General features: G+C 45.0%; 1 long non-coding RNA gene across 1 annotated transcript; it reads left to right on the top strand.

Annotated features, from left to right (window-relative positions):
- The first annotated feature begins 70,262 nt into the window (after positions 1 to 70,262).
- Positions 70,263 to 135,416, top strand: LOC135911910 (uncharacterized). The gene is made up of 3 exons (XR_010567493.2): positions 70,263 to 70,514; positions 110,507 to 110,617; positions 135,002 to 135,416. It is a non-coding gene; the product is annotated as an uncharacterized lncRNA (long non-coding RNA).
- The last annotated feature ends 8,763 nt before the right edge of the window (positions 135,417 to 144,179 follow it).

Genomic DNA, 144,179 nt, shown 5'->3' with positions numbered 1-144,179 from the left:
CGGTTTGCCTGCTAACCACGGTTGACACCAAACCGAGCTCGGCAGCATGGCCTGGGAGATGTCGGACGACGTATCTATTGTCGGCGGAGTGCAGCGCGGTGTCTTCGCAGTCGGCCTCCGAGAAGCGTGTCAGCTGGCCCGACTCGACAACGGCGGCGCCGATATGAAAGTGGGAAGAGAACGTCTCGGGTGGTCGCTAGGGCGTCGGGATTGCCCGCCTGCACCCCTTTCAAATAAACAGTAGTGGCTATTTATCCTTGTCTGCCACAACAATTAGTCGAGATGAAGACACCTAACACCTTAAAGGGCACAAATTTATTGGGATAATTACAGGCTTCCATTTATTTTCCCAGTGCTACAAGGGAATGGTACATGTTCTCTAATGATCCTGAGGACAGCGCGTCCGCCTAATACTTTCTCTTTGAGGTATCTAATTAGATTTCCGGTTCCTGAAATGCTTCTTTATAACGATGATTACCACGATGCTATGGTAAACTTATTACATATATATATATATATATATATATATATATATATATATATATATATATATATATATATATATATATATATATATATATATATATATCAAAACGCTTATTTACAAGCAAAAAAATGCAGAAAGCGAGTGGGTGGAGCCCCTAGTCCAGGGCCGCACTGGCTTCACTGGAGCGCCAGTTGCATCTCCCGATCCTCGCTGGCGAGCCAAGTCTCCCACTGCTCCCTTCCGGAAAGTTTGCCGGCTATTTTCGGTGTATTAATTTTGGGTGGCCTATTCTGGCAGTTCCACGTAAAGTGGGCGAGAGTTGGCCAGCCTCCGCACTACGGACAGCGAACGCTGTACAGCGTTGGGTGAAGGGCATGTTTCAAATAAAGGTTTGGAAATGTGTGCGTCTGTATTCGGCGCCAGTCATAAGAGTCCTACGTGGATAGGTCAGGGTATGGTGGACTGTACTTTCTTCGCTCGCGCCGCTGATGCTCAAGGATGTCTCGTGGTAAAACGGGGGTTTTCATCAGAGTGGTCAACCACTCGGTTGACAAAAACACTAGTGGCGCCATCCGCTCCAACTTTATGATTATGCAGGTTCAAGGTATATATTATAATCTATGTGATACGGTAAATGCAATGCTATATATTTGCCCACTATCTTGTTCTGTCTTTCGCATTATTAAACGGCACGCTCCGCCTTCATCTAAGAGGGCTCATTTGTGTTGGCACGATAAAACTGCACGAGCGATTGTGGCCTATAATGGTTAGAGCGTCGGGCTGCCCTGCTGTAGGATGAGATGTCCATCTAGCCCGTAATTCGTCTTTCTATGTTTAAGTATGAGCTATTCGACAGGACAGCAGCAGCACTCAACAGCCACAATCAGAAAAGTGCGGTAATAATCACGCGTAAAACTGATTTATTTCGACGACCTGCAGGCTTAGCGCAAGTCTTTCCGCCGGCGGAATAAACTGTGAAGTGGAGTGCACCTTAGAACTGGCAAAAAAGAACAAAAAATACGTCAAAAACGCTATTAGTAAGTAGGGATACGAAGTGCATGACCCTGTGACCTGTACTGTTTTTTACATAATTTAGTTTTATACTGTGTGTTATAGGGACCAGAGGTAATGTGTTCAGCAACCCAGCCTACGCGCCTCCCTGTTGTCGCTTGCGCGATGTCCCGTCCGACTGTTTGTTGCAATTGTCTGTTGTGTCGTGCGCAGTTGGCAATCTAAGCATTTCCACAGCGGTTTTCATGCTGTGGCGGCAATGGTGATTTGAGCGGTGGTTGGTATCCAATATGCGCAGAAAGACCTGGGCCGCATCTAGAGTTCCAGACAATCAGTGGCCATTATAGCCGGGGAGTGCTAGACAGAAGTATCCAGACAGTCCTCTCGCTGGCACAGCTCCAGCCAATCAGCACCGGTCGAAGTGAACAGTGCACTGGGTGTGCACTTGCAGAGTATTGCTCCTCGCTCCCACACGAAGCGTACACGAATATGCGACAGTTACAGCGCTCATCGTAGCGACGTGTAGCGAAATTCTAGCAGTGACTTGGAAAGCACGCTCCTTTTTTCTTTTTTTGCATACTGTCAAATGCCCAGATGATGCAATAACAGGCGCAGTCGTAGAGCAGCGCTTGAAAAAAGAATGGTGTCAGATTATCTGTCAGTGGATACGAAAGAAAAAGAAAGGGGCCCTGGAAGGTGAATTTCGCTTTATGTTAGTCATCATATTGGCGGAATAACCTTGCTAAATGCATACTGTGGGCAAAACAGTGTGAGATTAGTATGTCATCTGCTTACTCCAATAGAAATTGTTTCAGACCCGCTGCGGTGACTTAGCGGCTACGGTGGTGCGTTGCTAAGCAGGAGGTCGCGGGAGAAAATCCGAGGAGTGGTAGCTGCATTTCAATGAAAGCGAAATGCAAAAGCGCCCGCGTACCATGCATTGGGGGCTCGTTAAAAATCTCTTGGTGGTCAACATTATTCTGCAGCTACCCACTACAGCGTGCCTAAATCAAATCGTGGCTTTGGACGTGGAAGCCTAGAAATCAACAATTAAAAATAGTTTCAGTATATAAAGATTTTTGGAAATGGCGGGTTTAATTCAAAAGGCGAAAAATTCTTGTATCGCAGCGTGCGATTTAGTTTTGAATCACCAAACACGTACACAGCAAAGGTGAAGCTAACTTGAGCGGCTAAGAGCGAGCAACGGCAAGTTGGTGGTGACTAATGCCAGCGACTCGTGGTCTCCTAGGGTAGTGCTGCATTTGGCCGTGATATAACACGCACAAACCCAAATTGAAGAAAAGCTGCGTCAATACGACACAGCGAAAGTTAGCTTACGAAGTCCTCAGGTATTATAGGTTTGTTTTTTATTACCGTTTTGAAGCAGCTTAAAATGGACTGAGATACTGCTGTGTACTGTTTCGTTTTTTTTTCTTTTTTGTTCTTTTTAATCAAGAAACTCGTCGTCAGAAATATAGATCTTGGAAGATACTTAGAATTAGAATATATAGAAATAATTAGAATTAGGAATTAGAAGTGGGTTAGGTTCTGTGCCGAGGAACGCGTTTGTCGCCTGGAAGAAGAAAAGTTCGCCTGTCGAAGCGTTGGCTCAACAACAACAACAACAGCGTTGGCTCCGGTGTTCACCTTGTTCTCGTTTTGCTAATCGCCTTGGATTTCCATCTGCCAGTTTCCCTGTGTTTTCTCCAAAGGTAAAGGAAGCGAGAGAAGTCCCTATAAAGAAATATCCTGAATATTTTGCTTCTCGTGTTTGTGTTCTATTTGGCAAAGGCCGCTTACAAACGAAACTCTTTCTCATTTTCACGACAGGTCTCTTCACGCTCTCATTTTCTGTCATTTTTTTTAACTTGTTGAACTTGGCATTAAGGGTCATACACGTGTTCTAATTTGTGTCTCGTAAAATTACTACCCGCTGCAGTCTGGAGGCGGTAAGAAAAATAAAATATTGTCCATTGTAGCTTCTGAAACTTTAGACCACTGATGCAGTCTTCATTTTGTGATCAGCTCAATTTACGTTAAGGCCACTATTTCCAACAGCGTGAGTATATCAGCTGCATCTCTGACAAAACTGGCGTATCCTGACTAAAACAAAGCGAATTATATAAAGCTTCGGCACGTGCCAGATATTCATGAACATCACATCGACATAATTATTTGTTGCACCATAAGGTTCCGTATAAGTTCATTTATTTACCTGAGGACTAAACAACCTCAAAAGTCTAATGGAGTCGATGTCATATTAGAAATCCTTGCCGAATTCTCCTTGTCTGCCTTCAAATGTGCACACGAGCTATGGAAGGTTGACAAACCAAGACTACCAAAATGCCTAGAAGCACAAGTGCAGAAGCTCCGCCCCAGTAGCTTTCCCTCCTTTGCCAAGAGACTGTCCGCGAGTCCCATTTCAGAGGGGATTCCAATAAACTATGTCGCTAAACGTCGCCATACGGCAGGGGACTGTATGACTGGCTGAGATACGGTAGTGTCTTCAGAAATAGAGATCTTGGGAGATAGGGGTATTTTCATGGCAGGAGCGAATTATTTGTCCAATGCCATTATATATTCGTGATTCTAACCCACGCTGCTAGCTTACGTATCTACTGTTGAAACAGTACCTATTAGGTTACGGGCAAGGACATGCTGCAGAGATAAGAAGCTCTGAGCATATATATACTTTTCGGGAAAAATATATAGTCAGAAGACACGAAGCACAATTAGTACAAAAAGTAACAATTAGCAATAATATTAGTACAATTAGCGCACATAGTAATTAAATAAACAAAGAAGTTCCATATAATGGAATTGGAGGAATCGAACGAATCAGCACAGCCACACCATGACAGGGAATGTTTCAACGCTTAGACTTACGAGTAGCTAAAATTATTGTAATCACGGGGATTTACACTATCCGAAAAAGAGTAGGAGCGGAATTGCACACCCCATTCCGAAACTCTGGTTGTCACTACACAACCTTCTCTATATGAGTGCAACATTCTACCCCCGGCGTTTCCTGTGGTTTGGAGTATACCTGCGCTCTAGATCTTCAAGAAAAATGGTATCATGGGTGAAAAAGCAGTAATTGTTGTTATATGGGGCCACTTCCCCATAATAATCACCAAAATTTTTTTCCAGAATATTATATTTACATTGTCATACACATTGACATCGTCGTACAGTGCCGCAAATCATTATTTTCGGTGCAGTCGACGGCACGGCACAGGATAAGCAATGACCGAGTACCTTTATATTATAGGTGTTTTTCGTCAAGGTAGAGTTAAAATTGAACGCTTGAAACGATTGGTTAAGGAATATATTTTTATAATTTGAGTATCGACAAGCGAAGGCAAACAACATTACCTTCGTTCTATCAAGCTACGTGGCATTCGCATATTTTAAATCACTGGCAAAAGTTAGCTGGGACACCCTGTACCCTAAGCTGAGGAAAGCGTTTATCGCCTTGAAGAAGACAAGTCCACATGTCGAAGCGTTGGCTCTCGCTTTCACCTTGTTCTCATTTTGCTCATAGCCTTGAATTTCCATCTCCCGATTTCCCCGTGTTTTCTCCGAAGGAAATGGAAGCGAGACAAGTCCCTGGAAAGAAATATCCTGAGTGTTCTGCTTCTACTTTTTGTGCTGTATTTGGCAAAGGCCGCTTACAAACAAAACTTTTTTTTTCTTTTATCATGACAGCTCTCTTCGCGCTCTCACTTTTCTGTCGGTATTTTTCACCTTGTCGAACATGGCATTATTGGTCATACTCGTGTTCTAATTTGTGTCTCGTTAAATTATTGTCCACTGCAGACTGGAGCCGTGAAGAAAAATAAAATTATGTGAATTGAAGCGTCTCAAAAAATAGTCCATTAATAAAGAGCTCACTTTACGTTCAGGCCGCTATTTCCAACAGCGTGGGTATATCAAGTGCATCGCTGACAAACTGGCATATGCTAACTGAAAGAAAGCGAAATGCATAAAGCCATGACACGCGCCATTTAATCGTGAACATCACTGCGACATGAGTATTTGTAGCACAATAATGTTCCTTATAAGCTGATTTGTTACCTGAAGTCAAAACAAGTGGAAATTCTAATATCCTCGATTCGCCATTAGAAATGGTTGTTGAAATATATTTCATTGCCTTTAAATATGCACAGCAGCTATGGAAGGTTGACAATCCAAGACTACTAAAACACGTAGGAGTACATGTGGAGAAGCTCCACCTCCGTAGCCTTCCCTTATTTGCCAAGAGAAGTTGTTCGCGAGTGTAAGGGAGGATTCGTCGCCACTCCGTTTAATAGGGGATCGCAATAAATTATGTATCTAAACACCTCCATTCGACAGGGGAGAACTAGCGCTGCGAATGGAGCCGAACTGCTAACTGTGCAATTGTGGGACTGTCATTTGAGCGACAGCAAGACGACAAGGTTTCCGTGTATTTTTCAAACTACAGTGCTGTAAACTGCTGATAAACATCGGTTTTTAGAATCCCTTTGATGAAACTTCACCTGTAGAAGGGAACTTATTTTGAAGCTTCGACAGTATGATGTCGTGGTCACGTTTACCAACAAATATCGATGCCCTATTTTTAACCATTCCACGCGTTCGCATTCTTAACCTCAATTCAGATTTGACATGCTTCAGGATAGGCCCTGGCGCTTTTTGCCATTCAAAAGCATCATGCACTTGTTGCAACGGCGTCCCTAACGACATCGCTAATCGCGGTTAGCTCGGTTACACAGTAGGCGAAACGACGGTTAGGCGGCTAACCGCACTGAGTGTGACAGCGGTTGCCGTTAACCAGGATCAAGTCAGTTATCAGAATCAGTTTTTATTTGCCTAAAGGAAAGGAAAAATGGACCCCAGACAAAAAGCTGCTCATGCATGAGCAGCTTGACGAGGCCTGACGCCCTACAGGCAGTGGAAACAGCGGCAAAACAGTAGTGCATGTCGTACTAGAAGAAAGAAGAAAGTAACTTGAGAAACAAAAAAACTTAAAAAAAGAAAGAAAGAAAGAAACTGTTCGCACCAAGCTGTGAAGAATGAGAAAGAAAAATATTTACATATACATACACCAATAACAAATCAATATTGTACACTGACATGTTAAATTCACACGTACATACGCAAAAACCCGTAGAAGTGGCGCGCATATGCACCTATATATATACATATATGTACCCCTACATATACATCTACATATGCACGCGTACATGGCATATATACACACACCATTCAAGTGCACACATGTATAACTTCAAGTTAAATATTTTATGAAGAATTAACTATTATAAAAACGGGGAGCGAGAAAAAAAAGTGAGATTGGACAAAGTCTGCAGAATCATTCCACACTAGTCCTCACAAAAGAACGCACAATGCCGAATGTAAACTGCATGATATAAATATGTTGCCGAATAAGCTATACTGTTTATTATTATTATTATTATTATTATTATTTGTTTTGAACACATATACACAGGTAACAGGAAAGGGAAAGCGAGGAGCAGGCTGGCAACTGCCACCGGAAGGGGCACAAAGCCTGCCTACTCTTCTGAAGGGAGGCGACAGCAACACAGAAATGGAAGATAGGAAGGAGGGGAGGAAAAAGGAAAAAGGAAAGGAGAGAAACAGGACAAATCTAAAGACCAAAGTAGAACACTGCAACATGACAAATCTAAAGACTAAAGTAGAACTCTGCAGCCGGAATTAAAGTGACGCCGCGTCGAACAGCCTCCACAATTATCAACCACGTCCATGGCTAGTTCGCTATGCGGTTGATTGTGTTCTCCACGATGTGACGCCAAGTAAAGCTGCACGTAATCACCGTTTCACGTAATCACCTGCACGTAATCACCGGTTCACAATATACACTACAGGGTGTTTGAACCCGCCATCTCCCATCTTCGAAGGAAGAAGCGTGAGGGTACAGTACTGAACACACACAGTAGCGTCGGACACTGAAGGTCACGCTACAACAGAATGTCGAGTGTTCATGCTACAAACGTGAACCTAAGTTAGTTAGATCTATAAAGGTTAGTAGGGCGCGATGGGCCTGATCACGTTTAGATGCACAGCCACTGGGGTATAAACATTCCTCGAGCGTCGAACACCGCAGGCCAAGGAGATGATAGTTTCTCACTAGCGACATGCGCTGCGCACTGAAAGCGGGGCACTCAAGTATAAGGTGCTGAAGTGTCTCGTAACAGCCACAAGACGTACACAATGGACTTTCCGCACGCCCTTGTCTGTATAAACGTTCGTGTACGTTCACGCAACCAACCCTCAGCTTGAGCAGTTGTGCTATAGCGCGACGAGGCAAGCCTCGACCACGAACACGGGGCGGGAACGTTCCATTTGCGACGCGCTGATCTGGATGCTGCTTGAGTAGGTGGCGACGAATCAGCAGACGAGCGTCATCAAGCTTGCACATAATTTCTGGACAGTCACAGTTGTTATGAACGCAACTTGAAGCGAGCCGATCAGCCTCTTCATTTCCGGCGATTCCTACGTGTGAAGGTATCCATTGAGCAACGAGACATACCCCACGTGATGTAATTTTTCTCGCAGAGTCATTAATGCTGCGCACAAGTGGACAATCAAGCTCACTGCGTTGTAACCTGCTAAGGGCAGGTTTAAAACTGTTTAAAAACTGTTTAAAGACTGCTTAAAAAGTATTCAATTAAAGCACGTTTATTTATTGCGGGGCCATCAATTAAGGTTGTAATATTGTTCAGGGACTAGGGTATTATATACTTTAACATTTGTTGACCGTAATTCATTCGAGTTTTGGGAAGACACCACTTTTCTAATTGTCGAGTGTTGGCTGCCGGTATACGTTCCTTGAGCGCTGATATTCTGATAAGGAAGTTAGTACGAAACATGGTTTTAGCGATGAATAAAGAAACAATAATGTGCGGTAGCATGACACTGATGGGCAGAATTTTTAACCCAATAAAAACGGTTTGGATTGTGCGCAGTACCCTTCGTCTGCAATGACACGAATCGCTTTCTTTTGCAGGCTCACAATTCTATTCATGTTAGTCGGTGATGCCGTGCCCCAAACAACATAACAATATGCAATGTGTAATTGAAATAATGAAACATATATCTGTTTTTTAATAATATAATATTTGGGGTTTTACGTGCCAAAACCACTTTCTGATTATGAGGCACGCCGTAGTGGAGGACTCCGGAAATTTAGACCACCTGGGGTTCTTTAACGTGCACCTAAATCTAAGCACACGGGTGTTTTCGCATTTCGCCCCCATCGAAATGCGGCCGCCGTGGCCGGGATTCGATCCCGCGACCTCGTGCTCAGCAGCCCAACACCATAGCCACTGAGCAACCACGGCGGGTATCTGTTTTTTTTTTTTTAATGTGCACTGGAAGAATGCCATGACACCGGGAAAGTGCTCCAACAGCTTTAGATAAACTTATGGATACATAATTAGTGTGCTCAGTCCATCGAAGGTGCTCATCAAATACAACACCCAGTGTTTTATGGTGGCTAACGACCTCAATAATATTATTGCCTAGGTTAATGGTTAAGTTAGTCGCTATGTGACGATTTATAGCGCGGAAAATAACAGCTTTTGACTTAGTTGTATTTATTTTGAGATTGTTTAATTCAGACCAATTTGAAAGGCTGCTTAGGGTATTGTTTGCTTTTGAAATTATTTCTGTATCCGAAAGACCAGAGATAAATAGGGAAGCGACGTCGGCATAAATGACAAAATCAGCTTCTGTCGAAGTTGTTATCACATCGTTTATGTAGACATTGAAAAGGTCCTAATATACTGCCCGGAGGGACGCCACATTTCAGATAGCGTTTGGATGAACAAAAACCGTCTATGTTCACTATTTGTTCGCGGTCTTTAAGATATGAACTGAAAATTTGAAGTGTCATTCCCCTAACGCCGTACTTGTTTAACTTATATAAGAGAATATTATGGTCTAGACAATCGAAGACCTTACTGAAATCCACAAAGATTCCTAGTGTTAAGAGTTTGTTTTCAATATTCTGTAAAATAATTTCTTTTTGGACTAATAAAGCTGATTCTGTAGAAAAACCTTCGCGGAAGCCGAATTGATAGTGTGATATTAACTGATTAGCATCAAAGAAGTTCTGCAAACGTTTGAGCAGAATTTTTTCTAGCACTTTCGAAAAAAGAGGAAGAATAGAGATGGGGCGATAATTACTCATGAAGTTTTTCGAGCCTGACTTGAAAATGACTGTAACCTTAGCCAGTTTCATTCTTGCAGGGAAAACACACGATTCTAGTGAAAGGTTAATAATATGACACAAAGGTAGTGCAAGAAAGTCAGCAACAAACTTTACTGGTTTAGTGAGGCCTTCTACATCAGAGCTGGAATTACTTCTTAAGGACATGAGAACGGTAAATATTCGGATGGATCTGTTGGGCTAAGAAATACTGAGCTGGTTGTTTCATTTGAAATAACAGAACACGCATCTGCGTTATATTTTGCTGTTGCTTGCTCGGTGAAGAAGTTGTTAAAGCAATCGGCTAATAGTACGCCTGGTTTTGGTGACCCATCGATAATCAATTCGCCAGTGTCATTCGATACATTTCTATGGTTAATTACCTCATTTATTGCACGCCAAATTGCTTTTAATTATTCTTGCTTCCAGCGAAATTTACTGAGTAATAGTCATGCTTGTCTTTGCGCAAGTAATTATTTAATTTATTCCTAAACTGTTTAACCACAACGTAATCATTAGGATTTCTGGTTACCAAGAAACTGTGGTACAGGCGATCTTTTCTTTTTATCATTTTGAAAAGGCTAGGTGAAACCCATGGTTTCCTAAGTTTTTCGTGTGATTGTCTCGTTTTTAATGGGAAACTGAAGTCATAAAGTACTTTCAATTTATCAATGAACGCATTATAAGCCTCATCCACTGAACGATAGTTGAGACATTGTGTCCATGGTGTCTCGCTGATCAGTCGTCTGAATGATTGTAGTTTGTTATCAGTAATTGCCCGAAAGGTTACCGGTCTGCTTCGAACAGGTGCAGGTTGATGTTTTTCTATTGTTATCAGATCACAAGACAGTGTACCCGAAGATTTTACCATGATATATATATTAACAATAAACAAGTCAATAATGCTTGAGGAAGAGACCGTGATTCTCGTTGGAGATGTGATGGTGTTGGTAACCCATTAGATTCAATGGCCGTAAGAAAATCTACTGAATCAGCGTTCACTTCGTTTAGATTAATATTAAGGCCGCCGCCGATCAATAGGGTGTAATTACTTTGTTGACAGTAAATAAAAAGAGCATTCGAAAATTTGAAAAAGGTGTTGCAGTTTCCACCAGGGGGCCTGTAAATTACAGAAAGAATGTAAGTGTTGTGTTGTAGCACGAGAGCTTCATAGTTATTGGTTATAACGGTGAATTGTGGAATGATGCTCACTTTGAAGAAGACCTAACATAAATAGCTACTCCTCGTCCGTTGGAAGGCCTATTTAGGAAAAAGGTGGCGTACGATATTAATTTCAGTAGGTCTGCTTCATGCTCACACCACATTTCGGTGAATAACAAACAATCAAACGTCAATGCAAGGTTACCTAAAAAACTTTCAATCTGATCGTGCTTATTTTTCATTGAACGAATATTAATATGCACCGCGGAAAAAGAATTGTTGGCGCTTGCACTGTTGCTAATGTCGCATGGCATGACCCAATCGTAATAATTTACAGCAGCCATGATGAAAAGAATAAACGCAGCACTGGGAGTGGAAGAGAAGTAATAATTTGTAGACAAAGGGCAAGGGAACACGCAAGTGCTTCACATGTAAAACTGACATGGATTAACGTGATGGCTTCATAACTGGGGGTGTATATGGCTACACAAAATGCAAGTACACACTCTCGGTCGCGCAAAAAAGAACAGACCACAGTAGCCGCAGTTAGCTTCACGTCACATAATGATAACAATGGTACAAAACAGCCAGCAAGGTACATTATCTTAAGCATGCGCCGACATTCTGGCAAGATCCTCGCTTCGCAGAATCTTAATGCAAGGTGCATTATCAGAGTGCCTGGCAAAGATCTTCCCATTGCGCACCCACACATACTTCCAGTTTAGTTCGCGCTTACGAGCAGTTGCTTGGCCTAGCTGGCGTTTCAAAGATGCACACAAATGCTCATTGATGAAGACCGGAGCTTGCGAATCAAAACCAAGAGCACTGCTTGTAAGTCTAATAGGGCGGGCCTTTTCAAGAAACAGGTCTCGTTTCTTGCGACTGCCGAACTGCACGACAATATTGTTTGTAGTGGGATTCTTAGCTGTAGGAACTCGATGAACGACTTCGATATCGGCAGGATTTACGGGTTCTTGAATGACTTTGCCAATTTTAGTGATTACTTCCGTAAGATCTCCCTTACGGAAAGGCACTCCTTTAATCTCAAGGTTTGCAAGACGGGAGTATTGCTCAAGCTGAACAAGCCTGTTTTCCTGCTCTTTGACCTGTTCAGACAGATCACTGCAGCGTGTTTCAAGCCTGGTGTTAGTCTCTTTGAAGAGCCGATTTTCGGCAATCACCTCCTCATGCGCCTCATTGATACTTGCCAGGCTAGCTTTAATCACCCGCATTTCTTTCCGGAAATCACGATCAAAGCCGTCCCGGAACTCCTTCAGTTCCGCCCACAGTTCCCGCTTAAATTCTTCAAAAAGAGCAATCAGTTCCTTAGACATGGTCAAAGCAGTTCAGTGAAAAGCAAAGATAGCACACTGTGGCAGCAGCAGCAGTAGCAGGAGCAGCCGCAGCAGGGGCAACAATAAAAAGAAATAGCAAGAATGAAAAAAAAAACACACCTGCGTGTGCGAAGAATACGTCCTGTTAGCGCACTGCAATCAGGCCGCTACCGCTGCTGCCAAGTGATTGGTGGTCAGTCGGTTCCGCGATTTATATCCGAAGCAGCTGATGAGGGTCCAATGGGAGTGCAGGGCTGACGTTACTTCACGTCACCGGCATGATCCCTTTCAGATAGTCTTTGCGATGAAGAGAGCCACGGTGAATTGCGCAGACAGCGGACTATCGGCCCGACGAAGGCAACAGGTGTGCAGGGAAATCTACGTCTGCGAAGAATACGTCCTGTTAGCGCGCTGCAATCCGGCCGCTGCCGCTGCTGCCAAGTAGGAAAGTAGAGTAGGAAAACTGGCAGTTAGTGTGCTATCCGCGCTTGACGCCAAACCGAGCTCGGTAGCCTCACCAGGGAGGTGTGGGACGACAAATCTATCGCCGGTGGAGTGCAGCATGTGCCCTTCGCAGTCGGCCTCTGAGAAGCATGTCAGCTGGCCTGGCATGCTTCTCGACATGTCACAACGGCGGCGCTGATACGAAAATGGGTCACCAATGTGTCCGCAGGTCGCTGGAACGTCGGGAATGCCCACCTGGACGCCTTACAAATAAACAGTAGTGACTCTTTATCTTCGTCTACCACAAGAAGTACTCGAGCTCAAGAGACCTGACGCCTTATAGAACACAATCATTATTGGGATAATTGTAGGCAATCATTTTTTTCCTAGTGCAGTAAGGGAATGGAACATGTTGTCCAATGATCTTGCGGACAGCCCACCTGCCGAATATTCCCTCTGCCAGGTAGCTGATCAGATTAACTGTTCCTGAAATGCGTAATTGTAAAGTATCGCTAATGCTTATTTCTTCCTCGATGTTACGGTAACCTTACGGTCTTAACAAGGGTTATTCACCTTTATTTACGGAATGAGAGTTCGCTTCTTGCTCTTTATTTTACTATTTTGCCATGATTGGGTACATAGTGCTTCATTATTTTCATCTACAATTGTTTAGCGCCTGTTTTCCTTGACTGTGTATCCGTTAAATACAATGTAAAGTATTTAGAAGATTTGTCTTGATATTCTAGTGATTTACTTCATATGCGTGTCACTCGCATATCTTGTAATCTATGTGGTGCGGTGAATCGAATGGTATATATTTGCCATTTTATTGTTCTGTTTTTGGCATAGAAGAAACGACACACGTCGCGACCATCTTAAAGAGCTATAGTTTGTGTTGGCACGATAAAACTGCATGAGCGATTGCGCGCTATAATGGTTAGAGCGTCCGGATGCTGTGCTGTGGGACGAGCTGTTGATGTAGCCAATCATTTGCCTATCTTGAGGTATGAGCCTTTCCATATATCAAAAGCAGCACCCAGAAACCACAATCAGAAAAGTCCGGTAATGTTCGCGAACAAAAGCTTGCTTTAATGTGAGGACATGCAGGCTGAACGCAAGTCTTCTCGCTGACGCAGTACCGTGAACTGTGAAGCGAGTGCGCCTGAAAACTGATGTCAATTGCACTCCTTCTTATTTTTTTTATGTTGTGTGTTATAGGGACCAGAAGTCATGCGTTCAGCAATATAGCCTACGCACCCCCCTGTTGTAGAGCGCGGACGATGTCGCGTATGACTGTTTGTTGCGTTTGTTGTGTCGTGCGCAGTTGTCGGAAATCTAAGCATTTCCGCGGTGCTTTTCGTGCTGTGGCGGCAATGGTGATTCCCGTGGTGGTTGGTATGCAAGATGCGATAAAGACCCGCACCGAATCTAGCATCCCAGACCTTAAGTGGTTATTAAAACCAGGGAGTGCTAGAGAGAAGCATCCAGCCAGTCTTCTCGCTGGTACAGCTCCAGCTAATCAGAAGCGGTCGAAATGAACAGCGTAGGTATATTCTGTTCACTTGCAGAATATTCCTATCCGCTCCCATATGAAGCGTACACGAATATGCGATAGGTATAGCGCACACCGTAGCGGTGATTCAAAACGCAGGCTATTTCTTTTTTTTTGCATACTGTCAAATAACTAGATGGCGCACTAACAGGCGTAGTCAGAGAGTAGCGCTTGAAAAAAGAATGCTGTCCCGTAATCTGCCAGTAGATATGAAGGAAAAGAAAAGAAGCATTGAAGGGTGCATTTCGCTTTATGCGAGTCACCATACTGGCACAATAATATTGCTAAATGTGGTCAACTGTGTAAGTTTAGCATGTGCATTGCTTTGCTCCTAAAAAAATAGTTTCAGACCAGCCGCCGTGGCTTAGCGGCTACATCGTGCAGCGCTGCTAAGCACAAGGTCGCAGGATTAAATCCCAGTCGCGTTGGCTGCATTTCGATACAATGGACTGGGGGACGGGCAGTGGGGGAACGTTAAAAATCCCTTGGTGGTCAAAATTATTCCGGAGCTCCCCTCTACAGAATGCCTCAAAATCAAATCGTGGCTTTGGGACGTAGAAGCCGAGAAATCAAGCGTCAGAAAATAGTTTCAGTATAATTAAACATTCTTGGAAATGGTGGGTTTGATTCAAAAGGCCAGCCATTCTTCTATCGCAGTGCGCGATGTAGTTGTGAATCACCGAACACGTGCACAACAAAAGCATAGCTAACTTGAGCGGCTAAGAGCGGGCAACTGTACGTTAGTGGCCACTAATGCCGGCGACTCATGGTCGCTTAAGCTAGTATCGTATTTGGCCGTGCTGGCTCAAATAGCAGGCTCAAGCCCAAGTTGAAGAAAAGCTACGTCAACACGACAGAGTGAAACTTTGCTCATGAAAGGCTCAGTTATTATGGATTTCTTTTTCATTGTCGTTTTTATGCAGCTTATAAATTACCAGAGTTTTTTTTCTTGTACTTTATTTCTGTTTTTTTTTTGAATAGACTAGGACGGGATTCTGAAAAAGCGGACCAACTGCATGACTGGCTGAGATGCGGTCCTTGTCTTCAGAAATATACATCTTCGGAGACACTTGCTTTTTCATCGCAGTGCGAATTATATTTGCAATGTCGTCATATATTCGCGAAACAAAACCACGCTGCTGGCATACGTATCTGCCGTTAAAACAGTAGCTATTATGTTACGTACAAAAACATGCTGCAGAGTTCAGAAGCCCAGAAGATATATGTACTTTTCGGCAAAAATATATACTCACAAGATACGAAGCACAATTAGTAAGCAGGTAAAGAAAGACGTTTCATCTACTGGAATGTGAGGAATTGAATGGTTCAGCGCCGCCACTCCAGGAGTGGGAATGTTTTTTCAACGCTTACGCTTCCGTGTAGTTAACATGTTTAAAATTACACAGATTTATATTCTCCGGAAAGGAGTAAAAATGCAATGCAGCGCCCCGATCCTCAACTCTGGTTCGCACTATGCAATCTGTTCTATATTAGCGCAATGTTCAATCCTCAGCGTTTCAGGTTGTTGGAAGCATACCAGCGCTCGAAATCTTTAAAAAGAAGTACCGTGGACAAAACTGCACTCATTGATGTTCTATGAGGCAACTGCCCTATTATAATCACCATGATTTTTTTTTGGCTGAATAATATACTCACATTGTCATGCCTAAAAGATAAGACGCATCCACGCAACCAGTCACACTTTAAACGAAATGCGGCGAACAAGAAGTGCGGGGTCTTCTCGATACCTCATTTGACATCTGCTTGCGTACACTAATAAAAAGAGTCTGCTCCTTTCGTCAAACTTCCAGGAGACAAATCAAAATTACTTGCTCGTGGCGGTTCATGATTACGGATCTTGCATGCCGAAGCACCAGAATGCGCGCAGTTGTATTTACTCATGGTATCTTGGAAGTAATCACCGTATTGATCGAGCCCTCAATTCGAGAGAATTTGTTATCCCTGTCTGAATGATGCAACTTTGCTAGAATTATGCGTAGAAGAGAGTGAGAAAAATTATCCAGTGGTGTCTGCTCAGTAAATGCACGTATTAAGCCTAACACGGTTTCTATAAAAATCATCGGCAAGGATGTTTCCAAAAAAGGAGCATCGCAAATCATAATTCTCAGGGAAGACGACTATACGGCTTAGGATAAGCAATGGCTGAACACGTTTAGCTCATAGGTATCTTTCTTTAAGGGAGAGTAGATTTCAAAGCTTCAAACGATGAGTGAGGGGGTACATTTTTTTTATTGTCCATGAATTAGATCCCCTGATGATGTAAGCAATCCGTTTAAGACACGCTAAAAAAAATGTAAATAATCATCTTTCGCTTTTTATCAACTAGCGTGGAACTGACCTCTCAAGGTATACAAGATACTCAAGCTAGCTAATCGCCGGCACTAAATGGCCGGTTTACTCTCAGGTCCCTGTGGCTCGAGCGACCAATCATGCGGCAATCTTGTTTGCATTTGCGGGCTTCATTCACGCTCGGAAAAATACTTTCTTTGTAGCATGTACTGAGCAACAGAAAGCTGAATCGGCCGTTTTTCACGTCGCTCCATATTTTCTTGTTCTTACTTTTCATCTATTCTTATTAGAGAAGTTCATGAACGAAGACTACTTTATCAAGCGGAATGAACAAATAATTTGAGTATCGCTAAGCGAAGGCAAGACAACACTACCTTTGTTATATCTAGCTACGTGGCACTCGCACATTTTAAAAATCTGGCTAAAATTAGTTGGGACACCCTGTATACTCTGCCGAGCAAAGCTTTTTTGGCCTTGAAAAAGTCCACTTTTCGAAGCGTTGGATGCGGATTTCACCTTGTTCTCGTTTTTCTCATCGTCTTGAATTTTCAGCTCCCGTTTTCCCGTGTTTTCTCCTAACGTAATCGAAGCGAGACAAGATATATCCGGAGTGTTTTGCTTCTAGTCATTGTGTTCCATTTGGAAAAGGCAGCTTACAAGCGCCACTTGCATCCTCATTTTCACGACAGCTCTCTTCGCGCTCTCATTTTTTATCGGTACTAGTTGCTTCGTCAAACTTGGCATTGCAGCTTATACACGTGTTCTTATATGCGTCTCATAAAATTATTGTCCACAGATGAGTGGAGCGGACAGGAAAAATAAAATACTGTGCGTTGAACTTTCCCAAACAACAGTCCACTGATAGAGACTTAATTTTATGATGAGGTCATTTTAGGTTCAGGCCACTATTCCCAATGGCGTGAGTATATCAACTGCATCTCCGACAAAACAAGCGTTTCGTGATTCAAATGAAGCGAAAGATGTAATGTTTTGGCAAGCACAATATAATCACGAATATCACTACACCATGTATATTTGTTGTACCATATTGTTCCTTACAAGCTCATTTATTTACCTTAGGTCGAAACAACTTAAAGGTCTAATATCGTCGATTCGCAATTAAAAATGCTTGCTGAATTATCTGTGTCCAGCTTCAATTATGCAAAGGAGCTATAGAAGGCTGACAAACCAAGACTACCAAAACGGGTAGAAGTACAAGTGCAGAAGCTCCGCCCCCGTAGCCTTCCCTTCTCTGCCAAGAGAATTTGACACAGTGCAGCAAATAAATAATGTCGCTAAACATCGCCCTATGGCACAGACGTCGCATCGTGAATGGAGCCGAATTGTTAACTACGCCATTGTAGGACTCTCATTTCAGCAATAGAAATGGCGCTAGGTTCTCCTTTATTTTTTCAAACTGCATTGCAATGAACTGCCTATAAATATCGGTGCTTAGAAGCCCAGTGATTATCTTTCACATAAAGCAGTGAACCTATTTTTAAACTTTGATAATATGTCATGACGGTCGCGTTTACCCACAAATATCAGCGCTCTATATTTAACCGTCCTACGCGTTTGCATTGTTGGCCCCCATTCAGCTTTGACGTGCTTCGGAATAGGTCCTAGCAGTTTTGCCCTTCTAAATCATAATGCCCTTGTTACAAGGGTGTCCCTAGTGACATCGCTAACCGCGATTAGCTCGGTTATACAGCAGGCTAAACGACGCTAAGGCGGCTAACGGCGCTCAGTGTGACAGCGGTTGCCGTTAACCGTGATCAGAGCAGTTATACAGCAGGAAAACCGGCGCTTAGCATGCTCACCACGGTTGACACCAAACCGAGCTCGGCAGCGTAGCCTGGGAGATGTGGGACGACGGATCTATCGTCGGCGGAGTGCAGCGGGGGGTCTTCGCAGTCGGCCTCCGAGAAGCGTGTCAGCTGGCCCGACTCGACAACGGGGCGCCGATAGGAAAGTGGTAAGACAATGTCTCCGCAGGTCGCTAGAACGCCGGGATTGCCCGCCTGCACGCCTCACAAATAAACAGTAGTGGCTATTCATCCTTGTCTGCCACAAAAAGTGCTCGAGCTGAAGATACCTAACACCTTAAAGGACACAAATTTTATTAGCATAATTACAGACATTCATATATTTTCCCAGTGCAGTAGGGGAATGGTACATGTTCTCCAATGATTCTGAGGACAGCTCGTCCACCTAATGCTTCCTCTTTGAGGTATCTGATTAGATTTCCTGTTCCTGAAATGGTTCAGTGTAACGTTACGTTAACAATTTATTACCTCGATGCTACGGTAACCTTATCCTTATAACAAGCGTTGTTCCCCTTTATTTACTGTACGAGAGTTCGCTTCTTATTCTTTATTTTACTGTGTTCGCGTCATTGGTTGCATAATGCTTCATTATTTTCACCTATTACTGTTTAGCGCCAGTCTATTCTTTCACTGATTATCCGTGAAACACCGTGTAATGTATTTTCAGATTTCTGTTGATATTGTGGTAACTTAATGATTATGCAGGACCAAGGTATTATAACCTATGTGATGTGGTAAATCGAATGTTATATATTTGCCCACTTTCTTGTTCTGTCTTTGGCAATAATTAAACGGCACGTTCCACCTTCATCTAAAAGGGCTGGTTTGTGTCGGCACGATAAAACTGCACGAGCGATTGCGGCCTATAATGGTTAGAGCATCAGGCTGCCCTGCAGTGGGACGAGATGTCTATCTATCCCGTAATTCGTCTTTCTTTGTTTAAGTATGAGCTATTTGACAGGACAGCAGCAGCACCCATCAGCCACAATCAGAAAAGTCCGGCAATATTCGCGCGAAGAACTTTGCTTTAATGCGACGGCCTGCAGGCTGAATGCGTCTTTCCATCGACGGAAGAAACTGTGAAGTGAGTGCACCTTAAAACTTGCAAAAAAGAAAAAAATTATATACGTAAAAAGCACTATTAGTAAGTAGGGATACTAAGTGCATAACGCCGTGACTTGTACTGTTTCTTACATAATTTAGTTTTATACTGCGTGTTACAGGGACCAGAGGTAATGTGCTCAGCAATCCAGCCTACGCGCCTCCCTGATGTCGCTTGCGCGATGTCGCGTCCGACTGTTTGTTGCAATTGTCTGCTGTGTCGTGCGCAGTCATTGGAAATCTCAGCATTTCCACAGTGGTTTCCGTGCTTTGCCGACAGTGGCGATTCGCGCGGCGGTCCGTATCCAAGGCGCGAGGATAGACGCGCGCCGCATCTAACGTCCCAGACATTAGGTGGCCATTAGAGCCAGGGAGTGCTAGACAGAAGCATCCAGACAGTCCTGTCGCTGGCACAGCTGCAGCTAATGAGCAGCGTTCGAAATGAACAGTGCACTGGGTCTCCACTTACAGAATGTACCTCCCCGCTCCCGTATGAAGCGTACACGACTATGGGATAGGTGTAGTGCGCATTGTAGCGGTGATTTGGAGCGCACGGTTCTTTCCTATTTTTTTTTTTTTTTTGCATTCTGTTAAATTGCCAGACGGTGCAATAACAGGCGCAGTCAGAGAGCAGCGCTTGAGAAATGAATGATGTCCGGTAACGTTCCAGTCCATATGAAAGAAAAAGAAGAAGCCCTGAAAGGTGCATTGCGCTTTATGTGAGTCAATGTATTGGTAGGATAATCTTGCTAAATACATGGTGTGGACAAGTGCGTAAGATTAGTATGTGCTTTGCTTTGCTACAGACTAGGAAAGCGTAAGATTAGTATGTGCTTTGCTTTGCTACAGACTAGGAACGCGTAAGATTAGTATGTGCTTTTCTTTGCTACAGACTAGGAACGCCTTTGCGGGCTGAGTGACAATGCCCAAAGAAATAGTTCGTGTGTACGTTCCTTTGTGTGTTTAGGTTTTTGTTCCTTTCTTTATCCTTCTTTCTTTCTCACCTATTGCGTCCCCTTGCCCCTCCCCTAGTACAGGGTAGCGAACCGGAGATAATCTCTGGTTATCTCCAGAGATTATTCTCCCTTCTCTCTCTCTTCCACTCTTTTTTTTTGCTTTGCTAATAATAAATATAATTTCACACCCGCCGCGCTGACGTTGCAGATTTGGGGGGACGCTGCTAAGCACGAGGTAGCGGGAATAAATTCCGGACGCGGCGGCCACACTCAGATGGAAGCGAAAGCAAATACGTCCGTGTCCCTTGCATTGGGGGAACGCTAAATATCCCGTGGTGGTCGAAATTATTCTGGAGCTACCCCCTATAGCGTGTTTCGTAATCAAATCGTGGCTTTTGGAAGTACAGCCATAGAATTCAAGCACTAAAAATAGTTTCAAGAGAAAGATTTTAGGAAATGGCGGGTTTCATTGAGAAGGCAAACCTCTTGCATGGTGGCGTGCGATGTAGTTTAGAACCACCTAACACGTGTACAGCAAAAGTAAAGCTAACTTGAGCGGCAAAGAGCGGGCAACTGTAGGTCACTGGCGACTAATGCCGGCTACTCGTGGTATCCTAGGCTGTAGTTTCGTACCTGGCCGTAAAATAACATGATCAAACCCAAACTGAAGAAAATCTACGCCAATACGACAGAGTGAAACTTCGCTTATGGAAGCCTCAGTTATTATTATTTGTTTTCCATTGTCGTTTTGAAGCAGCCTATGTATTGACTGAGATTTTGCTTTGTCGTCCTTTTTTTTATGAAGACAATAGGACGAGGTTTTGAAAGAGGGGACCAACTGCATGGCTGGCTGAGATGCGATCCTCTATTCAGAAATATAGATCTTGGGAGATACTTGTACTTTCATCGGAGGAGCTCATTATTTTTTCAATACCGTCATACTTATTCGTGATTCTAATCCATGCTGCTAACATACGTATCTAGAGTTAAAACAGTAGCTATTATGTTACGGGTAGAAGCATGCTCCAGAGATAACAAGCCCCTGAGCATATATCTACTTTGCGGGAAAAATTATGTTCATAAGACACGAAGCACAATTAGTAAGCAAATTAAGGAAGGCGTTCCATAAACTGGAACTGGAGGAACTGAACGGTTCAGCACAGCCAAACCACGACTAGGAACGTTTCAACGCTTAGGCTTCGGAGCAGTTCAAAGGAGAGTAATTATGGGGATTTCACCTCTCCGGTAAGGAGTAGCACCGGAATTGCACCCCCGTTACGCAACTATGGTTGGCACTAGGCAACCTTCTTTATATGAGTGAAATGCTCAATCCTCGGCGTATCCTGCCGTTTGGAGTATACCCGCGCTCCAGATCCTAAAGAAAAAGCTATTATGTGTTAAAATGCAGCCATTGTGGTTCTATGGGGCCACTTTCCTATTATTATCACCATTAATTATTTGCCTGAATAATATTGTTGCGGGAAGAAAGCAGGCCCACGAGTGTAAAATAACTTATATTTACAAATGATGGATATGGCGTTCAGGCAACCGCCAGACTTCGTCTTTCTCTAGTCTAATTCAACGTCTTCCTTCACTTCACCGTAACATCACCCTCCCGGTGGGGGAGCTCCGTCCCGGTGCAAGTTAAACAGCCTCACTTATTGGGGGGACATAGGGCTTGAGCCTGGTGACGTGAACAACATCACTGGTTAAGTTGGGAGGCACGGAAGGCTGACCGAGTGGGGCGATCTCGTAGGTCACGTCGGACAGTTGGCGTAAGATCTGGTACGGACCAGAAAAACGGGACAGTAATTTTTCCGACAAGCCGACACGACGTGAAGGCGTCCAGAGAAGGACAAGGGAACCAGGTGAAAAATGGTGGTCTCGGTGCCGAAGGTCGTAGCGTCGCTTTTGAGAAGCTTGCGAGACTGTGAGGCGATGACGGGCGACATCTCGGGCCTGGGCGGCTAAGTCAATAGCATCGCGAGCGTAAGCAGTGCTGGGTGACTGTACTGCGGAAGGTAGCAACGTGTCAAAAGGCAAGGTGGGGTCGCGGCCGTACAAAAGGAAAAATGGTGAAAATCCGGCAGTGTCGTGACGGGACGAGTTCTATGCGAAAGTGACGTATGGTAAAGCGACGTCCCAGTCGCGGTGATCGTTGGAAACGTACATAGCGAGCATTTCAGTGAGTGTGCGGTTGAGTCGCTCGGTGAGGCCGTTCGTTTGAGGGTGGTACGCGGTAGCAATCCGATGTTCTGTAGAACAGGAGCGGAGCAGATCATCAACGACCTTCGATAGAAAGTAGCGGCCGCGATCCGTCAGCAACTGGCGAGGGCCGCCGTGGTGCAGGATGACGTCTTTTAGTAAGAAGTCGGCGACATCTGTAGCGCAGCTGGTTGGCAGGGCTCGTGCGATGGCATATCTAGTGGCATAATCGGTTGCTACAGCAATCCATTTGTTTCCTTTGAGGGAAATTGGAAACGGACCAAGGAGGTCGAGGCCCACACGGAAGAAGGGCTCTGTAGGTATATCAATGGGTTGAAGCAAACCAGCGGGAGGCATAGCAGGCGTCTTCCGGCGCTGACACAGGTCGCAAGAAGCGACATAACGGCGCACAGAGCGATAAATGCCAGGCCAGAAGAAGCGGCGCCGCAGGTGGTCGTAAGTACGAGTGACGCCCAGATGTCCAGCAGTAGGAGCGTCATGAAGTTGCTGGAGCACGGTGAGTCGAAGGTGCTTGGGGACGACTAGGAGGAGCTCCGGGCCGTCAGGACGAACGCTACGACGGTATAAAGTTCCATCGCGCAAGGTGAACATCCGAAGGGACGGGTCATTGGGCGAGGAGCTTAGGCGTTCCATTAGTGTTCGAAGAACAGGATCCTTGCGCTGCTCGTCGCCAATGTGGAGGAAGCCGGAGAGGGACAGAATACTGATGTCCGAGTCTGCATCGGTATCGTCCGGTTGATCCACGGGATTGCGGGACAGGCAGTCAGCGTCTTTATGCAGGCGTCCTGACTTATATATAATAGAAAATGTATATTCTTGTAGGCGCAATGCCCAACGTGCAAGTCGTCCAGTTGGGTCCTTCAAAGAGGAGAGCCAGCAGAGGGCGTGATGGTCGGTGACAACGCAGAAGCTCCGACCGAAAAGGTACGGGCGAAATTTCGCGACCGCCCATACGAGCGCGAGACATTCTCTCTCAGTAATGGAGTAATTTCGCTCGGGCGTGGAAAGGCGGCGGCTAGCGTAAGCGATGACACGGTCTTGGCCCTGTTGACGCTGAGCGAGGACAGCGCCGATGCCATGACCACTCGCGTCAGTGCGTACTTCAGTGGGCGCAGAAGGGTCAAAGTGGGAGAGAATCGGGGAAGTGGTAAGCCGCTCAATCAGGGTAGAGAAGGCTTTCTCCTGTAGCGGTCCCCAAGAGAAAGAGGCGTCTTTCTTAAGAAGGTCAGTGAGAGGGTGAGCGATGTCCGCAAAATTTTTCACAAATCGCCGAAAATAAGAGCATAAGCCCAGAAAACTACGGACATCGTTCGTTGAACAAGGTACAGGAAAATTTCGCACGGCGTGAACTTTCTGTGGATCAGGTTGGATTCCGGCGGCGTTGACGAGATGACCAAGCATGTTAATTTCACGGCGACCGAAATGGCACTTGGAGGAGTTTAGCTGAAGGCCAGCCCTGCGAAACACGGAGAATATGGTTGTGAGGCGCCGCAGGTGGCTCTCAAAGTTCGGCGAAAACACAATCACATCGTCGAGGTAACACAGGCATGTAGACCACTTCAAGCCGCGCAAGAGAGAGTCCATCATGCGCTCGAATGTAGCTGGCGCATTGCATAATCCAAAGGGCATGACTTTAAATTGGTACAGACCGTCCGGTGTGACAAAGGCGGTTTTCTCGCGGTCCATCTCATCGACGCTAATCTGCCAATAGCCGGAGCGGAGGTCAATTGATGAAAAGTATTGGGATCCGTGAAGGCAGTCAAGAGCGTCATCAATGCGAGGCAAGGGATAAACATCCTTCTTTGTTATCCGGTTGAGGTGACGGTAGTCAACGCAGAAGCGCCACGAGTTATCTTTTTTCTTTACTAAGACAACCGGTGATGCCCACGGGCTACTGGAGGGTTCAATGATGTCCTTGTCCATCATCCTGTTTACTTCTTTCTGTATGATGGCCCTTTCTGTTGCCGAGACACGATATGGCCGCCTATGAATGGGGCTGGCGTCACCGGTGTTGATGCGATGCGTGACAACAGATGTCTGGCCAAGTGGACGGTCGTCCAAATCAAAGATGTCCCGATAAGATGACAGGAGATGACGAAGAGCTGTTGTTTGCTCGGAAGGAAGGTCGGGGGCGATCATCTTAGAAACATCGTCCGCAGGCGTCGAGTACGGAGGAGTGGGTGACAAAGGTCCGTTCGTACTGAGGAAGGATTCAGAGGTCAAAAAAGAAATCTGAAATTCTTCCAAAGGAGTGATATGCGCTATGGCGATACCGTGTGGCAAAACATGTGACGAGAACCCAAAATTGAGGATGGGCACGCGAGCGCAGTTTTCGCGGATCCGAATTAAGGTGCTCGGTAGGGCAATATTACGCGACAAAACCACGTCAGTAAGCGGCGACAGGACGTACTCGCCATCAGGTACGGGAGGACAGGGCGTCAGCAGGACATTTGTAGCAGCCTGTGGAGACAGCCTTGCAAATTCAGCAGCACATAAGCGGTGTGGAGCACAAGTGGTTGCGTCGGCAGGAAGCGGCAGGTCCAACTGTACAACACCTGCGGAGCAGTCAATTTGGGCAGAGTGTTTCGAAAGGAAGTCGAGGCCGAGAATTAGGTCGTGTGGGCAGTGTTCAAGGACGATAAAAAGAACAACGGTATAATGGCCCCCAATGGTCTCACGTGCTGTGCACATTCCAAGGACAGGTGACGTACTCCCATCGGCGACTCGCACGGTGCACGGTACGGCGGGGGTCAGAACCCTTTTGAGCCGGCGGCGGAGAGCAGCGCTCATAACTGAAAGCTGCGCTCCTGTATCAACGAGAGATCTAACAGGAACGCCATCGACTTCAATGTCCAGCAGGTTTCCACATGTAGGCAGGGTCAATAGAGGATTTGTGGGCCGGGTCGGAGTTGCAGCTTCACCTCCGGGAGCTGCACCGCCTAGTTTCCCGAAGCGAAGCGACCGGTTGCAGAAGGGGACGAAGAGCGGTGAACGAGAGGCGAACGGCACCTACGACCTTGCGGAGACGGGGATCGGCTGGATCTTGGTGGAGCACTGTCGGCGTTGATGTTCCTAGTCGGCGTATAGGGCGAGAAAGTGCGATTGTCGGGTACTTGGCTGTAGTGACTCGGAGACGACCACCGAGGAGGCGACGACCAGTGGTTGCGGCAATGACGGGCGATGTGTCCAATACCGGAACAATTAAAACAGATGGGTTTATCATCCGCTGTGCGCCATTCAGCTGGGTTGCGACGGAGTGGTGGAAAGCTTTGCGTCCGGGAGCGAGCGGTCGGAGAAATTTGGTAGGTGTTGGTATGGCGGAATGAGCAGAGAGATGGAATGCCCAAACTTGCTATTTCCTCCCGAACGACCGCTTGTATAAGGGAGATAGCGGGTACGCTTTCCCGACAGCCTGAACGAACGGGAGCCGGGGCCATGGCCTCAAGCTCACGGCGAACGATGAGCGTTATTTCTTCCGGTCCTGCGGGCTGAACGAACCGCGGCGGGTCTTCGCAAGAAGATGTCGCGGCGGTATTGGGCAACCGGTCGAAAGTTTGAGTGACGCGGCGGCCCTTCGCTTGTTCGAAGCGCCGGCACTCCTTAATAATTGCATCCACAGTGGCACAATCCTTACACATCAAGAGATTGAAGGCATCGTCTGCAATACCTTTCAATATATGGCCAATCTTGTCTGCCTCGGTCATGTTGTCATCAGCCTTGGGACAGAGGGCCAGCACATCCTGTATGTACACGACATAGGATTCTGTGGACGTCTGAGCGCGGCACGCAAGTTCTTTTTTAGCTGCCAGCTGACGACCGACAGGTCTGCCGAACAGGTCTCGCATTTTTTCTTTGCAAACATCCCAGCTCGTTAGGTCAGCTTCATGTGTGTCATACCATTGCTTCGCAGTTCCCTTCAGATAAAATATTACGTTTGCAAGCATCATTGTAGGATCCCACCTGTTGTTGTCGCACACTCGCTCGTACATCGTAAGCCAGTCCTCGACGTCGACGTTGTCCGTGCCACAAAATGTTCCCGGGTCCCGTGGGTGAGTGAGGATGACCGTGGGCACGGGCTGCCGAGGCGTTGTCGCTTGTGTCGGTTGATTTGCCATTGTGGCAGCAGGTAGATGACGTCCGCTGCGAAGTTCCGTGGTGGTACCCCGCACCTTCCACCAAAATGTTGCGGGAAGAAGCAGGCCCAATGTTGCGGGAAGAAGCAGGCCCACGAGTGTAAAATAACTTATATTTACAAATGATGGATATGGCGTTCAGGCAACCGCCAGACTTCGTCTTTCTCTAGTCTAATTCAACGTCTTCCTTCACTTCACCGTAACAATATGTTGACATTGTCAAACTTGCTTAAAATATAAGCCCCATCCACACAACCAGCCACACCTCAACCAAAATTGTAGGTCTGCATGCCCCCTCCACCCCCCCCCCTACACACCTAGAAAGAATCTACGCCTTTTGTCAAACTTCCAGGAGAGAGAACTAATTACCTGCTCCTGGCTGCTTCTCATTACGGATCTTGCATGCCGAAGCATCAGAATGTGCGCACTGCAATTTACTCATGGTATCCCGGAAGTAATCGCCGTGTTGGTGGAGCTCACAATTCCACATGATTTTCTATCACGGTCCGAATGGTGTACTTTGCTGGCATTATGCGTAGAAGAGAGTGAAAAAAATTATCCAGTGGTATCTACCCAGTAAATGCATATGTAAACACTGACACGGCATGCATAAAAATCATAGGCAGTGTGTTTACAAAAAGGAGCACCACAAGTCATTATTTTCGGTAAAGTCAACGGTAGAGTTTAGGATAAGCAATCGCTCAACACCTATAGCTTATAAGTATATTTACTCAAGGTAGAGTTAAAATTCAAAGTTTAAACCATTGGTATACGTGTACGTTTTTATTATTGTCCATCAAGTAGATCCCTTGATTGACTTAAGTAATTCGCTTAAGATGCACTCATCAACAAAAAGTGTAAGTGGTCATCTTTCGCTTTTGATCGACTAGCTTGGAAGTGACCACCAAAGGTACACAAGACAGTGAAGCTAGACATTCGTCGACTTGAAATGATCTCTCTGCTGGCAGATTGCTGTGGCTCGAGCGGGCAGTCCCGCTGCAATTTTGCGTACATTTGCGGGCTTCTTTCAATCTCGGAAAAAAAAGCACTTTTCTTGTAGCGCGCTCTGAGGAACAGAAAACTATCGGCACATTTTCACGTCGCTCTATATTTTCTTATTGACACTTCTCATCTAATTATAATATTTGAGAAGTTGAATAAGTAAGACTATCTGATCATGCGGAATGAACAAATAATTTTAGTATTGCCAAGTGACGGCAAACAACATTACTTTGGCTCTATCTAGTTGCGTGCCATTCACACATACTAAAGCTCTGGCTAAAGTTAATGGAACCTGTATCTGTAAACTCTGGACCCTGTATACTGTAGCGAGAAAAGCGTTTCTAGCCTTGAAAAAGACAAATCCACTTGTCGAAGTGTTGGATACGGATTTCACCTCCTTCTCGCTTTGCTCATCGTCTTGGATTTCCATCTCCCGATTTCCCCCATGTTTTCTTGGTACGCAATCGAAGCGAGACAAGTCCACGGAAAGATACATCCGGGCCGTTGTGTTTCTGGTCTTTGTGTTCCATTTCGCGAAGGCCGCTTACAAACGCAACTGTTCTTCTAATTTTCACGACAGCTCTCTTCGCGCTCTCACTATTATATTGGTATTTGTTGCCTTGTCGAACTTGGCATTATAGATCATACTCGTCCTCCAATTTGTGTCTCGTAAAATTATTGTCCACATCTGAGTGGAGGGGTCAAGAAAAATAAAATACTCTCCGTTGAGGCTTCTCAACCAATAGTCCACAGATAAAGCGTTAATTTTATGATCACCTCATTTAAGGTTCGGACCACTATTTCCAATAGCGTGAGTACATAAACTGCATCTCCCAGAAAACTAGCGTTTCCTGACTGAAGCGGAGCGAAAAATATAAAGCTTTGGCAGGCACCATATAATCGTGAACATTACTACACCACGATTATTTGTTGCACCATATCGTTGCTTATAAGCTCATTTTATACGTGAGGTCGAAATAAGTGCAAAGTCTAATATCTTCGATTCGCCATTATAAATGCTTGCTGAATTATCTTTGTCTGCCTGCAATTATGCACAGTAGTTATGGTAGGTTGACAAACCAAGACCAACAAAACGCGTAGGGGTACATGTGCAGAAGCTCCGCCACCGTAGCCTTCCTTTATTTGCCAAAAGAATTTGTACGCGAATATAGGTGAAAGTTTGTCATGGGGCAGCCAATAGATTACGTCGCTAAACATCGCCATATGGCACAGCAATAACCGTACCGTGAACGGAGCCGTAGTGGTAGCTATGCCATTGTAGGACTCTCATTTCAGCAATAGCAAAGGCACTGGGTTTGCCTGTAATTTTTCAAACTACAGTTCTCTGAACTGCCTATAAACTAAGGTGTTTAGAAGGCCGGTGATGTATGTAGTCACACGTAGCAGTGAGCCTATATTAAAGCTTGGATAATATTCATTACGGTCAGCTTTTACCCACGAATATCAGCGCTCTATTTTTTAACCGTTCTACGCATTTGCATTCTTGGCCTCAATTCAGCTTTGACATGCTTCGGAATAGGTGCTTGCAGTTTTGCCCTTCTAAATCATAATGCCATTGTTACAAGGGCGTCCCTAGCGACATCGCTAACCGCGGTTAACTCGGTTACCCAGCAGGCTAAACGATGGTTAGGCGGCTAACGGCGCTCACTGTGACAGCGGTTGCCGTTAACCCTGATCAGGAACCGCAAGAAAACCGGCGGTTTGCATGCTAACCGCGGTTGACACCAGACCGAGCTCGGCAGCGTGGCCTGGGAGATGTCGGACGACGTATCTATTGTCGGCGGAGTGCAGCGCGGTGTCTTCGCAGTCGTCCTCCGAGAAGCGTGTCATCTGGCCCGACTCGACAGCGGCGGCGCCGATATGAAAGTGGGAAGGCAATGTCTCGGCAGGTCGCTAGGACGTCGGGATTGCCTGCCTGCACGCCTTACATATAAATAGTAGTGGCTATTTATCCTTGTCTGCCACAAGAATCAGCCGAGATAAAGATACCTAACACCTTAAAGAACACAAATTTATTGGGATAATTACAGGCTTCCATTTATTTTCCCAGTGCATTAAGGGAATGGTACATGTTCTCTAATGATCCTGAGGACAGCGCGTCCATCTAATACTTTCTCTTCGGGGTATCTATTTAGATTTCCGGTTCCTGAAATGCTTCATTATAACGCTGCGTTAACGATTATTACCTCGATGCTACGGTAAACGTATTCTTGTAACAATGGTTGTTCACCCTTATTTGCTGAGTGAGAGTTCGCTTTCTCTTCTTTATTTCACTGTGTTCCCGTGTTTTGTTGCAGAATGCTTCAATATTTTCACCTATTACTGTTTAGCGCCAGTCTATTGCTTGAATGTTTATCCGTGAAACACCGTGTAATCTATTTTAAGATTTATATATATACATATATATATATATATATATATATATATATATATATATATATATATATATATATATATATATATATATATATATATATATATATATATAAACGTGTTTTTAAAAGCAAAAAATGCAGAAAGCGAGTTGGTGGAGCCCCTAGTCCAGGGCTCCACTGGCTTGAGCGGTCCGCCGTGCCTGCTCGAGAAGCGCCAGTTGCATCTCCCGATCCTCGCTGGCGAGCCAAGTGTCCCATTGCTCCCTTCCGGAAATTTTGCCGGCTATTTTTTGTGTATTAATTTTGGGTGGCCTGTTCTGGCAATCCCTCGTAATATGGGCGAGAGTTGGCCGGCCTCCGCACCAAGGACAGCGAACGCTGTACAGCGTTGGGTGAATGGCATTTTTCAAATAAAGGTTAGGAAATGCGGCGTCTGTATTCGGCGCCAGTCATAAGAGTCCTGCCTGGATAGGTCAGGGTGTGGTGGACTGTACTTTCTTCGCTCGCGCAACTGGTGCTCAAGGAGGTCTCGTGGTAAAAAGGGGTTTTCGTCAGAGTGGTCAAGCACTCGGTTGACAAAAACACTAGTGGCGCCATCCACTCCAACTTTATGATTATGCAGGTTCAAGGTATATCTTATAATCTATGCGATACGGTAAATGCAATGCTATATATTCGCCCACTATCTTGATCTGTCTTTCGCATTATTAAACGGCACGCTCCACCTTCATCTAAAAGGGCTCATTTGTGTTGGCACGATAAAACTGCACGAGCGATTGCGGCCTATAATGGTTAGAGCGTCGGGCTGCCCTGCTGTGGGACGAGATGTCCATCTATCCCGTAATTCATCTTTCTTTGTTTAAGTATGAGCTATTCGACAGGACAGCAGCATCACTCAACAGCCACAATCAGAAAAGTGCGGTAATAATCACGCGTAAAGTGATTTATTTCGACGACCTGCAGGCTTAGCGCAAGTCTTTCCGCCGGCGGAATAAACTGTGAAGTGGAGTGCACCTTAGAACTGGCAAAAAAGAAAAAAAATACGTCAAAAGCGCTATTAGTAAGTAGGGATACGAAGTGCATGACCCTGTGACCTGTACTGTTTCTTACATAATTTAGTTTTATACTGTGTGTTATAGGGACCAGACGTAATGTGTTCAGCAACCCAGCCTACGCGCCTCCCTGTTGTCGCTTGCGCGATGTCCCGTCCGACTGTTTGTTGCAATTGTCTGTTGTCGTGCGCAGTTGGAAATCTAAGCATTTCCACAGCGGTTTTCGTGCTGTGGCGGCAATGGTGATTTGAGCGGTGGTTGGTATCCAATATGCGCAGAAAGACCTGGGCCGCATCTAGATTTCCAGACAATAAGTGGCCATTAGAGCCAGGGAGTGCTAGACAGAAGTATCCAGACATTCCTCTCGCTGGCACAGCTGCAGCCAATCAGCACCGGTGGAAGTGAACAGTGCACTGGTTGTGCACTTGCAGAGTATTGCTCCTCGCTCCCACATGAAGCGTACACGAATATGCGACAGTAACAGCGCTCATCGTAGCGACGTATAGCGACATTGTAGCAGTGTGTTGGAACGCACGCTGCTTTTTTTCATTTTTTTGGATACTGTCAAATGCCCAGATGATGCAATAACAGGCGCAGCCGTAGAGCAGCGCTTGAAAAAAGAATGGTGCCAGATAATGTGTCAGTAGATATGAGAGAAAAAAAAAGGAGCCCTGAATGGTGAATTTCGCTGTATGTTAGTCACCGTATTGGCGGAATAACCTTGCTAAATGCATAGTGTGGGCAAAACAGAGTGAGATTAGTATGTGATTTGCTTACTCCAATAGAAATAGTTTCAGACCCGCAGAAGTGACTTAGCGGCTACGGTGCTGCGTTGCTAAGCAGGAGGTCGCGGTAGCTGCATTTCGATGAAAGCGAAATGCAAAAGCGCCCGTGTACCATGCATTGGGGGCTCGTTAAACATCCCTTGGTGGTCAAAATTATTCTGGAGCTACCCACTACATCGTGCCTAAATCAAATCGTGGCTTTGGACGTTGAAGCCTTAAATTCAAGCATTTGAATAATTGTTTCAGTATAATCAAACATTTTTGGAAATTGCGCGTTTCATTCAAAAGGCAAAAAATTCTTGTATGGCAGTGTTCGCATTAGTTTTGAATCACCAAACACGTACACAGCAAAGGTAAAGCTAACTTCAGTGGCTAAGAGCGGGCAACGGTAGGTTGGTGGCGACTAATGCAGGTGACTCATGGTATCTTACGCTAGTGTTGTATTTAGCCGTGAAATAACAGGCACAAACCCAAATTGAAGAAAAGCTGCGTCAGTACGACAGAACGAAAGTTGCTTATGAAGGTCTCAGATATTAGGTATTTGTTTTTCTCTATCGTTTTGAAGCAGCTTAAAAATGGACTGAGATACTGCTGTGTCTTGTTTGCTTTCTTGTTTTGTTTTTTATCAAGAGACTAGGACGGGGTTCGGAAACAGAGGACCGGCCAAGTGCATGACTGGCTGAGATTTGGTCCTCGTATTCAGAAATATAGATCGTGGAAGATACTTGTATTTTCAACACAGGAACGAATTATTTTTGCAATGCCGTCATAAGTATTCGTGATTCTAACCAACCCTGGTAACATGCGTGTCTGCAGTAAAAACAGTAGCTAATACGTTACGGGCAATAACATACTACAGAGATAACAAGCCCCTAAGCATTTATGTAAATTGCGTAATCATACTCACAAGACGATGAGCTCAATTAATAACCAATCAAAAAAAGAAGTTTATTATACTTGAATTGAAGGAATTGAATGGATCAGCACATGCCACTCCAGGAGTGGGAATGTTTTTTAAACGCTTACGCTTTTGAGTAGCTAAATGTCGTGTAATGACGGGAATTTCCACCCTGCGGAAAGGAGTAGGAATGGAATGGTGCGAGCCGTGAAGCAACTCTGGTTGGCACTTCACAATCTGTTCAGTATTAGCCCAATGTCAAATCCTCGGTGTTTAAGAAAAGTAGCCTGGGCAAAAGTGCTGTCATTGTAGTTCTATGGGGCCAATGTCCCGTTATAATCAGCATGAATTTTTTGCCTGAATAACATATTGACATTTCTTGCTCGTTGTAGCGCAAGCTGAACAAAGACGACAGAAAGGAACACCTGACACGCACAGTGTTAGCGCTGTGTTATCGGATGTGCTCTTTTTGTTGTCTTTGTTCAGTTTGCGCTACAACAAAATAAGATTTTTCATGCCACCAAGCCCTTATAGCTATCCTCATATTGACATTGTCTTACTTGCTTAAATTGTAAGCCCCATTTAGACAGCCAGTCAGACTTTAACCAAAAGTGCAGAGGAAAAAAGTCCATGATCCTCTCGTTACCTAACTTTACTTCTGCTTGCGTACACTCCTAAAAGAATCTATGCTTTTGGTCAAACTTCTAGGCGACAAAACAAAATTACTTGCATATCGCTGTTCGTGATTACAGATCTTGCATGCCGAAGCACCAGAATTCGCGCATTGGAATTTGCTCATTGTATGCCGCATGTAATCACCGTATTGGTAGAGCTCACAATTTCACAGAATTTGTTATCCCTGGCCAAATGATGTACTCTGCTGGCATTATGCGTAGAAGAGAGTGAGAAAAATTATCCAGTGGTGTCTGCTCTGTTAATGCATATATTAAGCCTAACTCGTCTGGTATAAAAATCATAGCCAGGGTGTTTCCAAGAAGGAGCATCACAAATCATTATATTTAGTGAAGTGGACGGTACTGTGTAGTATAAGCAATGACCGAACACGTTAAGCCTATAGGTATTTTTCCTAAAGGTACAGTTAAAATTCAAAGCTTCAAACGATTGGTGGAGGTGCACATTTTCATAATTTCAGTATCCCCAAGCGAAGGCATCTGGCTACGTGGCATTCGCATATAATTAATCTCTGGCATACGTTAGCTGGGACACCCTATATACTGTGCAGAGAAAAGCGTATGTCGCCTTGAAGAAAAGTTCGCCTGTCGAAGCGTTGGCTTCAGCTTTCACCTTGTTCTCGTTTTGCTAATCACCTTGGATTTTCATCTCCTAATTTCCCTGTGTTTTCTCCGAAGGTAAAGCCAGCGGGACAAGTCCCTGTAAGGAAATATCCTGAGTATATTGCTTCTCGTCTTTGTGTTCTATTTGGCAAAGACCGCTAACAAACGCAACTCTTTTTATCATTTTCATGACAGCTCTCTTCGCGCTCTCAATTTCTGTCGTTTTTCTTCATCTTGTCGAACTTGGCATAATGGGTCATACTCGTGTTCTAATTTGTGTCTCGTAAAATTATTACCCGCTGCAGACTGGAGGCGTCAAGAAAAATAAAATAATGTGTATTGAAGCTTCTGAAACAATAGACCACTGAAGTCTTCATTTTGTGATCAGCTCATTTTACGTTCATGCCGTATTTCCAACAGCGTGAGTATATCAGCTGCATCTCTGACAAAAATGGCGTATCCTGACTGAAATAAAGCGAATTATATAAAGCTTCGGCACGCGCGAGATATTCGTGAACATCACATCGACAGAATTATTTGTTGCAGCATAAGGTTCCGTATAAGTTCATTTATTTACCTGAGGACTAAACAACCGAAAAGTCTTATGGGGTCGATTCGATATTAGAAATGCTTGCTGAATTCTCTTCGTCTGCCTTGAAGTGTGCACACGAGCTATGGAATGTTGACAAACCAAGACTACCAAAATGCGTAGAAGCACAGGTGCAAAAGCTCCGCCCTAGTAGCTTTCCCTCCTTTGCCAAGAGACTGTCCGCGAGTCCCATTTCAAAGGGGATTCCAAAAAACTATGTCGCTAAACGTCGCCATACGGCAGGGGACTGTATGACTGGCTGAGATATGGTCCTCTCTTCAGAAATAGACATCTTGGCAGATAGTTGTATTTTCATCGCAGGAGCGAATTATTTTTCCAATGCCATTATATATTCGTGATTCTAACCCACGCTGCTAATTTACGTATCTACTGTTAAAGCAGTAGCTAATAGGTTACGGGCAAAGACATGCTGCAGAGATAAGAAGCTCTGAGCATATATATACTTTTCGGGAAAAATATATAGTCACAAGACACGAAGCACAATTAGTACAAGTAGTTACAATTAGCATTAACATTAGTACAATTAGCACAAATAGTTAGCAATAAAGAAAGAAGTTCCATATAATGGAATTGGAGGAATTGAACGGATCAGCAAAGCCACACCAGGACAGGGAATGTTTCAACGCTTAGACTTGCGTGTAGCTAAAAGTATTCTAATCACGGGGATTTACACTAGCCGAAAAAGGGTAGGAAAAGAATTGCACCCCCATTACGAAACTTTGGTTGGCACTACACAACCTTCTCTATATGAGTGCTTAAAAAAAATAGTATCATGGGTGAAAAAGCAGTCATTGTTGTTATATGGGGCCACTGCCCCATAATAATCACCATGATTTTTTTGCCAGAATATTATATTGGCATTGTCATACACATTGACATTGTGATACAATGCCACAAGTCATATTTTTCGGTGCACTTGACGGTATGGTATAGGATAAGCAATGGCCGAGCACGGTTTTATTATAGGTATTTTTCGTCAAGGAAGAGTTAAAATTCAACGCTTGAAACGATTGGTTAAGGAATATATTTTTATAATTTGAGTATCGACGAGCGAAGGCAAACAGCATTACCTTCGTTCTATCAAGCTACGTGCCATTCGCATATTTTAAATCGCTGGCAAAACTTAGCCGGGACACCCTGTACACTGTGCCGAGGAAAGCGTTTATCACCTTGAAGAAGTGAAGTCCATTTGTCGAAGCATTGGCTCTGGCTTTCACCTTGTTCTCATTTTGCTCATCACCTTGAATTTCCATGTCCCGGTTTCCCCGTGTTTTCTCCGAAGGAAATGGAAGCGAGACAAGTACCTGTAAAGAAATATCCTGAGTGTTTTCCTTCTATTTCTTGTGTTGTATTTGGCAAAGGCAGTTTACAAACTAAACCTTTTTCTTTTTACACGAATGGTCTCTTCGCGCTCTCACTTTTCTGCCGGTATTTGTTACCTTGTCGCAGTTGGCATTATCAGTCATACTCGTGTTCTGATTTGTATCTCGTTAAATTATTATCAACTGCAGACTGGAGCCGTGAAGAAAAATAAAATTATGTGCATTGAAGCTTCTAATACAATAGTCCACTGATAAAGAGCTCATTTTACGTTCAGGTCGCCATTTCCAACAGCGTGAGTATATCAACTGTATCTCTGACAAAACTGGCATATCCTGACTGAAACAAAACGAAGTGTATAAAACTATGACATGTGCCATATAATCGTGAACATCACTGCGACATGGCTATTTGTTGCACCATAATGTTCCTTCTAAGTTCATTTGTTACCTGAGGTCAAAACAACTGGAAAGTCTAATTAGGTCGATTTTCCATTAGAAATGGTTGATGAATTGTAATTGTTTGCCTTCAAATATGCACAGGAGCTATGGAAGGTTGACAAGCCAAGACTACCAAAACGCGCAGGAGTACATGTGGAGAAGCTCCACCTCCGTAGCCTTCCCTTATTTGCGAAGAGAAGTTGTTCGCGAGTGTAGGGGAGGATTCGTCGCCGCTCCGTTTAATAGGGGACCCCAATAAATTATGTCTCTAAACACATCGCCACACAACACGTAGATCTCCTGACCACGAATGGAGCCGAACTGCTCACTATGGCATTGTAGGACTCTCATTTGAGCAACAGCAAGACGACCAGGTTTCCCTGTAATTTTTCAAACTACAGTGCTCTAAACTGCTGATAAACATCGGTCTTTAGAAGTCCGTTGAGGAAATTTCACATGTAGAAGGGAACTTTTTTTAAAGCTTCAATAGTATGATATCGCGGTCACGTTTACCAACAAATATCACCACCCTATTTTTAACCATTCCACGCGTTCGTATTTTTAACCTCAATTCAGATTTGACATGCTTCGGGATAGGTCCTGGCACTTTTGCCATTCTAAAGCATCATGCACTTGTTGCAACAGCGTCCCTAACGACGTCGCTAATCGCGGTTAGCTCGGTTACACAGCAGGCGAAACGACGGTTAGGCGGCTAGCCGTGCTCAGTGTGACAGCGGTTGCCGTTAACCGTGATCAGGGAAGTTATACTGCAGGAAAACCGGTGGTTAGCATGCTAAGCACGGTTAACGCCAAATCGAGCTCAGCAGCCTCGACGGCGGGATGTGGGACAACGGATCCATCGTTGGCGGAGTTCAGCGCGGACCCTTCGCAGTCGGCATCCCAAAAGCGTGTCAGCTCGCCCGACTCGACAGCGGCGGCGTTGACACGAACGTGGGAGGACATTGTGTCCGTAGATCGCTGGAACGTCGCGAATGCCCTCCGGTACGCCTTATAAATCGATGGTAGTGGCTATTTATCATCGTCTACCACAAGAAGTACTTGAGCTCAATATACCTGACGCCTTAAATGACACAAACTTGAGTCATTCATTTTGTTTTTCCGATTGCAGTAAGGGAATGGAACATGCTCCCCAAACATCTTGAGGACAGCCAGTCCATGTAATATTTACTCTCTGAGTATCTGATTAGATTTCCTGTTCCTGAAGTGCTTCAGTGCTTAAGTAATGTTAACGCTCATTTCCTCTACGTTACGATAACCTTATCCTTGCAACAAGGGTTATTCATCTTTATTTATTGAATGAGAGTTGACTTTTTGTTCTTTATTTTGCTGTGCTCCCGTCATTGGTTACATAGTGCTTCACTGTTTACACCTATAATTGTTTAGCACCTGTCTATCAATTTCTTGACTGTTTATTCACGAAATTGCATGCAACACATTTCGATGATTTCATTTGATATTATGGTAATGTAACGAATATACAGGTGTAAGGCACATCTTATAATCTATGTGATGCAATAAATCGAATGTTATATATTTGCCTACTTTCCTGTTCTGTCTTTGGCATAAAGGCATGAACGACGCACGCCGCGTTCATATCAAAGACCTAGTTAGCGTTGGCTCGATAAAACTTTGCACGAGCGGTTGCGGCCTAGAGTCGAGACCACACGTACGCTTGCGGACGCGCGCCTCGCGAGTAATGGCGGTTTGCATCCACAAAGACGCGCGACAGCGCGCGCTCATAGAGTTTCTCACTATAACACCTAGAGGGTAATCTGGCACCACCGTCCATGGGAGTTTCTTAAGGGGCCATCGTGCCGTCATGGGAATGACGGTATATGTGTCTGCGAGGCTCGTGTTGGCTGGTGTTGTAAGAGGCTTCGTCTAAAACGTGGATATGGCTACGCAAATAACGCGTTCTCGAAGTAAAATCTTCATAAAATGTTTCCATTCACGCATATTACATCTTTACTCACCCACGATGCATGACCAAGCGAAGAAAAGCAAGAACAGACGACAAACTGTTTCAAAGCGAGCGCGAACCTTGTCGTCTGTTTTCCAACTTTAGCGGCCCGCTGATACTTTTTACGTAACATGTAGTCGTACACACAATAACAAGTTCTCATAGTTAAACAAAACATGTTTTCGCGTAATAATAAAGCTAAAACAGCTTTTCACGTGCGGTTCTAGTAGAAAATGAATCATTGTGACAGATGGAACGGTACTTGCCAAGCGCGTCTTCAAGGTGTCCTGTCTCTACGAGAACGATGCCAATCTGAATCCACAATATACCGGCATTCTCATGCATACCACAGCGCAGCAGCGCCAGATTTCCTTCCAGGTAATGTAGTGAGAAACTCTATGCGTGCGCTCACTGGGCTCACTCACAGACGCCTTGGTAGCACCGCTTCGTACTTTGTTATCGACAGTGTTTCAAAATGCTTCAATTTATATAAACGTAATTGTAATATTTTTATAGCGGTTAGAGCAGCGTAAAAAGGAAAGAAGAACCACTTTCTTGCATGACATAAATCTGCTTCGCCGAGAGTTGAACGTTTCGCGCCGTAGCTGCGTAGCTAGGCGCGCCGACGCGAGTCAACCGAAGCACTCGATAACAGAGCGGAGCTGTTCCCCGAGATCACGCGGCGTTTCGACGCGTACGAGCCATGCCGCACCGTCTGCGCATGCGTGAACGCGAGCTTGCTCACATCCGCAAGCGTACGTGTGGTCTGGGCTTAATGGTTAAAGGGTCGGGCTGCTCTGGTGTGGGGCGAGATGACCATCTAGCCCGGAAGTAGTCATCTTTTTTTTTTTTAAGTGTGAGTCTTTCGGTATATCAGCAGCAGCACCCAGAAGGAACAACCAGAGAAGTTAGGTGACATTCGCTAAGACAACTTTGCTTAAATGCGATGACATGCAGGCTGAAGGTAAGTCTTCTCGCTGACGAACTACCGTAAACTGTGAAGTGAGTGCGCCTAAAGCTGGCAGAAAAGGAATACGGCAGCGATACGGAGTGCATAACGTTGCGAATTGAACTGTTTTTGATATACTATAGTTTTATATTGTGTGTCATGGGAGCGGTCATGTGTTCGGCAATCCAGCCTATGCACCCACCTGTAGTCGTTTGCGCGCGCTGTCGCGTCCGATTGTTTGTTGGAATTGTCTTTCCTGTCGTGCGCAGTTCTTGAAACATTTCCAAAGCGGTTTCCGTGCTGTGTTGGTAGTGGTGATTCGAGCGGTGTTCGGCATCCAAGATACGAGTGAAGACCCGCGCCGCACCCAGCGTCCCAGACAATAAGTGGTTAATATAGCCAGGGAGTGCTAGAGAGAAGCATCCAGCCAGTCTTCTCGCTGGTACAGCTCCAGCTAATCAGCAGCGTTCGAAATGAACAGTGCACTTGGTGTACACTTAGAGAATATGCCACCCCACTCCCATATGAAGCGCACACGAATATGCGATAGGCGTAGTGCGCATTGTAGCGCTGATTTGGAACGCACGGCGCTTTTTTATTTAATTCTGTTAAATTGCCAGATGGTGCAATAACAGGTGCAATCAGAGAGCAGCGCTTGAGAAATGAATCGTGCCGGTAATGTTCCAGTACATATGAAAGGAAAGAAAAGAAGCCCTGAAAGGTGCGTTTCGCTTTATGTGAGTCAGCGTATTGGCAGGATAACCGTACTAAATACATGGTGTGGACAAGTGCGTAAGATTAGTATGGGCTTTGCTTTGCTACAACAAATATAATTTCAGAGCCGCCGCGCAGGCTTTGCGGCTATGGTGAGGCGCTGCTAAACACGAGGTTGTGGGAATAAATTCCGGACGCGGCGGCCACATTTCGATATAAGCGAAGCGCAAAAACGCCTGTGTCCTGTGCAATGGCGAACCTTAAAAATTCATTGGTGGCCAAATGATTCGGGAGCTCCCCACTACAACGTGACTCATAATCAAATTTTGGCTTTGGGAAGTAGAGCCCTAGAATTGAAGCACTAAAAAATAGTTTCAACAGAAAGATTTTTTGAAATGGCGGGTTTCATTGAGAAGGCAAGCCTTTCTTGTGCGGCGGCTGCGATGTAGTTGAGAATCCTCTAATACGTGTATAGCAAAAGAAAAGCTAACTTCAGCGGCTAAGAGCGGGCAACTGTAGGTTACTGGCGGCTATTGCCGGTGACTCGTTATCTCCTAGCCTACAGTTTCGTACCTGGCCGTGAAATAACTGGCTTAAACCCAAACTGAAGAAAGGCTACGTCCATACGAGAGAGTGAAACTTCGCTTATGAAAGCCTCAGTAATGATGGATTTCTCTTCCATTGTCACTTTGAAACAGCTCATATATTGACTAAGAGTTTGCTTTGTCGTTCTTCTTTATGTTGTTTTTTATTAAGAGACTAGGACGGGATTGCGAAAGAGGGGACCAACTGCATCACTGGCTGAGATGCGGTCCTCACTTCAGAAATATAGATCTTGGGAGATACTTGTATTTTTATCGGAGGAGAGCATTATTTTTGGAATGCCCTCATATATATTCGTGATTCTAATCCAGGCTGCTAACTTACGTATCTACAGTTAAAACAGTAGCTTGTATGTTACAGGTAAAAGCATGCTCCAGAGATAAAAAGCCACTGAGCATATATGTACATTGCGGGAAAAATTATATTCGTAAGACACGAAGCACAATTAGTAAGCAATTAAAGAAAGACGTTCCATGTACTGGAACTGGATGAATTGAATGGATCAGCACAATTAAACCAGGACTGGGAACGTTTCAACGCTTACACTTCCGAGGAGTTCAAAGGAGTGTAAGTATGGGGATTTCATCTCTCGGGTAAGGAGTAGCAGAGGAATTGCACCCCCATTACGAAACTCTGGTTGGCACCACGCAACCTTCTTCATATGAATGAAATGTTCAATACTCGGCGTCTCCTGCGGCTTGGAGCATACCCGCGCTCCAAATTTAAAAAAAAAGCTATCATTGGTAAAAATGCAGTCTTTGTTGATCCACGGGGCCACTGTCCCATTATAATCACCATGAATTCTTTGCCTGAATTATATATTGACATTGTCATACTTGCCTAAAATATAAGCCCCATTCACACAACAAGCCACACTTTATCCAAAATTGTACATCTGCTTGCCTACACACCTAGAAAGAATTTGCGCCTTTGGTCAAACTTCCAGAAAACAGAACAATTTACCTACTCTTGCTGTTCGTCATAACGGATCTTGCTTGCCGTAGCAGCAGAATGTGCGCAGTGGAATTTACTTTTAGTATCCCGGAGTTAATCGCCGTATTGATAGAGCTCGCAATTCCACATAATTTTTTATCACTGTCCGAATGATGTACTTTGCTGGCATCATGCGTGGAAGAGAGTGAGAAAAATTATCCAGTGGTGTCTGCCCAGTTAATGCATATGTGAATACTAACACGGCATGCATAAAAATCATAGGCAGGGTGTTTACAAAAAGGACAACCACAAATCATTATTTTCGGTGAAGTCGATGATACAGTTTAGGATAAGCAATCACCCAACACGCTTAGCTTAAATTTTTCCTAAAGGTAGAGTTAAAATTCAAAGCTTCAAACCATTGATGTATGTGTACGTTTTTATTACTGTCCATCAAATAGATCACTTGATTGATTTAAGTAATTCGTTTAAGATTCGCTTACTAACAAAAAAGTGTAAATGGTCATCTTGAGCTTTTTATCGACTAGCTTGGAAGTGACCCCTCAAGGTATACAAGGTAGTGAAGCTAGATATTCGTCGACTTGAAATCACCGGTTTGCTGGCAGATTCCTGTGGTTCGAGCGGCCAGTCCTGCGGCAACTTCTGGTGCAATTGCGGGCTTTTCTCACTCTCGGAAAAAACACCTTTATTGTAGCACGTACTGAGCAACAGAAACCTGTACACGCAGTTTTTCACGTCGCTCTATAATTTTCTTATTGACACTTTTCCTCTAATTAGAATATTTGAGAAGTTGAATAAATAACAAGACTAATCACATTAACAAGCGGAATGAAAAAACGTTTTGAGTATCCTCTAGCGAAGTGAAACAACATTACCTTGGTTATATCTATCTACGTGGCATTCGCATATATTAAATCTCTGGCTAATGTTAGCTGGGACACTGTGTTTACTGTGCCGAGCAAAGCGTTTTTCGCCTCGAAAAAGACATGTCCACTTGCCGAAACGTTTGCTCCGGCTGTCACCTTGTTCTCGTTTTGCTCATCTTCTTCAATTTCCATCTCCCGATTTCCCCGTGTTTTCTCCGAAGGCAACGGAAGCGAGACAAGTCCCCAGAAAGAAATATCTTGAGTGTTTTCCTTCTCGTGTCGGTGTTCCATTTGGCCAAGGCCGCATACAAACGAAACTTTTTTTCTCCTTTTTACGATAGCTCTCTTCGCTCCCTCACTTTTTTGTCGGTATTTGTTACCTTGTTGAACTTGGCATTATAGTTGATACACTTGTTTTAATTTGTGTCCCGTAAAATTATTGTCCGTTGCTGAATGGAGGCGTCAAAAACAATGAAATAATGTGCATTGATGCTTCTGAAGCATTAGTTCAGTGATGAAGTCTTCATTTTGTGATGAGCTTCATGGCGTAACCTGACTGAACAAAGCGAAATATATGAAGTTTTGGCACGCGCCACGGAATGCGGAACGTCACTATGACATCACTATTTCTTGCAGCATAATGTTCCTTACTACGTAATCTATTTACCCGAGGTCTAAACAGCAGAAAAGTCCCATATCGTCGATTCACTTTTAGAAATGCTTGCCGAGTCATTTTCTTCTGCCTACAATTATTTACAGAAGCTATGGAAGGCTGACAGACCAAGACTACCAAAAGTCGTAGAAGTACATATCCAGCAGCTCTGCCCGCGTAGCCTTCCCTTTTTTCGCCAACAGAAGTGGTCCGCGAGTATAAGTGAGGATTTTGCTCCGCCCCATATCTAAGCAGTTGCCAATAAAGTGTAGACATTCTACACGTGCCTACAGCGAATGGAGCCGAATCGTTAGCTACGCCATTGTAGGACTCTCATTTTAGCAACAGCGATTACACAAGTTTTTCCTGCAATTTTTAAACTACAGTGCTCTAAACTTCGTATAAACATCCATTTTTAAAAGCCCATTGATGATATTTTACATGTGGCACCGAACCTATCTTAAAGTTTGAATAATCTGTTACACCGTCGCGATTACCAACAAAAATCACAGCTCTATTTTTAGACGCTCCACGCCTTTGTATTCTTTACCTCAATCCAGTTTTGACATACTTCGGAATAGGTACTCGCACTTTTGCCATTCTAAGGCATCACGCACTTGTGGCAAGGACGTCCTTAATGACATCGCTAACTGCGGTTAGCTCGGTTACACAGCAGGCAAAACGACGGTTGGGCGGCAGACCGCGCTCAGTGTGACAACGGTTGCCGTTAACCGTGACCAGGGCAGTTATAAAGTAGGAAAACAGGCGGATAACACGCTAACCCCGGTTGACGCAAAACAGAGATCGGCAGCGTGGCCTGCGAGATGTGGGACGACGGATTTATCGTCGGTGGAGTGCAGCGCGCGCTCTTCGCAGTCGGCCTCCGAGAAGCGCGCCAGCTGGCAAGACTCGACAACGGCGGCGCTGGTACGAAAGTGGGAGGACGATGTGTCCGTAGGTCGCTCGAACGTCGAGAATGCCCCCTGTCACGCCTTGCAAGAGAACAGTAGTGGCTACTTATCCTCGTCAGCCTCAAGAAGTACTCGAGCTGAAGACACCTAACACCTTAAAGAACCCAAATTTCATTGGGATAATTTGATGCATTCATTTTTTTCCCCGTTGGAGTAAGGGAATGGAACATGCTCTCCAGTAATCGTGTGCACAGCCCGTCCGCCTAATATTTCCTCTTTCAGCTATCTGGTTAAGATCAGCTGTTTCTGAAATGCTTCATTTTGTAGTAACGTTAGCGGTTATTTGCTCGATGTTACGATAACCTTATCCCTGTGAGAAGGGTTACTCACCTTTATTGAGTGAATGCGAGTTCGCTTTTTGTTGTTTATTTTACTGTGTTCTCGTGATTGGTTGCATAGTGCTTCATTCTTTTCACCTATGATTGTTGAGCACCTGTGTATTGCTTGGCTGTCAGTGAAACACCGTGTAATGTATTTTTAAGAGTTCTCTTGATATTCCAGTAATTTAATGATTATGCAGGTTCAAGGCATATATTATAATCTATGTGATGCGGTGAATCGAATGCTATATACTTTCCCACTTTATTGTTCTATCTTTGGCATAAAAGAAACGACCCAGGCCCCAATCATCTTAAAGAGCCAGTTTGCCTTGGAACGATACAACTGCTCGAGCCATTGAGGTCTAATGGTTAGAGCATCGGGTTTCTCTGCTGTGAGTCGAGATGTCCATCTAGCCCGTAATTAGACTATCTTTAGGTATGAGCTATTCGATAGGTCAGAAGCAATACCCAGAAGCCACAATCAGAATGCTCTGGTAATGTTCGTGAAGAGAACTCGTTTAATGTGATGACGCGCACGCTTAACGCAAGTCTTCCCGGTGACAGAGTACCGTAAATTGGGAAGCGAGTGTGCCCGAAAACTGACAAAAAAGAAGAAAAAAACGTCAACAAGCGCTATAGGTAAGTAGGGAGTACGAAGTGCAGAACGTGGTGAATCGCACTGCTTTTTATATAATTTAGTTTTATATTGTGTGTTACAGGGACCAGAGGTCATGTGTTCAGCAATTCAGCCTACGAGCCCCAGTGTGGTCATGCGCGCACGATGTCGCGTCCGACCGTTTGTTGCGACTGTCATTTGTGTCGTGCGCAGTTGTCGGAAATCTAAGCATTTCCATGGCGGATTTCGTGATGTTGCGGCAATGGTGGTTCGAGTGGTGGTCGGTATCCAAGATGCGAGGAAAGACCCGCGCCGCATCTAGAGTCCCAGAGATTAAGTGGTTATTATAGCCAGGGAGTGCTGGAGAGAATCATCCAGCCAGTCTTCTCGGTGGTACAGCTCCAGCCAATCAGCAGCGGTCGAAATGAACAGTGTACATGGTGTACACTTAGTGAATATAGCTCCCCACTCTTATAATAAGCGTACTTGGATATGCGACAGTTATAGAGCGCATCGTAGCGACGTATAGCGACATCGTAGCGGTTACTTGGAACGCACGCAGTTTTTTCGTTTTTTTTCATTCCGTCAAATGCCCAGATGATGCAATAAAAGGCGTATCAGAGAGCAGCACTTGAAAAAAGAATAGTGCCGTTTAATATGAAAGTAGATATGAAAGTAAAGAAAAGCCCTGAAAGGTGCGTTTCGCTTTATGTGAGTCACCGTATTGGCCGAAAAACATTGCTAAATGCATGGTGTGGGCAACAGTGTAGAAATTAGCGTGTGCCTCCCCCCCTTTGCTTTGCTACAGTAAATACAGTTTCAGACCCGCCGCGCTGGCTTTGCAACTTAGGTGCTGCCCTGCTAAGCACGAGGTCGCGGCATAAAATCCGAGGTGCGTTGGCTGCATTTCGATGAAAGCGAAATGCAAGAACCCCCGTGTTCCGTTCACTGGGGGAACGTTAAAGATCCCTTGGTAGTCAAAATTATTCTGGAGCTCAGCACTATACAGCGTGTTTCATAATTAAATCGTGGCTTTGTGACGTAGGAGTCAGGAATTTAAGCATTAGAAAAATTGTTTCTCTATACTTAAACATTTTTGGAAATGGACGGTTTCATTCCAGAGGCCAACCTTTCTCGTACCGCAGAGTGCGATGTAGTTGTGAATCACCGAACATGTGCACAGCAAAAGTAAAGCTAACTTCAGCGGCTAAGAGCGGGCAACTGTAGCATAGTCACTCACGCCGGCCGCTCATGGTCTCCTGAACTAATGTCGTATTTGGACCCGCCGCGGTTGCTCAGTGGCTATGATGTTAGGCTGCTGAGCCCAAGATCGCGGGATCTTTCCCGGCCATGGCGGCCGCATTTCGACGGGGGCGATATGCAAAAAAACCCGTGTACTCAAATTTAGATAAACGTTAAAGAACCCAAAGTGGTCCAAATTTCCGGAGTCCTACACTACGGCGTGTCTCATAATCAGAAAGTGGTTTTCGCAAGTAATCCATAATTTAATTTTTGGTGTCGTATTTCGCCGTGAAATAACAGGTTCAAACCCAAATTGAAGAAAAGATACGTCAACACGACACAGTGAAACTTCGATTATGAAAGCCTCAGTTATTATGGATTTCTTTTTCAATGTCGTTTTTAAGCAGCTTATAAATTGACAGATTTTGCTTTGTCTTAACCTTTTTTTGTTTTTCATGAGGAAACTAGGAGGGGTTCCGAATGAGGGGACCAACTGCATGACTGGCTGAGATGCGGTCCTCGTCTTCAGAAATATAGATCTTCCGAGATACTTTTATTTTCATCGTAGGAGCGAATTATTTTTGCAATGATGATGTGTAGTGTTTTATGGCGCAAGGGCCAGGTTTGGCCAAAGAGCGCCATGACAAATGGTAGTGTTAACGATGTATTATGGAAGATGTGACTTGGCTGTAAAGTGGCCTAAAAATAGTCGCTGTAAAGTGCGTAAAATCTACGTGCTATAAATATATGGCGATGAATAATGACGAAGACAGTGAAGTATAAAATCCATCGTAAAAGAATGATGCATTGTTTAAAATATGCGAGACGTTAAATTGCTTACAGCACTACAGCCTCGCCAGGGCCCTTGAACCACAAGGGCCTAGAGGCATGTGCTTATTCAAAATAATTATCGCAGCGACATCCTCAGAAGACAGGAAGCGCTACGAACGTGTGGGGCTAATAACATGCAACACAACATCTTTCAAAAAACCTAAGACGGCGTTGGTGTCAAAGAGTGGTTCTGGACCAAGTAACATAACAGGATGAAGGGGGATGTGGTGCCTGTATGCTAAGAGAAAATGTTTTTTTCTTTCGGGTTCGGCTTCCCGACACTCCAGTAGGACGTGGAGGACGGTCAGCCTCTCCCCGCATCTACCACAGCTTGGAGGCTCGTTTCCCGTGAGGAAAAAGCTATGCGTGCCAAAAGTGTGTCCTATTCTTAGGCGGCAGAATAGCACATCTGTCCGGCGGCATTTTGTTACAAGAGGCCAGAAACCTAATTGTGGCTTTATTACATGCAGTTTATTATTTATTTCTTCGTCCCACATGCGTTGCCAGTGGCTTCGTAGTTTCCTTCTTAAGAAAGGCTTCAGGTCTGTGACAGGGACCGAAGCAGTAGGATTAACTGCATGCAATGAGATTGATGTGGCCATCTGGTCGGCTAGAACGTTTCCCTCGATGCCCCTATGTCCAGGCACCCAGCATATGATCACATGTTGGTTAGATACATATGCTTTGCACAGTGCGGAGTAGAGCTCATTAAATACTGGATTTATGTGATTACAGAAAGACATCAAGGCCTTCACAACACTGAGGGAGTCCGTATATATAACTGATTTCTGGAGTTGTGATTTATTTATATGCTTTACGGCCGACAGCAGTGCGTAGGCCTCAGCCGTAAAGATACTAGTTTCCGGGTGCAGTACGTCGGATTCCGAGAAGGATGGACCGACGGCTGCATAGGATACCGCGTCGCGTGACTTTGAGGCGTCTGTGTAGAACTCCGTCCAGGAGTATTTGTGCTGGAGTTCCCGGAAATGCATCTTGATTTCAATCTCTGGAGCATGCTTTGTGACTTCCACGAAAGATATATCACATTGTATGAGCTGTCACTCCCAAGGAGGTAGCAGCTTGGCTGGATGCATTAGGCGAAGCTCGAGGAGTGGAACGTGCATTTCTTCGCTAAGCTCCCTCACACGCAGCGAGAAAGGCTGTCTTACGGACGGACGATTGCGAAAGAGTGTAGCACATGTCATGTCATTAATGGTATTAAAACAGGGATGTTGGGGGTTTGAGTGGACTTTCAGAAAATATGTATGGCTGATGTATGTTCTCTGCAGATGAAGTGACCACTCATTTGATTCTACATATAAACTTTGTATGGGACTCGTTCTGAAAGCGCCAGTGGCCAGTCGGATTCCTAGATGGTGGACTGGGTCTAGCATCCTTAGTGCGCTCGGGGCGGCAGAGTGGTAAATCACGGCGCCATAATCTAGTCGTGATCGAATGAGGCTTTTATAGAGATTCATTAAGCACTTCCTGTCACTACCCCACGTAGTCTGGGATAGAAGTTTGATTATGTTCATTGTTTTTAGACACTTTTCTTTGAGATGTTTAATGTGGGGGATGAAGGTGAGTCTGTAGTCAAGTATGACACCTAGAAATTTGTGTTCTTTGTTTACAGGTATATGTTGTCCACGCAATTCTATGCAAGGATCTGGGATAAGCCCTCTCTTTCTTGTAAAAAGAACACAAGAGCTTTTGTTAGGATTGATCTTAAACCCATTCTTGTCTGCCCACATTGACACTTTGTTCAGGCCATGCTGTACCTGTCTCTCGCAGACTGCGAGGTTACAAGATTTGAAAGCTATTTGAATGTCGTCCACGTAGAGAGAGTAAAAGATGGCGGGTGGTAGTGAAGCACGAAGCGTGTTCATCTTCACGATAAATAGCGTGCAGCTGAGCACGCCTCCTTGGGGTACACCCGTTTCTTGCGTAAAAGGACGTGAGAGTGCATTGCCGACTTTTACCCGGAAGGTACGATTTGACAGATAACTTTTTATTATATTAAACATATTACCGTGGATGCCCATTTCTGACAGGTCTCTTAAGATTCCGTAACGCCACGTTGTGTCATACGCCTTTTCCATATCGAGAAATATCGATAGGAAGAACTGTTTATGTATAAATGCGTCCCGGATATTTTCTTCAACACGCACGAGATGATCGGTTGTGGAGCGCCCTTCTCGGAAGCCGCACTGATAAGGATCAAGCATTTTGCTCTGTTCAAGGAAATGAATGAGTCACCGATTTATCATTTTTTCGAACACCTTACAAATGCAACTTGTGAGGGCTATCGGGCGGTAACTTGCCACTGAGGAAGGGTCTTTGCCTTGTTTCAAAACAGGGACTACAATGGCTTCTTTCCACGCGGTTGGAAGGTACCCTGCATCCCAGATGGTGTTGAAAAGTGTGAGTAGTGTAAGTTGCGTGTCATTGTGTAAGTTTTTGAGCATTTCATACATAATTCTATCAGATCCTGGTGCGGAACTCTTGCATGCGCTCAAGGCAGCTTTCAACTCGGCAGCACTGAAAGGGCAATTGTACCGTTCATTCTGTCGGCATTTATTGATGAGTGGCTTGCATTCTTCTATTTGTTTATATTTTAGGAAGGATTGCGAATAATGATTTGAGCTTGATACACCCTCAAAGTGCTCCCCAAGTGAGTTGGCCTGGTCTTGCAGTGTATCGCCCTGTGTGTTTACCAGGGGGACTGAGTATGTTTGCCTACCTCTAATCCTATTAACTCTGTTCCAGGCTTTGGCCTCATCCCTAAACGAGTTAATACTCGATAGATACTTTTGCCAGCTTTCTCTTCTGGCCTGTCGGCGGGTTCTCCTACCTTGGGATTTTACTTTTTTAAAGTTGACAAGATTTTCTGCAGTGGGCGAAGCGCGTAGCAACCCCCACGCCTTGTTTTGATTCCTACGTGCGATTCTGCATTCATTGTTCCACCACGGGACATGCCGTTTGCATGCCGAGCCGCTTAATTCACGTATGCATTTAGATGCGGCATCTATTATAAAGGCTGTGAAGTACTCCACAGCAGCATCGATTTCTAAAGAAGACATGTCGTCCCATGATATACTAGTTAAGTTTCGGAACTTCTCCCAGTCTGCTGTGTCAATATTCCACCTAGGAGCGTGTGGTGGATATTCATTTTCTTTAGGTGATCTTAGCAGTATAGGGAAGTGGTCGCTGCCGTAAGGGTTGTCGGCAACTTCCCATTCAAGTTCAGGCAGTACAGATGGGGAGACTATACTCAGATCTATGGAAGAATAGGTTCTGTTTGCTAGAGAGTAATATGTGTGTTGCTTCTTATTCAACAGACACGCAACAGACGAAAAAAGCAATTGTTCGACAAGACGTCCTCGCGCATCTATATGAGGGTCGCCCCACAGGTAGTTATGCGCATTGAAATCGCCAAGAACAACATAGGGTTCTGGCAATTCATCTATAAAGGACTGAAATTCATGTCTGCTTAGTTTATAATGTGGGGGAATATAAAGCGAGGAAATAGTGATAAGCTTCTTCAGCAGAATAGCCCGAACCGCCACTGCCTCAAGGGCCGTTCGTAGCTGTACACGTTGACAGGCTATGCTTTTTTGAATTATAATTGCAACACCACCCGATGATGCGACAGCATCATCGCGATCTTTGCGAAATGTGACATACTGTTGAAGAAAGTTTGTGTATTTTGATTTCAAGTGTGTTTCCTGTAAACACAGCACTTTTGGATTGTGTTTATGGATGAGTTCTTGAACATCATCAAGATTCCTAAGTAGACCTCTGACATTCCATTGAATGATTTGTGTATCCATATTTTAAATTAAATTAGTGCTGTGTTTACGGAAAGGGAAGGGATGTCTTAGATTACAGAACCCTTTCGAGGCCCTGTAATAGGGGTTTTGCTCTTTCTGAAGCGTTCGAGCGCACCTCGGCGCTCCTTAGGCGTTTGGTGCGCCTTGAGGACAGGTATAGTGTCCATTGCCTCCTGTGAGACGCCGGACAAGCGCTCTTGCGAGCGAGATGTTTTCTGCGAGAGTCCTGCCCCGGAAGGCAAAACTCCTGCGCCCCCCAGCCCGGAGGTCGATGGGGCTCCCTGAGGGATTTGGCTGCGCCGGCCGTTGCCAGCGCTGGAGGGGGCCTCGGAGGTTGGGGCAGCCTCGGCTGCGCCCACCTTCGGGTTCGATGGCCCCGTCTGCTGGGTTGGCGGAGCAGCGCTAGCTGCAACCGCCGCGGGGGCAGATGGCGTAACTGCCGACTCACTGTTTGTGGGTCGGACAGCCGCCGGAGGCCGTTGTGACGCTGCCCCCTGACGCGCCACTTCGGCAAAGGTTTTCTTTGGCAGGTATGCTACCCGCCTTCGTGCCTCTTTGAACGATATATTCTCTTTCACTTTGATCGTTACTATTTCTTTTTCCTTCTTCCAGAGGGGCACGACCGCGAGTACGCGGCGTGCTCCCCATCACAGTTTACACAGTGGGGTGCGTTCTCACACGTTTCAGTGGTGTGTTCTTGGGCACTACATTTAGCACAAGTTTCGTGGCCTCGGCAACTCTGCGAACTGTGGCCGAAGCGCTGGCACTTGAAGCAGCGGAGTGGGTTGGGCACGTACGGCCTAACGCAGAGCTTGATGTACCCGGCCTCGATTGACTCGGGCAGGACACTTGAACCAAAGGTGATTATTAAGTGCTTCGTTTGAATCTCTTTACCATCTCGCCTGATCTTTATTCTTCTAACATTGATAACATTTTGCTCACTGAAGCCCTCCAGGAGCTCCGCCTCAGTCAGCTCAAGCAGATCATCATCGGAAACAACACCGCGGGTGGTGTTCATTGTACGGTGTGGCATTACTGTTATGTGGGTCTCCCGGAATGACACTAGTTTCTGTAGTTGCTCATATTGCTTCTGGCCGCGGAGCTCCAAGAGGAGGTCACCGCTTGCCATCCTGGACACCTTGTAACCTGGTCCAAAAACATCAGTCAAGGACTTTGAGACAACGAATGGTGATATGTTTCGCACTGCTTTATTTGGCTTTTCAGAGTGAATGACGTGGAACCGGGGAAAATTCTGGATTTGGTGTCCGAAAAACTGAAAAACATCTTCGGTGCGCCCTCGTTTCGGAGGGCCATCAGGAAGTTTGGGGAAGGGAGTTTCCATGAGAATATATAAGATTCGGCAACACCGCCGACCGCCCACCACGGAGCCCAACGAGGGGACGCAGCAGAGCTTGTGTACAAGCCTGCACGACGCCAGCCGTACGCCATCACTATAACCCAATATGGTGTACCCAAGGTAGGATATCCACACAAGGTTAACCCTTGCCGCCGTGGAGAAAGGAAGTAAATAGAAGAGAGAAGAAGACAGGAAAGATGTAAAGTGAGAGATAAAGACGAAGGTTTGAGAAGAGAGAGACAGGAAAAGGCGACTACCGATTTCCCCCGGGTGGGTCAGTCCGGGGGTGCCGTCTACGTGAAGCAGAGGCCAAAGAGGCGTGTTGCCTCCGCCGGGGGCCCTTAAAGGTCCGAACACCCGGCATCGGCTCAACCCCCATGATCCCCCTTTCCCCAGACACGGCTAAGCCGCGCACGGCTACACGCGGGAGGGTCCAACCCTCGTGTGCTCGGGTCCGTGGTGTCGCAACACACCAAACGCCTGCTTGCGCAGACGCCCCTGCGGGGTATTTTTGCAATGCCGTCATATATTCGTGATTTTAACACACGCAGTTAGCTTACGCATGTGCCTTTAAAACAACAGCTATTATATTACGGGCAAAAACATGCTCCAGAGATAAGAAGCCCCTGAGCATGTATGTACCTTGCGGGAAAAATTATACTCACAGTACACGAAGAATAATTAGTGACAAATTAAAGAAGAAGTTTCATATACTGGAATCAAAGGAATTGAATGGATCAGCACAGCCACTCAAGGAGTGGGAATGTTTTTTTCAACGCTTACGCTTCTGAGTAGTTCAAAGGAGTGTAATTACGAGGGCTTCCCCACTGCGCAATTGCACGCCCCATTACGAAACTGGTTGGCACTGCGCAATCCGTTCTATGATATCACAATGTTCAATCAAGGCGTTTCGTGTCGTTGGGAATATACCAGCGCTCCAAATCTTAGAAGAAAGAAAGTACCATGGTCAAAAGACAATTCATTGTTGTTCTATGCGGCCACTGACCAGTTATAACCCCAATGAATTTTTTGCCTGAGTAATAAGTTGACATTTCTTATTTTATTGTGGCGCAAACTGAACAAATACACCAGTTGTATTTGTTCTGTTGTCTTTGTTTAGCTTGCGCTACAGCAAAATAAGATATGCCGTACCAACAAGCCCCTATCGCTATCCTCATATTCACATTGACATACTTGCTTAAAATAAAAGCCTCATGCAGAGCCAGTCAAACTTTAACCAAAATGCGGAGAAAAAATAAGTGCGGGGTCGTCTCGCTACCTAATAAGACACCTGCTTGCGTACACTGTTAAAAAGTATCTACGCCATTGGTCAAACTTCCAGGAGACCAAACAAAATTACTTGTTCGTGGCTGTTCGTGATTACTTATCTTGCATGCCGAAGCACCAAAATGTGCGCAGTGGAATTTATTCATTGCATCACGGCCGTAATCACCGTATTGGTCCAGCACACTATTCCATAGAATATGTTAACCCTGTCCGAATGGTGTACTTTGGAGGCGTTAGGCGTAGAAGAGAGCGAGAAAAAATATCAAGTGGTGTCTGCTCGGTAAATCCATACATAAGCATAACACGGCTTCCATAAAAATCATAGGCAGGGTGTTTGCAAAAAAGAGCATCACAAATCATTATTTTCGGTGAAGTCGAGGGCACAGTATAGGATGAGCAATGGCCGCAAACGTTTAGCTTATAGGTATTTTTTCTCAAGGTACAGTTAAAATCCAAAGCTTGAAACGATTGGTGAAGGTGTACATATTTATTATTCTCGATCAAACAGATCACTTGATGAAGTGTGTAATCCATTTAGGATGCCCTTATATAAACAAAAAGCTATATAGTCATCTTTCGCTGTTTATCAACTAGCGTGTAACTGACTTCTGAAGGTACACAAAATGGTGAAGATAGATATTCGTCGGCTTTACTATGATCGGTTTACAGACAGGTCCCTATGGCTCGAGTGGCCAGTCCCGCGGCAATTTTGCGTGCAATTGCGGGCTTCCATCGCTCTCGGAAAAGCACTGTTTTGTAGCATGTACGGAGCCACAGAAAGCTTTATCAACTGTTTTTCATGTCGCACTATAATTTTCTTTTTGCCACCTTTCATCTAATTATAATATTTGAGAAGTCGATTAGTTTATTAAGACTAATCAGATTATGAAGCGGAATGAAAAACAATCTGAGTATCGCAAAGCGAAGGCAAGGAACATTACCTCGGTTCTACCTACCTACGTGGCACTCGCATATATTAAAACTCTGGCTAAAGTTAGCTGGGACACCCTGTACATTGTGCCGAGGAAAGCGTTATCGCCTTGAAGAAGACAAGTCCACTTGTCGAAGCGTTGGCTCTGGCTTTCACCTTGTTCTCGTTTTGCTCATCGCCTTGAATTTCCATCTCCCGATTTCACCGTGTTTTCTCCGAAGGAAATGGAAGCGAGACAAGTCCGCGGAAAGAAATATCCTGAGTGTTTTGCTTCTACTTTTTGTGTTGTATTTGGCAAAGGGCGCTTACAAACAAAACTTTTTTTTCTTTTTTCACGACAGCTCTCTTCGCGCTCTCACTTTTCTGTCGGTAATTTTTACCTTGTCGAACTTGGCATTATTAGTCATACTCGTGTTCTAATTTATGTCTCGCAAGATTATTGTCCACTGCAGACTGGAGCCGTGGAGAAAAATGAAATAATGCGTATTGAAGCGTCTTAAACAATAGTACACTGATAAAGAGCTCATTTTACGTTCAGGCCACTATTTCCAATAGCGCGAGTATATAAACTGCATCTCTGACAAAACTGTCATATCCTGACTGAAACAAAGCGAAATATATAAAGCTTTCGCACGCGCCATATAATTGTAAACATAAATACGACATGACTATTTGTTGCACCTTTATGTTCCTTATAAGTTCGCTTATTTACCTGAGGTTGAAACAACTGAAAAGTATAATATCGTCGATTCGCGATTGGAAATATCTTTGCCTTCAAATATGCACAGGAGCTATGGAAGATTGACAAACCAAGACTAGCAATACGCGTAAAAGTACATGTGCAGAAGCTCCACCCCCGTAGCCTTCCTTCTTTGCCAAGAGAATTTGTCACGGTGCAGCCAATAAATTATGTCGCTAAACATCGCCCTTCAGCATGGAACCGCCGGTACCGTGAATGGAGCCGAATCGTTAGCTATGCCAATGTAGGACTCTCATTTTAGCAAAAGGACAACCACAAGGAGGCCCTGTAATTTTTTAAACTATAGTGCTCTAAATTCATGATTAACATCGCATTTTTAGAACCCCAGTGACGATTTTTCACATGTAGAAGCGAACCTCTTTTAAAGCTTCGATAATATGTTCTCACACTCGCGTTTACCATTGAATGTCAGCGCTCAATTTTGAACCGTTCCTACGTGTTTGTATTCTTAACCTCAATTCAGCTTTCACATGCTTCAGAAGAGGTACTGGTACTCCTGCCGTTCTAAAGCATCATGCACTTGTTGCAACGGCGTCCCAACGACATTGCTAATCGCGGTTAGCTCGGTTTCACAGAGGGCGAAAGGACGCATAGGCGGCTAACCCCGCTCAGTGTGACAGCGGTTGCCGGTAACCGTGATCAGGACCGTTATACAACAGGAAAACTGGTGGTTAACCCGCTAACAGCGGTTGACGCCAAATCGAGCTCGGCAGCCTCGACTGCGAGATGCGGGACGACGCATCTATTGTCGGCGCAGCGCAGCGCGGGGTCTTCGCAGTCGGCCTCCGAGAAGCGTGTCAGCTGGCCCGACTCGAGAACGGCGACGCCGATATGAAAGTGGGAAGACAATGTCTCGACAGGTCGCTAGAACGTCGGGATTGCCCGCCTGCACGCCTTGCAAATAAACAGTAGTGGCCATTTATCCTCGTCTGCCACAAGAAGTACTCGAGCTCAAGATACCCAACACCTTAAAGAACACAAACTTCATTGCGATAATCTGAGGCATTCATTTTGTTTTTCCCAGTGCAGTCAGGGAATGGAACTTCTCCAATTATTTTGAGGACAGCCCGTCCGCCGTATATTTCCTTTGCGAGCTGGCTGATCAGATTAACTGCTACTGAAGTGTGTCATTGTAAAGTTTGGTTAATGGTGATTTCCCCGGTGTTACGGTTACCTTACGCTTGTAACTAGGGTTATTCTCCCTTATTTACGTAATGAGAGTTTGCTTTTTGCTCTTTACATTTGGAATGATTAGTTGCATAGCGCTACATTATTTTTACCTATGATTGTTTAGCGCCCATTTTCCTTTAATTTTTATCCGTGAAATACAATGTAGTGTATTTAGAATATTTCTCTTGATATTCTAGTCATTTAGTTACTATGCAGTTCCAAGGCCGATCTTATAGTCTATGACATGCGGTAAATCGAATGCTATATATTTGCCCACTTTATTATTCTGTCTTGGCCATGAAGTGATAAACGACATACCTCGCGACCATCTTAAAGATCTAGTTTGTGTTGGCACGATATAAGTGCGCGAGCGATTGCGGCCTATAATGGTTAGAGCGTCCGGCTGCTCTGCAGTTGTACGTGATAACCATCTAGCCCGAAATGAGACTGCTTTATTTAAGTATGACCTATTCGACAGGTTAGCAGCAGCACCCAGAAGCCACAATCAGAAAAGTCTGGTAACGTTGGCGAAGAATAATTTTGCTTTAGTGTGACGGCCTGCAGGCTGAACGCAAGTCTTCTCGCAGACGCAGCGCCGTAAACTGTGAAGTGATTGCGTCTGAAAACTGACAAAAAAGAAAATAACCAACAAATGCTTTTGCTAAATTGGGATACGAAGTGCACAACGTTGGGAATGGCGCTGTTTCTTATTTAATTTAGTTTTGTACTGCGTGTTATAGGGAACAGAGGTCATGTGCTCAGCAATTCAGCCTACGCACCCCACTGTTGTCGTTCGCAAGCGATGTCGCGTCCAACCGTTTCTTGCGATCGTCTGTTGTGTCGTGCGCAGTTGTCGCAAACCTAAGCATTTCCACAGCGGCTTTCGTGCGGTGGCGACAATGGTAATTCGCGTGGTGGTCGGTATCCAAGATGCGAGAAAAGACCCGCGCCGCATCCAGCGTCCCAGACATTAAGTGGCCATTATAGCCAGGGAGTGCTAGAGAGAAGCATCCAGCCAGTCTTCTCGCTGCCACAGCTGCAGCCAATTAGCACCGGTCGATGTGAACAGTGCACTGGGTGTGCACTTGCAGAGTACTCCTCCTCGCTCCCACATGAAGCGTACACGAATATGCGACAGTTACAGCGCTCATCGTAGCGACGTATAGCGACATCGTAGCGGTGACTTGGAATCCACGCTGCTTTGTTTTTTTGCATACTGCCAAATCCCTAGGTGGTGCAATAACTGGCGCTGTCCTAGAACAGCACTTGAAAAAAGAATGGTGTCCCAGAATCTGAAGCTAGATATGAAAGGAAAGAAAGCTCTGAAAGGTGCATTTCGCTTTATGTTGGTCACCATACTGGTAGAATAACCTTGCTAAAGACATAGTGTGGACAACTGAGTAAGATTAGTATGTGCTTTGCTTTGCTCCTATAAAAAAACTTTCAGACACGCCGCGATGGCTTAGCGGCTACGGCACTGCGCTGCTAAGCACGAGGTTGCGTGATTAAACCCGAGTCGCGTTGGCTGCATTTCGATGGAAGCGAAATGCAAAACCGCACGTGTGCCGTGCACTGGGGGAACATTAAAAGTCACTTGGAGATCAAAATTTTTCGGAGCTCACCACTACAGCGTGTCTCATAATCGAATCGTGGCTTTGGGACGTAGAAACATACAATTCAACCATTAAAAACTAGTTTCAGAAAAATTAGAGATTTTTCGAAATGTCGCGTTTAATTGAAAAGGCTTCATTGTACGGCAGCGTACTATGTAGTTGTCAATCACGTAACACGTGCGCAGTAAAAGTAAAGCTAACTTCAGCGGCTAAGAGCAGGCAACTGTAGGTTACTGGCGAATAATGCTGGTCACTCCTGGCCTCCTACGTTAGTGCCGTATTTGGCGGTGCAATAACAGGCGCAACCCGAAACTGCAGAAAAGCTACGTCACTGCGAGAGAGCGAAACTTCGCCTATAAAAAGCCCTAGTTACCATGGATTTGTTTTTCATTATGGTTCTGATGCAGCTTAGAAATTGACTGAGAGGTTGCTGTGTGGTTCCTTTTTTTTATGAAGAGACTACGCCGCGGTTCCGAGGGAGAGGAAACCACCTGAATGACGGGCTGAGATTCCGTCCTCTTTTCAGAAATATACATCTTCGGGCACGGGCTTAACAGACCGTTTATAGTGTCCTTGTGTATGGTGTCCCTCCCACGCGTACTCAGTGTTTACTCTCTCCCTTTCTTCCGCTTTCTATTCTCCTTTCCCCCACCCCCAGTGTAGGGTAGCAAACCGGATGCTGTTCTGGTTGACCTCCCTGCCTTTCCTACCCTTGTTCTCTCTCTCTCTCTCACTCACTCTCTCTCTCTCTCTACATCTTCGGAGACACTTGCATTTTCATCGCAGTGCGAATTATTGTTGCAATGCCATCATATATTCGCGATACTAAAACACGCTGCTGACATACGTATCTGCCGCTAAAATAGTAGACATTATTTCACGTGCAAAAACATGCGGTAGAGATAACAAGCCCCTGAGCAAATCTATACTTTCGGGAAAAATTATACTCAAAAGACAGGAAGCAGAATTAGTAAGCAGTTAAAGAAAGACGTTTCGTCTACTGGAATGGGAGGAATTGAATGGTTCAGCACAGCCACTCCAGGAGTGCGAATGTTTTTTCAGCGCGTATGCTTCCGAGGAGTCAATAGGAGTATAATTACAGGGATCTATATTCTCCGGAAAGGAGTAGAAATGGAATGCAGTGCCCCGCTGCGCAACTCTCGTTCGCACTACGCAATCTGTTCTATATAAGCGCAATGTTCAATCCTCGGCATTTCGTATTGTTGGGAGTATGCCAGCGCCCCAAATCTTTAAATATAGGTATCATGAGTCAAACTGCAGTCATTGATGTTCTATGGGGCCACTGCCCAATTATATTGTAAGGAATCTTTGGCCAGAGTAATATATTGAGGTTAGCATGCTTGCTCGAAATATAAGCCCCATGCACACAGACAGCCATACTTTAACCAAAATGCGGAGAACAAGAAGTGCGTGGTCCTCTAAATATCTTAACTTACGTGTGCTTGCGTACACTACTAAAAAGAATCTTCGCCTTTGGTCAAACTTCCAGGGCACGAAACAAGATTACTTGCTCGTGGCAGTTCGTGATTAGGGATCTTGCATGCGGAAACATCAAAATGTGCGCAGTGGAATTTACTCATAGTATCCCGGAAGTGATCACCGTATTGGTCGAGCTCACAATTCGACAGAATTTGTTATCCCTGTCCGATTGATGTAATTTGCTGGTATCATGCGTAGAAGAGAGTGAGAAAAATTATCCAGTGGTGTCTGCTCAGGAAATGCACGTATTAGGCCTAACACGGCTTGTATAAAATTCATCGGCAAGGGTTCTTCTAAAAAGGTGCATCGCAGATCATTATTCTCAGGGAAGACGACTATACAGTTTAGGTTAAGCAATGGCTGAACACGTTTAGCCCATAGGTATTTTTCCTCAATATAGTTTTGAACTGAAAGCTTTAAACGATTGGTGAAGGTGTGCGTTTTTAGTATTGTCCATGAAGTAGATCACCTGATGATGTATGTAATCCGTTTAAGACACGCTCATAAAAAAAGAAAAAAAAGGAAAAAATGTAAATGGTCATCTTTCAGTATTTCTCGACTAGCGTGGAACTGACCTCTAAAGGTATACAAGTACTGAAGCTAGATATTCGCTGGCTTTAAATGACTGGTTTACTGGCTATTTTTATCACTGTCCGAATGATGTACGTTGCTGGCATTGTGCGTAGAAGAGAGTGAGAAAAATTATCCAGTGGTGTCTGCCCAGTAAATGCATACGTTACCACTAACACGACATGCATTAAAATCATAGGCAGGGTGTTTCCAAAAAGGAGCACCACAAATCATTATGTTCAGTGAATCCACTTGTCGAAGTGTTGGATACGGATTTCACCTTCTTCTCGTTTTGCTCATTGTCTTGGATTTCCATCTCCCGATTTCCCCCCATGTTTTCTCGGTACGCAATTGAATCGAGACAAGTCCACGGAAAGATACATCCGGGGCGTTGTGTTTCTGGTGTTTGTGTTCCATTTGGCAAAGGCCGCTTATAAACGCAACTGTTCTTCTAATTTTCACGACAGCTCTCTTCGCGCTCTCACTATTAAATTGGTATTTGTTGCATTGTCGAACTTGGCATTATAGATCATACTCGTGCTCCAATTCGTGTCTCGTAAAATTATTGTCCACATCTAAGTGGAGGTTTCAAGAAAAATAAAATACTCTCCGTTGAGGCTTCTCAACCAACAGTCCACAGATAAAGTGTTAATTTTATGATCACCTCATTTAAGGTTCGGACCACTATTTCCAATAGCGTGAGTACATGAACTGCATCTCCCAGAAAACTAGCGTTTCCTGACTGAAACGGAGCGAAATATATAGAGCTTTGGCAGGCACCATATAATCGTGAACATTACTACACCACGATTATTTGTTGCGCCATATCGTTCCTTATAAGCTCATTTTATACTTGAGGTCGAAATAACTGCGAAGTCTAATATCCTCGATTCGCCATTAGAAATGCTTGCTGAATTATCTTTGTCTGCCTGCAATTATGCACAGTAGTTATGGTAGGTTGACAAACCAAGACCACCAAAACGCGTAGGGGAACATGTGCAGAAGCTCCGCCACCGTAGCCTTCCTTTATTTGCCAAAAGAATTTGTACGCGAATATAGGTGGAAATATAGGTGAAATATAGGTGAAGCATCGTACGGCAACGACAGCTGCTTACCTGGTGCCACAACTCTGGATGAATGCAGAAGAAGCCCGGAACGAGCATTTATATAGAGCAAAATAAAAATTTCATCATTTCAGAAGACGTCTTTCGTTTTCGTTATGAAATTGCAGCCGACAGATTCGGCGCAGTCTTGTAAAGGTCAATCGCAATCATTTATACTTAATAATGAAACGATTCCACGCCAAGGCCACGCGATATTCAGCAGAAGCGAAAAAAAAAAATGAATGCCGCGCCGAGCAGCGGAGCCGGCGCGCCGTGTACCAACAGGTGTTCAAAACGCGCGCGCCCAAAAACGAAACCGGAAGGAGTCAACAACATCCGCTTGGTGCGCTACAGTCAATTCGGCTGCTGGGCTCTATGGGAGTGTCCGCTCTTGTTGAAATTTCATTTTCTCCTGCAACCGTGAATGGAGCCGAACTGCTAACTATGGCATTGTAGGACTCTCATTTGAGCAACTGCAAGACGACCAGGTTTCCCTGTAATTTTTCAAACTACAGTGCTCTAAACTGCTGATAAACATCGGTCTTTAGAATCCCGTTGATGAAATTTCACATGCAGAAGGGAACTTTTTTTAAAGCTTTGATAGTATGATATCTCGGTCACGTTTACTATCAGATATCACCGCCCTATCTTTAAGCATGCCATGCGTTCGTATTCTTAAGCTCAATTCAGATTTGACATGCTTCGGGATAGGTCCTGCCACTTTTGCCATTCTAAAGCATCATGCACTTGTTGCAATGGCGTCCCTAACGACATCACCAGTCGCGGTTGGCGCGGTTACACCGCAGGTGAGGCGACGGTTAAGCGGTTAACCGCGCTCAGTGTGACAGCGGTTGCCGTTAACTAGGATCAGGACAGTTATAGAGTAGGAAAACCGGCAGTTGGCGTGCTATCCGCGCTTGACGCCAAACCGAGCTCGGCAGCCTCGCCAGGGAGGTGTGGGACGACGGATCTATCGTCGGCGGAGTGCAGCATGGGCCCTTCGCCGTCGGCCTCCGAGAAGCGTGTCAGCTGGCCTGACTCGACAGTTGGCGGCGCTGATACGAAAATGGGTCGCCAATGTGTCCGCAGGTCGCTGGAACGTCGGGAATGCCCACCTGGACGCCTTACAAATAAACAGTAGTGGCTATTTATCCTCGTCTACCACAAGAGGTACTCGAGCTCAAGAGACCTGACGCTTTATAGAACAATATCATTATTGGGATAATTGGAGGCATTCCCTTTTTTTTCCTATTGCAGTAAGGGAATGAAACATATTGTCCAATGATCTTGCGGACAGCCCGCCCGCCGAATATTCCCTCTTCGAGGTAGCTGATCAGATTAACTGTTCCTGAAATGCGTTATTGTAAAGTATCGTTAATGGCTATTTCTTCCTCGATGTTATCGTAACCTTACGCTTTTAACATGTGTTATTCACGTTTATTTACGGAATGAGTGTTCGCTTTTTGCTCATTATTTTACTATTTTGCAATGATTGGTTACATTGTGCTTCATTATTTTCACCTGTGATTGCTTACCGCCTGTTTTCCTTGGCTGTGTATCCGTGAAATACAATGTAAAGTATTTAGAAGATTTGTCTTGAGAGTCTAGTGATTTACTTCATATGCGTGTCACTCGCATATATTGTAATCTATGTGGTGCGGTGAATCGAATGCTATATATGTTCCCATTTTATTGTTCTGTTTTTGGCATAGAAGAAACGACACAAGTCGCGACCATCCTAAAGAGTTATAGCTTCTGTTGGCACGATAAAACTGCATGAGCGATTGCGCGCTATAATGGTCAGAGCGTCTATCTGCTGTGCTCAAGGACGAGATGTTGATCTAGCCCGTCATTTGTCTATCTCGAGGTATGAGCTATTCGACATGTCAGCAGCAGAACCCAGAAGCCACAATCAGAAAAGTCCGGTAATGTTCGAGAAGAAAAGTTTGCTTTAATGTGAGGACATGCAGGCTGAACGCAACTCTTCTCACTGACGCAGTACCGTAAACTGTGAAGCGAGTGCGCCTGAAAACTGATGTGAATTGCACTGCTCCTTATAAAATTTGTTCTTATGTTGTGTGTTATAGGGACCAGAAGTCATGCGTTCAGCAATATAGCCTACGCGCCCCCCTGTTTTCGAGCGCGGACGATATCGCGTTCGACTGTTTGTTGCGTTTGTTGTGTCGTGCGCAGTTGTCGGAAATCTAAGCATTTCCGCGGTGCTTTTCGTGCTGTGGCGGCAATGGTGATTCCCGTGGTGGTTGGTATGCAAGATGCGATAAAGACCCGCACCGAATCTAGCATCCCAGACCTTAAGTGGTTATTATAGCCAGGGAGTGCTAGAGAGAAGTATCCGGCCAGTCTTCTCGCTGGTACAGCTCCAGCTAATCAGAAGCGGTCGAAATGAACAATGGAGGTATATTCTGCCCTGATAGAATATTCCTCCCAGCTCCAATATGAAGCGTACACGAATATGCGATAGGTATAGCGCACACCATAGCGGTGATTTGGAACGCACTCAAGCTTTTTTTTTTTGTATTCTGTCAAATACCTAGATGGTGCAATAACAGGCATAGTCAGAGAGCAGCGCTCGAAGAAAGAATGCTGTCCGGTAATCTGCCAGTACATATGAAAGAAAAGAAGCCCTGAAGGGTCCGTTTTGCTTTATGTAAGTCACCGTATTGGCAGAATAACCTTCCTGGATGCATGGTACGGGCAACAGTGTAAGAATACTATGTGTTCTGCGTTGCACCAACAAATATAAATTCAGACCCGCCGGGGTGGCTTAGCGGCTACGGTGCAGCGTTGCTAAGCACGAGGTAGTGGGGTTAAATCATGGGCGCGGCTGTCACATTTCGATGGGGGCGAAACGCAAAAACGCCTGTGTCCCGTGCATTGGAGGCACGGTAAAGATGCACAGGTAGTGAAAATTATTCAGGAGCTCCCCACTACAGCGTGTCTCATGATCGAATCGGGGCTTTGGGACGTAGAACCATAGAATTCAAACATTAAAAAATTGTTTCAGAAGAATTAGAGATTTTTGGAAATGGTTGGTTTCATTGAAAAGGCAAACCTTTCTTATATGACAGCGTGCGATGTAGTTGTGAACCGCCTAACATATGCAAAACAGAAGTATAGCTAACCTCAACGGCTAAGAGGGGGCAACGGTAGATTAGTGGCGACTAATGCCGGTGACGCATGGTCTCCTATGCTAGTGTCGTATTTGTCCGTGAAATTACAGGCTCTAACCCAAATTGAAGAAAAGCTACGTAAACACGACAGAGCGAAACTTCGCTTATGAAAGCCTCAATTATTATGGATTTGCTTTTCATTATTGTTTTGAAACAGCTTATAAGTTTACTGATATTTTGCTGTGTCTTGCTTTTTATGTTTTTTTTTTTTTTGTGAAGATACTAGGACGGGGTTCCGAACGAGGTGATGAACTGCACTGGGTGAGATGCGGCCCTCTCATCAGGAATATAGATCTTGGGTTATACTTGTATGTTCATCGCAGGAGCGAATTCTTTTCGCAATGGCTCATATATTCGTTAATTTAACCTACACTGCTAACTTACGTATCTGCCGTTAAATAGTAGCTGTTATGTTACAGGCAAAAACATACTGCTGAGATTAGGAACCCTGAGCATATATGTACTTTTCGGTAAAAATATCAGCTCACAACACACGAAGCACACAAGCAATCAAAGGAAGACGCTTCATAAACTGGAATTGGAGGAATCGAACGGATCAGCACCATCACACGAGGAGTGGGAATATTCTTTCAACGCTTACGCTTCTGAGTAGTTAAAGGGAGCGTAATTACGGGGATTTCGACTCTGCGGAAAGGAGTATATAGGAACCAAATGGCGGCTCCGTAGCGCAACTCTGGTTGGCACTTCACAATCTGTTCTTATTAGCGTAATGCTCAGTCGTCGGCGTTTAATGTGGTTGGGACTACATCAGCGCTCCAAATCTAAAAAAAAATAAAGAGTACCAGGGGCAAAAGCTCCGTAATTGTTGTTCAATGGGGCCACTTCCCTATAATGTATAATTATAATAACAAAGACAACTATACTATACCATAATAACAAAGACAACAAAAAGGCACATCTGACCCACACAGTGCTAGCGCTGTGTGTGTCAGATGTGCCTTTTGGTTGTCTTTGTTCAGCTTGCGCTACAAGAAAATAAGATATGCCGCACCAGCAAGCCCTTATAGCTATCATCATATAGACATTGTCATACTTTCTTAAAATGTAAGCCGCATCCAGACAGCCAGTTTTGCTTTAACGAAATATGCGGAAAAAAAAGAGTGCATGGTCCTCTTGTAAAATAATTTGACCTGTCCTTGCGCGCACTCCTTAGAAGAATCTACGCCTTTGGTCAAACTTCGAAGAGATAAAACAAAATTTCTTGGTCGTGGCTATTCGTGATTACAGATCTTGCATGCCGAAGCACCAGAATGTGCGCAGTGGAATTTATTCCTTGTATCCCGGATGCAATCACCGTATTGGTCGAACTCACAATTCGACAGAATTTGTTATCCCTGTCCGAATGATGTACTTTGCTGGAATTATGCGGAGAAGATAGCGCGAAAAATTACCCAGTGGTGTCTGCTCAGTAATAATAATAATAATAATATTTGGGGTTTCACGTGCCAAAACCATTTTCTGATTATGAGGCACGCCGTAGTGGAGGACTCCGGAAATTTTGACCACCTGGGGTTCTTTAACGTGCACCTAAATCTAAGCACACGGGTGTTTTCGCATTTCGCCCCCATCGAAATGCGGCCGCCGTGGCCGGGATTCGATCCCGCGACCTCGTGCTCAGCAGCCCAACACCATAGCCACTGAGCAACCACGGCGGGTGCTGCTCAGTAGATCCATACATTAAGCATAACACTGCTTCCATAAAAATCATAGGCAGGGTGTTTGCAAAAAGGAGCATGAGAAATCATTATTTTCGGTAAAGCCAACGGTACAGTTTTGAATAAGCAGTGGCCGCACACGTTTATCTTATAGGTATTTTTCCTTGAGGTAGAGTTAACAGTCAAAGCTTGAAACGATGGGTGAAGGTGTACATTTTTATTATTGTCGATCAAGCGATCACTTGATGTGTGTAATCCATTTTGGATGCGCTTCGCCAAAAAAAAGAAAAGCTAAATAGCCATCTTTCGCTTTTTATTAGCTGGTGTGCAGCTGGCCTGTAAAGGTATACAAAGTAGTTAAGCCAAACTCGTCAGCTCGAAACGATCGAGTTACTGGCAGGTCCCTGTGGCTCGAGCGGCCAGTCACGTGGAAATTTTGTGTGCAATTTCGGACTTCTTTCACGCTCCGAAAAACCCTTTTTTTGTTGCACGTACTGACCACCAGAAAGCCGTATAGGCAGTGTTTCACGTCGTTATGAAATTTACCTATTGACCCTTTTCGTCTAATTACATTATTTGAGAAGTTGATTCATTGCATAAGGCTAATCGCATATGTAAGCGCAATGAAACGAATTAATCTGAGTACCTCCTAGCGCAGGGAAACAACATTACGCTGGTTCTTTCTAGCTACGTGGGATTTGCATTATTTAATACTCTGGATAAAGTTAGCTGGGACACCCTGTATACTGTGCCGAGCAAAGCGTTTGTCGCCTCGCAAAAGACAAGTTCGCTTCTCGAAATGTGGGCTCCGGCTTTCACCTTGTTGTCGTTTTGCACATCGCCTTGAATTCCCATCTCCCGATTTCCCCGTGTTTTCTCCGCGTGCAAGGAAAGCGTGACAAGTACCCGGAAAGAGATATCCTGTGTTTGTTGCTTCTCCTGTTAATCTTCTATTCGGCAAAGGTGGCTTACAATCGGAAATTTTTATGCGAAGCATATTACGAGGGCTCAACCCAGCTCCTCAGGCGCGGCGGTGACCATGAAATCACGTGACACCGTGACGTCACGACAGAGGAGAAGTGGCTTTGGCTCAACTCTTGCAAGACGGGCTGGGTGGGAATCGAACCAGGGTCTCCGGAGTGTGGGACGGAGACGCTACCACTGAGCCACGAGTACAACGCTTCAAAGCGGTACAAAAGCGCCTCTAGTGAATGCGGTGTTGCCTTAGAAACGCGCTGTTTCTAAGGCGTGCGTCTCTTGCTCAGGCGCACATTTCGTTGCCGCGCCGAACGCTGCTTTGCTCGACGCTCACCGCGTCCAATGCGGGGCGCGTAGTCGCTGCCCTGTAGCCCATTGTCTTACACCCCTTGGCGGGTCGACGGGAACGCTGTCGCGTTCCACTCTTGAAGGCGAAGAAGTAATGCATGAGTTGTTTCTTCGTCTAGCCGAACCAAATATAGCCAAGCAACAGCAGTTCACCAGGCTAAACAGTGGTTCAACAACTAAAATAAAGGCTAGTATGCTTCGCATCCTGGGCTTAACCTTACCTAAGCCACAGCCATTTTTTTTCTCATTTTCAGGACAGCCCTCGTCACGCTCTCACTTGTTGATTGATATTTGTTATCTTGTCGATCTTGGTATTATAGCTCACACTCGTGTTCTAATTTGTGTCTCCTAAAATTATTGTCCGCTGCTGATTGGAGGCGTCAAGAAAAATAAAATACTGTACATTGAAACTTCTGAAACAATAGTCCACTGATAAAGTCTTCATATTGTGATCAGCTCATTTTACCTTCAGGCCACTATTTCCAGTGGAATGAGTATATCAGCTGCATCTCACACAAAATTGGCATATCCTGACTGAAACAAAGCGAATGAATAAATCTTTTGCATGTGCCATATAATCGTAAACATAACTACGAGATGACTATTGATTGCACCATAATGTTCGTTATAAGTTCATTTATTTACCTGAGCTCGAAACAACTAAAAAGTCCAATATCGTCGATTGCCTACAGGAAATTCTTGCTGAGTTATCTTTGTCTGCCTTCACAGGAGCTATGGAAGGTTGACAAACAACACTACCAAAACGCGTAGGAGTACTAATGGAGAAGCTTCGCAGCCGCAGCCTTCCCTTCTTTGCCAAGAGAAAGTGTCCGATAGTATAGGTGAGGATTTGTCGCGGCAACATTTCTAATGGGATGCCAATAAATTATTGCTTTAAAGGGCCCCTCACAAGGTCTGGCCATTTTGAACTGATAAGCGCAGAGCATACATTGCGTGTTGACGATCGTGTTTGCAAAGTATCACATCGCTATGCGCCGCGGAAAGACATGAAATTTCAAACGGAACGCCGTTTTTCCTTCTCCTCGCAGCCGCTCTTCTCGAAGCCGGAGGATGACGTACTGTCGTCCCCGCGCCTATGTACTCGAGTCTGCAGTGTGACGTCGCTCAGGGGGACAGGTTATTTCGAGAATTATTCAAGACAACATCTGTTATCTGTACAATCTGTTGCTCGAATTAACGAACTGAAGTTCAGAGGAATAATAAAACACAAAGACGCAATTTCTGTGTGTTTTTTGTTTTACTTCGCTCCGAAGCAAGAGAGATGTACTTCCGCTTTGTCTACTTGTTTCTACGGTCGTGCGGTCATGTGCGCAGGTACCGATACCATGCGATTTTCTACCGTGCTCCAGCGCGTGATCATGCTCTGCGATCCGCTGGTTCTGCTTCAGTATTTGTGTAGCACTGATGTATACCGCTACTCATGTTTCCTTGTCCACAGCGCGCAAAATTGTGCGTGGTGCGAACGAGACAACAACTCGCGCGCGACACCGTCAGCGGAAATGCGCGGCGCCGGAAAAAGAGAAAAAAAAAATGAAGACGAGGCCTATAACGTATGCGTCACGCGATCCTCGCTCGAGGTCTGGTATGGGAGAACGCAGCGAAGGAATTTCGCTTGCGGAGGCCAGAGGAAGCGATTAGAGAGAGCGTCTAGCTTGGCAGTGAACCCTGCCTGCTGACGTCACAGGTTCGCGGCACTGGAATATTTCTATGGGCTATTAGTGAGGCGATTTGAAAAGTATTTGTGGCATACGTAAGAATTTCTAGAGTATAACAAAAACTTCTGTTTTTCGATGGCGAACAGAGCCCAATAATTAGCTATGCCATTGTAGGGCTCTCATTTTAGCAACCACAAAACCACAAGGATCCCCTGTAATTTTCTTAACGACAGTGCTCTAAACTGCCGAATTAACATGGTTTTTTTTGCAAGGCCACTGATGACATTTCATATGCAGAAGCGAACCCTTTTTAAAGCTTTGATAATACGTAATTACAGTCGCGTTTAGCAACGAACATCAGCGCTCTGTTTCGAACCGTTTCTACGCGTTTGTATTCTTAACCTCGATTCAGTTTGGACATGCTTCGGAATAGGTACTTGCACTTTTGCCATTCTAAAGTATCACGCACCTGTGGCAAGGGCGTCCCTAACGACATCGCTAACCACGGTTCGCTCGGTTACACAGCAGGCGAAACGACGGTTAGGCGGCTGACCGTGCTTCAGTGTTACAGCGGTTAAAATTATGGTGTTTTACGTGCCAAAACCACTTTCTGACTATGAGGCACGCCGTAGTGGAGGGCTCCGGTAACTTCGACCACCGGGGGATCTTTAACGTGCACCTAAATCTAAGTACACGGGTGTTTTCGCATTTCGCCCCTATCGAAATTGTGACAGCGGTTGCCGTTAACCGTTATCAGGGCAGTTATGCAGCAGGAAAACTGGGGGTTGACACGCTAACTGCGGTTGAAGCCAAACCGAGCTCGGCAGCCTCGCCTCGGAGATGTGGGACCACGGATCTATCGTCGGCTGAGTGCAGCGCGGACCCTTCGCAGTCGGCCTCCGAGAAGCGCGTCAGCTGGCAAGACTCGACAACGGCAGCGCTGATGCGAAAGCGGGAGGACATTGCGTCCGCAGGTCGCTGGAACGTCGGTAATGCCCGCCTGCACGCCTTGCAAACAAGCAGCAGTGGCTATTTATCCTCGTCTACCACAAGAAGTACTCGCGCTAAGCATACTTAACACATTAAAGAATACAAACTTCACTGGGGTAATTTGAGGCATTCATTTTTCTTTCCGAGGACGGTAAGGGAATGGAAGGTGTTCTCCAATGATCTTGAGTACAGCCCGTTCGCCGTATGCTTCCTCTGTGAGCTATCTGATTAGATTAACTGTTCCTGAAAGGCTTCACTGTAAGGTAAGTTAACGGAAACAAGTTTTATTCACCTTCATTTGCTGAATGAGAGTTCGCTTTTTAGTCTTTATTTCACTGTGTTCCCGTGATTGGTTACATAGCGCGTCATTACTTTTAGCTATGCTTGTTTATCACCTGTGTATTGCTTGACTGTTTGTCCGCGAAACACCATGTAAGATATTTCGAAGATTTCATTTCATAATCTAGTGGTTTAATCATCATGCAGGTCCCACGCATATGTTATAATCTATGCGATGCGGTAAATTTAATGCTATATATTTGGCGATTTTATTGTTCTGTCTTTGGCAAAAAAGGAAACGACACACGCCGCGTTGATCTTAAAGAGCTAGTTTGCATTGGAACGATGAAACTGCACGAGCGATTGTGGCCTATAATGGCTAAAGCGTCGGGCTGCTGCTTTGGGAGCCCGATGTCCACCTAGCCCGTAATTCCTCTTTCTTTGTTTAAGTATGAGTTATTCGACAGGTCAGCAGCAACATCCAGAAGCTACAGTGAGAGAAGTCCGGTAATATTCGTGAAGAAAACTTTGGTTTAATGCGACGACCTGCAGGCTGAACGCAAGTCTTCTTGCCAAGGTTGACGACTGGGCGTGTTGGTATAGCATATACCAACACGCCCAGTTGTAGTGCGCAACATTTTGACCTCTGATATGCTATAATATGCTATAATATATAATATATAATATATAACATGCTTTGTGCTATAATTTATTAACCTATAATATGCTATACCAACACGCCCAGTCGTCAACCTTGGCAAGTTACATCTCCACTTCAATGGGCCCTTTGTTCAAACAGTGCGCAATCCAACCTCTTACAAGTCTTCTTGCTGACGGAGTACCGTAAACTGTGAAGCGAGTGCGCCTAAAAACTGACAAAAAGAAACATCAATAATCGATATTGCTAACTAGTGATACGAAGTGGATAACGTTGTGAATTGCACTTCTTTTTATATATGTTAGTCTTATATTGTGTGTTATAAGGACCAGATGTCATGTTCTGAGCAATCCAGCGTACGCGCCCCACTGTTGTTGTGCGCCCGCAGTCGCGTCCGACCGCTTATTGCAATTGTCGGTCGTGTCGTGCGCAGTTGTCGGAAATCTAAGCGGTTCTACAGCGGCATTCGTGCTTTGGAGGCAGTGGTGATTCGCGCGGCGGTGGGTATAGAATATGCGAAGAAAGACTAGCGCCGCATCTTGCGTCGGACACCTTATGTGGCCATATAGCCAAGGAGTGCTAGAGAGAAGCATTCAGCCAGTCTTCTCACTGGTACAGTTCCAGCCAATCAGCGGCGGCCGAAATGAACAGTTGTTTGTAAACTTACAGAATATACCTCCCCGCTCTCGCATGAAGCGTAGACGAATACGCGATAGGTAGGGCGTGCATCGTAGCGACAAATAAGTCAAGAGAGAATATGTTGTTTCATATTGTTGCGATGCAACAGGCACCTAAAGGTAAGCTGAAATCTTTGCCAGAAAATAGGAGTGAAGAGCAGTACGTCATGGTTTTCAGCCCTCTGAATTCGAATATCGCATCGAAATTGAGCGAAAGAAAGCGCGAACAGACTTTATTTCGACGAAAAGTGGAGTAGCAGACTCAGCATCGTATCGTACCACGGGTCAAGGAATGTGACGTGTGCGTCGCGTAGTATCGGTACTTGTGTTCGCTCGTCGGTACACGTTATCGCACCTCCTCGCATGGTACGAGAGCTCCAGGGCGTGCTGCCGAAAAGGGAGCCTCTTTGAAGGCTCTACTCCATCTTACGAGTGACTGTGCTGCGTGTGCCACCCAGGCCTGTGACTTTTGGTGAACATTCCCTCTTCTCTAACAAAAAGGGCTGTTCATCAAGCGCGCAACGCAGCGAGATGATTCACTGAATGGAGTAACACACTGAAATAACCTTACGGGTAAGTTCAAATTCACTGGTGAATTAATACGCGCGGCCGTTTCTCTGGTAGTCTTTGGAATTTCCTGAAAGATGCCGGAACAATGTCATTAGTCGATACGGTGACCTTTCGAAGCGTGCAGCACTCGCCATGCAAAGAAAAATAAGTGAAGAAACGAATTTTTCTTTGCGAACTTCTGTTCCACTTCCGAACGACGTCTAGGATTACGAGGTCGCCTAATAGAGTGCGCTTTACAGGGTGCTGCCGTCACAGGCCCTTCTTCTGTCTGGTTGAACGAGGATTCGCTTACATTGCTTCCGACGGGAACCACTTGCAGCCAAGATGATTGAATGCCGGCTATTCTTGGCTCGGAGTAGTTTGAACGACTTCTCAGGGGCATAGCGTGGCTGAGACAGCCCATCAAAAGAGTGGGTGCATTTCTTTTTACGACTCGCCTAAAGATCACCTTGAAGTCGGCAGTGATTATTATGCATCACAAATAATATTGTGTAGGTGACAATATTGTAGAATGCACAAAAATTTCATGACAAGCAGGAGCCCGTAAACGTTAAGCACTGTTGAGCTTCTATTATTTTCCGCTAACAGTGCCGTTCAAGCTTAGGTAATTTGGGCGTTCTAGAAAGAGGCCAAAAGTCCGCGGTGCACTAAAATGTTCCCGGCTTTCTTATTGTCTCGGCCATTTGTCACATATACATTGAAGCAAAATGCTTGAAATACTTTTCTGTGGTAACGGTTCCAACCTGCCAGTCGACTATTCGTGCGTGCATTGAAGAAGTATAAGCGTATCTTCCTACTGACTCTTCAATGAACTTTAATGATATTTGATTGTCATAATGAAATTTCGTATTCTTCTGTGCTTTTATTTTCTTATCGTATTTTTACAGAAGTTTGAAGGAGCATGCTCAACAAACACGGTTAAGGTAACATAGAAAGCAGAACTGCTTTTTATTTGCGTACGTATTGCTTATAGGCACAACTTTTGCGAAATCCCAGCCATATCGAAAAGAAATCTATATGCTCCAGTACTCCCACATTGAATTCTACCATATTATTATTATTATTATTATTATTATTATTATTATTATTATTATTATTATTATCATTATATTCATATTAAAACAGAACGATCACTAAGTAAGCAGATGTTTAATATTTTTATGCTACCAGAGTGCTTGACGATTACTTGTTGCCAGGAAGCTACTGCACCTAGAACTAGAGCACGCCGCGTGTCCAGTCACTTTCATTCTTGTTTGCAAAAGAAAAAAAGTCGCGTCAGGTGTTCCTTGCCAGCCTTTTCTTTTTCTATTCTGATAGCAATAATATGGGTACTCCAGGCGTGTTTCCGCCTTCGTTGCCGCCTTCGTCGTCGCAGTGACGCTCCGCATAAAGTCCAACTGCGATAATATTGTGTCAGCGTGCCGTATGCTGTACACGAGAGCGAAAGCGCGCGATGGTGGGCCTACAATGGTGGCTGAATTGCGCGCGTGCAAGTGAGGGAGGCCGGGTGGAAGCGCGTCGTCTGCCATCGCGTGCAAAGCACCGGGGAGGAGAAGGGGAGAATTCTACTCTGGTGGCGGCTGCGTATGGTGCGACCGCGCGGGCCTATCTTGAAAGCAATCTTCTATGGGGACAGAGTGTGCCGAGTGCTGATAGCTTCATGTGCGCTGTGCTATCGCCTCTTTGTACGCATTGAAACGAAAGGTAGCACAAAGGTCAATTCGCTCGCTGCTGCTGCCGCCCTTCCTCGCTCCAGCGTTTTGACAGCAAGTGTCCGCGGTCCTAAGTGAGATGCCTTCATGTTTCCTTGGGCGCGCGTGACACGATGCTTAATTTATTTAGCAAGCGAATGTTCACAAGTTTATACAGCCGGTAAAGCTACTGTCCTTAGAAGAATGCAGGTGTAGGTCAGCTGGTGAGTCATGATTTGGGAAGTTACCACAAACAACAGAGGGGACGAAGAAAAAGACAGCACCAAGCGGTACCATCCTTATTTCTTATAGCTGTCGAATAATTAGCTATTGCTATCGATGTTTCGTCTTTCGGGCGAAACTGAGATTTTCTTAAGCAGCTATGTTATTAATTTTTTGTGGGGCCTTTCGGCAAGGATTGATATTATAAACAAATTACTGAGGTGTCGCCTTTCTTCTTGTTTTTGCTTGGTCCAGAGCAAATGTTTCTTTCCTATTTTATTTGCAATATTGCGCCACTTTTTTTAACCACGTGTGCAACTCCGTCTCCACGCTCTGCGCATTAATACATTTCCAAACGTCTGCCCCTTTTAGCACATTCTCGTTCACTCGGCCCATTTGCACACGTCCACCTAAGCGATCTTTCTTCACGGTACAGCAAATACGCTTTGTGCGCCAGCCGAGTGCATATTTCGCCACGTCGGTGACCTTGTGTTTATTTGTTGCATGAACGCTTTGATACAGAACTATCCTGGGCCCCACTCTGTCTCTATGGTAGCAAATGCACCGCACGCGCTCATTTTAGCAGAGCGATCAAGATACAATAGAAATAATAAGTATAAACAAAGCGCTAAAGGCTAGCGATTCTGTGACATTGGCCGGCTCTCAAATCCTCTCCGCAATTTCTTTTTTTTTTCTTGCGCTCTCAGCCGCACGGTCAATGATAAAGCCTAGCTAGCAGTACTGCAAAGATTTTCAGATTTTCACAGCTCGTTCCCACTACGGCGGTACGCAGGTGCTTCAGAGAACAAAGAACCGCCGAGAGCTGCAGTGACCGCGAATGGAGCTGAGATTAAGAATGCGTTAAGGGAGGCTCTTTTCCGAGAGCTGTTTCGCCTGCTGTACTGGATGATGGCCGCGTGTATTCCACACACGTCTCGAGAACCACGGCAGGGCGTTTACACAAAGCACGCAAACAAATAGCGGGGATTTGAACAGTCGCACACTCTCGAAGGAATGACACGTGCGAGCACTTTTGGTCAGCGCGACTGTCAGTTGCACGAAATATTTCAGGTTTTAAGAACTGTAATATTCTTTCTCAGCATGTTTGGAAACGCCGCCGGTAAGACACGAGAGCGCGGACGTCTAGGTAAACTCCCTTTTGACTTCAAATTAAATTATCCTGAGCAGGTAGGCGCACGCGCGGTTTCCTTCTCGTCTTTGCTAAATAAAGGCTCTCTCTCCCCCTCGCCGCGTGCTTCTCTAGAAGACACGTGGTTCCTACGTTTGCGTATACCATCACGTTGGCACTTTTCTCGTTTACAAACGCAATCAATATCCGCTTGCCAGTACAGCCTTCCTTTTCTACATACATGTGGTGGACGCGGCACACTCTTGTCAAGGCACGCATCGTTGATTGCGCGCGACATTATGAGCGAGATGACGAGAAAGAACGAGCCAATTGGAACTGACATATCTTGCAGATCCACCAATCAAAAGAATTTAACAAGATGACGTCACGGGGATCATCCCGTTGGCTTCGTTGGCGGCATTCTTAGGATACTTTGCACACCTGTCGGGTGCCTATCTATGTCTCTAACTGTTTTTCCGCTCGTTCAGGCCACTAGAAATGTGCTCTAAATCGCGATGGCATTGTGGTCATTCCATCATCGTCACACTACTTTCAGCAGGCCATCATCATAAGGCTATCATCGTTTCACTACCGTCTTCATTTAACAAAGGTTATTTCAGTGCATTTTTGCAGTAGTTCCCATACCGCCTTCGTCGTACCAGTGACGTCATTCCTCGGTCATTCTCTTATAACCACGCTGCCACCATTAACGAGCAATAATGCCGCCGTTGTCATGACATCCAAAGATCCCAAGGGAAGGGAAGCGTAGCAGGGGACAGCAGAAAGTTAGGTGGGCGGATGAGATTAAGAAGTTTGCAGGGACGCCATGGCCACAATTAGTACATGACCGGGGTTGTTTGAGAAGTTTGGGAGAGGCCTTTGCCCTGCAGTGGGCGTAACCAGGCTGAAGATGAAGATGATGATGTCATGACATCGCCGTCACTGCGTCGTCGTCATGAAATCGCTGTCATGCATTCGTTGTGATAGCATCTTCGCGCAGCCGTCGCGGCAGTTTCAACGTTGTTATTTCAGCGTCAACATTGGATTCTCCTCACACCATGAGTGTCACGGCGTTGTCGTCACAATTCGTTCACCGCACAGTCGTTCTCATGCTATTGTCTTCATGCCGTCTTTGTCACGCTATCGTAGTTATATAATCACCATTGTTTCAGAATGGTCATCACACTGCGGCTATTGCATCTGCGTCATATATTTCTTTCATCATTCCATCGGGCATGTTAATATTTCTTATTCATTCAATCGTCGTCACCGCGTCGTCGCCATACAGTTGGTCGTTATGTTGTTATAGTCATTACCTACCATTGAGACAAACACATTTGTTCCATACACTCAACATGCAGAGTGCTTAAAATGAGCTGGCGCACAACAAGAACCGCCGTACGTTCTCGGCGGGAAACGCGTGCACAAGGAAGTCAAGCGTACGTTCTTGCAACTGGGACAAGTCGGACGCTAACCGCAGCCGGTCTCACGCACTGCACAACGCCCCGAAGGACACACGAAGTACCACTCGCGAAGTGCCTGCCCACGTCGGTGCATGGGTTTGCAATTCGGGCGCCCTGAAAACGCCGGCACTTGCTCAGCCGCTCTGGATGCAACCGGACGGCCCGTTGTTCCTCGCTCGTTTCTTCAGTCGCCAGTGCTCGCTTAAACTGGGTGACCCTTTGGTCCGTTTCTTCATCGCAGTGCTGGTGCTTGTATTCGCGCATTTGCTCCCCTCCTTCGGGTCAAAAAAAAAAGTATGGGTATCCGCCACCTCCGGCCGTGTTCATCGCATAGTGGCGGCGAGCGGTTTCGGAGCACTGCCTCTTGTGTTTGTTTGCTTCCTTGATGGTAAGGACGGTATTTCGGTGAGGCAAGGTGGACCGCACGACAAAAACAGGTACAGATAAATATTTATTTCGCGAGTTCTCATCCCCTTGAAAATAACTAATTATTTCTTGCACATCAGTATTGTGTGTTTCTGCAAAGTCTGTCTCTAATTGTTGGTATCCAAACAAACGTACGAGAAAGCAGTTCACAGGAAGCCGGACGCTTGCAGTGACCAAGAGAGGTGGCAGAAGGAATATTTGTGGAGCCAACATTTCCCAAAATGAACGTAATATAAATAACATAATGAAAATACATAGCCAAGGTACTACCTACCTAAAATCTCTCAACGGGAGCCAATGTGCGAGCAGAATCGGGCAGATCAGAAATAACTCTTGTTCACTAAACGTCATATCCGCTGCGGGCGTTACAGTTCACTTAATATCCCATTATATTACTTTTACATATCAAAATTTTGTTTATAAGCTTTTGTCTATATTTGCGTGAGCAGGGGTGTCGTAATTGCAGAGTGCTTCGGTAAATCGCCTTTGCACTGTATTTAACGACGTACTAGAAGCTAAACCAGCAAGACTTCAATTGAAACTCCCAAGGCAAACAGATTGTAGAGCCACTGGAATTGACCTTCACTGTCCTCCTCCTCCCCCCCCCCCCCCCTAATAAGCCCGTGCATTCGCGTTTCCTCTCTCTCCCTCTCGGACAGACGCATGCGCAGTCACTTCCACCAAGTCTCTGCCTCGATTTCATCACGCGGTATGCAACCTTCGTGGAACGTGCCATGACGCGGGTGCAGGGCGAGTACGAAATCTCACTAATGGGCGCACACTGGCCGAGACAGAGGCTGCACGCGCTCAAGTCGCGTCTTTCGTAAACTCTACAAGAACCTCACCGCACATCTTTCAAGTTTCTCGGTTTTTTAGCTTTCTCGTTTTGCTCTTTGAGGAGGGAGCAACTTATCTCTTAGTGCCAGAGCTATGCTTGTTGGTGCGAAATTTGCTCTAGCTTCTTTCAGCAAACTCAAAATGAAGAGATGAGAAAGATGGCTGAGAAAGGGCAAGCGGAAGTGGGTGTTCCCGAGCCGCCGCGCATTCAGCGCATTTATTGCAATCGAACATTGTCGACTGAGTTAATCGATTACCTCAAAGAACAAAGTATTTCACAGCACTGCATGCTTTCGGCGTTCTGTATTTTGGAGTAGTAAGCTAGAAATGCAATGCTATGTGCATCGTTTGAAATTTCGTGATTTGCGAGGGGTGACATGTTAGTGATACGACGTTAAAAAGAAAATAGAAAATATGTAGAAGCCGAATTTTCGATGGATCCCTTTACGGTATATTATCTTCAGCGCTAGGTAATCGGTCAAGGCGATTGATAAGAATAATTCGTAAGTGATAATCTGAGCAAGTAATAAATGAAAGACAGCCAAACTGTACAAGCAACTTCTCATATAGGCGGCCGAAGATTAGGTTGGGTGATGAAATTAGGAAATTTGCAGGTGCAAGTTGGAATCAGAGAGCGAAAGGCCTTAGTCCTGCACTGGATATAAACAATAGGATGATATTGAATAATGCGCACTAGAACTGTCATTTAGGGCTCCAATATTAAGAATATTAGGCTGTGCATCTGGGGATAAATGAAAAATTTTTATGGAACACAACCTACGAAAGCTTTGTCTTGTGAAATTCACTTCATTTTCTTGATACAACGAAGTGAGGCAAGTTGCTTAGGTTACAAGATTCATAAGCAGTTACAAACAAGCACCATCTCAAGATTTTTGAGTTTCCTTGTTACGCCTTTTTTGTGCGGGGTGTTGGTTTTTACGCAGCAAAAGAATGCTGAACATCAAACGAACCTAGTGGCACAGATTTGTACTTCGGAACATTCGATGACCCACTTCCCTCTGGAATTTCAGAATGCTCGCCGGTGCCAACCTTTGACAGTTCTATCAGCAGCGGAAGCCCGGGATTTTCGTTTGAGACAGATTGAAGTTTCGAACTAACTGTACCAGCAATAGGTACAACGGGCACGATGGCCAACCTCACCTGAACGTCCAAAATGAGCCTCACAGTCGGTGTCGAAGTTGCTTCCAAGCCTTCAAGTTTATCAACGATGTCGGCTAAAAACGGGAAGTGATGGCAGGGGCACGCTACATCACATGAATCTGCGTTGTCGCGCAGCAGTTCGATCTCTTCTCACAGCTATGTTTTCGTAGATTGCAAAGCCTTTACACCAGCACCGTGCTTCTGGTACTAATCGTCTACCGCCAACCAAGATCCCCAGCAGCTGATAACATTAGAAAAAAAAGTGATGCTAGATCAAACCCCGGTAATTTGGATTTTTAGGTTCTGAAAATTCAATATAGGCACCAACATCGAAGTAGGCTTTTATAGGCACTGAAAATGTACCATTCAAATGTTTCTACACCAATGGTGGGCACTTGCATGTTGAATAGGGACAGTACATATAGGGACATAATATGTAATAAGCATTTTGCCTAAAGTTCCGGTCTCTAATAACTACCCTTCGAAAAGCAAAAATTTTTGGTACTTGGACGCAGGTTGCAGGGCTGCATACCTCTTTTTGGTTGGCATTTGGTCCAGGCCGCCACACGAAAAAGGTCGTGGAAGTTCCCCTCAATGGCCTCGCGGCAAAAGAGCTGCCAGTGAAGTGAGGATTCCCGCTTGCGGTTCAGTCGGATATATGCAAATGCATTCGCCGAAAAGGTTCAACCGAGGATCATCATCATCATCAGCCTAGTTACGCCCACTGCAGGGCAAAGGCCTCTCCCATACTTCTCCAACTACCCCGGTCAAGTACTAATTGTGGCCATGTTGTCCCTGCAAACGTCTTAATGTCATCCGCCCACCTAACTTTCTGCCGCCCCCTGCTACGCTTCCCTTCCCTTGGAATCCAGTCCGTAACCCTTAATGACCATCGGTTATCTTCCCTCCTCATTACATGTCCGGCCCATGTCCATTTCTTTTTCTTGATTTCAACTAAGATGTCATTTACCCGCGTTTGTTGCCTCACCCAATCTGCTCTTTTCTTATCCCTTAACGTTACACCGATCATTCTTCTTTCCATAGCTCGTTGCGTCGTCCTCAATTTCAGAAGAACCCTTTTCGTAAGCCTCCAGGTTTCTGCCCCATATGTGAGTACTGGTAACACACAGCTGTTATACACTTTCCTTTTGAGGGAGAGTGGCAACCTGCTGTTCATGATTTGAGAATGCCTGCCAAACGCACCCCAGGCCATTCTTATTCTTCTGGTTATTTCAGTCTCATGATCCGGATCCGTGGTCACTACCTGCCCTAAGTAGATGTATTCCCTTACCACTTCCAGTCCCTCGCTACCTATCGTAAACTCCTGTTCTCTTCCGAGACTGTTAAACATTACTTTAGTTTTCTCCAGATTAATTTTCAGACCCACCCTTCTGCTTTGCCTCTGCAGGTCAGTGAGCATGCATTGCAATTGTTCTCCTGAGTTACTAAGCAAGGAAATATCATCAGCGAATCGCAAGTTGCTAAGGTATTCTCCATCAACTTTTATCCCCCATTCTTCCCACTCCAGGTCTCTGAATACCTCCTGTAAACATGCGGTGAATCGCATTGGAGAGATCGTATCTCCCTGTCTGACGCCTTTCTTTATTGGGATTTTGTTGCTTTCTTTGTGGAGGACTACGGTGTCTGTGGAGCCGCTATAGATATCTTCCAGTATTTTTACATATGGCTCATCTACACCCTGATTCCGTAATGCCTCCATGACTGCTGAGATTTCAACTGAATCAAACGCTTTATCGTAATCAATGAAAGCTATATATAAGTGTTGGTTATATTCTGCACATTTTTCTGTCACCTGATTGATAGTGTGAATATGGTCTATTGTTGAGTAGCCTTTACAGAATCCTGCCTGGTCCTTTGGTTGACAAAAGTCTAAGGTGTTCCTGATTCTATTTGCGATTACCTTAGTAAATACTTTGTAGGCAATGGACAGTAAGCTGATCGGTCTATAATTTTTCAAGTCTTTGGCGTCCCCTTTCTTATGGATTAGGATTATGTTAGCGTTCTTCCAAGATCCCGGTACGCTCGAGGTTATGAGACATTGCGTATACAGGGTGGCCAGTTTATCTAGAACAATCTGACCACCATCCTTCAACAAATCTGCTGTTACCTGATCATTGATCAGCTGCCTTCCCCCTTCGCATAGCTCCTAAGGCTTTCTTTACTTCTTCTGGTGTTACCTGCGGGATTTCGAATTCCTCTACGCTATTCTTTCTTCCACGATCGTCGTGGGTGCCACTGGTACTGTATAAATCTCTGTAGAACTCCTCAGCCACTTGAACTATCTCATCCATATTAGTAATGATATTGCCGGCTTTGTCTCTTAACGCATACATCTGATTCTTGCCGATTCCTAGTTTCTTCTTCACTGTTTTTAGGCTTCCTCCGTTCCTGAGAGCATGTTCAATTCTATCCATATTATACTTCCTTATGTCAGCTGTCTTACGCTTGTTGATTAACTTCGAAAGTTCTGCCAGTTCTATTCTAGCTGTAGGGTTAGAGGCTTTCATACATTGGCGTTTCTTGATCAGATCTTTTGTCTCCTGCGATAGCTTACTGGTTTCCTGTCTAACGGCGTTACCACCGACTTCTATTTCGCACTCCTTAATGATACCCATGAGATTGTCGTTCATTGCTTCAACACTAAGGTCCTCTTCCTGAGTTAAAGCCGAATACCTGTTCTGTAGCTTGATCCGGAATTCATCTAGTTTCCCTCTTACCGCTAACTCATTGTTTGGCTTCTTGTGCACCAGTTTCTTCCGTTCCCTCCTCAAGTGTAGGCTAATTCGAGTTCTTATCATCCTATGGTCACTGCAGCGTACCTTGCCGAGCACGTCTACATCTTGTATGATGCCAGGGTTCGCGCAGAGTATGAAGTCGATTTCATTTCTAGTCTCACCATTCGGGCTCCTCCACGTCCACTTTCGACTAACCCGCTTGCGGAAGAAGGTATTCATTATCCGCATATTATTCTGTTCTGCAAACTCTACTAATAACTCTCCTCTGCTATTCCTAGAGCCTATGCCATATTCCCCCACTGACTTGTCTGCAGCCTGCTTCTTGCCTACCCTGGCATTGAAGTCGCCCATCAGTATAGTGTATTTTGTTATGACTTTGCCCATCGCCGATTCCACGTCTTCATAAAAGCTTTCGACTTCCTGGTCATCATGACTGCATGTAGGGGCATAGACTTGTACCACCTTCAATTTGTACCTCTTATTAAGTTTCACAACAAGACCTGCCACCCTCTCGTTAATGCTCTAGAATTCCTGTATGTTACCAGCTATTTCCTTATTAATCAGGAATCCGACTCCTACTTCTCGTCTCTCCGCTAAGCCCCGCTAGCACAGTACGTGCCCGCTTTTTAGCACTGTATATGCTTCTTTTGTCCTCCTAACCTCACTGAGCCCTATTATATCCCATTTACTACCCTCAAATTCCTCCAATAACACTGCTAGACTCGCCTCACTAGATAACGTTCCAACGTTAAACGTTTCCAGGTTCAGATTCCAATGGCGGCCTGTCCGGAGCCAGGTATTCTTAGCACCCTCTGCAGCGTCACAGATCTGACCGCCGCCGAGGATACTGTAGCCAAAACCTCTCTCCCGGAATTCTAAACTCCTGCTGCCCTGCTCAGGCTCTGCCACTACGGCAACACCTTGTTTGCCTCTTTTGGTGAACTGACTTCATTTCCGATTCTAACCCGGGTGAAATGAACGTTCACAATTTCAATATTATAATGCCAAACCTCCTTATTAGAGGATGAAAGGCACCTAGCTCAGCGTATCCCACATGAGATCTGAGACAAGCTACACATAAGTACCATTCCCAGAAACATGCATCCCGACTACGGCAAGGAAAAGAGACAGGTGAGAATACTGGCGCTCAAGCACATACTCGAACGCACCAACAGCAAAGAAGAAAACGCGAGATATACGGATGCAGCTGTGTACAGAACCAATGACCGATTTGCAATTAGCGTGGTCGAGGAGCAGGGCGAACAACTTACAGCCACATCCATATGTGCCAAGGACGTGAGCACAGCGGAAGAGCTGGGCATAGCCCTGGCCATCGCAACGTGCAAGAAGGCCATGGTTACCGTGGTGACGGACTCACAGGAAGCATGCAGAAGGTATATGAACGGAAGGATTGGAAATGCAGCACTTTAGGTCTTGAACAACACCAATATAGAAGCAGCACAAATCCTCTGGACGCCGGGACACGAGTCTCTCGCGGGGAACCAGGCGGCGCATGCTGTGGCTCGAGATCATGCACGCCGAGCCATCTCCGACGCGCAGAGAACACGGACCAACGACTGTGACGAGGATGATGAACGGATATCCAAGAACTACTCAGATATCTTGACGCACTACAGGAAGCAGAGGCGTCGCTACCCGCCCGCGCATAAGACGATGAGTAGAGACCAAGCGGTAACCTGGAGAAGACTACAGGCTGGAACCTACCCACACGGAATACTGCTGCACGCCATGTATCCGGGCACCTACGGGCGAGACTGCAAGTTGTGCCCGCCGGACACGCCCAACACCTTGCGCCATATGGTGCTTGGGTGCAGGAATAATCTAGAAGAACCACCATCATCATCACCACCAGGCGATAACATGCAGAAAGAGGCGGATTCAGAAGAAGAATTGGAAGACCAGTGGGAGGCTCTGCTGCTGACGCAAGACCCTGAGAGCCAGCTGCGGTTGGTGAACAGGGCTTGAGCGGCGGCAGCGAGCCATGGCTATGTGGACTGACGAGGCCACCCACCTTTGTTTTCAAGAAGCCTAGTCTCACAATAAAGTTTATTTCTCTCTCCCCCCCCCCCCCCCCTTATTAGCACAACTACCAAGACACACGATACCGAGACACATTGGCCTTTACATTGAAAGGAGGCATTTGAAGATTTCGTGAGCACTGTTACGTGATTCCTCAAATCGGAATTTTCAACCTGGCTAGTTGATTATGGGTTATTACAGGGGAGATAGCGCAAGAAAAAAAAACGAGAGCATTGGTATTATTATTTCTTTTGAAAACACATATGCATCTAACAAGAAAGGGAAAGCAAGGAGCAGGCTGGCAACTACCACCGGAAGCGGCACAACACCTGCCTACCATTCATAATGACGATGACAGCAACAGAGAAATGGAAGATAGGAAGGAGGGGAGGAAAGAGGAAAGAAAGAGCAGGAGACATGGAAAGTATACGTCCCTAATTTCTACCGCTATACCATTTCATGGGCACCAAGAAGTCTATCTTTATTTTCTGTTTTATTCAGCAACCTTATAAGACAGCGTTCGGATGTGTATTAGGACATCTAAGCCTTGGAACAAAGAGTTTCCCGTATTATGAAGGGGAAATGAGGTAAGGTGGCGGATCCCCTAAGTGATGAAGTGGAATTTCTATATGTTGACAAAATGCAGGAAAAGAACAAACCAAAAATATCCCTGTTTCGCAATAAGGGCGAAGCAATGAATGCGATAGCAACCCGTTGGAATATCAGACGAAGTGGAAGAATTTGTATCTGTAGCGGCGGTATGAATTGAAGTGTAAGCTAAGCAAGAACGAGCTATGCTAGAAGACCTTTGTTTTAACCCTGTCATTGGAGAATTCAAGTGTTTACTATTCAAAGGCAACGTCCTTTTAGGCGAGTTTACCCCCAGTTTTTCATGTCGGGTATGTTTCACAACGTCTTTCCCGAGCCAATCCCAGAGGTAGTGCACAGCAGCGCCAATAAAATTGCATAATTTTCAGGTTTGAGCTCTACTACTGTTTCACACTTTTAATATTCAAGTATGAAAATATTTAATATAAAAGGCATGCGCTGCGTGTTTTGGTTCATGAAATTTGTTTGTGGGCTGCCAATCTCAAAATTGTGAGGAATAATTTAGTCAGGAATGTAAGACCTGGTTTGAGAAACATTAGTGATAGAATAGTGTGGCAATATAACCCGTATGTACCGCATGTCATAAGCATGGCATGGCGTATAGCATACATATGCTTAAGTATATATGCAACCTCAGGCCCACGCCGACGGCAAAGGTTCACTTGGTGTGTTCATATAATTGCTAAGGCAATAGAAAGGGAGATGGCGAGCTTTATTACAGACGTACTAAAGCGCCAAACAGACGACACAAGCAGAGACAAGGTGAACTTTATGTTCGCGCATTAGCATGTATCTTGCTCTCTCCGTTCCATCACAGGTGCACTGCCCAAATTTATTTAAGACAACTGGCAAGAAAGACCCACTGTTTCCATACACGTAGTAAATTAAGTGTGTGCAGACTCAGAGAGCCGCAAGGTATGTTGTAACCCGCTTTCGATTTCCACTCATTTTAAGAGCATGAAAAAACTTATCCTGCTTTAGAAGAGAACGTTCGCCATCATGTCGTCCCTAAATGACAGCATCCGAGTCCACTATTTCAACGAACCAACGCTGGCGCGAGTGCATAACAGAAAGCCGCCGTAACTAATGTACCTTGACTTGTTTAGGAACAGTTTGTTTCCGGCTGCTTAGGATAAAAGGTTATTTTTCTTGCGCGCAGTGACAAATTTTGATTTTGAACGCACGATAAAGAACCTCAGGTGGTCCTGATCAGACAGAAATCGTCCAATACGGAGTCCATCATATCCAGATAGTGTATGTCGGATCCTCACTTTCAATTTTGCGCAAAACTGGCTTCCTAATGACCAGTTTGGAATTAGCGCAATAAAGGTGCCGAGCATCTCGTCCTCATGTGAATTTCACTATCTCAGTATTCGTGCCAAGTTCAGCTCTTTTTGTTTCCAGACGTGACGTCGAGTTACCCCCTGAACAATTCAATTGGTGGCAATTTTCAATGCCAAGATCTTTTCTTCCACCTCTTCGGATTTTTCTGAGCATGGCGGCTGCGGCACTGCCGATTAGACCTAAAAAAATAGTTAATTGTGTAGAAATCATCGACGATGATTGTCAGTCTATGTGAACAGCCGAATGCTTGTGGAAAGCAATTACGTTTATAAAAGGACTGCTGCAATTGAAAAGGCGTACACGGGTAGGAGTGGGGATACTTAGATACCGTTTGTATTGAACGAACGGACGGATGGACGAACGAACGTTTCCCTACCGCAGTTGCCCCTTGGAGGGAGAGGAGCGGAAGAAGACAACTCTCCTTGCCGAGCACAAACCCCCAGATGTCAGAAAAATAACGCGAGACAGTTGCAGAAATTAAACGGACAAACTTCATTAAGCACTTCATGAAAGCTGCACTTCAGACGGGTCCCCAGACGTGCCTTTGCTCTACAGAGCTTTTTTTTACATTGAATTCAATTAGAATATCTTTGATGTAAACAATAAATGACTATCATTACCTTCACCAGTGTATGCGTTGAAATTATTCACCTAGTCTGTGGCAGCCTAATTTAGGACGGTTGCTATTCAATAGTTGTCGCATCGAGCGATTTAATGGGCAGCGGAAGAGAGCCACTGGCATTGCTGCGCTGCTCTTGACCTTTGAAGCTAGTTTATCTTGTCACTGCGTTTTCACAATGGGTAACGTCACTGTAGCTGCCACTTGCCTTAATGTATGCTTTTCTGTCATGATGCACACATTTGTAAACGCGAATTGTCTTTGTTAACTCTGTCCAATGGCGGCAATAAAAAAAAAGTGCCCGGACATAGAATGGACTACCATGTTTTAAACGATAATACGTGCACTGGTCATTTAACAACATCAAGGCTTCCGTTCCTCTTGCTTGTTGTGCTACAAACCAATACCTAACTTTTTTCATTGGCGTTGAACAACTTTTCAGGTTATGTTATGTATTGTTATGTTATGTATGTTATGTATCGTATGTTATGTTATGTATTGATAATGGTTGACAGGTCCGTTCGACGTGCCATGTTCCGTCCGAAATCACGAAATGAAAGCTTTAGTTTTGCTAGTGCTAGAAGCCCCGTAATATTGGGCATGCACTTTTACCCTTTGTCCAATACTTACAAAGAGAAAGAAAGAAAAAGGTGAGCGGATTGTTTTTTTTTCTTTTTGCTTGTGCAAAAAGTGTAAATTTATATACTTCGTAGTTGTGAGCATTCACTGGAAAATGCAAAAAGCATCATCGTACCTGTAAATTTCATTTGACTCGAATCTACATTGCCTTGAAATAGTATTATCTTCCTCAGACATACTATTCGACAGTCCTTCAAACTTTAGCACTTTAGTACTATGTTTCCCTTAATATTCATCGCCTGCTAGCAGCACAGAGCGGCGGAACCGACATATAGCGTTCACCAACGCTCAGCTCTCTGTTATCGATCCTCCTCGAACTAAACTGCCGCATACTAGTGTCGACATCACGGCGTCTGACAACTCTGCAACGCCTTTCTAAAGGCTCCTGCCTCAGGGTGTGCGTTATGGATTGGGCTGTGCATGGTTGTCCCTAAGTGATAGAGAGATGTGCGCTAACATCCATAATTCACATGAACGAAGTGTCTGCAAACATCACTGGCGACTGAATCTTTGAGTTAGGTCTTCAAAGGGTGCCGATATCGGCGAGGTTGTCATTAATAACAGAGTAGGACGCAGCCATAAGCGTTGAAGACGTGCGGAATCCGGGAGTGGTTTAGATATTGGACAACACATCCGAAAAAATATGTTTAATAAAGAGAGCGAAGGTAAATTCGGTTTCCTACCTTCAGTATACGTTGTGCAAAGAACATAAGTTGTCGCGTACACCGGTAGAATGAGACCAGCGCCTTCCCAAGCAATCATTGATGTTCACGTCATCAGTTTGAGTTTTCTTTTTATAAGGGAAGGATTATGATTGAAACTTAGTCACAGTAAAAGTATTTACGGGAAGAATGTTCATTTGGGCCCTGTTATGGTATTACGTATAAGTAAATGAATTACTGTGTAGGTTACGCAAAGAACTGCGCACTGACACTTCAACTCGGTTATTTGCCAAGATTTCGCAGTAAGTCAGTTCTTTGGAATTTTCTGTGTCTCTTAAACGTTTTTACAGTGGCAAGTTCTGATACGGACAAGTAAAACAAGTTCTGATACGGACGAGCGCCTCCATTTTACTGTGTAGGCGGTATTGATGCCGCGACCTGGCAGAGGCTGATAAAAAGGCAGAAGCCTTTGGGTTACTCGGGCTCACTAGAAGCCTAGAAAGAGTAGTTGTGACTGAACCGGTTTTCTTTGCGACACAGATCTTCCAGAAACTAGACAAGCTGTGAGCGTCACCTGTGTTGTATAGTCAAACCTTGTTAAAATGACCACGTTTACGTGGTAAATATATAGTTCGTGTGCCAGGTGATACTATGTACGCAAACGCGCCCATACCGAAGGTAAACGAACCTTTACTTTGTGCTTCTTTTATACAGTTGAAACTCGACATAGCGAAGTGATGACCACGCTCGAATTTGTTAAATTGCTAAATTGGGAAGTTAGCAAAATTTTTCTGTCCTTCGAAATCTAAAATTGTAACGTAGCGACAAGAAAAGAGCTACCGCGGCACAGTATAATACGCAATGCGCAATCCAGCCGTCTGTCGCATAAACCATGAAAGAAGGAAAGCAACCACCGCCACCCCCACCGAGGCGGCCTTGAGCCCGCTGTTCTGTGCGTGAGCGCGGCATGGAGATCCGTCAAAGTAAAGTTACGGCCATGACTAGGGCACCTACATGTTTTAACGTGACATGTTTAGAGCGTACGTTTGATTAAAAATCCGTCTGTGTCTAAATTCGCAAAAAATTACACATTTTTTACTCATTTCATTCAGGAAACAATTGGTTAAATCGAATTTGGTGAAGTTAATTTCGTATGAATTCGGAATAATGACAACATCGAACCTTATGGGTACTTGCCGAGGAATGGAAATTTCTGTGCGTGTGTGTGTGTGTGTGTGCGTGTGCGGGTGTGTGTGTGTGGCATAGAAAATTGATTCTCCGTATTTCGTTTTTACCCTCTGAACGTCCACTGTAAAGCTCTTCGTTGTCTTGCTTGTGGAGCCCCAACGAAGTGTCATGGACATGTGTCGAACCTACGAATGATGTAAATGTCATTTATATCGGTGCCTCTTGGTTCGGAGGGCACAACGGCGCAACCTCAGAGTTCAAGACGTTGAAGGACTACATGGAGGCATAATTTTGGCGCCTGCCTTCCGGAACATCGTCTATCGTTGTAATGATTGAAATGACTTGCTTTTTATTAACGCAAGGAAGCAAGAATTGTTAGAGTTCGCTGGCAAGCGAAGTACATGTTTGAGGCAGTGATTAATTGTCTGGCGCTGAAGCGGAGGTTTGAGTAGAACACCTACTAATCTATTTGAGCACTGCGCTGTGGAGATGCGTTCTTTGGAAAGATGACCGATTAAGAAAGTTTGTCGAACGTGGAATTCGTAAACGCATTAATAGCAAAACGATTTATTTGCATAAAAAGTTCATTTACGAGACTATATTAGTGTTACAAAATCCAAATAAACAACAGAGGCCCTGCGCAGCCATTGGCAGTCGCGTTGGTTCCCCATGTGGGCAAATTGAGATGCATGTGGCGGTATAAAGGCCAATTCTGAATAAATGTACAAATTGGCTGAAGGAAATGACAGAAACGTAGGCATAACGCTTTTACTGAATTCACAAGCGTGCTAACTTTTCGGGCTTTTGATAGTGGAGCTAACGTGCAGATGCATCCGGAATTCACCGGAAGCAGCTGTCATATGACATATGCATACCACGCACTGTGTGTGTGTATGAGAGAGAGAGAAATATGTTTATTAATTGAAACGAAATATGCACATATATCAAAAGGAAACCCCAGGGGTCTTTTCCGGTGAGGTGCCTAGGTTAGGTTAATTGTTTCCCTCCCTAATACATCGAGCACAAGGTACGTCGCGCTTTGAAGTGCTAGGCAAATATTGTGTCCCTTTTTCTACTCTTTTTTTTTTACAAGAGTGATGCGCACGCTTTAAAGGGGACACGCAAGGAATCGCGCCATGATTCTAAAAAGAAACCTAAGAAAAATAGCCACTGCGTTGTTCATCTAATCCACTCTCTTCCCTTAGCTCTACACTTCACTTCGAGAGAAAGCTGCAGGGAGAAGCCACGCGCCATCAAAACAGGCCAATGCACCCGCGTAGCTAGACGCCTCTCTGTTTTGACACCTTGAAGCCTCGCGTAATTAAAGCTGTGGCACCACGGCGGCTCGCACGGGAAAATAGAACGGTGCAGTGGTGTGAAGGGCTGCGGTGGACTCTAGTATCTCGTTCCACATAGGTTCCATCAAGTGTGTGGAGTACATTTGAAACATTTTAAAATTATTAAGTAGTGTCCGAGTAAAGTCAATGTCCTAGAACGTCGTCTCTTTCTTTTGTTGAACTTATTCGGTGAATATTTATATTGCAAAGAATGACGAACCCCACACACGACGCACAAGTCGAGTCTTCTGACTGACTATCGAAACGTACTGTGTTAGTCTGAGGTAGTCCAGCAAAAGAAAAAAAATGCGTGGTTTGCTATTACTGTAGCTGTTAATATAGTAACAATATATGTAGTTGAAATAAATGAAGTAGCGGATACCAGAGACGTAGTTTGCTAAAACAACTAAACGCAAAAAATTCGGCGCCAAGATTTACCTTGTGCTGCAGACAAACAAGTTTGAAGCTTCTCCAAGAAATTGCAGATATTGTAGGCTCTAACATTCCTAAAGAGCACGGTTGTCAGATCGCTAAAATATACCTGCTACGGGAAAGTGGGCTCTCTAAAAGGCCACCACTTCATCTCGGATCCACAAAAATTCTGCCGAGCTGTGCCTGTCTGAATGTCGCGTGCGAGATCAAATTTGTCTCGTACAGCGTCATGCTTAGCGCGATAGCAGCGTTATCGCGCACGCGAGGCAGGGATTATCGAGTAGTGGCTTTTTTTTTCATTTACAAAGCGGTGTCATAACGGTAGTGTGAGTGGTGAAGTTGGGAATATATACGCAGTGCCGGTGTCACACGGTTTCGTTACATGCATGTATATCAATGCTAACCGACGTGAAAGACGACACCTCAAAATCGGCGGAAAGAAAAATTGAGGTAGACTAGTCAGAGTGAGAAAAATGAGCACAATAGATTAGACCAACGTTATAGCGAAAGTAGTATAGTACGCAATGACGCATTTAGGTCATTTACTGTTGTCCTGGCGCTATTTGGCCTTAGATGCCCTTGTGCCAATGAAATCCAATAATCGATCGGTGCGTGCACTGTAGAGTGAACCAAGTATTTGTACACGTCGCTCAAGTTAGCAGATGGAGCATTTCTACAGCAAACATTTGAGGCTGGTAAATGTACCCGGAAGTTATTTAGCGCGACGAAAAGCAGCTAGGTGTCGATTGAACTCTCGGTTCTAGCATTCCTGTCTGGATTATTGAACTTGTAATAACATTAGTAAATTACATCTGCATATCTTAGGAATTTAAAACAAGGCATCTCTATTTCCCACAGAAGGCTATTTATAAAATAATATAACAGCAATTGTTCACTTTCCACACCCAGCAATTAAGTCTCCTAAGTGTGTATGCCATGATGTGCAGCTTACATTGTACTCTATTACAAGAACGGTGCTATTCGCTGCATTCTCACACCACAAATAGCACCGATAAACACCCTCGCGTGCAAGTTATAGTCAATGAAATCAACGTAACCAGTTGCAGCACAGGCATGGGAGCCAGTGGTTAGGCAGCTCCGATTGCCAGCAGCATCGCACCGGTAGTTTCAGGGGAAGCACCATGGGCACTTCGCGTGTGTTCTTTTATGCACAGTGGACAGGGAGAAGGCACTTGCTGTTAGTGCTGGGATAATAGTAAAGCTGTGATAGGGATTGGTGGATTATCTCTTCGCACAGTGGCGCACAGGAGCTGGAGCAATGCGGATCTAGTGATGGGGCTTGCGAATGCCTAACTAGTGCCACATTTGTACCGTAGCAACTTAGTGACGTGAATTAGCTTACGAAACTGCAGAGGTATCTAGCGCCAGTGACTGCGTCGGTGGATTTAGTCACGCGCAAAGCACTATACTACTTTTTACCTCTCCGGGCGTTGTCAATGTCGCGAATTCTCGAGATCCGAAACTGGCATAAAACTACTCTAGGAGAATTTCGCTGAGCATCTTTTGTGACCTAATCGAAAACGGATGTGCTCAAACAGTCCGTATATTACCCGAATTCGCAAACTGAGAAGCGGCGCTTATTTTTAGTGCGATCCATTGCTTGTATTAACGCATTAGGGCAAGGAGGAGGAGGAGGAGGAGATTTTAATCAAGAGGAAGGAGAGGAAGTCAGCCTGGAAAGTGTCTCGAGCCTGCTACTCCTCACTTGGGTAAGGGGAAGTGGGAGTACAGGGGTAATGTAGGTGGCAGGTGATTGTGATTTGGCACAGTGAGCTGCTGCTATATACATGGTGTCTAATACCCGTCTGCGTGCTTTATACAGACTATAAACGCAGGCGTAATCTTGTTCGCACAAAACATTATCGCGCAAACACATTTCGCGCTGTCTTCACGCCTCACAGGCCCGAGAGACAACTGTCTACGCCAGTCTCACATTGAAACATCAAGAGTGATTTTATGCAGCGTTGGGTATGGTGAACATTGCCCCACGCACCTAAAATCTTGCTTTTCTTAGACCTCACGTTCGTACAAGGACACAAACAATAAGACCGGAGCTGCACAGATGAAAATCTGAGCAGCGACCGTTATTTAGTGCAAACGATCATACCGCACCACAAAGCCGCGATGGAGAAAGAAAAAGCCAAAGTCATGGACTGGCAAGCCTTTCACAAAGGCGAGAGCGCATTTCATGCGACGATAGAAGACTCAGAAATGTGAATCAGAGGAGCCATGGAAAGATCGGAGAAGCACACGAGGATAATCCAGCTGTCGCAAGACACCCCCGCGGTCGACCCCCACTTACTCCGCCTGTGGGAGGTGCAGAGGGGACTCGCGAAACGCTGGTAACACAACAAGTGCAATCGCAAACTAAATATTTGAGTTTCCGAGCCTATCAAGGAGGCGCAAGAGTACTCTAAACAACATGAAAAAAAAGAATTGGTAGGAAACATGCAACAAGGTTTAGGGACTCTTAGCAGCAAGCGCACCAGGACGGTACTGAATACTCTCTTAGCCAAGAAGAACAAGAGCGCTGCAAAACAGAAAGTGCAGAGACTCATACACAACCACCCGGGTAAATAGGAAGACATTATCAAAGAAGTGAAGGAGAACTTCCTTGGTAGGGAGCGGAATATAACTGCGTATTCGCACTTTGACGAGTATCGAGGCAAAGCAAACCTAGAACTGGATCGACCTTCTACGGCAGCAGAGATCGAGAGGGCTCTGAGCTAGCTCAGCCACAACACAGTGCCGGGCTACGATGAAATAAACAAGACACTCCGGAACCTAGACGGACCCTCTGTAGACGCCCTCTGAAGGTATATCAACGAGTGCTAGGAGTGTTTCCACCAGAGTGGAAACATGCCGAGGTAACCATGATCCCTATACGAAACAAACCCATCAGAGTTCAGAACCTGCGTCCTATATCCCTCGTCGCGTGTGGTGGAAAACACTACGGACACATGGTGCACAACTGCTTGATCGAACATCTCGAAGACAACAAACATGTCCCAAGCACCATGTTCAGATTTAGCGCTCACATGTTCACGCAAGTCGTGTTATACGAGATCAAAGAAAAAGCACTAGAGAAACTGGACACGCACAGCAAGAAAGCCATCCTCGCACTAAACGTGGAAGGAGCTTTCGAGAACGTGTCACATGAAGCCATAGTGCAACACCTCAACAATTATAACTGCGGAGAAAAGATGTATAATTACATCAAAGCTTTCCCGAAAGAAAGGACAGCCACAGTGGGAATAGACATGTTACACTCCGAGAAATTCGAAATACCGCGAAAGGGAACGCTACAGGTATCCGTCGCTTCGCCGATGCTATTCAATCGGGTGATGAGCTCACTACTTAAACTGAAAGAATCGAAGGCATTGATCGCGCTTTATATGCTTACGACCTCACCATCTGCACTACGGAAGGGTCGACAGGCAAACAGCAAGACGCTCTGCAAGAAACCCTTGACAAAACGGAAAAGTACTTGGAAATATGTGGACTGCAGTGTGTACCAGAAAAGTCAGAGCTCTTTGTACTAAGAAAGCGCACAGGAGGCCGACAACCGCAGCATACACCAGACACAGAAGTAAATGTAGGAGGCATCATGATTCCGCAGGTTACGACGCTTCGCATCCTCGGACTCCTTATTCAAAAGGGCGAGGCCGCAGGGGCAGAGTTGGGAAAAATTCACAAAAGTGTGGAACAAGTAAGCCACTTGATTAAAAGGGAGACGGGGAAAAGTCAGGGACCCACTTCTCGTTCTCGTTCTTAAACAACCATGCATATTGAAGTTATGTTCCTTGGTCTCATAAGGGCCTTCTCCCCCTTTCCTCCGCGTACTCAATGATAATAATCGCGGTATTGCAAGATCTTGCGTGAAGGCGGCCCTTATCAGTTTTCGTGATCCAGTAGAAGCAAGCTTCGAAGCGCAAGTAGCCAGGCTCAAGCTCGCAGGTATCCCGTTAACGTGTTTAACTAGCATCGCTGAATGCCTCTCAACAGGCCTTAACAGAAAGCAACCGGCAGCCGCTCAATCTGATATTCACTCACGGCAAATCGTTTCGGTTGTCCCATATGTACACCAAGTTGCGCATAAGCTCAAGAAGGTTGTCAGCAGAGCAGGCATTAGGTTGTTGTTCACTGCCCGAAATAAGTTCTGTAGCCTGTGTCAACAAGTCAATCGGGTGGCCGAGGACAAAAAGAAAGTTGTAAAAAGCAGCACAGGTGGAGGTCTGTTGTTGACTGTTGTGGTTGTGGGCTTTATTAGATTCATCTTTAACGCAAGCGTTTCTATATCGGTCACATGGGGTGGTGCATCAATGACCGCATGCGCGAACTCACAAACGAGGTTAAAAAACCAGCCAGAGATAGTCATTTCTCACTGCATTGCAATGAATGCGGCTGCAAGCCTTCTGTTAAAGGTGTCACCTCCTTGCCAAATACCACTATGGCCGCGCACGTCTGATTTCTGAAGCCTTTCAAATTCATAAGAGTACCGAAACATGTGTAGGCCTCTTCTCCATTTCTCTCTTTCCGAAGGGGACAGCCTTCCTATCTCATTGATTTCAATGTATTGCCCTTGAGCATGGTGCATCTTTCGCGCTATTTGTGCTTAGAGACAGTGGTAAAGGATATATATATATATATATATATATATATATATATATGGACTGACCGAATAACTTAACTGCTAGTCAGCTCTGTGATCTGTGTCAATCTCTTTGTCCTGTCGTTTAGCGCTGTTTTCCGCTCGTAATCGTGAACCAACCAGCCCAAATGCGTAGTCATCTCAAGCACTCGCTCCTCAAAGTATATTGTTTAGCAAATAATTTTTTTTAGAAAAGTCTGCAGCGGCATTCATAGAAACATCTTGCGCTTTCTGAACGCCGAATTCAAGGACACGTACTTTGTCTTCCGAGATTGACGCAAAACAACAACGGTCAATTTAAAATGAATGGGTCGTGAAGCTAAGCTCCTTTCACATGGAAAGAAACTCAAAATCACACTAGCAGCCTAGGCGCTGCCGTGAAGTACGCGTACAGAGCAACCGTCAGAGTCGAAATTCCCGCAAATATTTACAACGTTCAGGGAAAGCTGTCTCAAAAGGAAGTTGCAGAAAAGCTGCCGCTGCATGCCATAGCACTGTGCGGAAACGGCGCCAGCCACTTTCCTCGTGGATCGGAAATGGCACCGCACCGTCCAACGGAAATGAGAAGCGTGACGCCTACGTTGCGCACCATGGAATTACGTTCTTGCGCTATTCTGGAGCAAGGCGACGCCCACATTCTCCCTGTGCATGGTCTAATTTTAAGCAACCGCCTTAGAGCCTTACGGACGTTAAGCTTCTTTACTATAGCGCAACCCCTGCAGCACTGATAGAAAACAAGTGCATCGCCGAGCGTTTTCCGGGAAGGAAAGTTCCGCCGTGACTTCCTCACGGCAAACTTTCTTCAACTCCCGTAGTTACACACAAACAAGCTTATCTCGTCGTCGCTACGTAATTCAACTAAGTGCGATTCTTCGGCGTGATGTAGTGTAGAATAGAATAAGTTTTTGTTTTAAATCGTCTTTTGCAATTACTGGTTGCTTTAGAGGGAGCTTCCTTTCGTAGCCAACCACGGGGCCACGCCCATCTGTACGTCAATGGGTCGGCTGGTCAGTCTGTCAGTCAGTGTCTCGGCCGATTGCCGGATATTGTTAGGCGTATATCAAAGAGAGAGAGAGAGAAAGTGAAAGGAAAGACAGGGAGGTTAACCAGAGATTTTCTCCGGTTGGTTACCTGTACCGGGGAAGGGCCAACGGGATGAGATAGGTGAGAGAAAGAAAAAGTATAAAAAAGGAAAAACACACATGAACATACACACCTACGCACGATACACAGGACCTGTTTCTGGGGGCACTGTCACGCAGTTTGCGAAGGCGTTCCTACGTCACAATCCGTACAATCCGACGTCACACCGTGCACAGTCACAATTTGTCAGAATGTCCCGCGTGTTTTAAGCAACGCAGCAGCGCCTTCATAGCAGATCGCGCTGATCGCATAGGCCAGTTTCCAAGAATGCTGTTTTCCGTTATAGGGCGCTTGTTCTGTTGGTCTACGGTGGCTCAGAGGGTTGCTCTTTGCGGTTTGAAACTAGGGAACTGACAAAGAAGTTGCGCGATTGTTTCATGTATATCAATGACATACACATGGGATACAAGCTCCAGATATGCAGTAGACAGTATGCCTATTAGCTTATTAAAAAGCACATGATATTGAATGACTTCCTTAATCATTTTAGTTTAGGCTTCGCCATACTTGGGAAGCTGCCTACGTGCCACCTAATGCTCCTGGCTGTGTAGCATGAACTTTTAATTGACGCAGCAGTGACCATCAGTGCACTTTTATTCTATGTAATCAACCAAAAAGTAACAAATGAAATCGACGCACACAACGTCAGTTCGTAGGTATTTTGAGCCCGCGCATCTTTTTATGAAATATCGCCTAATGTTGAATGCTTTTTTGTTTTAGTACACGTTTTACCTATATTTTGCATACCTCTTTGTTAGCCAAATCACTGGAGTTATTTGTCCTACTTTAACGTAATGGTAATAGAAGCGGCAAATGTAATGTCTCTACATACATCTCTTCTCGCCGTTTTATTTTTCGATACAAACATGACCTGAATTGCAGAATTGAAGTGCATTTGTCCTACCTGCGTCTAGGAACAGGAACGGAAGCCGAAAGCTGCGGATACTGAAAAAGGCCTCTGCTGCCGTTACAGTTCGGCACGCAGGCCAATGAACATAATGACATCGTGCAAAATACCTCTACTCATTCCGAAATATTAAAATAAATGTTTTCTTGCATAGTAGAAAAGAATGAAAGCAAGAACTGTGCCATAAGGCGTAGTACGTTAACATTCACGCAAGCCAGCTAACATAACGCCAAAATAAGCGAAACAATTACATTACATAATGTGAAAGGAAAAAAACTTGAGGGAAGACAAACGCAAAGCACTTAAATCTTTAAGGAAAATCAATGCTATCACATGTCACGACGCATCTGATGATGATTCATGATGATGCATTTCATTTGATGATGTTATATGATCAGAATTTTTGAGACCATGTAAGCGATTTAGCAAACCAAGTACTTGGTTTTGTGTGTGCTGGTTACCATAACTTGTCTCCAGTGTTGTATTTATCTGCGTTGCTCACGTATGTTGAAATTTGTATCCTTTTATATATTCTGAAAATACCGAGGCTTGTTTTGTATAACTCATTCTAACATGTATTAAATCACTAAATATAAACAAAAACAGCAAAATCTCACTCAGTAGCAGTACTCAGCTGATTGTTTCTACGAGCTCACAGCTATATTGTATAAACGCCCTTCCGAAATTCTCGTAATGTTCGCTTCTAGGCAGAGAATTAGAGCGCATTTGAAATAATAATGAAATAGTACATAAAGCATATGCTAATGTTTGTAATCTATCGCGCTGTAACGGGCAAGGTAACGTAAAAATTAGACGTAGAACTATGGAAACCGAACCTTTATGAGAAAGTGGCAAACTGCGAGCCCAGAAATTTTGCAATGAAAGGTGTTGCTTTAAATTTGAGAAAAAAGGCCACTTGATGTTATAGTAGAAATAAATAGAAACAAAGAAAAATGTTATAGAAACGAAGTTGAACAAGTCATGTGATTCCGAAGCTAGGAATGATTGCACGAAGTAATAGGAGTAAAATATCGCCAAGCATAATGGGTTTGGACAATTTGGACAACCCACAATCAGTAGTGGTAATTTCGTGTCACTGGGAAAGGCCGCCTTTTTCGAGGAAGTTAAGCGGACGATGACATATATAGCAATGGTGACGATGGTAAAATATTAGGTAAGCCTAAAATATTGTTAAGAACGCAACATGCACGTGCTCCTATTAAATTCTTGATCTCGAAAAGTTGCTATAATGAGACGCTGTTCAGTTCATGTCACATCGTGTGTATATAGAGACCGCGGAACCTTTGCGACCGAGAAAGTGTTGCCTTCGAGAGCTATGAAAGAGAGCCTAAGGCATTCGTTTTTTTTTTCGATTAGAGGACCCTACTATGTCTTCTCTTCGCTAGTGGTTCCACGTCTCCTGGATGTGCCACTTGTTGCCCAATGTGGCTTGATATGAGATTCTGCACCGCGCATTCTTGTCACGTTCTGCAATAGAGGGTCTCAGACGTCACGTGTTAGAGACCAAAGCGTGGCTCTTACCAGCGCTGCTTGCTGACTCTGTTCTCATCTTGAGCTTAGGCCACGAGAAAAAGTGTCGACTGACGCCCTCAGGTTGCTTCGTTTTTTATGTCCTGACCAAGTTTGGCATTCTTCACGTTTCTCCAGTCATTTGAATGCTTGGGGTTTTACTTATGTTAGGGTTTTCTTTATTTTAGGACCCAAATCCTTAGTTCCTCGAATATGAAAACATTTATATTTCATTGTATCAACATAAAAAGCCTAAATTTCCTGACGGCAGCACAGTCATCTTTTGTTTAATTATAACAGCAACAACGCGCATACACACATAATTGGTCCCTGAAAACGGTCGGCGAAGCTAGTCGGGGAAGCATGTTTAACTCTGTACTGTTCAGCGCCATATATTATGGTTTTCAGTTCTGATACTGCATAATTCCTATTTAAACACAGAAAGGAATGCTGGGACATTGACCATAATAGCTTTTTTACACACTCGAACTTATTTTCTGTTACGGACAGCTTATCCAACAAATTTCGATCAAGTAATTTCGATAGCAATTATGTTACAACTACACTTCCGCATCTCTTGCGATTGATTGCAATGGTACTCTCGATGGCAAGAAATGAAGGCGACCCTCTCGTTCTAATGTTTCTTTGTGCAACCGTGCTTTATCGTTACTGGGTTAATTACGTAGAGTAGCCCTTAAGTCTAAAAACAAGGCGACGTTCATGCCACCGCACTGAAATGGGCAACATAGACCTCCAAAGTTAACGCAGATAGTTGTGGTTGCCTTTTTGATTTTGGCAGTGTAAGGAATTAATTTCGCCTAATGAAAACATGGAGCGACGCATTATCGAATACCTTATATTGTGGGAGAGTGGCGGCCATTGTTGGGCGTGGGAAGGTATGAAGCAAACTCTGTAGCCGTAAACAGTAATGCCGCATTGAACACAATCTAGCTCAGTCACTTTCTTTAACGTTTCGCAATTGCTCCCTATCTACATGTATGCATAATAACCTTGAGGCGAACCAGTGGATCATACCTGTCGTTTAAGATTTTAGCTTAGACTCGGTTTTCATTGAACAGTCGTCCAAATTAGGACAATCGCTATGGTGAAAAGGATAATAATTGAAGGTTTTGGCTAACCAGCCACGCGTTTACGAGGTAAAAAATTGACTATTTTTTTTATTTTGCTTCAACTAACTTGGACAAATTAGCCCAACCGGAGCTGTAAATGAAGTTGAGCACATTTCTGCGAAATTTAGTGAACATTTTTAGCGTGGCTTTATTAAAGAAAGGCTTCATTGAAGATGTAGTAAAGAAAGAACATGTGTTATAGGAAACAAAAAACACGAACACAGTGTAAAGTATCCTCCAAGACGTTTTTATTGTTCTTGCTGTTGTCCTGTGATCCTATCACGTCTTGGTTTCTCATAAATGTTAACACAAATATGAGGGGAGGAGGGGCAGAAGGGGAGGTGGGGACTGCTGGTAGCGTGATAACTAAATATGCTATATGTTTTCTGCTAGTTTTTTAAGCATTCTGTTCAAGGAGGAAACTCAGTTGCATGCTACAACTGCTTCTCGCTCATTCAGACCATACTTTGTTCTAAAACCCTGCTGCTGTTTACCTAAGGCGTTTGGCATATGGCTGCTGTGGGAGGACGGCACCTTTAAAGTTTCTCATATCGCTCTCTCTTCTTCATACACTGGTCTTTTCTCTATATGGATTCTTCTCATTCACCATACTAGTAGCCGCAGCAATGTAAGCTGAAGGAAACCAAGCGAGTAAATTTCTTCCTCGCAACTGCTGTTTTTTTCGCTTGCGTAGTCTACATGGCAGGCAAAATGTATTGGAAGATATACTCAGGTATCATGTTTCACCGGTTCACCACGGAAGCTACCCATTCAGTCCTGGATCATTCGTGCCAAATACATATGATATATTTGATCACAACAATGACTATATGACCTATTCACCCGTAGGGTCATACCAGAACTAATACGCAGTTTCACCGAGGGTTCTTCCTATTGTGATTTGCATGTAATACGGGCAAGGTTCACTTATGACTGCTATTACGGAGAAAAGAAGAGAGGTAACATCGTTGTCTCCACAATACTGCTAAACAAGAGAGGCGCTCACAGCAAATTGAGCCCCTCAAGAAGTCAAAATTGGTCAAATAAAGAATGCCTGAAGCCCGAACCAACACACTGACAAGGAGACTTGTTGAATGAACTGCACCAAATGTGCTAAAGCGTTTGCAAAGACTTGGGTAGATTTCAGACAACGTCATAACAGACCCTAAGGACTTCGTAGGGGTATGAGAAATCCCTTTTAACGTCTCGCTATTCTTCACATACGAGTTTCTCGAGTTGGCCGGCAAATGCCAAGGCTTTTGTCTTCAGCCAAAAATCGAAGCTAAAGCTGTTCACAAAGCCTCCTAAGCCCATGCGAAGTCTTAGTACTTTATGATAAAACCAAGGATCTCGAATTGGGGAAAGGTGTGTATGGAAATCTAACGAGATGAGAAACCTAGTAGTGGGCCATGTATTTACGGTAGTCGCAATGTATCGTATGAGGTATCTCAGGCTACCAGTTTCCAAGGAGACGCGTCCAGGAAGCGGAACAGCTATGATGTATTGATGTTCACGCGAGCGTGAATTCATAGTAAAACGTTTTCACAGCGCAAGAATAGATAAAAGTAAAGCAATTACCAGAGGTGTATTTATACAAGACGCACCTCGGAGAGCATCATGGTGTCACTACTGGTCCGGAAACGGCTTCCCTCGCGCCGATCGATAAGGATTAGCTGTGAACCTGAACGCGATCCGGAAGCTTCGATGCTGAGCTTCCGCACATCGGAAGCTCAGTGCGATGCGGGCCAATGCGATTAACGCGCAGCACAATGTTTTGCTTCTTATGGATGGACGTGGTGGGAAATCGTCATATTGGATGCCGCTTTCTGTCTGATTTATTATTGTTTGCCGCAGTCATTTGCCTCCATTTATTTCTGCAGAGAAAATAAGCATGAACACAAAAAATATAGAAATAGCACGGCAAAAGTTGAAGATTGGTGTAATAAGGGGATATTACAACCCGATTCATTATTGAACTTCGTTATGCGACTCACTGCTGTATTCGTGGGGAAAAATATTCTGCCGATATCTGAAGATCGTTCGAACAAATTTTAATTTTCTTGTGGTCCTGTTTGAACTGGCTGGTTATATTTCACTTGTTCACTGAATGACTTTCATTATTGTTAATGCGCCTTTCCCGCTACCCACGCCTGAACCGAGATGTGAAATTACTAAGAACCCTCTAGTGTGCGCTGATGCATTGGCACCTTTCATATCAGCCCGGCAAGACAGGATGTTCCTGTGGGGCCACTGTGTAAATAAACCAAATTAACCTGAATTAAGAAAGAACACACACATGGTTTAGAAGAGCTTCACTCACTGGAAAAGGTGGCTCAGTGCTCATGATGTTCTGATTCAGAGCACAAGGTCCTGTACTCAGTTCTTGAACAGGGCAGATAAGCATAGAAAAACACAAAATGTCTATATCCAGCGCACTTGTTAGAATGTATGCCAAGCAAAGCGTTATTGAATAGGTCTGCTATGCAAGCTAGTGATAATGCGTACAATTATGTTTATATTCATTGCATGGAACTTGTGCCCTCAAGCAAAGTTTTATATACCCAGTGGCCCATACACAGTTGCGCAACCACAGTGCCGAAATAGTCTGGTGGAGCACATACAAAGTGGCACATTTCAAGTGACCCAAGTTGCCTGCTAGGTCAAACTGCACTCATCATAAAGTTGTCAATTTCAGCACATGCTCGGGGACCCATCTAGTGTAAATATACCTTAAGATAAATCCGATAAGGAAACGATGACTAACGGCAAACCTCCGGGAAGAGGCAAAGTATGATTTGCTATAAAACGTCAGCTCACTGGTTCCGCTTAGATCGTTCTCTTCCAAAATTAAAAACCGGCCCGAAGGTCGTTGTTTTGATGCGAATGCTGAAACAAAGCGCGAATCGCAGAAGGTACCCTGCCAGCACGGGAAAGCAGACTTAGGGGGAAAGCAGTCTTCAATGCGGCAGGAACAGCGCAAGTCCTGCATTGCTACGCAAGGGAACCATCTCCAAGGTGACAGTGTTTGAATGCACATAAATAAGCAACTTTCTGCAAAAGAGAGCCAGTCTCAAAAGTTCTTGATACTACCTACATTAGCCTATTGTTGCTTAGAACTCAAGCTTTTCCCAGCTGCTTTATCAGGATGGGAGAAAGCGCGCGTACATTTGAATACATTATTTTCATGAACAAAATGCGAGAAGCCTCTAGGATTAAAGTCAAGAGAACACACATACATACTGATGCAAATACGAATTTACATACTCGACAAGAACTCCGGGACATCGGCAAAAGTACGTGCTGTAATGGTGGCCGCCGGCGTGCTTCTTAGTTGGAGACAGCTCGTAATTAACGAGTGTTACGCACTTCATAAGACTAGTAGAATAGTAGTGCACTACACATGGCAGAAAAGTGTGAAAGCAATTTAGTTCTAAGAAACGTATCGGACAGAAGATAAATGCCGCTGTATAATTATTCATCTGCGGGCCTTTCGAATGGAATATTCTTTATTGCGCCAATGTTGGCACTCTGTTCAGTGAAGAGTTGCGTTGAGCGTAAAATGACGAATAGTTTAAGCGTTTACCCAGCAAGCAATCCGTGTTTAATGAACCGAGTTCTAGCTGCTTCAGTAAGCCACCGTATATGCCCAGCCAGTGCCTAGAAAGAAATAGGCACCGATAAAAACAAAAGCCGTCTGGGCTTTTTTTCATGAGTGCTACCATTAATCATGAGCGTTCAGAAAACGCATTATGCCTGCTATGGAATCCAATCAGGCAAGTTTTGCGAAAACAAAGTTCTAAGGCTGAAACTGACCTGCTCAGTTAACTGAGCCAACTTACACCACGTGAAGGGTGGTTTCCTGAGTGAGTTCGTATTCAATTTTTGAGGCGAGCATCGCGAAGTAATACCAAGGTTAATACCAAGGTTGCTTAAACTGAATGCTGCTGTTATATTATCGCCGTGGCTTGGTTTACATGCTCCCCTGCGTAAATGGTGCGGCTGTTGTTTTTGTGACGCTGGGAATAGCTTCAGTAGTGTTGCTTGTGGTCACATAATAGGCTAGCGTATTTTGTTTAGGTGCGATATATTATGAGGCTTCGCCTTGCCGATGCAGCCTGTCACCATATAGCAGCCCCGTAAAGTGGAAAAGAAGCATATAAGCCACCTCAATTGAGACATCCAGAAGTAAAAGGAAATGGTTCAGACATAGAAGTATTGCACTGCTTGAAGTAAAGATATCCTGTTCGCACTAAAAAGAAAAATCATTTTCTTTGTGCCTGATCCTTAGTGTGAATGTATGACCTGCTATCTATCTCGTGCGCCCAATTACTTCCGTAATTCAGTCAGTAAGCAGCCACAGTAACTATGCTCTAGAAGGTGGTTTTTCTTAACGTTTTATTCCTTTTCAAAAGTGCTTATTCTATGCCAATCTTAGAATACAGAGAAGTGAATGCTTAAATGGCCCTTTGTGGCCTCAAACCAGACAATGAGGGTGAAGCAAGCGGCCTTACATGGACTTGTTCATGTAGGGTTGGGCTGATGAGCTCACCCCGAAACCTATAGTCTGCCAAGTGTTTAACAATCATTTTAATTCCACAATAAACATGATATCTGGACACCTCGCCTTGTCTCCTCAGAGTAGCGTAATACGACAAAGCTTTCGAGATTTTATCAATCAACAATGCCCCACCACATATCTGCAACCAATGAACCAAACTTTTCCGCGAAACACAGCACAAGTCACCTCCTGCAACTATACTCTGAAGGTTTAATTCACATAATTTTCCTTTGTATAGTGCTTGGAGCAAATTTAGTAAGTCATGGTTACTTTTATGGGCACTACGGTACGTCATCAGTAGTAGAACGTTACGAATCGAAATAATTTGTTGGTGTACGTAGTTAGGTTTGTAACCTCCCTGCTGTAATTCCCTACGCGGCGATGCACGTAACTAATAAATAAAATGACACACGCTGCAGGGGCGGCGAACGTTGCTCTCCATGAACACGTTATCTAATTTATTGGAGTAGTCGCAGATTCGGAATATTTCTTCGTGTCCTTTTGTTTCAGCACTGCGCAAAGTTCGCAGTGCATCAATATCTAAAGAAATGAGATACAGCATGTAATTAAAGGCAGTCCATTATCTGGCTAATCGCTGATTATTGTTTACACCGGCGTATTCACAGAGTGCTAGGCGCAGAGTTTGAAAGAGCTCCTGTACGGTGCATTGCGTAAAGCTTCAGAAATAAATTTACCACTCGGAAATGCGCGTGCGGGCTGGTAGTTTGAAACTGCCACCAATTTACATGTAATTATCTCAAGAGATTACCGCGAACGTCTGGTAAACTCCTCACTTACTCTGTGCTGAAACAAGGTGGCAGCTGTTCAAATATTTGCCTAAGTTATGCCACGAACTTCTTTAGAACAGGGAATCAGCAGCTGGCCAGTGTATGCTGCACGCTGCGGTGAATAGACAGCTACTTTGTTTTGATGCAGTTAATTACTTTTCTATGGATTGCTACTTACTGGAATCTATCGGTAATAAGAAATTATCCCTTGCGACGACGCTCTTCGTGCTAGAAAAAGAAATTAACAGAGCGTGAGAAAAATCGGACGCATGCTCTAAAAGGCGATTTCGTCACTTTCTTTTCTTTGCCGGCGCACGAAATTTCACAAGTTGTTGCCAAACCTTGGATTTCTTCATTGTTTTGAAAAAACAAGATATACACGTTAAGCACGTTCCAGCCTTTTGCGAATCGTTGCTGATCGCGCCGACCATCAGGTTATTCAGGCAGGGCAAAGCACAACGCTTGAAAAGAGAACATACGCGGTAAATATATCGAAAGTGCAGCTGAAGTGTGGCGCTAACAGGCTTTATATGAAACGTGCTAAAAGCCAAACATTGTTTGTACATTATGCAATCGCTGATTACTTTCCAGAGAAAACAAGAAAAAAAAATTGTGCAGCGCACTATCTTTTAAATGCAGCCTTTTTTTGTGCGCACAAGTCGAGGACAGAGGAAAGACCAAGGCACGCGCACCTACAAGGCTGCTTTTATATCGAAGAAAGCAACCTTATGTACCGTAAATTCTGTGACATAATGGGGGCGCGGCCCGCAGGAAAGCTTGCGGGCAGCGCGGTGTGTCACAGAATTTGCCGTATTCAAGGTAAGGGTCGCGCGGCCACGCCATGCCTAGCCCCAGCTGCGTATAGTGCGAAATAAAGTTACAGGGCCAATTTGTTGCTGCAGCTACTGCAGTCCAAAGGCCCCTTCAACGTAGGGCAGTAAATATCCTATAGAACTAGAGTGGAAACAGCACGAGCTCCGGTAGTATCACTGTGACCAAGCGCTCCCTCGGCCGTATTGTCGGCTGAGCACGTGCTTGTGGGCGAGTTGGTTGTACACGATTACAACGAAGGCGCCAAAAAAAAAGAAAAAAACAACGGACGAAGGAAGGTTACATGGGACAACCACGTATAGGCGGGACAACCTAAGTGGTTGTCCCGCGCCGCCTTCCTTCGCCCGTTGTTTTATTTGGGGACTTCGTTGTAATCGTCTTGGCCTAGTGAGCGGGACAGCGGCGGTTGGCCGCACAGTGTCGCTTTGCATCAGATTTCCGCAATGTTTTCGAAATGTTCCCTTTCAGATTCGCTATCCTGACAGGAATGCTTTTGCTAATTGAATAATTACCAGGTTATGTATATCTGGCAATATCTTGGAAGCCGAAGCTTGCATATTAACATGAAGTTAATTGCGTGACTGGAGGCTGCTGAGAAATTAGTCTTGCGTATTCCAAGTGTGTGTCTAAATATGTTTCGACAGGTCAGGTTACACCTTAGGCAATATCTTACAGCGTAGTGTGCGCTCGATGTTAAATATCACCGAAACCTTTATGCATGTCAAAGTAGTGGTAATTAATTCCCTCTGAAACTCCTGAGAGCATTTTTGCATCCACTGAAATATCGGTGAAGCTTTATTTTTTGTGGGATGGTTACTTGGCACGTGGGATGTTGCCGCTTATTGCAAAAACGAGTTTTCTGGAGTGAGAAAGGGACACGCAAGCTAGCGTGTAACGTGCTTAGCCTTTTTCTAAACACAGTGCTCTTCCTGTATCCTTGACCCTTAGATTTCGTGCCACCAAAACGTTAGTATATCGGTTATCATGAAATATGAACGTGATCGCGGCCTTTCGTGGGCACGATCAGTAAACAAAAGAAAATGACACTTCGTAATTACTTCGTTTCCTCATGGCTGCAGTAGTTGTTTACTCTTTTTGAGTATTTTGACTGTGGGCTCAAGAAAATGGGTGCGCCCTCCAAAAGCTTCGCGTTTGGGCACCGCACGTACATCAGCTGTTGGTTCATTGATTATTCATGCGTTAGCAAAGATGAACACCTATAAGGACGCGGAAGAAAAAAAATAAGGACAGGCAGTTTGGCCAGTTTAAAAGTGGCTTCACTGGGTTGTGGTAAGAATGTGCACAGCAAAAGGATGTAGGAGTCACAGGGCCGTGAGTTAAGAGCCCCAATGTAACAAAGCATCTAAAAGCACAGGGTTAGTGTGTTAAAGGGTAGCGAGGCAAGTATTCATGATCGTGAGGGAAGTATTCCGACGAACGCCGAAAGGTGCCTAGGAATGCCTTATTGTCAGAATGCGCTCACTTTCAAACAACAAAAGTGAAGGATTCAGTCAAATCATAGTTGCAAAACTCCCGTAGCTCTTGAAGTTGGACAGCGACCGGCGGAATCATCGGCGCAAAGCAAAACACAACATGTCTGTGCCAACTACACATATTTCAATTATTCCGTATATTTCTCGTACAACGGCTGATGTGGCTAACTGACTGATTGCCGAGTTAAAATCAGTAGTCAATATACAGGCTTGGGGAGACTACACTGGCCGAAGTAGCTTACTGACTCATTGGTGAGTTAAGCTAAGTAGTCAATAAACAGGCTTGGCAGGAGGACCGCTTTCTGTCTATCACTTTTTTCTTTACTCGCCTACTTGGATGCACTTCACTACGAAGTGTAACGTTACCTTCGAGCAAGCAATGTGCCAGGAAGACCACTTGCTCGCGGCTCTAATAAACCAATACAGAAGAAGCCAAAGGGCCAGCCGAAAAAAATAATTGATCCATCTGCTCGCCAGAAAAAAGACAGTAGGGTTCAGTCAGTCCTTCAGCTCTCAACTCATTTACTGCGACAGCACCATTTTCCAACAGTGAAGACACCAGTGTTATTTCCTGTAGCCTGGTTCCTGCTCGGATAATTGGGTTCTCCCAGTACGGGAATATACACAATAACCCAGTGGTTATGGCCCGCATCCTATAGGGGCGAAAGGTTAAAATCTTTTGAACGCGTATTTATAGTAGAACAAAAAAAAAACACTATGTCATCTACGTATTTATTTCGGGCACGAGCCCCACCCACAGCGCCGGCTAGCCAACTGCCAGCAATGACCGGCAGCCAACAGCCGACGGTGACTTCCAGGCTAACACCGGCCGGCGGCAAGAACACGGCGTTAGCGTCATTGATACCGCGAAATATCGAGGAATGTTGAACTTCGATAACTTTGCGAGTCAACACTGGGTCCACCCACCGCAAGCGCCACTGGCGTACTCGGACTACTTCCCATAGCGGCATGGTGAAACGTGAAAATAATAGGCGGACATGCCCACAAGTTTTCTTTCTGTGCCGGGAATCGAAGAGCAAGTTACCGATCAGTCAGCCATTTGCAACGTTTCTGTCCACGCGCGCACGAATACATCTTAATCTGCGCTGTGAGCAATCAAAAAGTAATTTGCAATGTATCCGATCAATGCTGGCAATGGTAATGACGTGGTTGGAACCAACCACCCTTGTCACAGCAGGTCACAGAGAGAAATTTTCTATATGCCCAAGGACGCCAACAAATCAATTTGTTTCATATGGAACTAACGACCACAACAGGCGTGCGGCCGTAACAGCCTTACAAATCTTCCGGTGTAGAAATTTGGATATAGAAGGTGAAAGCAAGCTTCAGACTTCTACATTCGTTGCCTTCAGCCGGAAAGCTTGCGCTCGATAAGACTGCAACGCAGATACAACGTATAAATGAAGCGCACGCTTAGACTCCTTCTGCATCTTCGGCCAAAGGCTTGTGTGATCGATCCACTCATTGCGCAACATAGGGGCCGATACAACGGCTGTCTGAGCCGTGTCTGCAGTCAGCACGGCCTTAGTTAAACAAGCGAGCACACGCTGGTCAAAAGGCACTCAATGGCGGGCGCTGTCAGGTGACCAAATGTGGCGAAGCCTATGGGCAAAGTACTGTAAAGTGTTTATATGTAGTTTGCATTTAGCCGTGCAGACATTGAATCATAGAAACTAGCACACCCGATGCACTTTGCTTGCAACGTTTGAAGTAGACAACGCCGCCTTGGCTTCCATGAATACGTGTTTCTAATCTATGGTACTTACGAGATGTTGGCACTTTTAAGCGGCGTTGGCTACTGCTACGCATATAAACTGAGTACATGCTAAATGGTAAAGGAATAAGGCAGCAGTGAAGGTCCAAATTGTCACAAAATAACGATGTCACACAATACGTACTCAAACTTAGATCACGTACATAGCTGTCAATATTTACTGCGCGCAAATGCCACAAGATATGCGTGGCCTCGAAGGGCAATCTCCTAAAGAGAATGAAGTCATCGGATACTCATAATAAAAGAACACGGTAGTTTCTGAGCTGCTCGCTTCGTATGATTTCGAGGGCCACGCTCCAAAATGAAGACGTCGTAACTTCACATCGCGGCGTTCGCAGTAATGAATCACTGCCGCGAATTGCCCGAGGCCGACGACCGATGTCGGTTAGCAGTTGCGTAGCATTTCGGTCGTTTGGTGTGCTTTGGATATATGATTTGGGCCTTTCAGGTGGCTTGGCTTAAGAAATTTCCTGTAAGTTGCTTTGCTGTGGTTTTCCTCGTGTAAGGCCAGTGCAATGGAGGTGTAAAAGATGTCCAGTGCTATTGTGTTCCCTAACGACAGACGGGTCATCTCGTTACTGCTTTATCGACAGACTACTGTGTTCCGTATATTCGATAAGGGGCTCCTGGCTGTATCTGTGACGCCGCTTCCCATTTGTATTCCTTCAGGCCCATTGTTATGCGGGCAGACTGATCTAGTTCATCGATTCCCAAAGTGGGCCACTTTCGCACCAAGCCTGCGGCGCCAGGAGTTCATTAATGACTGGCCGCCGGCCAAAGGTCAGTGTTGCGGTCAGTCTTTCTAAATATTAATTAGCTTGCCTTTGCTCAAACCTTTGGAGCTTTGCTGGGGCTCGTTTGCATATTATGCCAATTTCGTGTTCTGTACCAAGCTGCAGGCACAAGGCGCTATAAATAAATAAAAAATTGTACTTCTATAGGACTAAAACAGTATAACTCTGAAGAAAGACCGTTGTAAGCCGATATGCGACAGATGGTCAGCATTTATATTTTCCCACCTGAACAATAGATACTAACTTCCACTCAAACTGATGAACCTATGCATGATGTACTGATGCACATCATAGATAATGTACGTATGACAGCCCTCGGCAAACAGGCCAACAAATGATACAATCATTAATTCCTCTGAAAGCTGTCATTCAGAAAGGTTCTAGTAGACAACCTGAGTCGTCCATTTCTTTCCCTGTATCAATTTCACCAACAACTTCTTTCGTTAGCGTCGCTTACTCTAGTAATAACGCAGCCGCTTTTCCAAAATTTTCGCAGTATATTGCCACCCACGCAACGGTCAGCGACTCCACAGTCTGTCTTGTGAAGTATTCACGCCAGCCCGCTAATGAGCTGTTTCGTCCCTTCCCGCGCATTTGCTTCGTCAGCGGGGTACTTTCATTTGTATAGACAACGCATCACTGTACTGGCCAATATACCAGTTGTATCCTCGTTTTTCATTTTTTTTTACCCTTTCAACCGCTTGTACATATACGGGGGCAAAACTAATTTTGTGGAATTTTCAAGCCATTGTCCTCTGTGCTTGTCCGAATCATTGTATGTTTATGTTTAGTGTTTCAAATACTACAAATGGACATCGTGAAGCACTGACTCCTTATGAAAACTTTTCATTGCAACCTCTTCAAGGGATGTTAGCTTAGACACTTAGCTTTTCCTCATGGCCGATTCAATAAGCTCTATTGGTTGACAATAGACAATTAGAACATAATAACTGAACCAATAACCAGAAGGCTAGTTTCAGGTCCAAGCAAATTCCATGTCAGGTAGGTTACAGGGACGAAATTAAAAAAGAGAAAAAAAAGAAGACGAAGGAAAAGGAAAAAGAAAACGCGACAGTGATCAAGATACTTAAAAAGTGAATAAGTCAATATATAATTGTAATCAGTCATGAACGTTGAAGTGATAAAAATAAAACTGTACGTAAGCGAACTGGTTGGTCCCTCGACAATATTTTGATGATTTATTCTAAGCAGCTCAGATGTTACTTTGTAGTTTCCGGCAGTTCTTATTAAAAAAATAGCAGTTCATTCCAAACCTTTGCACCTTGAAATTCAAAAAGGCTCTCGCCGCGTACATTTGGCATATGGGTAAATTGTAGCTATCATTGATCATTGTGTCCTATTGCGAAGCGGGGTCATGAACACGCTGTAGAAGGAAGTGGATTACTGTGACGCGTAATGCTACCTGCTAGAAGCGATGTCTTGTATTTGCGCAGAATAGTGAAGGCTAAGCATGCGTAAATACTGATAAATTTTCGTCAACTGGATGAGTGACTGGTGTAAACGTGAGTATGCCTAGTGTTCGGGATTGTAGCCGATGTAGTGGTGCTAAATAGAAAGTAAATGTTAGACTCCACGTCTCGGCGCAGTAGGAAATGTAGCTGCGGAACATGGAAAGATATAACGTTCCTTGAAGACTGCAAGGGAAGTAAGACATCGCTTTATTTAAGGAGACATGAACGAAATGTAATTTTTTGTACAGGCGCTGTGTATCTTTTTCTTTGTAGTTCAGGTGCTCCTCAAAAATGAGTCCTAGCTATGTAAATACCTGTGCTCTTTCAGTCGGGCGATCACATAGGAGCGTCAGAAATGCTTTCTATATTTTCTTCTACAGTGAAAAATTATATATGCGTTTTTTACATGTTATAGACATAAATATTATCATTGGAATCGTACGACATAAGAGATTCGGTTTTCGGTGCTCGTTTTTCACATAAAAAAAATCTATATCCTGAGCATCTTCTCAAATTTGTAGCCTCTGCACTTCTGGCCTAAGTTTACAGTTAGTCAATGGTACAAAAAATGAGTTGAGGGAAAACCGTCTTAAAAGTAGTTTGTTGTCTCTTTCGCTGAGTCCGCTGAATGCACTACGATGTGTTGTTGTGCACTGCTGTCATACGCTATATGCTATAGCGCTATACGCTATAGCGCTATAGCGTCATACGCTATAGCGCTATAGCGTCATACGCTATAGCGTTTGTGCGCATAGCACAGCGAAACGTGGAACGCTCAACTGGTTTCGCTGTTGAGAGCAGCATCAGTGTGCGTCCCCCAGCTTCGTCGTTTTTGCATATTGACACGTATACTTATCTTTATCGCGCAACCACGTTTCGCAGCCTAACAAAAGTAATCGCACAGCGTGGGACGCGCCTGTATGTATGCGAAGTTTCTGGAACGTTATCGATGCTTCTATCTGCTGTCTGTTGTCGCTGAACGTTATGTTATCTGATTTCATCACCTGACGCGAATGGTGTAGAACTTTGTGGAAGGCACGCGGGTCCGAACGATTAGTCTGGAACATTCGATGACTGCTCTATAAAAGCCGACGCGCTTGACCCGCTGATCAGATTTTCGACGATCGCCGACTGTGTTCGCCGCTTTCGTTGTGCTATAAGTGTAGCCTCTTTTGTGGGCACAGGTTCGCCCAATAAAAGCTAGTTTTGTATTCCACCGTACTGCTTCTTTCTTCACCGTCACTACCACTTGACATCTGGTGGAGGTGCTAGTGCGTTCATGTACCGAACGCCCCCGCAAAGCCGCGATCCAAGCCCGAAGCCCGCGGACACAACCGACACCGCCCAAGACCAGCGTGCTAGCCGCAGACTGCAAGGACTGCCCCCAGAGCACGGACTTCTACCTGAGGCGACAAAGAAGATCGCGGTCAAGACAACCTCAATGGCTGCCCCAGCGTCCCCCGTTATCCTACAACAACCCCGGGACCCACCGACCTTCCATGGAGCAGCGACTGAAGACCCGGAATCCTGGCTGGAGACATACGAGCGAATCGCGACATTCAACAACTGGGACTCCGACGACAAGCTGCGGCATGTCTACTTCGCCGGAGAAGACACCACCAGAACGTGGTTTGAGAACAAGGAGTCGACCTTGACTGCGTGGGACCTGTTCCGTAGCGGCTTCCTGCGCACCTTTACAAGTGTCGTGCGCAAGGAGAGGGCCGAAGCTATGCTGGACGCCCTAGTGCAGCTACCAAACGAGAACGTTGCCATCTTTACGGAAGAAATGACCCGGCTGTTCCGCCACGCCGACCCGGATATGGCCGAGGAAAAGAAAGTTCGCCTACTCATGCGTGGTGTGAAGGAGGAACTTTGCGCCGGTATGGTACGAAACCCACCGAAGACTGTCGACGAGTTTCTTTGCGAGGCCACTAGCATCGAGAAGACACTCGAGATGCGAAACCGGCAGTTCGACCGCCGCACCAACGCTACAAACTACACCGGACTTCAGTCACTGGCCACCAAAGACCTACGCGAGACTATCCGAGCGGTCGTGCGGGAGGAGCTACAAAAGCTGTTCCCACCATCACAGCCACAAGTGGCTTCGATTGCCGACGCCGTGCGTGAGGAGCTCCAACAACTTGGAGTAGCCCCTGAATCGCCGCAGCGTGAGCCGCAAGCGATGACCTACGCCACCGTCGCACGCCGTCAAGGACCCCCTCCGCGACCGCGCCAGGGCCCTGTCACGCTGCAGTTTCGTCGTCCGCCGCCGCCGCCGCCGCCAGCACGACCACCCGTCGGCCAGCGCACCTACCCGAGGAAGACAGACGTTTGGCGCGCTCCTGACCACCGCCCGCTCTGCTACCACTGCGGGGAAGCCGGCCATGTGTACCGCCGATGCCCATACCGGGAGATGGGACTGCGAGGTTTCGCCGTTAACGCGCCGCGGCCAAAGATTGGCGAACGACCTCGCGATATCGCCGACTACCTCGCCGCCACTCAGTGGAGCCATCGACGAGCTTCCCGTTCGCCGTCACCAGGCCGCTACCTGTCGCCGCAGCGCCGACCATACACTGGCCCAGCCCGCGGCCGGTCCGTCAGCCCATATCCGGAAAACTAAAAGCAGCAACCGATGGAGGTGCGGTTGCTGTTCGTCGAACTGACGAAGATCCTCCGCCGCCGACGAAGACGACGAAGCAACCATCTCGACGACCTAATGACGACACGCCGCCGTCCCGACGAAGTCAGGAAGCCAAGACTACACCGACCAAAGACGACTTGACGACGCGACGTTCAAGCTTCAGTTTAACGCGACGCAGCCGTGATCCGACGCCAAGACCCAACTGCAACGCCAGACAAAGAACCACCGACCTCGACGTGCTTCTCGACGGACACGCGGTTACCGCCTTAGTGGACACAGGGGCTGATTACTCCGTCATGAGTGGACACATCGCCGCCCAGTTGAAGAAGGTTAAGACTGCATGGGAAGGCCCTCAAATTCGCACCGCAGGAGGACACCTCATCACGCCGACTGGAATCTGCACGGCAAGAATAACCATTCATGACCGAACTTACCCTGCCACTTTCGTTATCCTCCAACAGTGTTCACGAGACGTCATTCTCGGTATGGACTTCCTGAACCAACACGGCGCAATCATCGACCTGAAGTCACAGTCAATAACGCTGTCAGAAGATAAAGCGATACCGCCGGAGAGCCCTCGTAGTCACCATGCCTTGAGTGTGCTCGAAGATCAAGTGAGCATCCCGCCTCACTCCAGCATTGTTATTTTGGTCGGCACCGAAACACCCGCTGACGTAGAAGGCGTCATCGAAGGCGACCAGCGTCTTCTGCTCGACCGTGAAATTTGCGTCGCAAGAGGGATCGCTCGACTGCACGGAGGAAACACGAAAGTGTTGCTGCCAAACTTCAGCAAGGAGTTCAAGCACATCAACAAGGGCACGACCATCGCATACATCGAGGAAATTGTGGAAACCAGCGATGCCTTCGTCCTCTCGGATTCTGTCGCATCTACCCCGACGACTGTAGTTCCCGAGCCAGACTTCGACATAAGTCCAAGTCTCCCCGTGATTAAGCAGCAACAGCTCAGAAGTCTGCTTCGACGATACAAAGGCTGCTTTTCGACGTCATCGGGGATTCGACAAACACCAGTCGCAAAGCATCGCATAATAACCGAAGAATGCGCTCGACCACTACGCCAGAGCCCTTACCGAGTTTCGACGCGGGAACGTGAAGCTATAAGAGAACAAGTCGACGAAATGCTGCGCGACGACATCATCCAGCCGTCGAAAAGCCCGTGGGCATCCCCTGTTGTCCTGGTAAAGAAAAAGGACGGAACCCTACGTTTCTGTGTCGATTATCGTCGACTGAACAAGATCACGAAGAAGGATGTATACCCCCTCCCACGGATAGACGACGCATTGGATCGGCTCTGCAACGCTAAATACTTCTCGTCAATGGACCTCAAGTCTGGCTATTGGCAAATAGAAGTCGACGAAAGAGATCGCGAAAAGACCGCCTTCATCACCCCAGACGGCCTTTCCGAGTTCAAGGTTATGCCATTTGGACTGTGCTCGGCGCCTGCAACGTTCCAGCGCGTGATGGACACGGTTTTAGCAGGATTGAAGTGGCAGACCTGTCTCGTTTACTTGGATGACGTCGTTGTCTTCGCCGAAAATTTCAACGATCACCTTAGGCGGCTTGCAACAGTACTCGAGGCCATCAAGTCATCAGGGCTCACTCTGAAGCCAGAAAAGTGCCGCTTCGCCTACGATGAGCTTCTGTTCCTAGGCCACGTCATCAGCAAGTCTGGAGTCCGCCCCGACCCGCAGAAGACAGCTGCCATCGCAAAGTTCCCGCGGCCCACCGACAAGAAGGCAGTGCGTAGATTTCTTGGCATGTGTGCCTACTACAGGCGATTTGTCAAGGACTTTTCACGCATCGCTGAGCCGCTGACACAGCTAACTAAATGTGGCATTGAGTTCAAGTGGGAAACGCCGCAGGCCGACGCATTTGAAGAACTCAAACGACGCATGCAGTCGCCGCCCGTACTTGCGCACTTCGACGAGCACGCCGATACCGAAATTCACACTGACGCCAGTAGCCTAGGCCTCGGTGCCGTCCTAGTCCAGAGAAAAGGTGGCCATGAACACGTGATAGCTTACGCTAGCCGGTCGTTGTCAAAAGCGGAAGGCAATTATTCCACAACGGAAAAGGAATGCCTCGCCATCGTTTGGGCTACAGCGAAATTTCGCCCCTACCTATATGGCAGGCCATTCAGAGTGGTCAGCGACCATCACGCGTTGTGTTGGCTAGCTAACTTAAAGGACCCTTCAGGACGGCTGGCACGGTGGAGCCTCAGACTACAAGAATACGACATTACTGTAACATACAAGTCCGGACGAAAACAATCAGATGCCGATTGCCTATCACGCGCCCCCATTGACCCGCCGCCGCAAGATAACGAGGATGACGACGCCTTCCTTGGAATAATAAGCGTGCAAGATTTCGCTGATCAACAACGAGGGGACCCGGAGCTAAAAGCCCTTGTCGAGTATTTGGAAGGGCACACCGACGTTGTCCCTAGGGCATTTAAGCGTGGACTATCTTCGTTCACGCTTCAAAACAACCTACTCGTGAAGAAAAACTTTTCACCAGTCCGCGCCAACTACCTTCTTGTTGTTCCGTCGGCGCTGCGTCCAGAAGTACTGCACGCCTTACACGACGATCCAACTGCTGGGCACCTCGGATTCTCCCGGACGCTGTCGAGAATACAGGAAAGGTATTACTGGCCGCGTCTGACCGCCGACGTCGCCCGTTACGTCAAGACATGCCGAGACTGTCAACGACGCAAGACACCACCGACAAGGCCAGCAGGGTTACTACAACCGATCGAACCTCCTCGTCGACCATTCGAGCAGATTGGGATGGATTTGTTGGGGCCGTTTCCGACGTCAACATCCGGAAATAAGTGGATCGTCGTGGCGACGGACTATCTCACCCGCTTCGCTGAAACAAAAGCTCTACCGAAAGGCAGCGCAGCCGAGGTGGCGAAATTTTTCGTCGAGAACATCCTGCTGCGACATGGCGCCCCAAAAGTCCTCATCACCGACAGAGGAACGGCTTTTACAGCAGAGCTCACCCAAGCCATTCTGCAATATAGCCAGACAAGCCACAGGAGGACAACTGCATACCATCCGCAAACGAATGGTCTCACGGAACGCCTGAATAAGACCCTCGCCGACATGCTAGCGATGTACGTCGACGTTGAGCACAAGACATGGGACGCGGTCCTGCCGTATGTAACCTTCGCTTACAACACGGCGGTGCAAGAAACAACACAGATCACGCCGTTTAAGCTGGTTTACGGCAGGAACCCGACGACGACGCTCGACGCCATGCTGCCCCACGTCATTGACGAAGAGAATGTTGACGTCGCTAGCTATCTCCAGCGCGCCGAAGAAGCCCGACAGCTCGCCCGCCTGCGGATCAAGGACCAACAGAGGACCGACAGCCGATACTACAACCTCCGACGACGCTTCGTCGAGTACCAGCCCGGCGACCGTGTTTGGGTATGGACCCCGATACGCCGACGAGGACTCAGTGAGAAACTACTCCGACGCTATTTCGGACCCTACAAGGTCATCCGACGCATTGGCGCTCTGGACTATGAGGTCGTGCCAGACGGAATTTCGCATTCACAGCGGCGCCGCGCACGATCTGAAGTGGTCCACGTGGTGCGCCTTAAACCCTTTTACGGACGCTGACAAACTTCGCCATTTTTGTTCTTTTCTTTGCTACGCGTGCTTTTGTTTATTACCTTCGTTTCTTTGCAGCATCGGGTCGATGCTTTTTAAGAGGGGGGTATTGACACGTATACTTATCTTTATCGGGCAACCACGTTTCGCAGCCTAACAAAAGTAATCGCACAGCGTGGGACGCGCCTGTATGTATGCGAAGTTTCTGGAACGTTATCGATGCTTCTATCTGCTGTCTGTTGTCGCTGAACGTTATGTTATCTGATTTCATCACCTGACGCGAATGGTGTAGAACTTTGTGAAAGGCACGCGGGTCCGAACGATTAGTCTGGAACATTCGATGACTGCTCTATAAAAGCCGACGCGCTTGACCCGCTGATCAGATTTTCGACGATCGCCGACTGTGTTCGCCGCTTTCGTTGTGCTATAAGTGTAGCCTCTTTTGTGGGCACAGGTTCGCCCAATAAAAGCTAGTTTTGTATTCCACCGTACTGCTTCTTTCTTCACCGTCACTACCACGTGACAATATAAACACGCTACACGTCTCTCGTGTCTCTGGAGACCTCGCGATTTTCGAAATGCTGGCCGCGCATGCGCTGATCACGTGGCAGCACGACACGGGAAGCCGTGCGCCGGCGTCACGAACACGCCTAAAGTGTCCGCATAATTGTTGTTATCGCAATGAAATATCTGCTTTTGGGTTGCCCTCTCAAGAAGGGCGCCTTCCCTTCGTGCGCGTTCAGGGCTCCGACGCTGCCTCAAATGCCTGTGACACGGAGGCTGCTAGAGCGCTGGTGCATGTATGTAGCGCCAAGGCCCGGAAGGTGGAGATTAGAGGCCTTAGAGGCATGAAAGAATCAAGCTCTGCCTCATAAAGCTCGGATGAGTGCGCATCTCACGATTTTCTTATTATAAACATATACATATATGTCTGTCGCCTTAGGCGCTGGCGCCGGCACCCCCGCTGAGCTGGCGGAGGAGATATGCTCCGGAGAATATTCTCGTGAAGGCGCCGCACATGTGACGATCTTGTGTTGAAAGGCATTAGGTGGGAATGCGCGGTACTTGACTTCGTGAGGAACGCGGATGGACGCAGCAACTGCGTTAAAGAGGCGCACGTGGGATAAGCTGGTAGTCCAAAATTACGTACAATGATTGTGAAGATACATCCATTCTGCATTCCATGTAGTATGCTTATGTCGTTGGGGCGATATTTAGTAGTTGCGGAGTACGAGCGACCTATACTTTCGGGCCGATAGTCTAGAAAGCGAGGTTGGTTCCGATGGGACAGGTATACGGAGCCCGATTTCGTAGAGGAAAATTGCAAGAGCTGCCAGAGGCTATGTCTTGTTGGTTTTGAATTGGTGTTACTTTCTTTCTTTAAGTGAAGCTTTATTTGCCTACTTGCTCGTTTTTCACGTGGATGCCGTATGTGGAGGGCTATGCACCGTGGCGTCACTCCCTATCTCGGAGAATATTTTTGTGCATACATAAGCGAAGGTTATATAAAACTACCACAGAAGCTGCTAATACTGCTCTTGTGTGCTGCCCAAGCATGCGGATAATAATTAAAGTAATTATATTATTATATAGCTTTCTACAAATGGAAAAGATGCTTGTTATGTCGGCTAGCAGATATCTTTGAAGCAAACTATTTTGTTATTAGAATTGTTAGTTATATTTCACAAATTCTTCGACTTGGAGTTCTTTTCAGCCATTCGGCATGTGCCGCTGAGAATGTACTAGTTCTTCGCCAATCACCCAGGATCGGTATGTCCCAGTGCGACACAATAGGCAAAGAATTCCTAAATCTTGCTTGGTACGTGTATACTTTCCTGTGCGTACGCCTGTCATCACCATTCTTCTCTGAAGTACCATCGTAGATCGCCATAATTCTTTTGACATCGCTGTGTGTACGTCTTACACAGTGAATCCGCCTCAATTGGAGTTGGCATTTCGCTATAGCTTGTGAACGATCCAGTAGATTAGCAGAAAAAGATTGCATTACAAAAATGTTTACCTATGTGGAGGGTAAAGAAAGATTACATGAGGATCACTCGTTGCATAGAATAAAAGAAAACGGTATCATGTGTAACACTGTTGGTTGTAAAGCATTTCATTACCCGCTCTTTACGCACATTATCCGATGCTAACGCAACAGTTCTGCCTCCATGGTTTCTTTCCTCACTCGCGACATCTCCCAAGTCATTTTCGGAGCTGGATTCCGCAGGCATCTTAGGCATGTTCGCGCTGCCTACTACGAACACAGACCATGGAACCACGTTTTGACGTGCTTCTGCACTAATATACTCCATAATGTATGCTTGGGACTGTATTTAGGTCCTCATTGTTTCTGGTTTCGATGCAATGAATGTTTAATTAGATTTTGGTGCACGTTGAAGAATCGCAGGCGGTGAAAATACAATCCGTAGTGGCCCACTACGGCGTGCCGCACAATAAGATTTTGTTTTTCGCAGGTAAAACCGCTCAATTTTATGTACTTTTTTTCTTAGTTTCATAATAGAGCACGTGTCACTACTGGGTACGATCGCATAAGTTGTACACATGGTGAATATTGTACGTCCCTTTTATTCGCTCTCAGTCTCGCTTCCCGCTGTATCGTAATATAAGTTTATACTAGTTTACACAAACCTACAGGCATCTGAATAAGGGAGGCTACGCTTTAAGTAATTCCAATGTCACGTACTAATATGTATTCGGTGTTGTCTTTGCCTGCTGTCCTGTTACGTTTTTACCTGCCCTTGGCGAGGTACTTGTCCATAAATAATTTGGTGCGACACATTGCTCAGAGACCTTTGACTTGCATACGAAGGGCAAGAAAAATGAGACAGAAGATCTCCACTGTGCACTTGCATGTGAACGGGCTTGTTGCTTCTTTTCCACTCCAGTTCTTTTCGTAACTAAGTATTCTATGTAAATATTATTTCCATTTGTATCTAAATCTATTTTGTTTCTCTTACAATTTAGCCGTGTTAAGTTCAGAACTCACCTTCACAACTTGTCACAGTAGCTTAGTGGCTATGGCACTGCTCTCATGAACACGAAGGGAAGAGCATAGCTCACAGCTGAGGCGGCTTTCAGAACTCCGCGTGGTGAAAATCATCTCACGCGTGAAAAAACGCAACAATGTACGCGGAAAGCAGTGATTGTCTGACGCTTCAATGTTTGGCTGGTCAATCAACCAGTTCCGAGTCAAATCAGTCGTCAAATCAAAAAGAAGGAAGAAGCCACCTCTCACCAATCGCTCACCACCAGGGAGTGACATCTTCACAAATTGGTACGAGGTGGACTGGGGTGAATGTCAAGGAAAGTTTTCTTGACGCAAAGCTGCCCACGCGCCTATGTGACGGTTTACTACAACCGATGCCAGAAGAAACTACAATACTTGCTGCATATAATACAGCTGCAAGTATAGCGTCGCTGTGTCGCAGTGTCCCAGGGGCCGCATAGACAATAATCAGTTTGCTTTTAAATGTATTACATTATTTCGGTCTGCGAAACCATGTTTGCAGGAAAAGCTTTAAAATTTCGCTTGAAGAGTCACAGGTACTCACGGAATGTTGGACTGCCTTCACTTTATGTGCAGCAAGTGGAGTGCAATCAATAAGCCATCAATTGGAATATTTCTTTCACTATCGCACCCCCCCTTAGAGCAAGCGTACCCGTAATCACTACCCGAGTCACAATCTGTAGGCGCAGCCTGTGCAGTAACATCATGTCATATTTATAGGGATATCATAAGAAGCCAACAAACAGTGACAACAAGGAAATTGAAGGAAATTATATATATATAGAAAACAATGCAAGAGCAGTCCCTCTCTTTTTCTCACTCAAACTCTAACACGTCACGACATAAATTGTGCAGTCCGAAAAGCGGCTGGTTGTTTCCCATTTTCCAATTTGGCGCGCGCGTCAATACACACATACCCGGACACGGCGCGGCCTTGCCTGCTTTCACGCTCAGCCGCGCTACATGTGCAAACGGCCTTCGAGCTTGCGGGTGAAGCTACGACCTCGATTCAGCTAGCCCGACGCCGTTACTGATCTCTGAGATTAAAACCGGCGCGACGGGTGTTAACTGCCTTCAGCTGCCATTTGGGTGACAGCGTTTCTTCATGTGGAAGAATTTAATTAAGAACTGCGCTATGCCTGTACAGTGGACAGCAGGTTCCCGTAACTTCGAACTTCTCGGTCGCGACGGACGTTGTTTACCCCGAAGTTATTTATTGGTGAATTCATTATGCCAGTGAGGCGTCCTCTGCATTTTACCGTCTCTATAGAAGTTCACACTTTTGTGACGAATACATCAGCAAAAAAAATGATGACCACGAATAGACGACTGCCGACATAATTTGAAGAAAACCGCTGTTTTGACTCGGCGGCTAAATGGAGAAACCTTAAGTACAAGTGAAGGGTTTTGCCTGACTGTGTTTCTGTGGTTCTGTTATTGTTTCCCCCTCTTCGCAGGTGCAATTTTCCCAACTTGGTGATGAAACAAGGCGCTTGTCTTTCACCGAACTTCGGATGAAACATACGACTGTGGACGTGAAAATGGACTGGCGAGCAGGGCTTAGCGAGAAGCGGGAAGATTAAAGCGGTATCCCATGATCTTTCGCTATTAGTCCTTACGTAGTGGTAGTCCAAGTCGATCTTTGGGGCTTCTTCACTCGTCCAACAATGCGCGCGTTCAGTTTCACTCCATGTCTGTCTGCGAGTCACCTTCACCCCTCTTCGCTGGAAAACCGAAGAGGCGGCCACTGCATTTCAACCTTCATCTTGCACGGCTAATCTTTCCCCGATTCCAAAGATTACGCTTGATTTCTTTCTTGATAATTCTTCTCTCTTTCGTTCGCTGGTCGCCGCGTGTCCTCATTTCTACTTGTAAAAATGCAACGGTGAAGCTGGCGCACTTTTCGTTTTCTCGTCAACGTGATTGCCGCGTAGTCCTATTTGCAAAGGCTTTATGCAGAGGTGCTTTTAGAGCCTAGATGGAGCTACATGTATGAAATTACGGAGGCTTGTGAAAGGACTCTGTTAAAGAGAAAAGCTTTGCTCTGCATTATCGAAGCAGGTGAGGTGGCAGTTCCTGTTGAGCTTCGACAGGCGTCCGTTTTCTGTAATCATACGAAAGTGATTTCACTATGAAAGTCGGAAAGATAACTACTGAAAAAAAAAAAGTTGTCTACACCTGCTCCAATGGCTTTTACACGTTGCATTTTATTGAACAGTACACACTTGTGGTGTCAAAAGTTACGTTATGATCTATTTTCTCTCGCATTCTGTGTTAATAAACAAGCACTTCATTTCTCCGACGCTGGCACTGCGCAGGAACTAGTGCGTATTTTGCTACAAAAATGTGCCTAACCCGCGTTTAGAAAAGCAACTGCGTCATGAGTAGTGGGTAAATAAATACAGGCGATTTGTTTTTTTTTTTTCAATATTATCTTAGAATTTTGAAAAAACGCCTGCGGCAGATAGCAAAATTAGTACGAGTGAGCTAGACTGGTAGAGCAGGCGAACATCATTTGTATGCGAAACTACAGTGAATATTCAGATGTTACTGAATTTGTATTTGTTAACATTAACCGACCACTTTACGACACATTTTCTTGCCTGTACATTGAAACTGGCATGACATCACCTATAGATTGTATATGACAAGGAAAGCAAGACATGTTTTAGGAAAAGAGGATATGAAAAAAAGCGATCTTAAAAGGGTTTCTTTCTTTTTTTTTCTTGTCAAGCTATCTGCATTTTTAAGCGCTCTGCATTTAAACGCTACGTATTCTTAGACTATACTTTACGTGACTGCATTAAACACTTAACATAAAGCATGCCACGCACTTCTCCGCGTCAGCTTTCTCCCACCCGACAACCTGTGCTTCTCTCAAAAACACCAGGGCCACGGAATCTCTTCGCAAACGAAAGAAAAAGAGAGAACAAAAAGTGGCCAAACTTTTGCGAAGCTCTCAAGCGAACTTTGAAGCCGCGTCACTAGTCTAGTAGCTCTGAGGGAGAGAGTTGTTTGAGTGCTTGCCGTGCACTTCAGCCATTTAGGCAGGCACGAGCAAGCACGCCCAGCCATCCGATGAAAGTGCACTACTGTTTCCGTAAGTACGGAATACGAGCCGCGATCATGACGAAGGTACAGACATTCAAAATAATGTTTGTACAAGCCGGGCCAGAGAAGCAAACGTTCTTTTGAAAAAAGTAAATTTGTTTTGTGATGATGAGTAGCTCGCCGTCGACGGAGTCGACGCGATGGTCGACCCGCAAGAGAGTAATCGTGTGCATGCCCAACCAATTTTGAGTTACTGTTGAACTTGGCTGAGGTAATGATACTTGAAATTGATCTAAGAAACAGGTATTCAATGTTCAAGCAATCGCCTTATGTCGTGACAGTTTAATTTATTACTTTGTGTGAGCCTTCGTTTTAATAAAATACAAAAAAAGCCCATATTGATAAAGAAATTTGCGATGCGTTGCGGTAGATCTGTCGCTATATGGCCCTCTGCTTTGTTCTTTGCAGTGCCAGCCGCATTTTGATGGGGGTGAAATGCAAGAACGCTTTTACGCTTACATTTAGGCACACGGTAAAGAAAGTAAGGGATGAATATGAATCCGTAGTCCTGGACTACGACGTTTCTCGTTGCCCAAAAGGAGTTTAAACATTGTAATGAATGAATGAATGACAGTAGTTAGTACAACAAACCATTTCGTTAGAGCATTCATTTGCAGCTGTCATAAAGCGCATAACAATTGTGTTGGTTTCAGCAAATAGGATTCTGCTTTCACAAAGCATAGCTTTCGAGGTCATGGCCGCAGGTTCTGTTCTGCATGCAGCAAGCTTTGTCGTTGAAGATAAACATGATGGTAAGGGTGAGCACACAGATGTACAGTGAAATACTAGTGAAAAATCAAGGTGCTGATATCGAAACACCGCTGAATGAATTTGAACCAATGTTACCGTTTTTAAATGCCCTATATTTGCTGCAGTTACTGAAGCTAAAACGTTCTCGTTTAGTAATCCAACACAGCCGAATTATTTCACAATAACGAGAAAAATTGCGAGATGAAGTTTTCAACTCTATCGGTTTGAAGTATTTCTATTCTGTAAAAAGGCGCGTGCATATTCCATTGAAATTAGCAAAATTAACGTTCAAATTGGGCATTTATGTCAACGTTTCTTCAAGTAACTTGTGTGGCTGTTGTCCACATCAGAAAAAATTTATGCTACCACCATCGGCAGTGACATTTATCGCAGCTTGCTTCAAATGGCTCTAGCGGTTCACTGTATGCAGGGTGATCATTTTAAATATTTTCGATTTAATAAATAGTTGCCTCTGGCAGATAGCATAATTCATGTCCTTCAATTCGTGTCCTTGAGAGATGGACATCATTAGCACGAGAAATTGAAACTCATATTCACCTACTTAGCTAAAGTTTACTAACTTGCTTCCTAATTACTTTACGACCATCACTGCAATTTACGAATTGTAGCCGCGAGCTTGCAGGACGTATCCACTTAAAATGAATTTCCAGGATGACACCAATTTCGATATATTGCAGAAAGTGTGGGACGAAATACACGGACGTTCCACTTAGTTTCGCGCTTTAATGCATAAAATAGCGTTTTGTTAAAGTAAGTGGAACAGTGCACTTTTCCGAGAGTTTGGTGGCGCATATCGCCAAACTGGCGAGATCCTGTAAATTTATTCCAAATGACTATGCCTTGCAAACTCACCGGCTACAAATCGCAAATTGCGAAATGGGCCGCAATGTAAATACTTCACATGATAAATAAAAATTCTTGTTAATTAGTTGAATAGGTGTTTCAAATTCTTATGCAAATGACGTCTGCCTCTCTGAATAATCCAGGTGAAGGGCTAGAAATACGTTAGCTGCAGCAGGGGATATTTCGCAATTCCATAAAGCTTAAAATGATCACCCCGTATATTATATTCCTTAATTCCTTAACTTCTAGTATCATTTTATAAATTATTTGCGGTCCCATGTGAATTTTTTTTGGCGGATCAGTACATTACGTCGCCGTCATTGCATCGATATTTAGGGTTAATTATTTATGCTTCTCTCTCATTTGTTATGAACTGTCATTGGCGAGACTGTGAAATCGGTAACTGTTATATAGGTAAAAAGGAAGACCATCAGAAAAGAAACACAAATCGAAGCGAAGGAAGTAAAATACCTTTTCGACTGAAATTGTCCCTCTAGGGAAATTTTTGCTCAATATTTTCATAACGCAAAAGGCATGTTCTTTATTGTTTTCAGTGCTTACGTGAAAAGCATAGCCGCTAATAGCTAGGCTTTTGTACAGCTTTTTCTCCAAAGCTCTCCAGTTTTTTTTCTTTTTTTCACCAGTGCCCTTATCTTTGTTTGTTCAGGGCGCGACCTTAATTATCTGAAACGATAACGCGCCATCAGAATGTGGTGTCAATCACCGACAAACAAGAAAGACGGAAGTGGAGATTTAGCGTTGACTTTCAGGTAATCTCAGTACTGTTTCTTAATTTTTGTAGACGCAACATGCTTCTTCGTTGTTTTGATATTTTGGTGGTTTGCGATGGTACCACCAAAAAACAGTTGGCCACCCTACTGTGTTGAATGTGTTTGACCGAAGGAAAAGCATACGGTGTGACGCAGACATTTTTTTCGTATGTTTAGCTGAGCCGAGTGATGCCTTCTATCACTCGTATGGTTTAATGACCTCTTTCGTCCCATACAAAGAAAACAATCTTGAAATAATTGCCGAAGAGAAATGGTGATAACAAGAAGCGGTGATAAAAGAAGTGGCGTGATAGAAACCCGTACTGAATTCAGGCGTTTTCTTTTATCGCTGCTGCTTCAATTTTACAATGCCACATTGTTTTGGCTGTAACAATAACAAAAAAATGCCTTTGCCTAACAAAAAATGTATTTGGTCCTTGCAAATACATTTTTTCCCTTCTGCTGATAGGAACACAAGAGGGATAAAAAGCTTCGTCATAGATGCCTGTAAGAGTGTGTTGTACATTTCACTTTCGAAAACCAAAAGTTTGTTGCGCACGTTGTTATAGTGAACTTCCTAAATCCCTTGAGCTAATAATGGCTGAGCAAGAGCTGCCTTTATACCTGAGATCAGTAACCCAAAACAGTACATTCTAGTCACAAGCGATTTAAGCATTTATTCGTCCAAATCAGCCAGAAATAAATTTAGTCCGCGTGGACACAAGATTTGTTCACGTGTCAACCCTGAACGTTTTTGCACACGATGTATCTGTGACATTAATTATTAAAAATACTTCGTCAAGTTTTGTTTAGATTTAAGCAGGCATACATGGCAGGGCTTGAGAAATTTCGGAACTCTTCGCTTTATTCAAGTACTCCTTGAGATGATGCTGCATAAATGACCTGCTCTAGTTTTTAAAGTCATTTCAGAGCCAACTAGTCTACCTTCATGATACGCAGTGTAATTACAATGAAAAGCACACGCAACAGGAGCCTGGTTGGTTTGTGTGCATGCTGTAGAGTGCGCACCCGGCTCTCGTCTTTCTAGCACCTGTGTACCTGCCCTCACTACTATGTGCAACGCCTCTCTCTGCGGGCAACTTTACACCGATTGGACTCAAGACCGTTCACCGAGTCAAAGATGCTCGGACCGTGGCCACACCCGTCACGGGTACGAAAAGAGATTCGAGCACTAGTGCAGTACGTGAAGTGCACCGGCTTAAGAGACCGTTTTATAGCGCCGTTGTGTATAGTGTCCCACCCACACGTACTCAGTGCTTACTCTCTCCCTTCTTCCTCTTTCTATTCCCAGTTCCCCCACTCCCCAATGTAGGGTAGCAAACGGGATGCTCTTCTGTTTGACCTCCGTGCCTTTCCTATCCTTGTTTTTCTCTCTCTGCACAGTGCGTATGACAGGCAGAAAGAAGGGAGTATTGTGTAGACGAACTACCTCTGATGTGACAGATCACCTCGTGAGTCGGCAGAGTTTTTTTCCGTATTCCAGTCGCAGACCCAAGTTGGATGTTCGCCTCATGTGAAACTGTTGCCAAATAAGAAGCAATGTTAATGAGGCAAGGGCGCTCTCATTACGTAGTGGACGAACTAAGGAATTATTTTCTTCTTACCGCACGTGCATGGGAATGCATCGTTCCTTCCACGCGTTTTATCTTTCGTTCTTGCTAAAGCCTTCTCGTTTTGTTGGTTCTTACATGAACTTCGAGTGCAGCATAATAACAGGTTGGCGGGGGGGGGGGGGTCAAAGTGCGTTCGGTTACGTACATCTTTAAACGCTAGAAAAGTTGGAACCACAGCAGCACCGTTTTAAATAGTGGAAGTTTCATTTCCATTAAAATTTGTATTGCGACTGCTGCCAAGTTAAGGGCAGCACCACTAATTAACAGTGCTCAAACCGCGGAGAAAATCCTCACAACATGAGGCCTTTCTATTATTAGTGCTGCTTACGATCGCCATTCCGTACTTTATGCAGTTTCTTCCACGCGACAAGGTAGATGAGGGGGAGAAGGTGGTATTGTTATCGACAGCAGACAAAATATTTGTAGCTTCAGGCATCGCACCGCCTATATTGGGAGCATTAGTGCATCTTAAGTTCTATGAGTACCCGGCTTACGCATTTCTTCTAGAGTACCCTACAAGGAAGGCAGGAAGGAAAACAATAGGGGAAAGGCAGAGAGCATAACCAGATTAAGTGTGCCGTTGGCTGCTCACTGCAGGACATGGCACATGAAAATGCACACAGAACACGAGATACTAGGGAATCAAAGGATTGATTTCTTTTTCTTCTTCTTAGCAGTCCAAAGTGCAGACACCATAAATTTCGATCGCTCTTTAAAAAAACCCTAGCCATAGCGGACAACCGAGCGGTAGTGATCGGAGGCGATTTTAACGCCCAACACGCGGCGTGGGGTTACAAAATCGAAACTCAAAAAGGCAGGAACCTATGGCTAGACGCGCAGCAGGAAGGTCTGACCCTCGTAACCGACCCATCTGTTCCCACGAGAATAGGTACCAGCGTTTGCGCGGATACTACGCCAGATCTAACATTCACCAAGAACATACGGGACGCGCAATGGACAAATACGCAACACGACTTTGGGAGCGATCACAATATACTAGAAATAACGGTAAGGGCAGGACCGCGCAAGACAAAGGGTAGACCACTTAAGATTGTCGACTGGGACAAATTCAGGAAAATAAGGGAGGAGGCCGACGACACGACACAAGGTATTGAGGAATGGACCGAAAAACTAAAGGGAGATGTGGCGGCAGCTACGAAAATGGTCCCGCCGGAGGCGCATCTAGAGAACGTAGACAGTAAGCTTCTACACATGTGGGAAGCTAAGGCAGGGTTGCAACGGAGATGGAAAAAACAAAAACACAACCGGACGCTTCGTAGAAAGATAGCCAAATTGAACAGGGACCTAGAAAAGTACGCCCAGCAGCTATGCAAACAACAGTGGGAGGAAAAATGCAACAACATGGACAGTCAGATAGGAATGGCAAAAACGTGGAACACCCTTCGATATTTGTTAGACCCGGACGGGACAAAGTCGGCACATAGACAAAATATAAATCGGCTAATACAAACGTACCGAGGGACAGAGCAGGACTTCCTCAAGGAAATCGAGAAAAGATACATCTCGCAAGTGCTGCCCGTCGTACACCCTGACTACACAGGGCAGGTAAATGACGAATTAGACAGCAAAATCGGCGAGTCAGAGGTCAGGGCAGCCCTGCAGAAACTCAATACCAAGTCGGCACCCGGACTAGACGGTGTAACGAATAAAACGCTAAGGAACTTGGACGATGAGTCTATAGCTAAGTTAACCGAATATATTAACGAATGCTGGGAGGCAGGGCAGATTCCGCAGCAATGGAAGACGGCAGAAATCGTGTTAATACCTAAACCGGGCAAGCGACTGCAAATTGAGAACTTGAGACCCATATCTATCACTTCTTGCGTGGGGAAACTCATGGAGCACGTGGTCCTAGCGAGGATAACCACCTACCTCGAAGACTGCGATGCGCTCCCGCCCACGATGATAGGATTCAGGAGAAACCTCTCAGCGCAGGACGCTCTGTTACAACTAAAACATCAGATCATAGACGATTCGGGCAGATCGACAAAGGCAATTCTCGGGTTGGACCTAAAAAAGGCCTTCGATAACGTAACACATGCAACGATACTGGATAGAGTAGGCGAACTAGGACTGGGAAAACGCACGTACGATTATGTACGCAATTTTCTAACGGGCAGAAAGGCAAAGATCACGATAGCGGACCTAGTTTCGGAGGATATCGAGATAGGCGGCGCAGGTACGCCACAGGGCTCGGTCTTATCACCGATGCTATTCAATCTGGCGCTTATCGGGCTGCCAGCCAAGCTACAAGAAATCGAGGGTCTAAATCATACCTTATACGCAGACGATATTACCCTATGGGTGAGAAACGGAAGTGACGGGCAGATAGAACAAACGCTTCAAACAGCGGTCGAAACAATCGAAAAATATCTAGAGGGGACAGGGCTAACATGCTCGGCAGAGAAATCGGAGCTGTTACTGTACAGACCGACTCGCAGAGGTCGCAAACCAGGCAACTACAGGGAAGAGCTCACTCATAGAGAGGAGATACAGTTAAAGATGGCCGATGGGAAACCCATACCCAAGGTCGATAGGATCAGGGTATTGGGGCTCCTCATTGAAGCGAAGGGCAACAACGGAGAAACCCTCAGAAGACTGGAGGGAACTGTAGCGCAAATCATGAGGCTAATCAGAAGGATAACAAATAAACATAGCGGGATGAAAGAGGAAAACACGATCAGGTTAATACAGGCCTTCGTAATAAGTAGAATAGTGTACGTAGCGCCGTACTTAAAATGGCAGGTCGCGGAAAAGATCAAACTAGAATGCCTCATTCGGAAAATATACAAACTAGCCATAGGACTACCGATCAGCACCAGCACGGACAAGTTGCTGCAATTAGGCCTACACAACACTATAGACGAGCTCATTGAAGCGCAATGTACGGCACAATATGAACGCCTCTCTAAGACTAGAGCAGGCAGACACATCCTAGAGAGATTAATACCTCCTACCAAATACCTAGAGAGTAATACCTCCCTTACCAAAGAACATGCACCCAGAACCCAATGAGGACAGAAGAAAGAACAGAGCGATGCAAATACAGAAGAAATTCGGCAGCGACAAGGACGCAGTGTTTGTAGACGCGGCTCGATACAGTCGCAGACGGGGATTTACGGAAGCCGTAATCGATAGGGATAAACGGTGCAAGACATGCGCGACGATACGCACCGCAAGTAACGAGATAGCTGAAGAAGTAGCCATAGCGCTCGCAGCAGCTCAGACTAACGCAACCGTGATAGTCAGCGACTCTCAGACGGCAATACGAAACTTTGCCAACGGCCGAATCTCCCCGGAGGCACCCTGGACACCCGCTCACACCCTCGCGGAGGACGGCAACAACGAGGCGGCACATGACGCGGCTCGAGGGCTTACGGACCGAGCCGCAGTCGCAAGTGACGCCCCGACACCCTCCGGACGTGACGGTGCGGTAAATGAGTGGGAGTGGGAGGACAGAATGACAACATATAATGACATTACGAAACATTATAGGTTACAGAGGTGCATATTCCCGCGACCTCACGCAAAATTGACAAAAAAGCAGTCTGTCGCATGGCGGCAGTTACAAACTAGGACGTACCCGAATCCTGCGCTCTCGCACATCATATATCCGGATGTATATCCTACGGACAAATGCAGAACATGTGAGTCCAGAGCCACTCTGGAGCATATATTATGGGAATGCCGAGGGCTAAATAGCAATAAAGAAAACGCGGTCTCTAGCAGCAGCCTTCGCACGCGCTGGGAAGCCGCGCTGCTCAGCCCCGCCCTCGAAGATCAATTATGGGCCGTCCAGCGGGCCGAGGATGCCGCCAGGACCCAAGAACTCCTGGCCGTCACCTAGGCGGGCCCTTTGGCCCTCCCCACCAACTCGCAGGGCACACAATAAAGTTCTTTCCTCCTCCTCCTCTGCAATATAAGTGGTTTAAAGTATTGCACTGAAAACAAGAAGCATGTATGCAAAACTACGGAACTTAAAGAGACGTCAAAGACCTTACTGAAGGATGTGGAATCGTATAGCCTAAGAAACACAAATTATTTCCGAATTACCAGCAGGCGTACTAAATGAAGATTGCGCTTTCCACCACAAGCATTTTTTTTCATCACTGAATAAAAGGTGTCCCGAAGTAACTAATCATTTTCTTCGTGTTTTTTCTGGTTTACGAGTCCGCTAAAACACTATTTGTTAGTACGCCGTGCCAGTGCCTTGTATATATATTTAAAATAAAACTCCAAGCTGCTACAAGGTCTCTGCGAATACAAAAGCATTAAGGCAATGCATATTGACATGGTTTCTTTCCCAAAAATAATGTTCCTCAAGAATTACGACAGTTCTAGAGGAAACCCATTATTAAAACATCAAATCGCAGGATACTAGCTCAATAAGCAGTCATGGAACAAAAAGAGATCTTCAGACACAACTAAATCACGCGGCGCTGTTTCGAGGAAATGAAAACAATGTCCTGTCGGTCTTTACCCCTTATGGCAAGATGGAGGAGTGGCGTGCATCTTTGTCAGAGCTCGATCATACAATTATAAGCGCAGTCATATCTGATCATATTGAGATGTCACAATAATTATCCGCACAACGTAGACGCATAATGTGGTAAAATTTGATTTGCTTTATGTCGAGCATATCGCGCAAAGGATGTTTTCTTCTTGCTTGTTTTCTTTCATGAGTTTGTTCTATAGTACTTTATTTTTTAGCTTACACAAATTGTACTTCGTCCTTCCAGCTCCCATATTTACAGCTTTTGGAGACATTTATATTTCAATTTAAAAAGTGATCGTCGTCATAACTTGTCGTATTTTCTGTCGCCTTGAAGAACTTTTTGTAACCGAGTACGATGGTGGCAATGTTTGTCGCACATTCTTCTATATTACTTGATTCTTGCCTGTGTTTCTTGCGACTACCTTTCATATTGAGCAGTGGCAAACAGTTATCCGTGCAGAAAATAAGTCACCATTACACTCAGAGGCATTCTGAGATCTAAACATCGGTACCAGTTGGGAAAGAAGAAGAAGGCGATGCAGCCCAATGTTTAGAGCCAGACAAAGTAAACAGTGGAAATATTTATTGGAGAGAGAGCGAGAGAGAGAAGCGGGAAAAACTAAGAATCGCTGAATCACATTAGACCGTGCCTAATGTAGTTTTCCCTAATGAACACGGTACGTCTGTGTCTTGCGCATCCCTGGGGAACTGGAAGGACACCGGCAATTAGCTTCATGCAGAAGGCGAAGGTCGGCAGACTACGTAAGTAGGAGGGACACAAAGGCGATGCTTTCGCAATGTTTCGTAGTCAACTTGGGTGATAAGTTACAGCATGATAGCAAGAGCAAGAACGGCGTTCCTGTCTGGCTGAACCGAATTTCTGTTTTTCGCGTTAGTTGGCGCCTTTCACTGCAGCTGAAGTCCATTAGAGTATGGTTACCTTTTTTTTTTTTTGCATCACCACGCGATGTGTCATGCGTGGCGCTTTAAAAACCAGAGTGACGCGCGGTACAAGATATTTAAGTTTAGCCTGGTCTTTCACATGACATTGATAATGGAAAGCGCAATTAAGGCCAATGACAATTTGCTCAATGTTGCTAACCATTGAGTTGAGTAAAACAGAAACGGATAACATCACGACGAAGCTGAATGTCCTCGATTGGTGGTTTGTTCGTTCCCAGTATCGTCGTGAGAAATTGCAAACAAAAATTACTTAATAAAATAAGAACAGTCAGGAATAGTTTCTATCATAACGCGATTAAACTTAATAACACAACGGTAATCAAGAGATGGGAATCAGGCAATCATTTGAACTGTCCACGCTATAATAATTAGTCATAATTAAAACATGTTAACGCTATTCTGTTTAGCCTTCTACTTGAAATAATTGGTACCAAACTTGGATGTGATATCTTTCATCAAAACCAAGCTCACTCCGGCTTATGGTCTTCCTGCACTCTACACACTTTGATGCACACGAGTAATATTTTAGGAGAAGTAATCAAAATTAGGAGCTCCTCCGATGGAACACTCGGACACCCAAGGACACTTGATGTACATAGATTTCAATAAATACCTGGAACATGTTTGCAAATATGCTCCACTTACATGAATAAACAAGTGGAACAACATGAAGATTGTACGTGATCGCTGTAAACGTACACGGCATCGCTCTCTATCAATGAATCCTGCAATGAATCAATGAATAAGGTCTCTAGGTAAACTGTTTGATGTTTCTATTAGTTTTTTTTTTGTTTTGCTGAGTGCTATCATAGGTGCGCTAAACATTTCTTCCAGAATCCTAGTAGGTTCCGCGTATCAGCATTGTCTGCTAACGTGAATAACGACAAGCGTTTTTTTTTTCTTTATGAGGCCAAGAAAATTGTTTTCTCCGAAGTCGTTTGATTCAATTTTTTTTTTCAATGGACATTTTAATTTTGTTACAGCCCCTGTCCGAAAGCCTGGGAGTAAAGGCATCAACCTGCCTCGCCTGGTACCGGGCGCTTGTCTACACTCAAGTACTACGGAGCAAGAAATTGTCACGGACATACTTCAATACAACACGCGTTCGCTAAGAGTATGCAAATACACAGGCAAAAGCTGCGATAAGAAATGTGAAAGCAATAAATAACAGTCAAGGAGACATACATCAACAGCGACATACACCGCTATGGCGTGGCTAAACTAGGAAACAACATGCTATTACTAAGATGTGTGCACAAACAGAGGCAATGGTACATAAAGGTGAGAATAATAACACATAAGACCTGAAAGCATCTGAGTTTGCGTACGTAACAGTAAGTACATTTTGAAAATTGTTTTAAACACTTCGATGGTATTGACATAATGTTCTTGGGGAAAAATAAACGCTAACTGGTTCAGAAGTACTGCGATAGCACACTGTGTCAGCCTTGATCAATACTGCCCTATAATAGGAGGAGTTGCAAAATGTCAAGTTCTAAAGCTGTACACGTACCGTTTCGCAAGCCTATTGTTGAATGTGGCAGGGTGAGAGCGAACTTGCTTATGAATAGGCAATGCACGTTTACGCTGTATATTTAGTACTCTTTCTGAGGCGTGCACGTCGAATTGGAGAGGAGCGCCACCTTGCGCTAATATGTGCAAGCCTCCTCACAATCTTATTTGTGTGGCACTTCTGGGCTTGTGCTATTGTACTGTGCATAGGTTCCTGTGCTTCAGCATCCTTAACTGCGGCACTAACTTTTCTCTTTTATTGATGCGCTACTCTAATGTAGACAGTGAATATCTGTGTCGCGAGCATTCCAGCGCCTGTAAAATCAGATATTCCCACTTTGGACAACGTATCTGAAGCGCTTTTTCGTTAGTGTTTGAAATATTGGCCTTACTATGATGAGACTGCAGGTTTACTTTGGTGGCCTTGAAGCGTTCTTTCGGAGGCCCATCGAAACTAGGTAAGGTTCCATTGCTATCTAATTTCATATAGATTTCTGGTAAATTGTCCTTGTACTCATCAACGTAGAAAAGCTATACAATAACTCACCGCTGGCAGCGTGAGCGAGGCTTCAGGTAGTGGACGGGCATTGTGGACTGCGAATACAGCAGCAGGATGGTCATGAGGTACGTGTATGAACCAATCACAATTTTATCTGTTTTGCTTGCGGAAGGAAGTGCAACGTCTCTGTCGAAAACACATGCATATAACACAACCGAGAAATTCACCGTGTGCTTTTTAGTCTCGTTACAGCGAAAGCTCTTGCAAATATTTTCTACTTGCTCCAATTTTCCACTTCTAAGTTCAACCTCTTTGTCATTATATCGGTATAGGGGAGGCAACTGATAAATGTACCTGTAAATTGAATCTCCTTATCTTTAGGTTCAAGCTATAAGTAGAGACGTTCTTTACATACATTTTCAACTTACTCCGATTTTACACTACCGAATACTTTGTACTCCCGTCTTCGCAAATATCAAAATATATCGAACCAAAGTGATCGTGCAAAGGGCTAAACATGACCCATGTTGCACATAACAACCCAAAATAAAGGAAAGAATAGGTAATTATATTTTGTGATTTTAGTAGAGCTTACTATATTCAGTGAGTTCAGTTTAATTACCTTATTTAGGCAAGAAAGCATTTTTTTTTCAAATGTAGCTGCAACCCAGGTGAAACAATATTGCTAGATTACATAAAAAAGTGAGGTTTTTTTTAGTCACCCTGCTCGAAAGTTGCGATCAAATGCAGTCTAGTGGCATTAGAAGCATTCACATGTCTTGAATTATCTCTGCGTGTACATCTTGTAATATGTCGAACTCTGGAACAATGGCGCACAGTTGAGAGGATCGGCAACCCAACACAACGTCACTGTCACTATTCCTCCATCGACAGAGCGTCATTCGCGCCTATGTGGTGGCATCCAATTTCCTGCATTGACGGAGCGGCTGAAAACACGTCTTCTGAGAGGCCTGCAAGGTGCCGACAAGTTGGGCTAATCGGTCAGGCGCCGAGATGACAACCGATCGATCCACACGAAGAGAAGGCAAATCGATGCGGTATGCGTCGCGCAGAAGAGCACGCAATTCTCTCAGCTCTTTGGCTTGTGTGCTTAGGATGTATTTTGTTTTTTTTTGTGTGTGTGGAGGTGCTTCTCAGTCTAGCTTCCAGTAGGTGTGAAAAAATCAAGTACTTTTCTATATGGCGCCGGTTTCTGAAACGTGACCATATAGACCTGCATAAGCGAGACAAAGGGTGAGAGTAAGCAAAGCGAAAGAAATGCCGGTAAACTTTAGTCCGCAAGGTTATTGACAGGATTCTCGCAATAGCCCACGTGGTTAGTCCCTACGTGCTTTTGAGGCGGGGAAGTAGACGCTGCTGCTTAAGTTTCCTCTAGATTTTGGGTTTTTAGCGAGGCTATCGCAAGCGACATGTGGAAGCCTGGTTACTATCACTTCGTTCACGTTAAAAGCTACCGCGTTCTTTGTTCTTATGCGCTCAATATTAGCGCTACGTCTCACATGATATTCTTAACCTAAAGCTTCAAGCAGTGCATGCACCTTCCAAAAACGTTAAGATTAGGTCGCTAAACTTCGGCATTTTTTAGTGTAGCCGCACAACCAGAGATGGGACAATATTGGCGGTAAGAAGACTTCTTTAACGATCGGTAATACTCTGTCCTTTGGATGGTAGTACAGGGCACACCGGAAAATCGCGAACGGTAATGACCAGTCTAGGTTTCGTTTTTCGCTTACGCAGGCAATAGGGGCAGCTTTATAATAATAAGCGCTTAATTTGTTCATTTCCTTCGTAGGTTCGTACTGCTCAACTCGGAAAATAACTGTCCCTATGACCAAACCTCCTCCACTTTGTCTATATCCGCGGCTGTGATATGCCAAAAACTTCAATAACAAGTCATTATCTCGTAAACTCAGGAAATATAATTATATCTCACCAGGCTCTATAAGGGTTTCTTGGTCCATTTTATTGCTTTCCTTTAAATTGTAAATCTCTGTTGAATCGTGAAATACCTTCGTTACACGGACGTACACTATTCTCTGTGGCCTCTGCTTCTTTTTTTCTTTCATTTGTGCCTTATATCATTGCACCTAAACAAAAATCACTCATTTCTTCAGTCGCATTCTAAAACATTGGTACAAGCAAATTGCGATGTGCTTACATTCGCCTTTGAACTTAGCGCACGATATGAAGGTATATACACCAGCACATTTGATAAATGGCACTGTTGCATTAGACTAGCCCGCATTTTTTCGTGAGTCAGAAAGGGCACCGTGATAGGGCAACTAGACTCCTGCCAATATGTTTTCTCCAGCATGCGTGTATCTTCTTTCTTTGATGGGGGGGGGGGGGGAGGGGGGGGGCTGTTTCATTTTGCGATTCTGTGGGACTCCTTACATTTGTCATCCTTTACCATGAAATCTAGCTTGTGGAAAGAGCGGGTTGAACGAGTGATGCAGAACTATTGATAAATTGGCTATTAATATGCAATGAATATTATTTAAATCTATCCACACAGTGTCGAAGTGCCATCTAATGGTATCGATGGTACTTCGACAATGAACTAATATTCGCTATTGGTAGTCATTTCACTGTATAATTGCTCGCTAGCCATATTGTCAAATATTTTTTGGATAAGGTACTCTAAAAAGCACTCAGACTATGCATTGTCGCCACGAAAGTTAGTGAACTAAATAAGGTGACCTACACTAATGAAATCAGATATGTCGCTATCAGTAAGTCGTATTGTATAACCAAGCGAATTTCTCACCAAATAAACGAAATCTGTTGACGTCCTTATTTTCAGTTTTTGATGGACACTGAGAATTTGCTGCGGTGCGACTGAGATGCATGTATCTCTTTTATTCCGCAAGTTTGTCGTATTCGAGCGATAACAATGGCGTCTCGCAGTGTGCTGAAAGCGTCTGAAAAACGAAAAGCTTGTACTGAAGAAAAAGCACAGTGCACTGTATAAACATTGATTATACATCCCGCAGCATTCGAATTTAGACTTCACGTTACAAATTGTGACTGAGCTATATCACTACCTTCATATCCCGCATGCTCGGCCCTCTTGCGTTCGGCCGTATGTGAACAGAACGTACCAGGGCTAAAGCATTTCGTTGCTGTTTTGCAGAGCTCTATGGCAAAAAAAAGAAAAAAAAAACAATACTGAACAGAATACGGAAAGAAAAAAAATGCCTTTTTTTATTGTGCAGAAGAAAAAAAAAAGCATGTTGGGTTCAAAACGGGTCATTATTCTATCGATTTTCTTTCGCCTAAATATGCACAAGTGCACCGATGATATTGCCTTTTGCATTGCACGGCTTAAGCGGGGCGGTGCTCTACATTACGCCATATTTGCCGGGTCTCGCCTTGTATCCCGAGCCGGTCGCATTGCCATCTCCGTTTACAGCTACATTGTCATGCGGCCGCGACGGCGATTGAATTCCCGTTACCGGAGCGCTATAGGCTCGCCAGGTGGAGACACACCTAAGGCAATATATTTTCAATCAACCCACTTTCTACCGTCTAGCGCGCTTAGATTTTGAGATTAAGTGCTGCGACACTTGTGTTTTTTTTGTTTGTTGTTGGCTCGCTACTGTAGTTAGCGCGACACCGGGGTTGCCTGCATTCGCGCGTGCTTGAAGAAAACGTGAGGCCCGATGACTGTTCAGCCATGCAAGCAAAAAAAAAGAAGAAAAGAAACCAGACCATAGGATATATATCGCTGTTACTAAAATGAGTCCCTTCAATGTATAGAATTCACACGAACTTCAATATCTCTCCTGGCTAGGCTATGTAGGTATGCTATTAGGGAACCTATATAGCCTTATATTTGTATTGGTTGTTCTATTCTATTAGAAGTGAATTTCTGTGGACATATTGAGGTACGAAATCGTCAGTTAGATTTCGCCCTGTTCTATTGAAAGAAAAGCAGAGCCAAATAAAATGAAAAAGATGTGATAAGAAAGATAGCGGTGCGGAAAAGTAGCGGACATTCAATATTACCAGTTTCGCCTAGTCATTCGTGCAATGCGTGAAAACGAAAGACGCGTGGTCCGCACTGTTTGAAATTGTGGCTCTAAACTTTGATCTTCAAATACAGTTACTTGTCGAAATATTCAAATAAATGCACCCTCTGCGTTTTACTCCAGCTTCGTGCTTACGCTTATTGTAATCGCTGCTTTAGCAGAGCTTAACTACATCTCGCCGAAGTTAAATTGGTTTATTTGATCCAAATGTGAGTCGGGAAACCACCAACATGGACACTGGCGAGTGCGTAGGGGCAGGAACATAAGTGTTAATGATAATGTTGAACAGTTTGCGAGTAAAACGGACAAGTTTCTGCAATGTAGCGTCCTAATTCCTAAACATATTTTTAACCACAATAATAAATGCCTCCCATGAACGAGACAGCAGCAACACCGTAGATCGAAATATTTAAATGTGACTGGAGATGACGACACTCCTTCATTAGGATCGTTAGGAGGGTAGCTGTGCAGCCACTTTGCCACTTCCTTCTTTACTTTAATGTGGCTGCCGGAATGTTCATGACTCGCAAAGCCACACAGCTGATGGCGTTTCAAAAAATGGGAAAGGCGAGTCCGATGCTTGTGTGCGTATGTAGGAGGTGAATTCTGGCGGATGTGACTATATTACCGCGAACCATGGCGCAACTACAACCATGAATTTTATATGACACGCTGAAAAAATGAAGTTATAAATCACCGCCGAAGCATAACCCCAGTGTCTTTCTTAACAGCGGAAGCCAGTTCTTTCAAGCTTTCGAGCTATGCACAAGGTACCATAGCAACACGGTAATCTAAAAAAACGTTAAAACAAGGCGCTGCAAACAAGCTTACGCTTTCAGCGGGTCCACATCAGTTGCGTTTCCTGGAATCACTTTGGCCATTATTGCTTTGTCGTTGCGCTTTTGCGATGTTCATTCCTCATTATACTGTTCTCCGACTACCGCAAAACTTAGAGCAGAAACAGACTTTCGCGGTGACCTTTTTTTTTTTCATAGAGTAGTCAACCTTATTTGTGAATATTTATTTCTGCATCACGAACTACTCTCGTCTTTCTCATCTCATATGCGCAGGAGTGTTTCCATGCTTTACACTAATGAGATTGCGCAACGCCAGAGGGGCGCTTCCACCAGATCTTGTTCCTGTTCGTCACCCCCGTTTGCATGATAAGGTGTGCCGTTATGCCTCGTTGGTTTCGACTAATGCAGACGTCAGCCTGATTTATTTTGGAACGTGTCGCCACCTCCGGTTCTTTTGCCTAATTCTTCCTCCTCCTCGTTCTCCCCGCCACCTTTTTCTTTCTTTCTCCTGTTTTCTCGACTGTACTGCCATTGTTTTGTTTCCATGGAAACTAGAGACGCTAGTGTGAAAAGCTTTCCTATAGTGTTCAAAATTTAACGAAGATGGAATGAAAGAAAACGCGTCGTATGGTCAGCTGCTTCCAATTGTCTCTCCATTTCCGTGCCACGGGGTCATCCTGCTTATGTAGGGCTCGCGATAAAGTTCATGTTTCCCAGCCGCCGCCATTCAGAGATTTCTTTGTTTTCCTTTTGTGCCGATCTTGTATATGCTGAAAGTAAACTTACCAACAACAAAACGCCACGGATGGATTCAGCGCACAAATTATTCCGGAGTCCACCACTGTGGCGTGCCTCGTAATCGAATCGTGGTTTCGGCACGTAAAAACCCTTCATTTCATTAATTTACTTGTTGAAGAGCGGCACATATATGTACACAGAGCCACGTAGTCAGTGATCCTAATTAGTCCAACGACCGGTATCGAAAACGGTGCCCTTAGTACACACACCCGATGCGCTACTATTCGATCCTTGACTACCCAGCCACCTAGGTGGGCGAGAGAGTGGTTAGAGACATAGCCAGCCCCCCAACCAGTGAGACTAGCCCGGGCCAACCCATGGAATTGCGTGAGGTACCCTCAGAATGATTATCGCATCAAAACGTGGGTTCATAATGCGAAATAGGCAGCTTCGTCAAGCATATGCTGGAATACGTTGCAAATTGGTCACATCCGGTGTCTATACGGCTTGTCGTTTTGGAGCAGCCATACAGCATATTTAGGTGATCAATAACAAAGGAAACATTTATTAATTTCAAAGTGGCTGATACAAGCTCAAGAAGATTGATACAGGGTGCTGTATCGTAGCTACATCATAACTACCACGACTTTAGTATTACTTCCGATAAATGGCAAAAGGTTTTTATTGTTCCGGTCGTGAACTACTTTTTGAATGTTTGTACACTCGTTCTTAACGCGAAGCTCCAGCCTATCGGTGGCGTCAAGCGCAGAGTTTCTATAAAACAGAAAGAAGTTGCTCATATGTGCCATCTTGGCCATCATCGACAGCAGGTATGTTGTAGACATTAATTAATGCAATCCGACTAGTAAGTATGCTGGTTAATGGCCTGTTTTATATCAGTTGCTGTGTAGAGATTGACGGAACAATTACATTGACTACTTAATTTCCTTCCGCTATGCAGCGAAACATAAGTATTTTAATAATTCAAATGTGTATATGAAAATATAGATGACAACCCCATCACGTTTCGCAGTTTACTAAATAATGTAAGCAACTTTCTGTGCTATGCGGACCATGAGTATTTTTCATTTAGGTTTATATTCCGCCACATGAATGAGCTAGACTTAGCTCTTAGGCATGTCTCGCGGGTCTTTTCTCAAACCTTACTCGTTACGGCAAAGTCTAGCTATTCTGCAGTACATAGCGCGTGAATAAATACAAGGAAAAAGAGGTGTATACCAACGCGCACAAAGTTGGCACCGCCTACTTCATCGGAATGGCCACGAGTCCATAATGTGAAGTTTGCGGATGCAACGAGCCGATAGGCACCTTCTTTGTGATTCTCGTCGTTTCAATACAAAGAGTATTCGGCACCACGCTCGACAGGATTGACAACCGTCCCCTGACTGAAGTCAGAATTCTTGGATCCTGGTGACAGCCAACGTGTGCTCGAATTGATTTAAAAGTGCTAGTGTGCTTTTTAAAAGAAACTGGATTCATTGAAAAACTATAGAATGTCCGAACAGATGCGTTTCTTTTTTCTTCTCTTGTTTTCTTAACCTTTCTGCCCTTACCCCATCCCATTGTGCAGAGTAGTTTGAGCAGAGTAATTTGGTTAACCTCTGCCTTTCACTTCTTGCTTTCCCTTCTCCCTCCCCCAATGGAAAAAAAATAGTTTAAAGAAATTATATCTCAACTAAACAATAATCAATTATGAACATAAGTTTACGCAATGTGTTCGAACTTCTCTAGGTAAAAAAAGAAAAGAGTGACTTAGCGCAGGCTGTTTCAATTAGGAAAGAGATAAAACGCAAAAAGAAATTACGTCCATGCTGCAGGGAGCCACCCGAATTTCGGCAGCGACTAAACTGTTTCTGGGGAGACGATTTACTTGTCAGTGCATATAGTTTTGAAGCACAGATAATATTTTTTCAACGCACTACAGAGGCGACAATCACCTCCTAAAGATTTATCGTGAACGTGCTTTTATCCTCCTAATCTCTTCATCCAACTTGCATTACATACGTCTATATATATAAGAAAAGGGACGTGCTCCACAGTCATTCCGCATTTCTCAATAGAACCTCCCTTTGAGACACTCTTTACGCTAGGATAAAAGCATAACGCGCATGCATTCCAGCTAGGACAGCCAGTTCTGTTCGAGAAGGCATGAGCTCACTTCGGCAAATGACGCTCATGCATACCAGACCTTCTCATGTGTAGTGCGCCTTTCATAACACCATAGACAAGGAAGCCTGACGACTCCAAATTTCATAGCCACCGCACATCGTACCGTTAAGCCCGGTGTGCCAAATGCTTTCTGCGTTTTCGCGTTCCTATAACGACGGCGTGCAGCGTTAGAACAAATTTAATCCCTAATTTTCGGTGTGCCAGCGGCGCTGTTAAACTTCTATGTTCACTTTTAAGGCACCCGAGCCTGCGCACAGAAATATTTCCTTCCGACCAGAAACGAGCTAATTTCAATGTTCTCTATATAGGCTTTCTTGGCCATTGGGAATAAAATCGTATTTCCCAAGTTTTCCTGAATACGGTCAGGTCGTTT

This window comes from Dermacentor albipictus, chromosome 9, assembly GCF_038994185.2.
Source record: "Dermacentor albipictus isolate Rhodes 1998 colony chromosome 9, USDA_Dalb.pri_finalv2, whole genome shotgun sequence".
In the NCBI taxonomy this organism is placed as follows: domain Eukaryota; kingdom Metazoa; phylum Arthropoda; class Arachnida; order Ixodida; family Ixodidae; genus Dermacentor; species Dermacentor albipictus.
This window is presented reverse-complemented; position numbering and strand designations above follow the sequence as displayed.